General features: G+C 35.0%; 5 protein-coding genes, 1 long non-coding RNA gene and 1 pseudogene across 8 annotated transcripts in view; 6 read left to right on the forward strand and 1 right to left on the reverse strand.

Moving 5' to 3' along the window:
* Nucleotides 1-1,706: 1,706 nt before the first annotated feature.
* Nucleotides 1,707-15,013, forward strand: LOC140434484 (uncharacterized). The gene is made up of 3 exons (XM_072522784.1): nucleotides 1,707-1,824; nucleotides 13,580-13,983; nucleotides 14,674-15,013. The coding sequence occupies exons 1-3, from the start codon at nucleotides 1,813-1,815 to the stop codon at nucleotides 14,930-14,932; spliced, it is 675 nt and encodes a 224-aa protein (XP_072378885.1). The 5' UTR covers nucleotides 1,707-1,812; the 3' UTR covers nucleotides 14,933-15,013.
* Nucleotides 15,014-38,955: 23,942 nt separating this feature from the next.
* Nucleotides 38,956-40,933, forward strand: LOC140433284 (uncharacterized). Of its 2 annotated transcripts, XM_072521313.1 has the most exons (7): nucleotides 38,958-39,128; nucleotides 39,337-39,569; nucleotides 39,633-39,799; nucleotides 39,849-39,956; nucleotides 40,008-40,079; nucleotides 40,137-40,383; nucleotides 40,452-40,933. In XM_072521313.1, the coding sequence occupies exons 2-7, from the start codon at nucleotides 39,337-39,339 to the stop codon at nucleotides 40,456-40,458; spliced, it is 834 nt and encodes a 277-aa protein (XP_072377414.1). In that variant the 5' UTR covers nucleotides 38,958-39,128; the 3' UTR covers nucleotides 40,459-40,933. The 2 variants fall into 2 exon arrangements, with proteins under 2 accessions (XP_072377413.1, XP_072377414.1); XM_072521312.1 differs by having other exon boundaries at nucleotides 38,956-39,128; nucleotides 39,849-40,079.
* Nucleotides 40,934-43,783: 2,850 nt separating this feature from the next.
* Nucleotides 43,784-44,489, forward strand: LOC140433285 (uncharacterized). Its single transcript, XR_011949917.1, has 3 exons — nucleotides 43,784-43,864; nucleotides 44,073-44,305; nucleotides 44,369-44,489. It is a non-coding gene; the product is annotated as an uncharacterized lncRNA (long non-coding RNA).
* A 12-nt stretch (nucleotides 44,490-44,501) lies between these two features.
* Nucleotides 44,502-45,465, forward strand: LOC140433286 (uncharacterized). Its single transcript, XM_072521314.1, has 5 exons — nucleotides 44,502-44,535; nucleotides 44,585-44,692; nucleotides 44,744-44,815; nucleotides 44,873-45,119; nucleotides 45,186-45,465. Exons 2-5 carry the CDS (start codon nucleotides 44,680-44,682, stop codon nucleotides 45,190-45,192), a joined length of 339 nt encoding a protein of 112 aa, XP_072377415.1. The 5' UTR covers nucleotides 44,502-44,535; nucleotides 44,585-44,679; the 3' UTR covers nucleotides 45,193-45,465.
* Nucleotides 45,466-50,082: 4,617 nt separating this feature from the next.
* LOC140433287 (uncharacterized) lies at nucleotides 50,083-52,342 on the forward strand. Of its 2 annotated transcripts, XM_072521316.1 has the most exons (7): nucleotides 50,083-50,178; nucleotides 50,387-50,619; nucleotides 50,684-50,850; nucleotides 50,900-51,007; nucleotides 51,059-51,130; nucleotides 51,188-51,434; nucleotides 51,503-52,340. In XM_072521316.1, the coding sequence occupies exons 2-7, from the start codon at nucleotides 50,387-50,389 to the stop codon at nucleotides 51,507-51,509; spliced, it is 834 nt and encodes a 277-aa protein (XP_072377417.1). In that variant the 5' UTR covers nucleotides 50,083-50,178; the 3' UTR covers nucleotides 51,510-52,340. The 2 variants fall into 2 exon arrangements, with proteins under 2 accessions (XP_072377417.1, XP_072377416.1); XM_072521315.1 differs by having other exon boundaries at nucleotides 50,900-51,130; nucleotides 51,503-52,342.
* Nucleotides 52,343-66,410: 14,068 nt separating this feature from the next.
* The window catches only part of ninaC (STKc_myosinIII_N_like and MYSc_Myo21 domain-containing protein ninaC), a 78,055-nt gene continuing 286 nt past the window's right edge, over nucleotides 66,411-144,179 (reverse strand). Inside the window, exons 2-18 of the mRNA XM_072522785.1 lie at nucleotides 140,141-140,452; nucleotides 135,262-135,366; nucleotides 134,845-135,066; nucleotides 134,276-134,442; nucleotides 133,527-133,617; nucleotides 127,095-127,376; nucleotides 120,754-121,142; nucleotides 117,254-117,796; nucleotides 113,568-113,860; nucleotides 110,682-110,950; nucleotides 107,061-107,341; nucleotides 105,181-105,309; nucleotides 95,064-95,194; nucleotides 87,031-87,102; nucleotides 86,747-86,922; nucleotides 81,194-81,393; nucleotides 66,411-67,383 (exon numbers count right to left, since the gene is read on the reverse strand). Of these exons, the coding sequence (XP_072378886.1) occupies nucleotides 66,477-67,383; nucleotides 81,194-81,393; nucleotides 86,747-86,922; nucleotides 87,031-87,102; nucleotides 95,064-95,194; nucleotides 105,181-105,309; nucleotides 107,061-107,341; nucleotides 110,682-110,950; nucleotides 113,568-113,860; nucleotides 117,254-117,796; nucleotides 120,754-121,142; nucleotides 127,095-127,376; nucleotides 133,527-133,617; nucleotides 134,276-134,442; nucleotides 134,845-135,066; nucleotides 135,262-135,366; nucleotides 140,141-140,413 (4,530 nt within the window). The 5' untranslated portion in view covers nucleotides 140,414-140,452 and the 3' untranslated portion in view covers nucleotides 66,411-66,476. The remainder of the gene's footprint in view (nucleotides 67,384-81,193; nucleotides 81,394-86,746; nucleotides 86,923-87,030; nucleotides 87,103-95,063; nucleotides 95,195-105,180; nucleotides 105,310-107,060; nucleotides 107,342-110,681; nucleotides 110,951-113,567; nucleotides 113,861-117,253; nucleotides 117,797-120,753; nucleotides 121,143-127,094; nucleotides 127,377-133,526; nucleotides 133,618-134,275; nucleotides 134,443-134,844; nucleotides 135,067-135,261; nucleotides 135,367-140,140; nucleotides 140,453-144,179) is intronic.
* On the forward strand, nucleotides 135,511-137,657 carry LOC140433065 (uncharacterized; annotated as a pseudogene).

Here is a 144,179-nt window from a genome sequence, read left to right on the forward strand (position 1 = left end):
TACTTATTTGTAATAGACCATAAGGAAAACATTGTTCCGTGAAATACTGAGTGAATAGTGAAAGGACAATGGACCCGTATAATTATAGATTTAAGGAATAAACTTTGTAATTGTATTTTGCGGTGGACATTTTTCGAAAGTAAATAAGAATTAGATTTAGATATGAGATAACAAGAATTTGGAAGCTTATTTCTGTTGAAAAAGGCAAAATTGTTAATGGTTTCTGAAAAGTAATTTGAGTGAAAGTAGTTTATTTGTTTTAAATATTATGTTGGAAATTTTCTAAATCGAAAATAAGTGGGAAAAATGAATGCTTATGATTGGTTAAAAAGGAATGATGGGGAATGAGAGAGTTGAGAAGGTTTGCCTGGGGAGATTGAAAAGATTATTATGTTACCGGCAGACCAGAAGAGAAGACGTGTTTTCGTGTAGTCAATCGGAGTACCAGTGTTTTTTTCGTTTGTTAGTGAAAAAGGTGGAAGCTGAGAGCAGATCAAAAACGAGAAGATTAATACCTCTTTTGAGTCTGCATAGTCCACGAGATCTAATTGAGAAAGAAAGGAGAATTTGTGAATAAAGAGTACCGGTCAAAAGAGGCTTGGGCTTGTGTTTTCGGAGGAGTAGTTTGCTGGTATGCGGTTTGGATCGATGCTGAGAACGGGAAAGATTTGATGGTAGCCGGACATAATCAATCAAGGAAGGAACTGTGTTTTGATCGAGAGGAGACATCATTGGTGTAAAAAATAAAGGTCAGTCAAATAATTTGAATGAAAGAAAACTTTAAGATATTCTAAAGATAAAATCAAATATAAGCATACGAACTAAGATTCCAAGTTTTAAAGAGTTAATTTTTTGTGAATAAATTATATTTTATATGGACATTTTTTTTAGTAGATATTATTATAAAACAGATCAATAGATAGTTTGTTAATTAAAATTAAATTTAGAGTATAGGAGTTTGTTGGGAAAGATAATTGCCCACAAAAAGTTATTTATTAACATTCACCGTATTGCTTATTGAAAATAAATAATAATTTGTGTGCATATTTATGTTGTTTTAATGTTAGTTCCGTTTCCTGTTCTATCCCGATTATGAGCAACTAGGAGATACTGAACCCACTAGAAGAGATATATAAAGTAAACTGATTAAAGTAAAAGTAAAAAGGCACCCTGAGAATTTTTAATAGTAATTGAATTGTATGACTCTGCATAAATTAGTGAATTAATTAATTAAATAATTGGATTAATTAAATTAGTGTTAATCAATAATAAAACATCATAAAGCAGATCACAACAATATATATGATATATATCGGACACAACAACTTATATAAACTGAAAAATCTGATTTCTAGGTCTGAATAAGTATAAAAAATGTTTAAATTTTGAACATAGTTAAGTATATATATAAAAAAGTTTATTTTAGAGTTTACAAAGACGGTTTATCCAAAAAATACTTATGGAAATATATTGTTAATAGACACACTATCAACTTTGCATCTATATGAAATCTAAAATATCATTATCTGTTCTAAAGCAGCTTATCTGATAAAATATATTTAGGAAATACTATTAAATCCGGATTATAATGAAGAAGACCATGTGTGGGTATCTGTACCGTCTCTAATTATCTCAATTTGAATTTAAAATGATGCGGCCGACCCTGCGCTAGCGTTGGTCTACCACTTAAAACGTCTTCTTGTGAATTATTGTTTTGATGTAATTTGAATCTAGTATATAAAGCGCGGGATCTTCTCAAATTTCATATTGTGTGATATCTTCTTCACCAAAGATCTTTAAGTTACAATAATTATGATTAAGCTGGTGAGTTTTTTAGTTATATTTTATTGATCGTGTGTGTGACAATTGCCTGCAGTATTAAAAGTGTTTTTTTTTTTCAATATTTTAATTTTATAATTGATCAATTGACAGTTTTCGAAATTCATTATGAAAGTTTCCTATATCGGTGCTTGATAGATATAATATATTTTTTAATTGAAATTGCCCAGTTTTTATTTTTTTTATATTCCCTCCATATTTTTGTACAACGTTATTACAATTAATAATAACTCAAGTAATTTTTTTTCAATAACTGTTAAAAAACTATAGTCTTGCCATATCATTATTTTAAATTAATTAAAAATCCTCTTAACTTATTTAGGAACAGTAATGTAAACCTTGATTTAATCTATTCTGGACTTTTTAAATAATTCAATTGGCCTCTTAGACCTTTGCACACTGCAACCTAAAAAGCTTTTGTGAACAGATGTATCATTCTAATCTGTTTTAGTCCAAAAGATTTAGACTCGCAAGGCGCTTTAAACCCTATATCGACTTGGAAGCAACAATTATTAATATAACTTAATTGTGCTTCATATTACTCAGAATTTCATAATTAAATTGTGCATCCCAGAATACTGCTAGTAATAAATTTAAATTAAAATATATTTTAACTTCGAAAAATAAATAAAGTATTTGAGACGCTAAAGTGATAACCTCAATATCGAAGGGACTCTTTTCTGTCAACTTGAAAAAGTTACGGAGCTATATACATCGATTAAAAGTTTGTAGATAGAAAAAAAAAAACAATGTTTTAAATGTTTAAAACAAATATTAAAAAGTTGTATAGGTGTTATTTAAGTGCAACGGTTTTACGCTCCAATTTTAGGATTTCAATCATATTTAATAGCTACAATATTCTAACCTTTTTACATACATAGTATATAGTTTTTGAATTTTTCTTCTTCTTTAAGTGCCATGTCTTGCATGTAAAGTTTGTTATCATTAAGTTTATAAGTTCTTGAAATGTTTATTAATTAGCTGCTGTGCGAAATAGTTCCTCAGCTCCACCATTGTCTAATATTGCGTAGCCCAGAGAGCTTTTTACGCCCTATCCATCTTTTGCCTTCCACTTTTTCCTGTTTAATAAGACCAAGTAGATGGTATTTGAGTTCTCTAATTATGTGTCAAAAATACTCCGTTTTTCTTCTCTTTATGGCGTTCAGCAGCTAACGTTCACTGTCTATCTTTCTCTCGTCTAACACTCTCGTTGGAAGTATGCGAGACCCATGATATTCTTAGAAAAAGACGGTAACACCACATTTCAAACGATTCTAATTCGTTTAATATTGTTGCCTTTAGAGTCCATGTCTCGCAACCATAAAATAGGATCGACCAAACATAACACATCAAAACCATTTTTCGAAGATTTAATGACAGATTTCTAGTATACAGAACTGGTCTCCATGTTATAAAAGCCTCTAATGATATTTCAATTTGTGTTTAACCAACCAGCTGCTTAGATATTTAAAATAACTGACACGTTATACTTTCTCTTCATCTATCCGAGTTTGCTGTTAAGCTATACTATTTTGTCAACTGCCATCCACTTTGTTTTTCCAGCATTAATTTTGAGGCCTTTCCTTTGGATTGTTTTATTTATCAAGTTTAACAGTATTTGAAAGTCTCCTTCTGTAAGAATGACTGCATCTTTAGCAAATCTGACATTTTTTTTATTTCTTCTGGTGTGCCATCCAAGGCGTCCTTAAATATTTCCTCGAAATATAAATTAAAAAATCTTGGCGATAATACACAGCCTTGTCGTACTCCACGTTATATGGGCAGTTTCTTGTTACAGCCGTCTTGTCATGGCTGAAATTCATCCGATGGGAATCATCTCCATACTACATGATGTAGTGTGCTATTCAGAGTCATTCTTACTAACCTACGCAGTTTTGCGGATATGCACAAGGAGCTCAGTGCTTCATACATTTTATTCCTTCTTATCCTATTATATGCTTGTTTAAAATCTATAAACAACTCATGAAGGGTTACTTTATGTTCATATCGGGTAGTCTGAATTTCGTTTGGTGTAAAAATCTGATCTGTCGCTAATATATTAACTTTAAAACCGGCTTGATTCTCACCTAGTTTATCTTCAGCAACTCTGTTAAGTCTCTTTTTTAGCATCCCGGCTATCTTGTAACAAGTATCCAACAGAGCAATACTTCTATAATGTTAACATGCCAATTTATCCCCCTTTTTATATATGGGCCATAATGAAGCTTTGGTCCAATCTTTGGTCAAATTTTCCTCTTCTCATATCCTCTTGATAAGGCTATATTTCCTTTTTTGTTCGTCATCTTTATTATTTAGCATTTCCGCAGCTATTTCGTGTTTTCCCGGTCTTTTGTTACTTTTAGCCCACTGATTATATATACTTTTAATCTCTCATTTCCTAGGCAGTTCTATTATTATGCCATCATTTTCTATAAGAAAATTTTCATTCTCATCTGAGTTTTGCCCATCCAGTAGTTAGTAGTACTAAAATGTCTCTCACATAATATATCCTTCCCTGATTATTTATTACTCGGGAGTGTTAAATCTTCTTTTCTCATGTATGAATTGTAATTCTGGTATCTCCTTTCAATTTTTTAAATTTCTTGATAAAACGACCGTATTTCTTTAACCATTTAAGTTTCTAAAGCTTCTTAAGCTTCTATGTTTTTTACGTCTAATCAATCCATCAAAGTTTCTGCATTTATTTTCTGCTTTGTTTATTTTTTTGTAGTTTTTTTTAGTTAAATTTGATTTTTTTTCTTTTGCACTACTCTTAAAGTTCTAAATTTTTTGCCTTATGCCGTTTTTGGTATTTTTTCTTTTTATGTTTCTTATTATCTAACTCCCCTATCTACCCAAATCTATTACCTTTTAGATTTAAAGTATTTATTATAATTAGTAATAGGAAATAGATAAGCAGAGGAGTGAGACAAAGCTGTGTACTTTCACTATTACTATTAATGAAGATACTAAAGATCAAGATAAATGGTGAAACTATAAATAACATTCGTTATGTTGACGATGCAGTCATTATAAAAATAAGAAAGACCTACAGACCCTACTAAACAAAATTTGCGATTTGAGAAACAGTTTAGTTTAATAATAAACATAAAGAAAACGAAAGCCGTAGTTGTTAGTAAGAAGAGTAAAGTCATAACATGGATCCAGATAAAGAATGAAGGTATTGAACAAGTAGACAAAATGAAATACTTAAGAGTCTAGATTACCGAAGATCCGGAATTACAAAGCCACCAAAAGCAGCCTGTTTGAAGATGAGGTTTCTGAGTAACCAAAGACTCAATCTGCAACTTCGATATAGCATGGTAAAATGTTATATCCACTCTATTCTTATTTATGGCGCCTGTTAATGTGTACTTAAGGATAAAACTAGAAGCTTTTAGGATATGAATTTTAGATCTGTCCATGTGGCATGGACAAATCATATTACGAACGAAATGGAGTTGCATGTAATGGGAAGAGACAGAAAAGTTTTCATCACCATTAAAAGAAAAAAAAAGCGTATTTGGGTCACATACTTAGAGATGATAAGTATGAGTTATTGCAGCTGATTATGAAGGGTAAAATTGAACAAAAATGGGATCCTGCTAGACGACAAATATCCTGGCTGAAAAACATTCCTAACTGGATCGGGTTAAACACACATACACTTTTAAGAAAAGCCGAAGATAGACATGAATTTCCAATGGTTGTAGCCAATCTGCATTGGTGAAGTTGACACTAGAAGAAAAATATTGCCTATAAGCTTACGATTTTATTAACCATGTCATTTATTTCTTCTTGTTCATCAATTTCTTTTCCTAGTTTTGTTGAGTCTACTACTAGTCATCTCCCTTGGTTTGGTTAAATTAGGTAAGAATATATTTATAGTTACTATTTCTCAAAGTTCCTTCTAGTATCAGATATTCGAAAGCATTATGGAAATTATTACTTTATTTATTGGTATCATAAATAACTGACTGCTGCAGCTCTTGCTCTACTCGACAAGAAATTCTTATTTTGAACATTGCTCTTCCCATTAAAAGTCTTACAAAATACAAGTGTTTAGTAAAGGTTAAAATTGTTTCTAAAGTGGTCAATTGTTTTTTTTTTAATATTTACAATCTATTAAATAAATGTGTTCTTTTTTATTTACGGGCGCTGTTAATGAGTTTTACAAGATGTTATTTTAAGTAAATTGTTCTGTTAAGAGTTTTTGATTTGCATATTCCCTCAATCGTATCAAATTAAACAAATATTTTTAATCTAATGCAAGGCTGTGCATTATATCATATCTATATCGTTTGTTACGAACAAAGTTCTAGGTAAAACTTTTTTTAATAAAATGATACAATGTAAACAGTTGGAATTAATAATTTATTTAAATTCTTAAAAAATTGTGAGATATAACTGATAATATTCATATAAAATACACATCCTTGAAACAATAAATGCAAGACTGCTTAATTGGTAAAATACTAAATATTTTAAACGTATAAACTGGAGTATATACAGTAATTGACGATCTAGTCAAGCGAAGAAGTTAAAATCCGGATGCTGAAGAATTGTAGTTTAAAATTAATAAAAAGGACTGAAATTCTACGTAAATATATATACTACTAAAGAAGTTCTATCTATCTATCTATATAAGGATTTTTACAGCTGTCGCCGCCTTCTTTCTTTCAGCCAATCTCCAGTCCTTTCTGTTCTGCCATTCTCCATCTCTTAGATCTCGTCTTTCCATGGCCTCGTCCACTTCATCCCTCCATAATCTTCGGTGTCTACCTCTTTTCCTCCTTCCTATTGGGCTCCAATCCGAAATCTTTGCTATTCACCTTGTATGATCTGTTCTTCTCACATGTCCATACCAAATTAAACGTTTTTCTTCGATGTAGCTGAGTATGTCTTGTTCTACTGCCATTCTTCGTTTTATCTCCTCATTTCTGATGCGATCCATTTTTGTTACTCTGCAGCTTCTTCTTATGAACTCAATTTCAGTTGATGTGATTTTGGACCTGTTTCGTTTATTTATTACCCAATTCTCTGCTCCATAGGTCATTATACTGCTTATCAAGGTGTTATAAATTCTCTTCTTTGTATTTCTGGTAATCTGTCTATCCCACAGTACCCCGTTCATTTGTTTAATACATGTTCTTGTCTGTCCTAATCTGCTAGTTATCTCTTGCTCGGTGGTTCCGAATTACAGTTACAAAAAGAGTACAAATTAAAACTATTTTACGAAACATTACGTAATTTATACTATGACTTTACAAATCATGTCAAATCTTTAAGTATGCAAGCAAGCAAACAAGCAATTTAGCCCAGCCTGTGAGACATGTTCACCCCTAAGAATTACGTTCGGGTGTAACAATTCATTGGAAAGAGGTGTATTAACTCGAGTAAAAACAGGAGTCACTTCACCGCGCTCCAATGCTCCAGACCATCTCTTTCCCCCTATAGCACTTTGATGTGAGATAGGGGCACAACTATCAGCCAAATGCTCTTCATATGGGAGTCCTGGGTAATAGAACTCCAACATGGTTTCCTAACCGAATTCAAAACTCAGGACAACGCATTGTCGCTATAATGCTGTTATCTTACTGTGGCTTATCCGCGAACTAAAATTGCCTACTTGGCCCTCAAGTCTCCGCTCTGAGCTAGGCTTAGTTTGGCGACTTGGTGCTCAAGGGATTGGGCCCTACGTGCCTAGGTTTTTAATGGATTTTGTTAATATTTTTTTGTGGCTTGCGCCGGTTTTTGTTAGTAGTTTTTGATTTTTTTGGTGGCCGAAGCCGTTTTTTGTGTGATTTTTGAATTTTTTTTGTAGGATGCCTGAAATATAAAATCAGAATTAGTGCATATTAATATAATAATTATCTACTTAAAATTAACTGGGTCCAGGCTGTACGTTGCGATTGTCCACGAGTGTTATGAGCTACGAACTATCTTCATTGTGCATTGCTGTTGTTTTTTGAAATGTTTTCTCTCTGGTGTGCTTTAAGTATGTAATACAATAAAATAATAATAGTAAAAAAATTACATAGAGAAGTTTATAGGACATTTGTTCTTAAAATAGTTAATAAATATATACATTTTTGTTGCTTATTCGAGGAAATACAAGGGCAAGAAGTAGAGAAAGAAACCATTGATAATTAAATTAGTGTGTTTTTTGCATAAGGTTTTTAAGTTTATACCAATGCTTAAAGGCCCCTTTATCTTGTAATATACCCCATTTCCAATTAATCCCAAGATTCATCTGAAAACTTTTAGGTTACTCCACATATATATTTTTTAATTGTTCAAATTATGCTTAGACTTTTGCTTTAAAATTTATAAAAATGTGTAACATTCAAATTTAACACTCAAAGGATATTATTGACTGTTCAATTGCAGTATTATATTCTGTATTTTATACAATATGGTTACTTGCTTAATGTTTATCTTAATTTCTAAATATTTATAGAATTATATATTCAGTCTGTGTATGAATCATAAATTAAAAAAACTAATATTAAGATATAAAAATTTGAAATTATTAATCAGTTATTAATTTGAAATTAATTTTGTTTTAATATGTTTAAATAAATAATATCAGATATTAAAATAAATTTACATAAACTTTACATACGCCTTACAGCAAAAATATTTTTTACATGTAGGCCAGCTGTTTTCGGAGCATCTGATCGAATTGAGAATACTGATTTTTGTTTATATTACATATTAAGTAATACTTTTTGATAAAATATTTAAATACTTTTCTAAAAGTAATATTTTTTTAAAACTTTTTAATTTCTAAAAAAACAAATAAATAAAAATATCAAAAATAAAACTAAAACAAAAAACTACATTTTGTTTGACATAAATTATTATTTTACGATAAAGTCAGTCAATAGCATTTTTTTAAGTTTGATTTATATCGTATATCCACCGATGAAATAGAAGTAAAAATAAATATCGAATAATATCTTGTTTAATAGTTTCCATGTTTGGCCATCTACTCTAATTGCTATATAGAAATTGTGATTTAGGTATTTATTCTTTATTAAAGAATATTAAATATTTTCACGTAATACTGTCAAAGTCAAAATTAAGAATTTAATATAAAATATCCATATATTATTTGCCACATTTTTCGGTTGGTTATGAAAGAGTAACGCTAGATTTGTTGGTAAGAAGTTCCACTATATTCTTTTAATGTTCTGCCTTGGAGATCATGAAAGAAGTTCAGAAGTTCTATCAGATTTTTGCTCGTCCGCTATAACTTCACGTTCTTATCTTTCTCGTGGTCTTCTTTTTGGTCATCTGCGCCGAATTATGTAGGGTTCCCATTGGCGTTCTCTCGTCACACATCCTCACCACATAATCAGACCTCGACGTTTCTGGAGCTTACCGAATATTCCGGGAAGACTATTTCTTGTAACGTTTGTTATTCATTCAAACGTTTAATTAAATGTATTTAAATATATTTAATTTGGGTAAATTTTATGATTGTATCTACAGCACCCATTTTCGTGGGATTGGGTTTGTTCAAACTTCTAAATTTTGTTTGTATTTTCTGCAATCTCCCGTGTCTCGCATCTATAACAGTTTAGGAACAGAATGTGTTAATTTAATATTTTATTGAATTTCTGCTTCTTTCTTTCTCTACATGTTTAATTTGATTCCTTATACTTAAAAAGTTTTTTGATACTTCAACAAACATCGCCCTCTACTTTAATTTGGTTATTATCTGCTTTTTTATTTTTATTCTAGTATTGTAAGTGTAGTGTGTAGTAGTATAGTGTCCTGTGTGTAACCTTAGCCTTTCTTTTGAGTTGTGCATATATTCCCGCCACGTCCTTCACTCTGCAGGACATATGATGTAAATGCCATTCTTATATTCAGCAAGTTTAACTGAATTATTTGTTAGGAGATTAGTTTTCATGAAATTCAGCTGTATATCTATAACATCACCATTTTACGCTCCTTCACTTGTCCATTTCTTATATGTCTATCCGGATGGGATCAATTCACTTTGTTTGTAGACCACCATCTTTATTTCTTCCCTTGTTCTCCTGCTTGACGGACTCTTAGGACGTTTCCTTCTTTTCGCATTCGTAAAACATGTCCCAACCATCTAACTCTCTGTGCCCTGATTTTCTGCATTATTTTATGTCCCTTATAAATCTCCATTAACTCCTGGTTTGTTCTGGTCCTTCTGCGCCATTACCCATTACCCTCTTTTATCCCACCGAAAACCTTTCTCAGGATTTTCCTCTCCCAAATCTCTAACGTTTTTTTTTTCTTTTTGATCAATGTCGTACTATTGTTTCATAAGTTTGAATCTTGGCTGCCCTGAACACGTTTTTTTGCCTTTAACAGTGCATTTAATGATTCTACTGCTTTGCTGCCTTTCAACAACCGCTTATCTATTTCTTTCTCTCTTCATCTATTTGTAACTGTTACTCCAAAGTACTCAAATTCTGTTACCTTCCCTTCTCAAATTTATAGTCTGCTTTATTCGTTCTTAGAGCCATTTATTTTCTTCTAAATTTTCCCCCCTTTTTTACGCATACTTGGTTTTTTTGTATTATAATCAAGCCATATTTTCTAGCTTCTTCAAATTTTGTAAATGTTATCAAAACACATTTTTTTGAAAAAATGTGTTTTAAAAAAATCTGCAATTTTTGGTACTGGTACACAAATTGCCAAATGTTAAAACTTGCCAAATCCTTAAAGTTATTGGTATCAGAACATCTGTCACTCTGTACATTGATGGAAAGGCATAATTGGATAAAACTATCATGGAGGCTGAGATGTACACAAGCAACTGAAGAAAACCTTGATTAGCTCATGAGGAATAAAAAAGCTAATAAGTCATCTTCTAGAAAATAACCTTGAAAATAATACATTTTCTTCTTACGATGCCTGTCCATTCCGGATGTTGCCGATCAACATGACTATCCTAACTTCGCTTGCAGCTATTCGGAATAATACGGTTGTAGACGTATTAAACAATTTTCTTAGGTTTTAAAGCCAAGCTATTCTTCTTCTCCCTGGTTCTGTTTCCAAATACCTTTCTCCGAAGAATGAGTTGAATGACCCATATATCTGTTTATTTCTCATCACATGGCCAAGCTATTCTAATTTGAGCTCTTTGGTGGAGTTAATAATCTCGAATTCCTTGCCCATTCTACGTAGAACCACAACATTAGTCACACAATCCACCCATGAAATTCTTAAGATGCATCGCTAACACTGTATCCCGAAGGTCTCGTGTTTTCTTAAAGAAGCTTCAGAAAATAAAGAGCTCCATGCCTCTACTCCACATAATAACGTAGAAAATACATAGCATCTGATAATAGAGATTTTCGTAGCAAGTGGTAAATTATGACTTCTGAAAAGGGACTTCATCTTTACGAACGCTGATCTTGCTTTTACTATCCGTTGTTTAATTTCAGTAGGTTGGTCCCATTGCCTGTTTATGTTGTTACCAAGGTATGTGTAGCTGTTTACCCAGTCAATTGTTTGTTGGTTAACCAAAAGCAGTGTATTTAATATTTCGCGCTTACTGACTACCATAGACTTTGGTATTTTAGTATTGAGATTAAATCCATGTTCTCTACTTATATCTGATATGTGCGGCATTATTCTTTGCAAACTATCTAAGTTATCTGCAAAAATTACTGCGTCGACGGTAATTTTATTAATTCGCACACCGTTGAATAATACGCACCCCTGTAGTTCTCCCAGTGCTTGCTCGAACAAAATAATACATGGTCATATAAATAAAAAACTGAAAGAAGGACTGGATGATAGTTGGTTTGGGTTCAGGATGTGCATTTTGAAAAAGCATTGGACAAAGTAAGACGAAGAATTTGTCTAAATTCTAAAGACAAAACACAAAAGCAAAAGAGAGTTAAGAATAATAACAAACCTTTACTGCAATCAAATATTGGGATAGTGACAAATTATAATAGATAACGAACCCAGTTCATAAATAGAAATCAGGAGAGGAGTTGGGCAGGGATGACTTATGTCTCCGTTACTATTCAACGTATATAGTGAATCCATTTCTAAAGAAGCATTAAATAATTCCAGTGATGACCTATGGCGCAGAAACCCTGACACTCACAAGAACAACAGTCAGTAAACTGCAAGTTGCGGAAAAGACAATGGAGAGAATAATGTTAGGGATTTCTCTACGTGATAGAATACCCAATGCTACTATATGCAAAAGATCAAGAGCAGCAGACGTTATTGAAAGGATAGCAACACTAAAGTGGAATTGGGCAGGTCATGTAGCAAGATCAGTTGATGACCGGTGGACAAAAAGAATTTTGGAATGGAGACCCCGAATACAAGCTAACAGAAATAGAGGTCGACTACCAACGAGATGAACAGATGACATAAAAAGAGTGACTACAAATTGGATTCAGATGGCGCAAAATCGGACTAAGTGGAAAAGCATGCGAGAGGCCTATGTTCAGCAGTGAACGTTAGAGGCTAGTTGATGATGATGATTACATAATTAATGGAAGAACTATTAACATAACATATGCAGATTACACCGTGATTTTGGCAAGTTCTGCTAAGCAACTCCAACTACTACTAAACGAGAAAAGAAGTTCTTGTGAAAAATATGGATTAAAAATTAATAGTAAAAAATACTATATGATAACACCAAAGAAAGCAAATACACAAACATACATACGTTTGGTAGATAGAAAGGGTTGAAAAATACAAATATCTGGGAATTTGGATTTTAGAAAATAATAATCAAACAATAGAAATACGGGCCAGGACAGAAATAGCAAGCGTAAAAGCTGAGAGTAAAAGCTCTGACATGTTACGTGTTTTAGATACTACAATATAGACAAACACATAAATAACCTTCAGTCATTTAAAATGTGGTGTTACAGAAGGATGCCTAGAATAGCATATACACAGAAGAAAACGAACACAAAAGTTTCGCATGAAATGGGCAAAATAATACAAAATAATATACACAATAAAAATAAGAAAGTCACAATATCTGAAACACGTAATAAGGAGACAGCGATATGAAATGCTAACATTAATAATACAGGGTAAGAAAAGAGGAGAAAGGAGTGTGGGAAGAAAGAGAGTGTCATGGTTGAAGAGTTTAAGGGACTGGTTTAAATGAAGTTTAATAGACTTTTCGGAGCTGCGGTAGATTATGAGACGGCACTTAGACAAGAACAAGAAACATATAAATAATAATGAAGCATGTTTCTCCTGTACAGAAATCGGAATTCCAAATTTTGTATTCAAAACTCCAAAATTAATGATAATTCACGATAAAATCAATTTAATAACTGTAATATTACTAAGTTTAAATTTATTGACACATGTACTTGTAAAGTAAAATATATTACTCGGAATAATGGCTAATATCCCATCGGACTATAAGAATCAGCGAATTACAGCTATCCTTATTGACTCGTGTATAGCTATCATTATTAACTAGTTTATACTTTTATTCGAATAAAACAAGATTCTTGAATTATTTGACAAGCAAATAAAAGCCAACTACTTAGCGTCTCAAATGGATTTGTTCTCCAATATCGGTATCCAATGAATCGATAACCCAGCTCATTGACCTGAGTATTGGTAAGAATCAAGATTAATCACAAAAAGGACAATTAAAGATTCCCTGCAGTAGTTTGGCGACAAAATATTTCTCTAAATTTTTTATAATCATGTAAGTTGTTGTTTGATCTAATTTTTTTTTTAATTTCAGTTTTTGTTAGCTACTCTTGGAGTAGTAGCGACTTTCGCCGCTCCCCAAGTTATTTCCTCTACAGCTGCTCCCAACGATTATTACAGGAACAACTACTTCGGAAATAACTACGATCCCTACTATAGAAACGGCAACTACAGAAACAACTACAACAGAAATCAATACGACCCCTACCGCAGAAACAATTACTACGGTAACGACTACTACAGGAATAATAACTACTATGGTAATGATTATTACAAGAACAATAACTATTATAACAATGATTACTACAAAAACAACCAATACAACAAAAATGTTTACAACCCAGAGTACAGAAAGAACTACGTTCCTGGAGCTGAAGCAAACGCAAGAATTTTAAGGTTCGAAAGCAATTACAACCCCGAAGGAGGTTATGAATATGCGTAAGTATAAAAAAAATTTAAATATTATAAAATAGTTTTTCTACGCCTCCTGTTTTAATTTTAGTTTATTGATATAAAATTTTTTTTTCTCATTTATTCTGTTATTATTCTTCTATATTCTATTGACTAATATTATCTGTATATACCTTCTTCTTCTTCTTTTTCTTCACTGGCTTTACAACTCGGTGTGAGTCTTCGCCGCATCCACTATCGTCCTCCCCCTTATTAAAAGTGATCCCTCTGTCACTATCAGGGATCGCACACGTCTTTATGTCTTACTCGTCATTTATTTCAATGACGAGTCTTATGTCTTTTTATTTTTCCATTCTGTTAATATGTCCATGCCACTTTTTTAATACATTGATTTTTTTTATTTTGACATTTTAATGTGATTTGATTTCATTTCAATGCAGGGCTTCTACTATCCGCTTATACATATTTCGACCTTTTTAATCCAGAGCTTCTGAATAAGTCGCTCTGAGAAGTCCTAAGAAGGTCGAAATACGTATAAGTGGATGGCAGGAGCTCTGCATTGAAATTAAATCTCAAACGTTTTTCTCCATTATTTATTTACTCAAGTTCGTGAGTACTAGAAACTAATTGGTACGTAACGGTTTTATAAACGTTGATAAATACTTTCTTTAAATGATTGTTTGATCTATTTGTATTTGAAGTACTTCTAAATTTTAGATACGAAACCGACAACGGTATTTCTGCTCAACAACAAGGTTTCCCCATCCAACCCCCAGACAGCCCCCCAGCAATTGGTGTAACTGGATTTTTCGCATACACCTCTCCTGAAGGACGTCAAATATACACCAGATATACTGCTGACGAAAATGGTTACCGTGTAGAAGACAACGGATTACAGGGTAATGTTGTTCGTCAAGGTGTGCCAGTATCAGTTAATGCTGTCGTCGAATCTTCAACCGCCGCTTCCCAGAAATAATAATCGTCTTCTGTACATTTATCTTTTTTTATTTTATTATTATATAATAAATTATAAAATTAATTAAACACTTTTCTTTTATTCAATTTACCTATTTACATTTACACAGAAGTTACTCCAGACACTATTGCCTATTCCAAGCCAGGATTACGAGGAAGCAGTCTTGGTAAGGCTAGCAACGTGTAAAGTTTGGTCATAAAATCATTAGAATGTTTCGGATTAGGAAGCTAACGATACAAGCAAGAACCAGGAAACGATTAGGAATACAGAGAACAAAAAAGGGATGTGAGGGAAGGATCCAGTAGCGACCTGGATTTCAAAATATTGAACTGAAACCAAGAAATAGTAAACCAATTAAAAGACTACAAAATAGACATATACGCGCAATATAAGAAATAAAAAAAAGCAGAGGACAGAAATAGCTAAGGTGTACCTTCTGGTATATAGCGAAATTCTTAAGATCAACAGAGCAAAAGAAGTGGCTATATTAATACGCTAAAAATGGTTACAGCATATTAAGAGTGTAGACTACAAATAATAATAAATATTATTGATAGATAATAAAAGATAAAATTAAAAAGTATTAGTAAGTGTACACGGACTTAAGAATTGCAAATCAAAAGAAAGCAGATCGAAATTTCACGAAGATCTCCAAAGAGTAGTAGATACAACAGACAGAACAGACAACGACAGAATAAATAACACAAAGTTCTACCACAAAAAGCATCAAAAATTAATATACTTTTAATCATACCAGAGAGACAACATCATGAGAGGGAATAAATATGTGTTGCTACAAAACATAATGCAGGGAAAAATACAGGGAAAACGAAATATTGGAAGAAGACGCATCTCCTGGCTCAACAATCTGAGAAAGGGTATAATTGCAGTTCCGGAAACTTGTTCAGAGCTGCAATCTCAAAAGTGAAAATAGCTGTGATGATTACCAACCTCCTTAGAGGTGACGGTACCTAAAGAAGCAGAATTATACTAGAGGTATTAGATTAATGGTAGTGTGATGATTTTATTTCAATGTCTATTTAATTTATAATGTCTTGTTCTTATCTTAATTCATTAAAAAGCACAATAACTGATATTAATTTATTTATCACTAAATATACATAATTTATTAAAAATCGAACGTAACATTTTATCGCGAGCGCGTCTTCAGAATTAACTGTTTCCTATTCTCCAAAAAGTCCTGTTATATATTCACTACTGTTAGACTGGAAACGTCTACGGCCTTCTAGACAGAGCGGCGAATTGTTCTCAGAACCGGTATGGTTAAATCGGCTTGTCTCCAGAAGGTTCGAATTGTTGTTTTTATTACAAAGGGGGACCCATCGTGTGTCAGGTAGGCATTACCTAAAAAATACGTGAATGAATGAAAATATTAGTAATAAATATATTTACGGTTTTGGGTCAGAATTTATCGTAACAGTAGGTTGTACACACAACAAAACTTATATGGAATCACCATGCATTTCAAACCAGTATCTATTTCTTTTCAAAAAAAACTTGTTATTGTTGCGAAGAATAAAGGATTTTATTGAAAATTAACAAACCGATAAAACAATCAGATAACACAGCTCGGTATGTTATAGATTAATTGTTTTAGTTGTACATTAAACAAAAACAAATAAACTTAATTTTGCGTTCAAAAACGAAAATATGCCTTATGTGGGGTTAACGCAGGTGCAAAGGGGAAAGATTATTGGTCTTGTGGAATATGGAATGTCTCAGAGGGACATAGCGGCAGTGGTTGGCGTGACACAGGGCGTTGTAGTTCTAGAAGCTGTAGGTAGGCTCTGGTAAGGTGCAATGGGGGAACATTTAATTTTCATGCATGATAATGCGCCTCCACATACCAGCAGAGTAGACTTCCTTGAAACAAAAAATATTACTGTTCTGGAGTGACCTGCTTGCTCACCCGACCTTAACCGTATAGAGTAATTGTGGGATATGCTTAAAAATAGAATTAGAGCTTACCGGGAGAATCTACAAAACACTGCACATCTAGTACAAGCTGCTCAGAAGAATGGAACAAACTGTCACAAAAAACCATTGACAATTTGTTTAGAAGCCTGTCCACGCAAATTAAAGCTTGCATAAGGGTTAGAGGTGATTACACTGACTACTGAAAAAACACAAATAAATAAAAACAATTTAAACATTAGTCGTTTCATATTAAATTTTTTTATGATATTAACCTTAAAACAAGTGGTTTCAATTTATGATTTTAAGAGTTTACTGTTTCCTTTAATCTTTATGTATTGATGACTAAATTGCTTTAAAATAAATATTGTTTGACTTCGTATGTTGGTTTTTTTAAATTGGCTTGAAATAATAAGGAATATCAGATGATTCCATATAACTTTGATTGTGTGTATACTTACAAATATAATTATATACAATAAACAAGTATAAGATGTGTTATGTCTAACTATAACAGTGATCTAACATAAGCAGTGATCATAGTTTAGTTTTAGGTAAAATTAATCTGATTTTGATGCAATGTCAGAATAAATCGCCAAAAAATATATGTACGTAAAAAATTCAACATATACGAGTATCAAAAGAATAGATTTATTTAATCCATGAAAACGATGAGAAAAATACCTATAGAAAAATAAGATCATTAAGAACATAACAATCTAATCAAACAATATGATCAATAAGCAAATTTTTTTAGCATAAATTATTATTAACTTATGACTAAGGTCAAACTCACTAGTGTCCCTTAAGTTCTGTTAATTGAGTGCACAAATATTAACCTATACCATCACTTGCACCATAGGTACTCTGCTTTCACTTAACTAACTTAAAGGATTTCTTCCTCCTGAGTCTTCTAGCCAGATCGTTGTTCGTGACTTTTGGTAAGTTTTTAATGATCTTGTTAACAGAATCCATTTCTAGGTCCCTACAGAGGCCAGGAACCGCTGGATGGTGTCTATATTACTCTTACTAACACATCCCCACAGCTGCATGTGATATGTCTATATAGATTTTAGAAATATTTGCTCGAGATAGTCAGCAAATTTTTTAGCCTTCTCCAAATTGATTTTTGTCCAGCTCCCATCTGTATTTCATAATGTAGGATATTGCAAGATCGATCGTTTGAATTTCTTAGTTGCTCTCCAATGGGAATGATCAGTTGGGTTAAACTAGGTTTATTTTTTTCCTTTTCCTTTCTTTAGGGATTTGTGCTATAGTCTTGTATTTTGCTTCTATTTCCATAATTATTTCTTTTATTTTATGTATCTTCTACATCTGGCATAGTTTCTATGATATTTTCCTTTCTTTCCTATGGTTCTCTTGGGTTTTTTCATTATTCGATTTAACTATTTTAATACCTTGCTTCATTTTTATTTTTTCTGATCCTCCAACGTGGACAAGCTGAGCAAACAGTCATACTATTATAATTTCGTACAGCTGAGCACGTAGGTATGTCCACATTTTGTGAAAGCCTTGAGCGAAAGGGTTAAATAAGCACTAAAACGGTATTAATGAATAATTAGTATTTCTCGCATAGAATAGCATAAAATATTGTATAAAAATGTTACGCAATAATGTTGCATAACAGTATATAAATAAAATAACATTTTGTGTAAATGTTATATAAACTACTCTTGTAATACAGGGTAGAATTTAATACCCTAAAAGAATTCCTTTGTAAAATGTATGCAGCAAAAAAAATGGTTTGACGTATTTCGGTTTTCGGTTTGGCGGTATTAAAACATACTTATTTTGATGGTTATATGATGACACCTTGCCAGCGAGAATTACAGCAGCATTGCTTAAGAACGTCCTATATAGGTAACATTTGGGCACTGTTTATTTGGATGTGCTTTAAATGGCGTTGAAGGTAGGTCATTATATTCATCATAAGTGGCTCGAAAATCCGTTGTAGATCTTGGCCTGCTCACAAAGAAGTCGCCACTCCTGTCGATTCCTGGCAACTTCCCTCCATCTTCTGACCCTTAGAATCTGTAGGTCTTCTTCCACATCATCAGTCCAACTCCTTCGTGGTTGTCCTTTACTTCTTGTGGCCTCTGGTTTTGAAAATGTTAATCTCTTCGTGTATTCTTGATCTGATATCCTAGAAATGTGTCCAGCCCATCTAAGTCTCTGCACTTTAACGAATTTCACAATATCTGGATAGGTGTATAACTGCCCATTTTCATTTACGGCCCCAAAAATATTTCTAAGAATTTTTCTCTCAAAAATACCAACAAGTCTTTCATCATTTGAGATAAGGTCCACGTTTCAGCCCCATATATCAAAACCGGTCTTATTAAGGTCTTATATATATTGAGCTTTACTGCACGGTTTATATTTTTTTATTTTTTAAATGTTTCTGGAGACCGTGAACAGTTCTGTTTGCTATTGCTATGCGTCTTTTTATTTCGTCGCTTGTCGTGTTTGTTGCGTTTACTAGATATTGTTGCGATCCAAGATATTGAAGGTAGGTATGTATATTAATAAAAAAAAGTTACGATAAGAAAACGACAGAAGAAAACGAAGACGACAAAAAATGACGATAGTAATGACAGTCATTAATAATGGTGTATTTTAATTTTCTTTTTTATTCTAAGTATTATTTTGATTTGTTCCATTATCCCTACATAAAATTATCATTAATTTTCCTAGTAAGAGCAATAAATTAAAAGGATAAAAATGATTTTAAATGGTAAAGCAACTTATAGCACCTATGCATTTTTCAAATGAGCTCAAAATATAGTTTTCCATATGTACGCTAAGTGGCATAACGGAAAAAATCGTGGAAATTCACTAAAATTTTTAACAAATGTATGACATATGCCTCCGGCATAGACTTGTCTAATTGTTATGCCGATGAGGCAAAGTATTTATTCTTTTTTTAGCTATAAGCATCATATAGTTTTAATGGCATAAGCGAGAAAATCATAAAAACAAAATATATATCAAATTTATTTAAAAATCCATATAAAAGGTATATAATTATAATAATTAAATAATAAGTATATAACTTTTATAAAGGATTTTTAAACAAATTTTTTGTTATACATGATATACAGCCAACTACATAAACTTAGTTTCCTTGTGGAAAATACATATTGATTTGAAGAAGTTGAGGGGTTCGAATATCTAGGAAAAAATATAACACGAAAACCAAACATAGAATAGGATATCCAAAATAGACTAATGAAAGCGAACAAGTGTGTTTATGTATTAAATAGGTTGCACAAGAAATGGTGCAGAAATGGGAACGAAAAGCACCAAGGAAAATATTTGGAGGAAAAATGTAGAACGGAGTTTGGATGACAAGGACAAATGATGATCTGAGAGGCATGGGGAGCCCAGCATACTAGAAGTAATAAGAACCCAACGACTAAGATAACCAGGAAACATACAGAGGATGTCAGAGGGTAGACTAAAGAAAATGCTACTGTCAAGTACAATAGGAGGATGTCAGAGAAGAGGTCGACACAGAAAAAGGGGAAAATGTATGTAGAAGATGATCGAAAGAGAATCAAAGTCGCAAATTGGAGAATGAAAGCAATTAACAAGAAGCATGGAGCATAAAGCATTATTAATTAGTTAATAATATTAAGTCCAAAGCCATATTTTGGTCCAAAAAGCTTAATCCTAGTCTCAATAGTTTTAACTCATCATGTATATGCTTCGGTTATTTTCATTCGCAATATCTTGCTTATCCCTTAATACGTTATTCCTATTATTATTTTTTATGTTGTTACCGTTACTTTATAATTTATTTCTTACTTTGGTATCTGCGTCTAGTGTACCATTCTTAGTAATTTTAAGGGCCCCCAAAGACTGCAGACTTTTTATCGGCCAATAGTTTAGTCGGGCTGGGCTGGTACTGCGCACACTGAGTCAACTAAACAGTTGGGTTGGTGAAGACGGCGCAGACTAGCAACAGCAGGCCAAATCAGTAAGTTCGGCTCTAGCAGTCGGACAGTACGGACGCGAGTCAGCGAAGTGTGCTTAGGTGGGGACAACTGACCTATTGTCAACGGAGCTTTTTAGCTCCCGGTGGGTAAGACACCGAGTGTGGCATAGGCTTTTGTTTTACATATTAGCGAAAAGCGGATGCGAGGCCGTTATTAAGTTAAACCTCGAGGGGTTGCCTTCATGGGCTCCTCGTAGGAGGCTTTTAATAGCTTTGCGTCGACAGGGATGACACTGTAAGGCTTAGAATTTTGAATCTAAGTCGCACAGAAACGGCCCCTGCCTCTGAGGTGAGAGAAACGTCAAGAGGATCCCTCCCTGAGAAATCAGGGAGTGACCTACCGTGAGGTTGCTGGGACGACACCCAGGAAAACCGTCAGGCAGCGGCTTGGCGGGAAGAAAAAAACAGAGTCTACTGAGTAGCAAATTCCAAAACAGTCTTTTGAACCTATGTTCACCGCCTTACGGCATAATGAGTGATTTCCCTCCCCAAAATAATGTTGTCACGCAGGTGACAACATGTGAAGTAGAAGATGATGACAGGCCCCAGTCATCCACCCCCTCAGTAGCTGCAGCTATAAATCTATATAACAATTTTACCGCGAACCTTAATAACCCCGCGAGTAATCTTCCCTCATCTGACGACGACTCCCATTGTCCCGAGTCAGAGGATGAAAAAAATAGTGAAGTCGATACGGACGATTCCATGTCGGGCTTATCGAGACGGCAATGGTGCAGAACACTTCTACCAGAGTCCAGCTGCTCAAAAGAAGCCAATCACTGCAAACTCTAGGCTTCGTAGACGTGGACGTCCACTTTACTGATCAATTTTCAAGTAGAGTCCGATGTGCACTCGTAGATGATCTCCACCACGACTTGATTCTAGGCATGTCATGGCTGACGTCCGAGGGTGCCTTGCTAGACCTCACCAGGAGGTGCATCCACGTAGGGACCAACAGCCGCCACATCTTGTTCTGGGAGTCGTCTACAAAGCCAACATCCACCAACAACGTCCACCTCCTACGAGAAGACCAGGCCCCAAGTTTTGCAGTGACTGAAATAAAACAGCTTCTTGAAACGTACCAAGACGTTTTCGATGACAAAGTCCGTCAACCAACCACCAAGGCCACGCAGATGACCATCAAACTGACTGACTCCACACCTATCAACACCAGGCCGTATAAATACTCCTCGGCAAAGAAAAAGATAATGTATTCCGAGGTCCAGGACATGCTCTCGGCGGGCGTGATACGTCCAAGCAGAAGTCCGTACAACAGCCCAGTTGTAATCGTCTCAAAGAAGGATGGAACACATAGATTTTGCGTAGACTATCGCAAAATCAACGCCATCACCGTGGACGAAGTTTCAAACCTACCACCCATACACGATAGTATCAAGGAACTTGGCTCAGCTAACATCTTCACCACCCTCGACCTGAAGAGCGGATTTTGGCAAATTCCGCTGGCCGAGGACTCCAAACAGATAACAGCCTTCAGCCTTCCTGATGGGTCCCAGTTTGAATTCACGGTGATGCCATTTGGGTTGAAAAACGGACCTGCAGCATTCCAAAAGCTGGTGACCACCGTCTTCGCCGGCTTTGTGGACGAATTCGTCAAGGTGTACATGGACGATATAATCATCTACTCGTCCACCTGGGAGGAACACCAAAAGCACCTCCACCTGGTCCTGGAGCGCCTACGCACTCACGGCCTGTGGGTATCATTGAAGAAATGCCAGTTCGCCGCCAAAGAACTGGACTACCTGGGCCATACCATTACTTCCACCAACACACAACCGATGGAAAGACACAGAGACAAGATCCAAGGGTTCACGACTCCAAAGACTCTCCGCCAACTGAGGTCTTTTATTGGCACTGCCAGCTGGCTACGAGACTTCGTTCCAAACTTCGCGGAGATGGTGACCCCGCTGACTGATCTAACAGCGGGAAAACACCGTTTCCAATGGAACGAAGTAGCTGACAGGGCATTTAATAACATCAAAAATGCCATTGCCAATAAACTGGAATTGCAACGGCCAGATGCCAGCCTGCCCTTCAGCCTGCAGACGGACGCGTCTGAGATAGGCATGGGCGCCGTCCTATTCCAAGGTGAACCTAACAACAGAAGGATCATCGCATATGGTTCCACCAAGCTGAAGCCAGCTGAGAAGAGGTACCATATAAACGAAAAAGAATGTCTTGCTGTCATATGGGCCCTGAAGCGCTTCAAACACTTCCTGCAGGACCAGGCCTTCACCTTGTACACCGACAGTAGAGCTCTACTGTGGCTAGACAGATATAAGTCCGATAAAGCCAAGTTATCACGATGGACTCTGCTTCTACAAGAATTCAACTTCAAGGTGATCCACGTCGCCGGTAGAGACAACCAGCTGCCGGACCACCTATCACGCCATCCGACCACCGAGGAGGAGACGATCCACGACCCTGATGCAGAAGTCGACCGCCTAGCCTGGCCACAGCAACCCATGATGGAAGACAATACCTTCCCGTTGCTGTGCCTCCTAGAAGCCCAGGAAGATGGTGCCAACCACCCCATCCTGGACGACCTTAATGACATGCCGCTGCAAACACGAATCCAGAGGGCACACCTGACCCACCATGGAGTGCAGCGCTTCATTAACCGCTGGCGTCGCATCCAAACCAGAAGGCCTCGTGACGACGTCGAGACAAGCCTCCTCGATGAGTTTCTGGTCGAGGACGATACCGCCCACTATCTCCAGGATGGCTCGAAAAGACTGCTAGTCCCTGGTTGCTTCCGAACTGAGGTTCTGCAAGTTTACCACGACAGTGAGGAAGCTAACCATCCGGGACAAGAAGAAACTTCCAGAGCCATCCGTGAACTCTACTTCTGGCCCACCATGTCCAAGGACATCATACACCACATCCGATCTTGCCTGAAGTGTGCCACCACAAAAGCATCGAAGAGACAACCCAGAGCTCCGATAGTTCCAAGGGCCCCCGTCAACCCATGGGAGAGGATCTCCTTCGATGTTTTAGGTCCCTATCCTCCTGCTCGAGGAACAAGGAACCGTTATATCCTCCTGGCCACGGACTGCCTCAGCAATTGGGTTGAGTACCGATGCACCACCTCAGCAAAATCGAGAGACATCACGTCCTTCCTCCAGGACGAAATCTGCAATCGATGGGGACGACCGAACACCATCATCACTGATAATGGCTCCCAGTTCAGAACACCTACCTGGGAGAGATTCCTACGTCGTCACAACATAGAACACGAGAAGGCCCCCATATACCACCAGAGGGCCAATCCCATCGAACGTAGAGTCCAGGAGCTGAAGAAGGGACTACGGGCGAGAGTATCGTCACCAGAGGACCCCCGATGGGACTCCTACGTCGGAGACGTCGTCTTTACTTTACGAACCAGAGCCAACGACGCCACCGGACAGACTCCTGCGGAACTTCTCCTCGGATACAGGCCAAGACGAGCACAGGAAACCAACTTTCAAGCGAATCAGAGGGAGAACAGGGAACAACGAGTCCAGCGAGCGGTCCAAAAAGCCACCGTCTACGCCAGGAACCTGTTCCCGGATAATCCTGATGCTCGTCCACCACCTCAATACGTTCCCGGACAACAGGTGTTGGTGAGGAACCACCAGCGAGGAAATTTCGGAGAAACCTGGACAGGACCCCACTCAATCATCAGGGCAGCCGGCAACCATACCTACGAAGTCCACCGAGACAACGACATAGACCGGCTGATCCACGTAGATGACATCCGTCCCGCACCACCTCCACGTGTCGACGCCATCGTCGGAGAAGACGCCGAGTGACGTGGTGCAAAGACAATTTTTTTTAGAGACATTTTTCTTTTGCATAACTTACACATTGTTTGCTTTCATTTTGCTTATTATTATTGTAAAAATCTTGTTTTTTTTTCAATAAAAGCAGAGTCACCAGAAGGATCTTCGAAGCGGGGGGGATGTCGCCCAGCCTGCTGAATTGTGATTGGTCAAATGGCAACAGTAATTGCAGCCAATCATAATTCAGAAGTCTGTTGCTCATTTTCTGAATTATCGTTGGTCGAACGGCATCTGAGCTGCAGCCAATGATAATTCTGAAAATTGGGCATTGGTCGTCGTGCCGGTCCAATCGTAAAAAGGTCCAAAACGACCGTTACGATTGACCTACTTTTTTCTGCATAAAAGAAGTGCACGACGGCCAGGAAATCAGATCTGGTCAGGTTTGGTCCGCAGATCCAGCCTTCTAGGCATGTTAAGATCCTCTGGTCGATTAAGTTCCTAGAGTTTCTTGTTTTCTTTACAGCTCACCTATAAACCCGGAACCTAACGTTCCCAGCTTTAACCACGGTTTGTTTGCAAACCACCGGCGGCCATTTTTGAGGGATTTATCTGTGCTTTTCGACTTAGTCGGATTTGCTAATAAATTCCCTTAAGAGCGTCGTCATTTTCGTCGAATTAATCTGTGTTTTTGGACTTAGTCCGAAATCTGATTATTTCGATAGGCGTACAAGTAGTGTAAGGAATTTTTCTCTTACAGGATTCAGCTAAGTTCCTACTTCACGGGACTTAGCCATCAGACGGTGAATATATCCTTTTTTTAAAAGATTGAGATTAAATAAAGACTTCCCGCAGAGTGTTTTATTTTCTCTTTCAGGATATTGCTAACAATATATTTCATACTTGCAAAATAAACGTATAAACTGTGTTTCATTTTTCCCTTGTATTTTTAGGTACACTGCTAAATTTTTATATTTGAATTTTTACTTTGATACTTATAATTTTCAGGTACACTGCAAAAATTCTATATTTGAATTTTTACTTTGATATCTTTGATACTTATAATTTTCAGGTACACTGCTAAACTTTTATATTTGAATTTTAACCTTGATACTTTGATAATTATAAACCTTATATTTAAATTGCGTTAGGCTTTCACGGCCATCGTCTAACTTATTAAACTGTTTATTCGGGCTGTTGGGCCGTTGTCTTCTGTTGAGATTTGTTCTCGACGTTTCGCCAACACTAGGGGTTGGCATCTTCTGGAGATGTTGATGCTTCGCTTGTAAGCAGAAACTGACGACGCGTTGTACTACGGAGGCAATATTTATAATTCCCACTCGAAACCAGTGGAGGGGAGGCGAGTGGGAATTATAAATATTGCCTCCGTAGTACAACGCGTCGTCAGTTTCAAGCGAAGCATCAACATCTCCAGAAGATGCCAACCCCTAGTGTTGGCGAAACGTCGAGAACAAATCTCAACAGAAGACAACGGCCCAACAGCCCGAATAAACAGTTTAATAACTTATATTTAAACTTTGAATCTAATACTTTGATATATATAACTTGTATGCTATTTCTTTTCTCTGTTCTCTTTCAGGTACACTGTTAAAACTTATAATTTCTATCTTTGAATTTTAATATTTTATTTTCTGGTACACTGTTAAAATTTGACTATTATTTTTCTGGCTTTAATATTCGTTGTTATTTTATTTACAGTTATTTAAAATTGGTTTATATTATTTATGCGTATTTATCACCACTTAAATTAACTTATAATATTTTCTATAGGTCCAATCGACTTAGAAAAATGTTCATAAAAATAATTGAATTTTTGACTCTAATTATTTTTACAGTGTAGTTCTTCCCCTTTTTATTGTTGATTATCCCGATTGGCATAACAACCGACATTCCTGTCCTTATCCCGAGTCTCTAGCTCAACTCCTTCCCACTTCAAGTAATTTTGACAAGTGACATTTCCTATACTTATTAATTTGAATTTTGGTTAAAATTGATTTATTGTTAATAACTAACGTGTATTACTTTTCAGATTCTTATTTTAAGACTAATTAGTATAATTATCCTCCAGATTTCCGGACCAGGAGATAATTATACCTTTCTTGCAGATTCTTAATATAAGTTCTGTTATATCTTTTCTAACCTTTATAATTACTGTTTAATAAACTTTATTTATTGTGTTATTCTTTAAAAAGGCAATTTTAATCCCTAGCTAAGTGTCCATAGCCCGTGACTATGGCCACCGACAGAGAACCTTATGCCCTTAGGTCACTCCAAGCGACGGCTAGAGCGGTTAACAGGCCTTCTCTCTCTCCAGACGGAGATGGGAGTTACACAAGTTACCGACATCCATGTCGTATCGGAACTAGTAACTATGTGGAATTTATATAGTTATCAGTTGTTATCCAACATTGCACAATGTTACGCAACATTGCGCAATGTTAGTCCGAACGCCCTTTGTTTGGATCTCGTCTTGAAAAAGACAAGATCTGTTGTTTGTTCTTATAGGACGAAGAAATAAAACAACAATATTTGGTAAAAAAACTCAGCCACAGAGTCTTTAGAAAATACGCAGAGCCCTTAGAGCAAAGTGCTCTAGGAGCGCCCGTAAAGGGCTAGAGAACGACTGACTCGAGATCCGAAAATGTCCCATATTTAAAGGTGTTTTAACTTTTATATGAGATTTTCGGATCTCTCGTCCAATCAAATTTAATTAAAGCTCCAGAAGGAAGGGCGATGCGCATCAGGGTGCGTATAAGTTGCACCAGGATGACCTTCCCCCCGCTTTGGAGACTCGGAGGCTGATAAAAAAAACTGATTTTATTAAAAACATTTCAAAAACATACAGATACTAATTGAAACATAAAAGTAAAAAAAATGTTTACAAAAACATATAGATACTAATTGAAACACAAAGCAGAAATTGTTTAAATTTACATTACTTACAGTTTCTAACAACTACACCGCACTACACTCGCGTAGCACGCACTTACACTCGCGTAGCGCGCACTTGCACTGCACAAAAACACTCACAGGCGGTGGTCGGTGTCGTGGACAGCATCTGCAGGTCCATCCTCGACGACGTGCTCCTCTACGGCGGCTTCGTCCCCTCTAGCTCTACATTTCCCATCTGCATGTCGCCGGTGTGTCGTAGGCGAGTTTGCCTGAGCCTCCGTGGTGCTCTGGACCACATAATGGTAGGGCAAGCAGTGACTGGCTACTGCGGAGACATCCATTGCATCAGGTACTTAGCATCAAGTAGGCTGGCTCGTCGGAGATGTGGCACATCGACGGTTTCAGGGCTGCAGAAGGTGGATATCGGCATGTTAGTTTGGTGTACTAACATCCGATGCTTCTCCCCGCTGTTTTCTTGAGTGGTTTTGATGCAGGCCTCGTGTTAGAACTTTTGCGATTTTCGATCGCGGAGCATGAGAACTCTGACATCTCGGAGTCGTGGTAGAGTTCGTTAAAAGGTTGGGCGCCATGTCGTATGGGAACTAGTAACTATGTGGAATTTATATAGTTATCAGTTGTTATCCAACATTGCACAATGTTACGCAACATTGCGCAATGTTAGTCCGAACGCTCTTTGTTTGGATCTCGTCTTGAAAAAGACAAGATCTGTTGTTTGTTCTTATAGGACGAAGAAATAAAACAACAATATTTGGTAAAAAAACTCAGCCACAGAGTCTTTAGAAAATACGCAGAGCCCTTAGAGCAAAGTGCTCTAGGAGCGCCCGTAAAGGGCTAGAGAACGACTGACTCGAGATCCGAAAATGTCCCATATTTAAAGGTGTTTTAACTTTTATATGAGATTTTCGGATCTCTCGTCCAATCAAATTTAATTAAAGCTCCAGAAGGAAGGGCGATGCGCATCAGGGTGCGTATAAGTTGCACCAGGATGACATCCACTGTCGTCGTAGCTAGAGTGGACCTATGAACTTATCCACTCTGCTATACGCTCTGCTCTAGGATATTTCGTGAAGTCGGTGTGCAAAACACCCTAGGCACTTATCCCTTATTCAAGTTGGGACGTTGAATTGTTCTTTTCGAAGAGTAAAATAAAACTAATTCGTAGAAAGCGAAGACAAAGCCTCAGAGTCTAAGGTAGGTGGAGCAGAGCCCCGCTAGTCGGCTCCCTAAAGTTTAGGGCTCTAGGAGAGACCGAGGTAGACTGTCTTTGGTTTCGATTCATTGTAGCGTTGGTTTTGTGTGTGGGTGTTTATCATCTGTGTTGGGTGTGTCCGATGTCCTGCTTTAGGCTTGAGCCTCTTCAGGACGTGTTTTCTTATTGGTGGGTGTGGCACTGGGATTTTGAGGTGTCCACTGGTGTTGCGGTGTTGTTGGTGGTTGTGTTGCTTTGCTAGTCCTGGACAATCGGGGGTGAAAGGGTTAGAAGTGAACGGTTCCTTTCAGAATATTTTTTGATCTAAAAACAGAATTAGTAAATATGTGAAATTTATATGTTTATTAATTTAAAAAATCAATTTAATTTTTGAGTGAATATCGCGGCGCGTGAGGGCAGCTGTGGACTGGTGACCTCGCAAACGACGGGGTATCGTTGTGCAATGGGATCGGAAAACCACAGAAAACCGATCCCCCCCCCGTCGGTGTCAGTTCGGAATGAACTTTCGGTATTATAATATACGGCGGTAATAGAGGGGAGTTGCCTCCTGTATGTCAATGTATTCATCCGGGAGTTCGTTGCTGGCGAGTTCCAGCAGAATAGTGGGTAGGAATGGGAGTTTGGGTTTGGGTCGTGGTCTGAATACATTGCCGAGGGACGAGCAGGTAGTTTTAAGAGTGCTTTGGGCTCTGAGGTTTTGGCCCCGGATGGTGCGAATTGTGTAACTCCTGCTCAGAGAGGTGAGCCTCTCATTAATGGGCTGGATGTTCGACAGGCGATGAATGAGTGCGGAGGGATAGTCTTGTCGTTTTCTGTTAAGTTTGCGTAAGATTCTCCTTTCCAGTGTGATTATTCTATTGTTGAGGTGCTTTGGCATCACAGCACAGATGCAAGATCTGTACTCGATAACCGGTCTGATGAATGTTTTGTAAGTATGGATAAGTGTTCGTGTTTGAGTGCGGCCGAATTTGCTAGTAAGAGCGTTGAGAAGTCCGAGCCGACTCCTAACCTTACCACAGGTTTTTTCGGCGTCGTCCCTCCAGTTAAGTGTCTGAGTAAACACTACGCCGAGGTAGTCGACCTGGTTGCGGAGTCGGAGTCGTTCTCCCCATAGACTCAAATTGTGCCTTTCGGTTATGATTGGTGTGATGTATTGGCTGCGGTATGGGTGTCTGAAAAGGATCATCTGTGTTTTGTTTGGGTTAGGTGTCACTCTCCATTTCTGGCACCATTGCTCGACAAGGCGCAGATGTTCTCGAGCGAACCTAAGTATGGAGTCGATGTGTGGTGTGGTAGTGAGAAGTGCCGTATCGTCTGCGTATAGCAAGGTAGTGGTATGTGTTTGTCTGGGATTGGGAAAGTCGCTGTTGTATATTGTGTAAAGTATTGGTGCCAACACGGAACCCTGAGGGACTCCCGCGGTGGGAGTGAAGGATGTAGAGTAACGATCACGCTCCTTGACTGTAATCTGACGTTGAGAGACGTATGAATGGATGAGTCTGACGAATGGAGTAGGTAGCCCGATGCTCACAAGTTTCTTGACAAGTCCCACATGCCAGACTTGGTCGAAGGCTTTTTGAACATCGAGGAAGATGCCTAGTGACATTTTGCCGTCGTTCAGACTTTGTGTGAGGTGTGTGACGATTTCAGTCAATGCCGTTTTTGTAGAGTACCCTTCTCTAAAGCCGAATTGGTATGGTGGGATGATGTTGTGTTCTGTGGCGAAGTCTACGAGTCTTTCTTTGAGGATCCTCTCGAAGACTTTCGCTAATGAGTTCAGAAGAGATATCGGCCTGTAAGAGTGTGGGTTGGTACGCGGCTTGCCCTTTTTCCAGAGCATAATTGTGTGTGCCACTTTCCATGGTTTTGGGAAGTAGCAGAGTTTAAGAGTGGCATTGACTATGTTCGTTAAGTATAGAGTGACGCTCAGCGGGAGGTGACGCACACAGTTCCTGGCAATCTTATCAGGCCCCGGTGCGTTTGATTTGCCGATTTGGCAGAATTGTATGAATGTTTGGTGATCCACAGGCGCCATGATTGGATGTTCATGGGGTGCCTGAGGGTCGAAAGGGGTTCTGAGCAGTCGTGTTATGTCTCTCACTGCGCGATCACAGAAGGCATGATCGAATCTCGGATCGTCGGGAGATATTAAGGTGTTCTGGAGGTGGGTTTTGAAAGCTTCTGCTTTCTGTTCGTTTGAATTAATAGTTATATTGTTCACCACAAGGTGAGAAGGATTGTTGGTTTTTTGTTTCGTTAGGCCTTTGAATTTTTGCCAGAATTTGCCGCTGTCACGGTAATCAAGACTGGAGGTCGCTGCAGCCCATTGTCTGGCCTGCAGATTGTTGACCTGCAGTTTGATCGCCGCAGACAGACGGTTATACTCTGTTTTGACGAGGGGATTGCGTGTGCGTTGGAATTGACGGAGGAGACGTCTTTTTTGTTTGATTTTATCGATAATGAACTGAGGTAGAGGTGGTTTGTTAGGGTTGATTACCCTATTAGGGACCGACAAATCAATTGCTTGATTTATCAGGTTAGTAATTTCCGTGATACCTCGGTCGATATCATCGGGGTACATAAAAAGATTGCCTAACTCTGGAGTGTTATTAGACAGGTATGTTTGGAAGAGTTCCCAGTTGGCGCGTTTGTAGTCTCTTATTACTTTAGGAGGGCTAGGAGGAGGAGGATTTAGTATCTGTTCCTTAACCAGCAGAGGAAGGTGATCCGACGTTATGGAATCGCCCAGGTAACACTCGTCAGCCAGTCGGTCAATTAAGTCGTATGTGCATACGATATGATCGATGACTGACAGGCCCTGCGCACCCACATAAGTCGGTTCACGGTTGCGAATGCGGTGTAGAGGGAGGTTAAGGAGCAAATCCGAGAGTACATTGCCTGCACGGTCTTTGGTTTGGAAATCAACTAATATTTATACATAATATTTTACAAGATTCCAAACCAAAAGACTAATGAAAAAATTGCAAAAGGAAGGAAGGCGGGGCGATGCGCGCCAAGAGTGCTCATTGGTCACTCTTGACCGAGCACTTGGCGACACCATGTCGCCCAGCCTGCTGAATTGTGATTGGTCAAATGGCAACAGTAATTGCAGCCAATCATAATTCAGAAGTCTGTTGCTCATTTTCTGAATTATCATTGGTCGAAATGCATCCGAGCTGCAGCCAATGATAATTCTGAAAATTGGGCATTGGTCGCCGTGCCTGGTCAATCGTAAAAAGGTCCAAAACGACCGTTACGATTGACCTACTTTTTTATGCATAAAAGAAGTGCACGACGGCCAGGAAATCAGACCGGGTCAGGATATGTCCGCTGGTCCAGCCTTCTAGGCAAGTAAGATCCTCTGGTTGATTCAGTTCCTAGAGAGTTCTTGTTTTCTTTCAGCTCACCTTTAAAACCCGGAACCTAACGTTCCACATCTTTAACTACGGTTTGTCTACAAACCACAGCGGCCATTTTTGAAGGATTTATCTATGCTTTTTGACTTAGTCAAATTTGCTAATAAATTCCTTTAAGAGCGTCGCCATTTTTCGCCGAATTAATCTGTGTTTTTCGACTTAGTCAAAATTCTGATTATTTCGGCATTCTTACAAGTCATGTAAGAAAATATTCTCTTACAGATTTGCTAAGTCCCTACTTAACGGGACTTAGTCACCGAACGTGCATATATCCTTTTACAAAGTTTTTTGAGATTAAATAAAGACTACCTTTTGTTGTTTTATTTTTTCTCTTTCAGGGATATATATATATATTGCTATATATTTACTTGTGAAAATAAACGATTTAAACTGTGTTTTATTTCCCCTTTTATTTCAGGTACACTGCAAACGTAAGTACTTGTACTTTGACTCTGATATATATGTATTTTGCTACTTGTATATTTAAACTCTAAATATAACTTTGATATATCTGTATATATAAACTTGTATGCTATTTCTTTTATTTGTTTCTTTCCCCAGGTACACTATTAAAATTACTTGTATTTCTTTGACTTTGATATATGTAATTGCTACTTATATATTTGAATATAACTCCTTGATATATATAACTTGTATACCATTTCTTTTATTTGTTTCTCTTTCCAGGTACACTATTAAAAATACTTATACTTTTTCCTATCTTTGAATTTATATTTTATTTTACACTGTTAAAAATTTCAATTTTTATTTTATTATTTTATGACCATAATATTTGTCGTTTATTTCATTTTCGAATTGATATATATTATTTATATTATTTATGCCTATTTGCCACTATTTGTTTATTTCCTACAGGTCCGATTGACTTATAAAATTCTGTTGAAAAATAATTTGAATTTTTGCCTGTAGTTATTTTTACAGTGTACTTCTTCCCCTTTTTATTGCTGATTATTCCGATTGGCATAACGACCGACATCCCAGTCCTTATCCCAAGTCCCTAGCTCAACTCCTTCCCACTCAAAATATTTTGACAGGTGACATTCTCCCTAGTTATTAATTTCAAATTTGTTTATATTTGATTTATTGTTAATAAATAACGTTCATTACTTTTCAGATTCTTAGTTTAGAACTAATTGGTATAATTATTCTCCCGATTTCCGGATCTGGAGATAATTATACGTCTCTTTCAGGTTCTTAATATAAGTTATATATTATATCATTTTCTTCTTGTTATATATACTGTGTACTTGTTTAATAAACTTTATTATTACTGTTTTATTATTTTAAAAAGGCATTAATCCCTAGCTAGGTCACAATGGCCTCCGACAGAGAGCCTTACTCTCTGAGGTCACTCCACCAAGCGACGGATAGAGCGGATAACTTGCCTTCTCCCTCTCTAGAAAGAGATGGGAGTTACTCTAGTTACCGACATGGCGCCCAACTCTACGATAGAACATCACCACACCCTGAGACAACGGAGTGCTCACCACCGCCTGCGACGTCAGGCCTTCCTTCCACAACGGAGACGACAGCCCCAAGTCCACCACAGCCTGCGACGTCAGGCAATGCAGATCTAACACAGATGCTAGCAGCCCTAACACAAGCAGTAACGGCCCTAACCCTGATGCAAGGACAGACGGTTAAGATTGAGTATCCACCAGCACCACCAGCACCAGCACCTACACCACGATGGAGACCAGCATTAAAGAAGTTCAGCGGAGCCGAACATGAGAGCCCGGAGGAATTCGCCGCAGCAGCCACGGACCACCTCCTGGAGATGGCGATCGAGAAGAGGCACTGGACGGCATATCTTCTAGAGCATGGCCTCGAAGGGGAGGCGGCTGCGTGGGCAAAAACACACACAGACACCAGGATGGACTACACTTCCTTCTTCAAAAGACTAATGGACCATTTCAGCCATTCGTCCAAATTCACCAAGTTGCTGGCCAAACTATACGGTCACAAACAAAGACAAGAAACAGCGGCAGAATTCATAAATCAGAAGATGGCCCTGTTCAACCGAGTTGCACCAGATACCCCAGACGAGGAGCGCTGCGAGATCATCCTCGACCAGTTGCGCCCTGAAATAAGGAAATACCTACGAGGCAATCCACCACGTACCGAGGAAGACCTACGGCGGACAGTGGACGAACTAGAAAGGGACATACGAGTCTCTACTCCCTCAGCATCAAACCAAAAACAAGAGAGACCGACTCCCAAGCCGGACCGTCCTCCACAGCCACAGCAGGACCGTCCACAGTATCCACCACGTCACGACCGCCCCAGACAATCCGAAACCCTTAATGAATGGCGCAACAGGGGTAATAACCGCAACCAAGGCGGTAATAGCAGCCACTACAACAATAACAATAACAACTCCAACCGTAATAACAACAATGACCGCAACCAACCCAACCAACAACAAGGAGGTCGCCCTACACCTCCACCAAGAAGTAATCCACCACGTCCAGACCAGGGAAACTCCGACGGGGGCACCGTCGAACACTAAGTCCCAAGACCAAGGTGCCCCAGCTGAACATCCTCCAGGTAGCCGCTGCTTCCTCACCACCACCCGAGATTTCCGTTGAAATCGACTCAGTCAGGATGATGGCCCTGATAGACTCCGGTGCAAGTCATAACTTCATCCGAGCGGGCCTTATCGAGACGGCAATGGTGCAGAACACTACTACCAGAGTCCAGCTGCCCAAAAGAAGCCAGTCACTCCACACTCTAGGCTTCGTAGAAGTGGACGTTCGCTTCTCCGACGAATTCACAAGCAGAATCCAATGCCAACTTGTAGATGATCTCCACCATGACCTGATTCTTGGCATGTCATGGCTGACGTCCGAGGGTGCCCTGATAGACCTCACCCGGAGGTGCATCCACGTAGGGACCGACAGCCGCCACATCTTGTTCTGGGAGTCGTCTACAAAACTAACATCTAGCAACAACGTCCACCTCCTACGAGACGACCAGGCCCCAAGTTTCGCAGTGACTGAAATCCAACAGCTTCTGAAAACGTACCAAGACGTTTTCGACGACAGAGTCCGTCAACCTACCACCAAGGCCACGCAGATGGCCATCAAACTGACTGACTCTACTCCCATCAACACCAGGCCGTATAAGTACTCCACGGCCAAAAAGAAAATAATGTACTCAGAGGTCCAGGACATGCTCTCGGCGGGCGTGATACGTCCAAGCAGAAGTCCGTACAACAGCCCAGTTGTAATCGTCACCAAGAAGGATGGAACTCCTCGATTTTGTGTCGATTACCGCAAAATCAATGCAATCACCGTGGTCGAGGTTTCAAACTTACCACCCATTCACGACAGCATAAAGGAACTAGGCTCAGCAAACATCTTTACCACCCTCGACCTGAAGAGCGGATTCTGGCAAATTCCGCTGGCCGAGGACAGCAAACAGATCACAGCTTTCAGCCTTCCTGATGGGTCCCAGTTTGAATTCACGGTGATGCCATTTGGGTTGAAGAACGGACCTGCAGCTTTTCAGAAGCTGGTGACCACCGTCTTCGCCGGCTTCGTGGACGAATTTGTAAAGGTATACATGGACGACATCATCGTCTACTCGTCCACCTGGGAGGAGCACCAAAAGCACCTCCACCTGGTCCTGGAACGTCTGCGCACTCACGGCCTGTGGGTGTCCTTAAAGAAATGCCAGTTCGCCGCCAAAGAACTGGACTACTTGGGCCATACCATCACTTCCACAAATACACAACCAATGGAAAGACATCGAGACAAGATCCAAGGGTTCACGACTCCAAAGACTCTCCGCCAACTGAGGTCTTTTATTGGCACTGCCAGCTGGCTACGAGACTTCGTACCAAACTTTGCGGAGATGGTGACCCCGCTGACTGATCTAACAGCGGGAAAACACCGTTTCCAATGGAACGAAGTAGCTGACAGGGCATTCAATAACATCAAGAATGCCATTGCCAATAAGTTGGAATTACAACGGCCAGATGCTAGCCTGCCCTTCAGCCTTCAGACGGACGCGTCTGAGATAGGTATGGGCGCCGTATTATTCCAAGGGGAACCTGACAACAGACGGATCATAGCATATGGTTCCACTAAGCTCAAACCAGCTGAGAAGAGGTACCATATTAATGAAAAAGAATGTCTCGCCGTCATATGGGCCCTAAAACGATTCAAGCATTTCCTGCAGGACCAGGCCTTTACACTATACACAGACAGCAGAGCTCTACTGTGGCTGGACCGCTACAAAACAGACAAAGCCAAGTTATCACGATGGGCTCTGCTGCTTCAAGAATTTAACTTCAAGGTGATCCACGTCGCCGGTAGAGACAACCAGCTGCCAGATCACTTATCACGCCATCCGACCACCGAGGAGGAGACGATCCACGACCCTGACGCTGAAGTCGACCGCCTAGCCTGGCCACAGCAACCAATGATGGAAGACAACACCTTCCCGTTGCTGTGCCTCCTAGAAGCCCAGGATGATGGTGCCAACCACCCAATCCTGGACGATCTCAATGATATGCCGCTGCAAGCACGCATCCAGAGGGCTCATCAAACCCACCATGGAGTGCAGCGATTCATTGCCCGTTGGCGTCGCATTCAGACCAGAGGACCTCGTGACGACGTCGAGTCAGGCCTCCTCGATGACTTCCTGGTAGAAAACGACACGGCATACTACCTCCAGGATGGCGAAAAACGACTCCTTGTCCCTGGTTGCTTCCGAACTGAGGTTCTGCAAGTTTACCACGACAGTGAGGAAGCCAACCATCCAGGACAAGAAGAGACGTGCAGAGCCATCCGAGAACTTTACTTCTGGCCCGGCATGTCCAAAGATATAGTAGATCACATCCGATCTTGCTTGAAGTGTGCCACTACAAAAGCATCCAAACGTCAACCTAGAGCTCCGATAGTTCCGAGGGCCCCCGTCAATCCATGGGAGAGGATCTCCTTCGATGTGCTAGGTCCCTATCCTCCTGCTCGAGGAACAAGGAACCGTTTCATCCTCCTGGCCACGGACTGCCTTAGCAACTGGGTTGAATACCGATGCACCACGTCAGCAAAATCCAAAGACATCACGTCCTTCCTTCAGGACGAGATCTGCAACCGATGGGGACGACCAAACACGATCATCACGGATAATGGCTCCCAGTTTCGAACACCAACCTGGGAGAGATTCCTGCGTCGTCATAATATCGAACACGAAAAGGCACCCATATACCACCAGAGGGCCAATCCCGTCGAACGCAGAGTACAAGAACTAAAGAAAGGACTACGGGCAAGAGTGTCATCGCCTGAAGACCCCCGATGGGACTCCTACGTCGGAGACGTCGTATTTACTCTTCGAACCAGAGCCAACGACGCCACCGGACAGACTCCAGCAGAGCTCCTACTCGGGTACAGGCCAAGACGAGCCCAGGAAACGAACTTTCAAATCAATCAGAGGGAGAATAGGGAACAGCGAGTCCAGCGAGCTGTCCAAAAAGCCACTATCTACGCCAGGAACCTGTTCCCGGATAATCCTGACGCTCGTCCTCCACCTCAGTACATTCCTGGACAACAGGTGTTGGTGAGGAACCACCAGAGAGGGAACTTTGGAGAGACCTGGACAGGACCCCATTCTATCATCAGGGCAGCCGGCAATCACACCTACGAAGTTCATCGAGACAACGACGTAGACCGGCTGATCCATGTTGACGACATCCGTCCCGCACCGCCTCCACGTGTCGACGCCATCGCCGCAGAAGACGCCGAGTGAAGAGTGCAAAGACATTATTTTTGTTTTTTCTCTTTCAGAGTCATTTTTATTTTTTTGCAATTAACTTAAACAATTGTTTGCTTTAAATTTAGATTTTTTGATACTTATTGTAAATATTGTTTTTCAATAAAGTAAAATCACCAGAAGGATCTTCGAAGCGGGGGCGATGTCGCCCAGCCTGCTGAATTGTGATTGGTCAAATGGCAACAGTAATTGCAGCCAATCATAATTCAGAAGTCTGTTGCTCATTTTCTGAATTATCATTGGTCGAAATGCATCCGAGCTGCAGCCAATGATAATTCTGAAAATTGGGCATTGGTCGCCGTGCCTGGTCAATCGTAAAAAGGTCCAAAACGACCGTTACGATTGACCTACTTTTTTATGCATAAAAGAAGTGCACGACGGCCAGGAAATCAGACCGGGTCAGGATATGTCCGCTGGTCCAGCCTTCTAGGCAAGTAAGATCCTCTGGTTGATTCAGTTCCTAGAGAGTTCTTGTTTTCTTTCAGCTCACCTTTAAAACCCGGAACCTAACGTTCCACATCTTTAACTACGGTTTGTCTACAAACCACGGCGGCCATTTTTGAAGGATTTATCTATGCTTTTTGACTTAGTCAAATTTGCTAATAAATTCCTTTAAGAGCGTCGCCATTTTTCGCCGAATTAATCTGTGTTTTTCGACTTAGTCAAAATTCTGATTATTTCGGCATTCTTACAAGTCATGTAAGAAAATATTCTCTTACAGATTTGCTAAGTCCCTACTTAACGGGACTTAGCCCCGTATTTATAGTCGGTACTCAAGCCCGTGCTTGAGCATGTGCTCCGCCAAGTCGAACTTACGTCAAAGTCATGCTCAAGTATTTGTTGTGTTCTATAAACGATACTTCGGGTATTCTCGTACAAGGTTGATCTCAAGCACGCAAAATTAGTACAGTAAAAGTAAGTTTCGAATAAATATCGAATAAAAAGAAGATTCTGTCAATTTTATCATAATTGTGACTAAACTTTTAGCGCCAAATTTAGTTTATGCTTTAGCCCGCGCAAAGTTGGTTTATAGTATAGTATACTTACTGAAATTTTGTGTTTGGTATTAATATTTTGTGTTTGAAATTAATATTGGATTAACTATTTTAAGGTATGTAATATATTATAAAAAATATTTATTCTAGAGAATTAATTTCCATTTTGTTACTGTGTCTGAGGCATAATTTTAGATGTTCAATATATGCTTACATGTATATTTGTTTTTGGATATATTTATATGTGTGTAATGCGTTACAATCATTATAATTATATTGTCTGTATAAGCCGTACGCTAAATAAATTGGTTATCTAAATTTTAGATGAGTGGAAATGGCATGAAATATGCACCTTACTCAACAAAGGAAAAAGTTCTCCTAATCCAGCTGGTAACTGAAAACGGTGTGGTAGAGAATAAAAGGACAGACGGTGCTTCGACAATGGAGAAAAAGATGGCTTGGGAGTTAATAACAAGAAATTATAACTGCCAGCCTGAGGTCAACAACATCAGGACCAGCGACCAGCTTCGAAAATTGTGGAACAACCTAAAACAAAGGTAGAATACTTTTATTAGTTTAAGCAAATGCTTAAGTATTGACCAATAATTTTTTTATCATAGGAAACGCAAAGAAACAACAGCACTGCGTCACAGCATGTTAGCTACAGGTGGTGGTCCCCCGATGAAGCCAGAGTGTGATGCAGTGCTGGAGTTAGTTGAAGAGGCTGGTCCCAATATAGACGTCAGCATCGACTGTTCTTTTGATAGCACAGCAGTCTTTGAAAAAGGTAAATGTACTAAATTTGTAACTGTGCTTTACTCATAGTATAATTGTAGGCCAAAAACAGTTCAACCAGCTAGGAAGCTCAATAGCAGGACCATCAGTAGCCTCTGACCCCCCTCACTTCTTTCCCACTACAGAGTTCAAAGAAATGGACTTGTTATGTAAGTATGATGTAATAATTTTGAGCAGTCTTCCTGTACACTTAATAATAGTTTCAGGTAATACTTGTAGTGTGACACCTGCTGTTCATACAGAAGAGGATGATGATGATATGCTTCAAAGTGGTAAGTGTTTTAAATGTAGTTAAAGCCATATGTACTTAACAATAATATCAATTTTAGCAAACACTCCTACTTCTAGTAGGGCACTGGGTGCTATACCACAAATATTGTCTGAAAATAAACAACGGTCCAAGAAAATGAGGGATACCATCAGACAGCAAGACGAGATTCACAGGATGAAAATGAAGATTTTGGAAGAAGATATGCTGAGGGCAAAAGCCTTAAGAGAAGCAGCTGAGAAGGAGAGGCAGAGAGCTACTGATGAAGCTGAATTAGCTTCATTGAAGTTAATAGACTATAAAAAAGGGTAATTATAGATTTTATCATGTTTGACTTGTTACTAGAATTTGGCTATAATTAATTGTATATTTTCAGGCGCTAGAAGATCTTTTTCCTTTGTTGGGTACTCTGCATTTTTAGAGAGAATGTTAGGAATAAGCCACAATATATTTATTTACATATTTTATTTACTGATTTTTTTCAATCTATATGACCAGAGGGCTGTTATCATAGATACAAAATTGTGATTTATTTTCAGAAAATAAATCACAATTTTGTATTTTTGGTAACAATATCTGGTCATAGACATCAAAACATCAGTAACTATAACATATAAATAAACATTGTGGCTTATTCCCAACTGAAGATAGTGTTAACTCAGTCTTACAGTGGCCTTTTCACTTTCGGAGCACTGAATGTCAGAGGAGGGTCTGTTTTAGCAGGTAGGCATTTGACGTAGAATCAGCGACGAGAGGGCGTTTTAAAGTACCTCGGGAACTATCGCCGGGACTACGAAGAATGAATCCTGCACTAAGGTCAGTCAGGCGGCGTACTGGACTGAGATGTCTTTTGAAGATTTCAGACTCCCCCTCTATAAAGACGAAAAAAAATTAAAAAAAAAAATATACTTTGTGTTGTAAAATCATGGTTATTTTCTTTCTATTCTCCTTCCTGTTTATTTTATTTCTAGATAGTATTTAATGTAGATTTAAGGTTCTTAATATTTTAATTTCAGCTGGTAAGATATGGTTTTACCTTTTTATTTGTTGTATAGTCTTTTGTTTTTAGATTATGTATGTTTCTCTTTCAGTTTTTTTAAGTATTGATTGCTACATAGATCATATTTTATTGTTGTTTACTGAAAATTATTAAAATACTGAGTTTGCATAATTTTTAGTAAATTGCTGCCACTGCAATATATACATGTATATATACATATGTATATATATATATATATATATATATATATATATATATATATAATTACATCATTTTTTTGTAATGTTCTAATTGTTTACAGTTTACTCCTGATGAAGCTATAAAATAAAATAATCTATTTTATATTGTATTTAATTATAACTGTATAATTTTTTAAATAAAGAATATTAATATTCTAAATTTGTATAATTTTTATTTGGTAAGGAAAGGTTTTATGAAAGGAATAAACACTTAATTAAAAGGAGGGAAACTCCTTGTACTCAGTAAAGACATACTTGCTTAAGTTGTCTGAGCATAGTGAGTGAAAAACCCTCATTTATTTTAAATTAAAACATAAAAAAATACATTTTTATAAATAAGACAAAAACATACTATATTTAACATAATATAAGTATTCAATAATGTATTCTCAAAATAAACAACTTTGAATTGAACTGAACAAAGATTAGATATAAGAAAGAAATAAAATAAAATATTGAAATTTTAAAAATAAAAAATTGGAAAAATAAATCATGAACAAAACGTGTAATCAAGCTAATTATAATGATGCTGATATTTTGAGAAATAAGATAAAACATACTACAGCTAACATAATGCAAGTATTCAATAATGTATTCTCAAACTAAACAAACAAATGCCAATTGAACAAAGGTTAGATATAAGGAATACAATTAAATATTGAAATTTTAAAAATTAAAAGAACAAATCATGAATAAAAAGTTTTATCAAGCTAATGATGATGCTAACATATATCTACCTATAATAAGATAAGTATTCAATAATGTATTTTAATTCTTATGCAAAATATTGGTGAATAAAATGTCTCCTAAAATTTAAACCTCGTTCCACATCATTAACATTTCTATTTACTGGCACATCAATATTTTCTACAAAATCATCATCATCATTATTATTTTCTTGTAAACCTATATTATAAAGTACTGCTGTAGCACATATTATTGCAAGAGATGTATTTAATTTAGTTTGTAGACCTCGTTGAAGACAAGGAAACCGTCTTTTCCAGGTTCCAAATAGCCTTTCAACAACATTTCTTGTTCTTATATGTGCACTATTATACCTATTTTCTTGATCATTACCTAAAAAGAGATATCCATCAAATAACCTATTTTTTAGGCAATTATCAATAAATACCTGGCTGTAATACTGGAGTAAGTAGATAGTGTCTGCATGCATATCCACTGTCACCTATTAATAATCCTGGAATTTCACCTCTTTCCATTCTAACTCGTAATGCACTTCGATCAAATATCAAGCTGTCATGACTTGATCCGGGATGTCGAACAACAATATCCATAATCTCTCTTCTAGGACCTGAAACAACCTGCAATTTATTTATATAATGAGGGCCTGGATAAGAAAGATCAATCTATACCTGCACATTTAATGAAAAAAAGCCTTTTCTATTACGAAATACTTCCCCATTATTACCACCTGGATTAGATATCTTGATGTGGGTGCAATCAATACACCCAGAAACATTTGGAAAATAGGCAACCTCATAAAAACTTGTTATATTCCTCCTAAATCCTTGTCCAGTATGGGGAAACCCTACAAAATCATTTAAACGTTGAGCTATTAATATTGATACCTTTTTAATGGTGTTGCTTATTGTCGATTGACTAATACCCCGCAAATCACCAGATACAACCTGAAAATTAGATGTAGCATAAAATCTTAAACAAATTAACAATTGTAATATTGGAGGTATTGGTAAACCACGATTGTCTGCTTTTCGTAGACCTTCAAATACCAGAGGCAGAATGGTATCTGCAACGGTATCTTTGTTGAAACGATACCGTTGACGAAATTCAACATCGCGGTAAAACTCCATGGGATTTTCCATATCACGAATATATCGTTTTGGTATACGTTCCGGCTGATTTCCTTCTTCAATATGATCAATAAACTCTAAAAATTCTTCAACTTCGTCATACATTTTTTATTGTAATGAGAAAAACAAAAAAAATATATTGGAAGCGAATCGGAAAACAAATTTAACAAATATAAACAACAAAAGTTAGGTTAGGATCCCGTGCTCAAGGCAGGTCGATCCGATGCTTGAGTACGAGCTGTCATTTCTGCGTACTCAAGCTCGATTTCGTACTTGAGAACGGTTTATAGAACACAAATTTCATTCAAGGTCGACCTCAAGCATCGACCGATACTTGAGCATCGACTATAAATATGGGCCTTAGCCCCGTATTTATAGTCGGTACTCAAGCCCGTGCTTGAGCATGTGCTCCGCCAAGTCGAACTTACGTCAAAGTCATGCTCAAGTATTTGTTGTGTTCTATAAACGATACTTCGGGTATTCTCGTACAAGGTTGATCTCAAGCACGAAAAATTAGTACGGTAAAAGTAAGTTTCGAATAAATATCGAATAAAAAGAAGATTCTGTCAATTATATCATAATTGTGACTAAACTTTTAGCGCCAAATTTAGTTTATGCTTTAGCCCGCGCAAAGTTGGTTTATATAGTATACTTACTGAAATTTTGTTTGGTATTAATATTTTGTGTTTGAAATTAATATTGGATTAACTATTTTAAGGTATGTAATATATTATAAAAAATATTTATTCTAGAGAATTAATTTCCATTTTGTTACTGTGTCTGAGGCATAATTTTAGATGTTCAATATATGCTTACATGTATATTTGTTTTTGGATATATTTATATGTGTGTAATGCATTACAATCATTATAATTATATTGTCTGTATAAGACGTACGCTAAATAAATTGGTTATCTAAATTTTAGATGAGTGGAAATGGCATGAAATATGCACCTTACTCAACAAAGGAAAAAGTTCTCCTAATCCAGCTGGTAACTGAAAACGGTGTGGTAGAGAATAAAAGGACAGACGGTGCTTCGACAATGGAGAAAAAGATGGCTTGGGAGTTAATAACAAGAAATTATAACTGCCAGCCTGAGGTCAACAACATCAGGACCAGCGACCAGCTTCGAAAATTGTGGAACAACCTAAAACAAAGGTAGAATACTTTTATTAGTTTAAGCAAATGCTTAAGTATTGACCAATAATTTTTTTATCATAGGAAACGCAAAGAAACAACAGCACTGCGTCACAGCATGTTAGCTACAGGTGGTGGTCCCCCGATGAAGCCAGAGTGTGATGCAGTGCTGGAGTTAGTTGAAGAGGCTGGTCCCAATATAGACGTCAGTATCGACTGTTCTTTTGATAGCACAGCAGTCTTTGAAAAAGGTAAATGTACTAAATTTGTAACTGTGCTTTACTCATAGTATAATTGTAGGCCAAAAACAGTTCAACCAGCTAGGAAGCTCAATAGCAGGACCATCAGTAGCCTCTGACCCCCCTCACTTCTTTCCCACTACAGAGTTCAAAGAAATGGACTTGTTATGTAAGTATGATGTAATAATTTTGAGCAGTCTTCCTGTACACTTAATAATAGTTTCAGGTAATACTTGTAGTGTGACACCTGCTGTTCATACAGAAGAGGATGATGATGATGTGCTTCAAAGTGGTAAGTGTTTTAAATGTAGTTAAAGCCATATGTACTTAACAATAATATCAATTTTAGCAAACACTCCTACTTCTAGTAGGGCACTGGGTGCTATACCACAAATATTGTCTGAAAATAAACAACGGTCCAAGAAAATGAGGGATACCATCAGACAGCAAGACGAGATTCACAGGATGAAAATGAAGATTTTGGAAGAAGATATGCTGAGGGCAAAAGCCTTAAGAGAAGCAGCTGAGAAGGAGAGGCAGAGAGCTACTGATGAAGCTGAATTAGCTTCATTGAAGTTAATAGACTATAAAAAAGGGTAATTATAGATTTTATCATGTTTGACGTTACTAGAATTTGGCTATAATTAATTGTATATTTTCAGGCGCTAGAAGATCTTTTTCCTTTGTTGGGTACTCTGCATTTTTAGAGAGAATGTTAGGAATAAGCCACAATATATTTATTTACATATTTTATTTACTGATTTTTTTCAATCTATATGACCAGAGGGCTGTTATCATAGATACAAAATTGTGATTTATTTTCAGAAAATAAATCACAATTTTGTATTTTTGGTAACAATATCTGGTCATAGACATCAAAACATCAGTAACTATAACATATAAATAAACATTGTGGCTTATTCCCAACTGAAGATAGTGTTAACTCAGTCTTGCAGTGGCCTTTTCACTTTCGGAGCACTGAATGTCAAGGAGGGTCTGTTTTAGCAGGTAGGCATTTGACGTAGAATCAGCGACGAGAGGGCGTTTTAAAGTACCTCGGGAACTATCGCTGGGACTACGAAGAATGAATCCTGCACTAAGGTCAGTCAGGCGGCGTCCTGGACTGAGATGTCTTTTGAAGATTTCAGACCCCCCCTCTATAAAGACGAAAAAAAAATAAAAAAAAAAAATATACTTTGTGTTGTAAAATCATGGTTATTTTCTTTCTATTATCCTTCCTGTTTATTTTATTTCTAGATAGTATTTAATGTAGATTTAAGGTTCTTAATATTTTAATTTCAGCTGGTAAGATATGGTTTTACCTTTTTATTTGTTGTATAGTCTTTTGTTTTTAGATTATGTATGTTTCTCTTTCAGTTTTTTTAAGTATTGATTGCTACATAGATCATATTTTTATGTTGTTTACTGAAAATTATTAAAATACTGAGTTTGCATAATTTTTAGTAAATTGCTGCCACTGCAATATATACATGTATATATACATATGTATATATATATATATATATATATATATATATATATATATAAGAAATACTGGATATTATTGACTGTCTATATAAACAAAGAAAGCAGTTTATTAGGGAAATTATTTATATGTGTGTTTTCAATGTTGTGTCGTAGCTTTACACAGATAATCTCAACGACTAGTAAGTTGTAATGATAATTTGAGATATGTTGTAAATATTTACACTTTCTTCTAATTACAGTGTCCTGAAGAAGGAATAAAGTAATTCCGAAAGCTCGACCAAAAGTCAAAAGAGTGTTTCTATAACATCCTGGCCAAACCTACTGACTGCATCCCTAATAAACTGCTTTCTTTGTTTATATATATATATATATATATATAATTACATCATTTTTTTGTAATGTTCTAATTGTTTTACAGTTTACTCCTGATGAAGCTATAAAATAAAATAATCTATTTTATATTGTATTTAATTATAACTGTATAATTTTTTAAATAAAGAATATTAATATTCTAAATTTGTATAATTTTTATTTGGTAAGGAAAGGTTTTATGAAAGGAATAAACACTTAATTAAAAGGAGGGAAACTCCTTGTACTCAGTAAAGACATACTTGCTTAAGTTGTCTGAGCATAGTGAGTGAAAAACCCTCATTTATTTTAAATTAAAACATAAAAAAATACATTTTTATAAATAAGACAAAAACATACTATATTTAACATAATATAAGTATTCAATACTGTATTCTTAAAATAAACAACTTTGAATGAACTGAACAAAGATTAGATATAAGAAAGAAATAAAATAAAATATTGAAATTTTAAATGATAATCATTCTGACATTTTGAGAAATAAGATAAAACATACTACATCTAACATAATACAAGTATTCAATAATGTATTATCAAACTAAACAAACAAATGCCAATTGAAAAAAGCTTGTGTATAAGGAAGCAATGAAATAAACTATTGAAATTTTAAAAATAAAAAATTGGAAGAACAAATCATGAACAAGAAGTGTAATCAAGCTAATTATAATGATGCTGATATTTTGAGAAATAAGATAAAACATACTACAGCTAACATAATGCAAGTATTCAATAATGTATTCTCAAACTAAACAAACAAATGCCAATTGAACAAAGGTTAGATATAAGGAATACAATTAAATATTGAAATTTTAAAAATTAAAAGAACAAATCATGAATAAAAAGTGTTATCAAGCTAATGATGATGCTAACATATATCTACCTATAATAAGATAAGTATTCAATAATGTATTTTAATTCTTATGCAAAATATTGGTGAATAAAATGTCTCCTAAAATTTAAACCTCGTTCCACATCATTAACATTTCTATTTACTGGCACATCAATATTTTCTACAAAATCATCATCATCATTATTTTCTCGTAAACCTATATTATAAAGTACTGCTGTAGCACATATTATTGCAAGAGATGTATTTAATTTAGTTTGTAGACCTCGTTGAAGACAAGGAAACCGTCTTTTCTAGGTTCCAAATAGCCTTTCAACAACATTTCTTGTTCTTATATGTGCACTATTATACCTATTTTCTTGATCATTACCTAAAAAGAGATATCCATCAAATAACCTATTTTTTAGCCAATTATCAATAAATACCTGGCTGTAATACTGGAGTAAGTAGATAGTGTCTGCATGCATATCCACTGTCACCTATTAATAATCCTGGAATTTCACCTCTTTCCATTCTAACTCGTAATGCACTTCGATCAAATATCAAGCTGTCATGACTTGATCCGGGATGTCGAACAACAATATCCATAATCTCTCTTCTAGGACCTGAAACAACCTGCAATTTATTTATATAATGAGGGCCTGGATAAGAAAGATCAATCTATACCTGCACATTTAATGAAAAAAAGCCTTTTCTATTACGAAATACTTCCCCATTATTACCACCTGGATTAGATATCTTGATGTGGGTGCAATCAATACACCCAGAAACATTTGGAAAATAGGCAACCTCATAAAAACTTGTTATATTCCTCCTAAATCCTTGTCCAGTACGGGGAAACCCTACAAAATCATTTAAACGTTGAGCTATTAATATTGATACCTTTTTAATGGTGTTGCTTATTGTCGATTGACTAATACCCCGCAAATCACCAGATACAACCTGAAAATTAGATGTAGCATAAAATCTTAAACAAATTAACAATTGTAATATTGGAGGTATTGGTAAACCACGATTGTCTGCTTTTCGTAGACCTTCAAATACCAGAGGCAGAATGGTATCTGCAACGGTATCTTTGTTGAAACGATACCGTTGACGAAATTCAACATCGCGGTAAAACTCCATGGGATTTTCCATATCACGAATATATCGTTTTGGTATACGTTCCGGCTGATTTCCTTCTTCAATATGATCAATAAACTCTAAAAATTCTTCAACTTCGTCATACATTTTTTATTGTAATGAGAAAAACAAAAAAAATATATTGGAAGCGAATCGGAAAACAAATTTAACAAATATAAACAACAAAAGTTAGGTTAGGATCCCGTGCTCAAGGCAGGTCGATCCGATGCTTGAGTACGAGCTGTCATTTCTGCGTACTCAAGCTCGATTTCGTACTTGAGAACGGTTTATAGAACACAAATTTCATTCAAGGTCGACCTCAAGCATCGACCGATACTTGAGCATCGACTATAAATATGGGCCTTAGTCACCGAACGTGCATATATCCTTTTACAAAGTTTTTTGAGATTAAATAAAGACTACCTTTTGTTGTTTTATTTTTTCTCTTTCAGGGATATATATATTGCTATATATTTACTTGTGAAAATAAACGATTTAAACTGTGTTTTATTTCCCCTTTTATTTCAGGTACACTGCAAACGTAAGTACTTGTACTTTGACTCTGATATATATGTATTTTGCTACTTGTATATTTAAACTCTAAATATAACTTTGATATATCTGTATATATAAACTTGTATGCTATTTCTTTTATTTGTTTCTTTCCCCAGGTACACTATTAAAATTACTTGTATTTCTTTGACTTTGATATATGTAATTGCTACTTATATATTTGAATATAACTCCTTGATATATATAACTTGTATACCATTTCTTTTATTTGTTTCTCTTTCCAGGTACACTATTAAAAATACTTATACTTTTTCCTATCTTTGAATTTATATTTTATTTTACACTGTTAAAAATTTCAATTTTTATTTTATTATTTTATGACCATAATATTTGTCGTTTATTTCATTTTCGAATTGATATATATTATTTATATTATTTATGCCTATTTGCCACTATTTGTTTATTTCCTACAGGTCCGATTGACTTATAAAATTCTGTTGAAAAATAATTTGAATTTTTGCCTGTAGTTATTTTTACAGTGTACTTCTTCCCCTTTTTATTGCTGATTATTCCGATTGGCATAACGACCGACATCCCAGTCCTTATCCCAAGTCCCTAGCTCAACTCCTTCCCACTCAAAATATTTTGACAGGTGACATTCTCCCTAGTTATTAATTTCAAATTTGTTTATATTTGATTTATTGTTAATAAATAACGTTCATTACTTTTCAGATTCTTAGTTTAGAACTAATTGGTATAATTATTCTCCCGATTTCCGGATCTGGAGATAATTATACGTCTCTTTCAGGTTCTTAATATAAGTTATATATTATATCATTTTCTTCTTGTTATATATACTGTGTACTTGTTTAATAAACTTTATTATTACTGTTTTATTCTTTTAAAAAGGCATTAATCCCTAGCTAGGTCACAATGGCCTCCGACAGAGAGCCTTAGCCCCGTATTTATAGTCGGTACTCAAGCCCGTGCTTGAGCATGTGCTCCGCCAAGTCGAACTTACGTCAAAGTCATGCTCAAGTATTTGTTGTGTTCTATAAACGATACTTCGGGTATTCTCGTACAAGGTTGATCTCAAGCACGAAAAATTAGTACAGTAAAAGTAAGTTTCGAATAAATATCGAATAAAAAGAAGATTCTGTCAATTTTATCATAATTGTGACTAAACTTTTAGCGCCAAATTTAGTTTATGCTTTAGACCGCGCAAAGTTGGTTTATAGTATAGTATACTTACTGAAATTTTGTGTTTGGTATTAATATTTTGTGTTTGAAATTAATATTGGATTAACTATTTTAAGGTATGTAATAGATTATAAAAAATATTTATTCTAGAGAATTAATTTCCATTTTGTTACTGTGTCTGAGGCATAATTTTAGATGTTCAACATATGCTTACATGTATATTTGTTTTTGGATATATTTATATGTGTGTAATGCGTTACAATCATTATAATTATATTGTCTGTATAAGCCGTACGCTAAATAAATTGGTTATCTAAATTTTAGATGAGTGGAAATGGCATGAAATATGCACCTTACTCAACAAAGGAAAAAGTTCTCCTAATCCAGCTGGTAACTGAAAACGGTGTGGTAGAGAATAAAAGGACAGACGGTGCTTCGACAATGGAGAAAAAGATGGCTTGGGAGTTAATAACAAGAAATTATAACTGCCAGCCTGAGGTCAACAACATCAGGACCAGCGACCAGCTTCGAAAATTGTGGAACAACCTAAAACAAAGGTAGAATACTTTTATTAGTTTAAGCAAATGCTTAAGTATTGACCAATAATTTTTTTTATCATAGGAAACGCAAAGAAACAACAGCACTGCGTCACAGCATGTTAGCTACAGGTGGTGGTCCCCCGATAAAGCCAGAGTGTGATGCAGTGCTGGAGTTAGTTGAAGAGGCTGGTCCCAATATAGACGTCAGCATCGACTGTTCTTTTGATAGCACAGCAGTCTTTGAAAAAGGTAAATATACTAAATTTGTAACTGTGCTTTACTCATAGTATAATTGTAGGCCAAAAACAGTTCAACCAGCTAGGAAGCTCAATAGCAGGACCATCAGTAGCCTCTGACCCCCCTCACTTCTTTCCCACTACAGAGTTCAAAGAAATGGACTTGTTATGTAAGTATGATGTAATAATTTTGAGCAGTCTTCCTGTACACTTAATAATAGTTTCAGGTAATACTTGTAGTGTGACACCTGCTGTTCATACAGAAGAGGATGATGATGATGTGCTTCAAAGTGGTAAGTGTTTTAAATGTAGTTAAAGCCATATGTACTTAACAATAATATCAATTTTAGCAAACACTCCTACTTCTAGTAGGGCACTGGGTGCTATACCACAAATATTGTCTGAAAATAAACAACGGTCCAAGAAAATGAGGGATACCATCAGACAGCAAGACGAGATTCACAGGATGAAAATGAAGATTTTGGAAGAAGATATGCTGAGGGCAAAAGCCTTAAGAGAAGCAGCTGAGAAGGAGAGGCAGAGAGCTACTGATGAAGCTGAATTAGCTTCATTGAAGTTAATAGACTATAAAAAAGGGTAATTATAGATTTTATCATGTTTGACTTGTTACTAGAATTTGGCTATAATTAATTGTATATTTTCAGGCGCTAGAAGATCTTTTTCCTTTGTTGGGTACTCTGCATTTTTAGAGAGAATGTTAGGAATAAGCCACAATATATTTATTTACATATTTTATTTACTGATTTTTTTCAATCTATATGACCAGAGGGCTGTTATCATAGATACAAAATTGTGATTTATTTTCAGAAAATAAATCACAATTTTGTATTTTTGGTAACAATATCTGGTCATAGACATCAAAACATCAGTAACTATAACATATAAATAAACATTGTGGCTTATTCCCAACTGAAGATAGTGTTAACTCAGTCTTACAGTGGCCTTTTCACTTTCGGAGCACTGAATGTCAGAGGAGGGTCTGTTTTAGCAGGTAGGCATTTGACGTAGAATCAGCGACGAGAGGGCGTTTTAAAGTACCTCGGGAACTATCGCCGGGACTACGAAGAATGAATCCTGCACTAAGGTCAGTCAGGCGGCGTACTGGACTGAGATGTCTTTTGAAGATTTCAGACCCCCCCTCTATAAAGACGAAAAAAAATTAAAAAAAAAAATATACTTTGTGTTGTAAAATCATGGTTATTTTCTTTCTATTCTCCTTCCTGTTTATTTTATTTCTAGATAGTATTTAATGTAGATTTAAGGTTCTTAATATTTTAATTTCAGCTGGTAAGATATGGTTTTACCTTTTTATTTGTTGTATAGTCTTTTGTTTTTAGATTATGTATGTTTCTCTTTCAGTTTTTTTAAGTATTGATTGCTACATAGATCATATTTTTATGTTGTTTACTGAAAATTATTAAAATACTGAGTTTGCATAATTTTTAGTAAATTGCTGCCACTGCAATATATACATGTATATATACATATGTATATATATATATATATATATATATATATATATATATATATATATAATTACATCATTTTTTTTTAATGTTCTAATTGTTTACAGTTTACTCCTGATGAAGCTATAAAATAAAATAATCTATTTTATATTGTATTTAATTATAACTGTATAATTTTTTAAATAAAGAATATTAATATTCTAAATTTGTATAATTTTTATTTGGTAAGGAAAGGTTTTATGAAAGGAATAAACACTTAATTAAAAGGAGGGAAACTCCTTGTACTCAGTAAAGACATACTTGCTTAAGTTGTCTGAGCATAGTGAGTGAAAAACCCTCATTTATTTTAAATTAAAACATAAAAAAATACATTTTTATAAATAAGACAAAAACATACTATATTTAACATAATATAAGTATTCAATAATGTATTCTCAAAATAAACAACTTTGAATTGAACTGAACAAAGATTAGATATAAGAAAGAAATAAAATAAAATATTAAAATTTTAAAAATAAAAAATTGGAAAAATAAATCATGAACAAAACGTGTAATCAAGCTAATGATAATCATTCTGACATTTTCAGAAATAAGATAAAACATACTACATCTAACATAATACAAATATTCAATAATGTATTATCAAACTAAACAAATGCCAATTGAAAAAAGCTTGTGTATAAGGAAGCAATGAAATAAACTATTGAAATTTTAAAAATAAAAAATTGGAAGAACAAATCATGAACAAAAAGTGTAATCAAGCTAATTATAATGATGCTGATATTTTGAGAAATAAGATAAAACATACTACAGCTAACATAATGCAAGTATTCAATAATGTATTCTCAAACTAAACAAACAAATGCCAATTGAACAAAGGTTAGATATAAGGAATACAATTAAATATTGAAATTTTAAAAATTAAAAGAACAAATCATGAATAAAAAGTGTTATCAAGCTAATGATGATGCTAACATATATCTACCTATAATAAGATAAGTATTCAATAATGTATTTTAATTCTTATGCAAAATATTGGTGAATAAAATGTCTCCTAAAATTTAAACCTCGTTCCACATCATTATCATTTCTATTTACTGGCACATCAATATTTTCTACAAAATCATCATCATTATTATTTTCTTGTAAACCTATATTATAAAGTACTGCTGTAGCACATATTATTGCAAGAGATGTATTTAATTTAGTTTGTAGACCTCGTTGAAGACAAGGAAACCGTCTTTTCCAGGTTCCAAATAGCCTTTCAACAACATTTCTTGTTCTTATATGTGCACTATTATACCTATTTTCTTGATCATTACCTAAAAAGAGATATCCATCAAATAACCTATTTTTTAGCCAATTATCAATAAATACCTGGCTGTAATACTGGAGTAAGTAGATAGTGTCTGCATGCATATCCACTGTCACCTATTAATAATCCTGGAATTTCACCTCTTTCCATTCTAACTCGTAATGCACTTCGATCAAATATCAAGCTGTCATGACTTGATCTGGGATGTCGAACAACAATATCCATAATCTCTCTTCTAGGACCTGAAACAACCTGCAATTTATTTATATAATGAGGGCCTGGATAAGAAAGATCAATCTATACCTGCACATTTAATGAAAAAAAGCCTTTTCTATTATGAAATACTTCCCCATTATTACCACCTGGATTAGATATCTTGATGTGGGTGCAATCAATACACCCAGAAACATTTGGAAAATAGGCAACCTCATAAAAACTTGTTATATTCCTCCTAAATCCTTGTCCAGTATGGGGAAACCCTACAAAATCATTTAAACGTTGAGCTATTAATATTGATACCTTTTTAATGGTGTTGCTTATTGTCGATTGACTAATACCCCGCAAATCACCAGATACAACCTGAAAATTAGATGTAGCATAAAATCTTAAACAAATTAACAATTGTAATATTGGAGGTATTGGTAAACCACGATTGTCTGCTTTTCGTAGACCTTCAAATACCAGAGGCAGAATGGTATCTGCAACGGTATCTTTGTTGAAACGATACCGTTGACGAAATTCAACATCGCGGTAAAACTCCATGGGATTTTCCATATCACGAATATATCGTTTTGGTATACGTTCCGGCTGATTTCCTTCTTCAATATGATCAATAAACTCTAAAAATTCTTCAACTTCGTCATACATTTTTTATTGTAATTAGAAAAACAAAAAAAATATATTGGAAGCGAATCGGAAAACAAATTTAACAAATATAAACAACAAAAGTTAGGTTAGGATCCCGTGCTCAAGGCAGGTCGATCCGATGCTTGAGTACGAGCTGTCATTTCTGCGTACTCAAGCTCGATTTCGTACTTGAGAACGGTTTATAGAACACAAATTTCATTCAAGGTCGACCTCAAGCATCGACCGATACTTGAGCATCGACTATAAATATGGGCCTTACTCTCTGAGGTCACTCCACCAAGCGACGGATAGAGCGGATAACTTGCCTTCTCCCTCTCTAGAAAGAGATGGGAGTTACTCTAGTTACCGACAACCACATCAATAATCGTAGAAGCCGCCGACGGATCTTTGAACGCTGAACCGACCGGAGAACTGAACGTCGAGCCGACCGACGCATTAAACGCCGAGCCGACCGAAGCCCCGCCCCTACAGGAAGACGACAGCAATGTCGAAATGGAAGCCCCCACGGTGGACGTCATCTCCACCGTCTACAATGCCGAGCCGGAGGTAGGCAAAAAACAAAAAAGGCAAAGGCCATCCGCTGAACTCTCAGACGAAGAGGAAATAACAAAAAAATCCAAAGAAAAAGACGAAAGCGGTCTTTACAAGTCAGTAGACTTACTGACTAAACAAATCAGGCAGCTACAAAAAGAGAGTCGTCAACGTGAGAAACAGGCACAAGCCCAAATTCAGGATCTCCTAACTCAGATGACTGAGTTAAGGAAGGAAAATCAAGCAAAGGACGAAGAGATAAAGAAACTGGTCGGCCATATAATGGCTCTGACCGAAAGGAACGAAAAACTGCTGGTCGAAGAAAAGAAAAGAGATCTGGCCATGTGGGAGACCCACAAGCCTAGAGACGTAACACCATGCAAGACGGTAAAAGCCACTCCTTCGACATCTGGAGTTGCAGCAAAGCCGAAAGAACCTAAAACCCAAGGAAAAGAAACAGAGAAATCGGAAGCAGGATGGACAAAAGTCCAAAAGAAAGAAAAAACAAAAAAAGGCACCGCTACTGAGAAATCAGTAAACAGTAGCGAGAAACCAAAAAAATCAATAAGCGTCGTTGAAAAACAGACGCAAAAAATTCAAGAAAGAAACGACGAAGCGCTCACTAAAGCCGCCAAAGATCTGCAAAAAAGAAGTGAGCAAAAAGCCCACAAAAACTTGGAGACTCCAAAAGAATCCCAAGTAGAAAAAGAAATCGACGAAACCCCTCAAAAACCTGCTGAGGTTAACGTAAGAAAACCAAAACCTCCTGCGATCATCTTAAAGACGGTCGCAGAACATCAAGCAATCCTGCAAAAAGCGGCAAAAGCAGGTATTATCTCAGATAATAAGTTCGCCAGATCTGGTAGAACTATAGTAATAAACACAAAGTCCAGGGAAGACTACCTAGGAGTAGTCAAAATATTAGAAGAGCACACACCGAAGGTAGAGTACATTGCCTACCCAATCGACAGCGAAAAATTAAAGAGGGTCATACTAAAAGGGCTATCCGCAACCACAAACACAGAAATAATTCTCAACGAATTAAGACAAAAAGATGTTGACGTAACAAGAGTCAGCAATATGTACTCAAAAAAAGAAGGAAAACAGATCTTGCCTTTCTTCATGATCACCCTCAAAGAGGATGACATTCAAAAAATACGTGGAGTCACAAACCTGTGCTACATGAGAGTTCGTTTCAAAGACGAACTCAAAATAACAAAGGACACCCTACAATGTTTTAACTGTCAGGGCTATTATCACAGTTCCAAGGCTTGCCACTGCAGCTCCAGATGCGTGAAGTGTGGTGAAAACCATTTAAGTAACGACTGCGAAAAGAGCAGGGAAACAGCACCAAAATGTGCCAACTGCGACCAAGCACACACGGCCAATTATAGAGGATGCTCAAAAGCTCCCAAGAAAAAGATCCCTGCCCCCGTTAAACCGGCGAGCAAACCGATCAAACCAGCCACAACAACCACGGGCTTCAGCTACGCTCAAGCTGCCAAAACAACCACAGAAGAAGCAGCTCCTACGATGCAAGACGCTGCCACTCTTATTGCTTCGTTTCACACGGAGTACAATAAGAAGATGATGGAGATGATGTCCATGATGGACAGGGCAACAAAAATGATGACTGCATTCGGAGAAATACACCGACAATGCTAGCTAACCGTACGGAGGATCTACGCATAGGGTCCTGGAATTCCGGTGGAATTTTCAAAAAACTCAACCTTTTGGATGAGATGATCAACAGATTAGAGCTCGATATCGTAGCCCTTCAAGAAACCAAATTAGTGGAAAGGAAGAAAACCAAATTTCCAGGCTACGATATCTACAGAACTGACCATAGAGCGATATCAGGAGGAACAGCCATACTAGTTAAAAAAGGCTTAGAACATGAACACATACCAACACCAGATGGACTGGTGACAATGGAAGCCACGCTAGTCAGATTAAAGGCCAACAACGAAACACTAAAAATAGTGTCAGCTTATGTCAGACCAAACGATTTGATATTCGATGAAGACTTGAGCCTAATCCTCGATACAGAAGAGCCCACAGTGATTATAGGAGACCTTAATGCGAGATCTCCCCTATGGTTCGATAAAGCAACCAACAACAACGGAAGACGACTTTGCGGCCATCTCGAAAACAGACCAAATACCTACGTGATCGGACCAACAGGACCGACCTGTTTTCACGGACAACTCCCAACACATCTAGACATTGCAATCCTACACAACGTGGGTCAACAATACGAGATACAATCTCTAAATGAAGGCGATTCAACGCACAATCTAATCGTCCTGACCCTGGGTGCAATAGAATTAAACCATTTGCAGCCCCACCAAAAGAAGATCACAAGCTGGCCAAACTTCAGAAGGATTTTTAGCGAAAACATCGGTAACATCCCAACAATAAACAACATCACAGAACTAGAAGACAGTGTAACTAAACTAGAAACAACCATAAATAATGCTATCGATGCCAGCTCAAAAATCGAAAACACTACTAGACAAAAAGGAAGATTCGGAGATATAAGTCTCGAACTACAAAACCTAATAAAGGAAAAAAACAGAAAAAGAAGAAGAGCCTATCGCACTAGAACTCTAGAAGATAAAAGAATTGCAAATGAGCTAGACAGGGAAGTTAAAAGACAACTACGAGAACATAAAAGCGAAAACTGGGACAACTATATCCAAGAATTAGACCCAAACAAATCCGCCTTCTGGAAATTATCGAAAATACTCTGACAGGACAAGAAACCCATACCTCCCTTACACGGAGAAAACGGGATTGTTCATACGGAGAGAGATAAAGCTGAAGTCCTAAAGGACGAACTAGAAAGAGCATGCAGAAACAACGAAAATCCCAATGAAGACATAGACTTCGAAGAAGAGGTAGAAAGAACAGCTAGAAGATTAAAGAGAAGAAAGGGTAGAATAGGAATAACTCATACATCTCCCGATGAAATTAAAGAGCTAATTAAACTCTCAAACGCCAAAAAAGCCCCAGGACCTGACAACATCACAAACAGGGCACTAAAAAACCTACCCAACAAAGCTATTGTCTACGTAACGAACATAGTAAACAACATGCTCAAACTAAGATATTTTCCAGACAGATGGAAGGAGGCACAAATAATCATGATCAAAAAACCAGGGAAAGATGGCACTTTTCCGCAAAATTACAGACCTATCAGCTTACTATCATCAATAAGCAAGATAGCGGAAAGAGTTATACTGAAAAGACTAAACGAAGAATCGGAAGCACTAGGCACCATACCAGAAGCGCAATTTGGATTCAGAAGCGAACATTCATGCGAACTACAAGTTCTACGTTTCACCGAATTCGCAACTAAAGGTTATAACGAAAAAATGTACACGGCAACAGCATTTCTGGACGCCAGTAAAGCATTTGACAGGGTCTGGCATGATGGACTCACTTATAAAATGAACACCATGGGATACAGCGAGACGATGACATGCCTCCTTGGATCATACTTAGCCAACAGAAGGTTCAGAGTTCGGACAGGGGCAACCCTGTCCGAGGTCGGGACCCTGGAGGCGGGTGTGCCTCAGGGAGCTGTTTTGTCGCCTTACCTGTACACCATCTATACGGCCGACACGCCAAAAGAACCAGGATCCCTGTTGAGTCTTTACGCTGACGATACGGCAATAGCTGTTAGCTGGAGAAATCCAAATCATGCAGCTAATCATCTGCAGAGAGCACTCAACAGATTCGTAAGATGGTGCATCAAATGGAAAATAGCCATAAACCCAGATAAAACGCAGGCTGTAATGTTTAGTCACAGAAAAAGTGTACCGAATCAAGAATTAACAATTGGAAACACCCCAGTACAATGGACAAATGAGGCCAAATACCTAGGAGTGTTACTCGACAAAAAGCTTACATTTACGCAGCACATAAATCAGCAAACGTATAGAGCCAAAGAGCTGAAAAGTCAGCTCTCATCGCTAATTGGCAGAAGAAGCAAGTTAAGGTTCAAAACCAAAATCAGGATGGCGAATAGCATTATCCTACCAGTCCTCTCGTATGCCTCCGCTGCGTGGGGACACACCTGTAAAACTAACAGGAAGAAAATACAAACAGCGCAAAACCAATTAATAAGAGACGCCCTGAATCTACCAAGATATGTACCTCTGAGAAATTTATACAGAGACTCAGGACAAACAAGGATTCTTCACACAATGGACAAAAAGGCATACGAACTTTTCAACGGACTTAACACCCACCCAAGTAGCATGTTAAGAGAGCTGACTAACTACAACGCAAACACCAGGACGGTACACAGAAGACCTAAACAGCAAATAGCCGGATATAGGGTCCCAAACGAATAAATAAAGAATGAGATGGTCGCAAGGACGTCTAAACAAAAGAATGCAGTCATCAGAAAAACAACCACCAAAAAAAATCCTTCTCTTTTAGGACTCTGGGGAGAGAATACAGGTGCCAAGGCACTTAGATAAGGACACTATACACCGGGGTGTGTGGAGGCCGTATACACCCTGCAATGCACACCCCAACCCACCCACACATTAGTGTAAGATTTTAGTGTAAGATAAAAGGGTAAGAATTGTGCCGGCATATTATAGTCCCATCGCCAAGGAAGACCCATATAAAAAAAAAGGTTGTTTTTCTCTTAAATTCTGTTATTTTAAGTCAATTTTTGTCACTAAACGATCTAACGTAAATTCACTTTTAATTCTCCATATAGAAGACCCCTCAGGCCTTCTATATACCGCTGATGCAGATTAGGCCCTTCAGGCGGATCAAATGATACTGATCCTCTCGCGACACCCGAGCACTGAGGTCATGTGCGGCAAGCATAGGCTCAGTGGCCGGACCCACATCGGACACCCAGCCGGCGAGGAGAACAAAATTTATTTTTGCCAAATCGGCGGCTGAGTGATCGAGCACACACTCTTTCCGAACATGAAGTCGACAGCTCAGGCTGTCGACTCCATGGACGGAACACACGCTACTTTTTTCTTTTTGTTTTAGGGACTCAAGTCCCGAAGTGCAGTTAGAGTAAAATCTATAGAGTCAGTAAAGTAATTAGGGAGAAAAGCCTAGATGTGGCTACCCCTACAGTCAGGTGGCATAACCACAATAACTAAAAACGGGAGTTGTCTCATTACCCAAGGCAACTCTAGTAACTTTCAAGATCATAAGCCTCCTCACGTATGTCACACGATGAGGAGGGGTGGTGGAAAAACCTGGGGGTCAGATAGGTACCACTTCGACTAGCGGAGTGTGACCGGTTTGATCTTCGGACATGTGGATCCCATGCTTAGTATGGTATACACATGTTCCTAGAGGTTGGGTTGATCGCTTAGCGTGATTGTGTGTGTGTGTGGCAACAGCAGGCCAACTATTCTCGAATAATTTAGTATTAAAGTTCGTATTTGACTGTTGAAATGTTGCCACACAATGCAAAATTGTCTACAAATGTTATTATTCGTCTCATCCAATGGAGGAGGACAATTAAGAAGAGATTCTGAGAGTATTGGATGCATCCAATTATCAGTGATAGATTATTTAGGGAAACATTCTATTCATGCTAAATTACTTAATTACGCAAAAAAGTTTTTCGCTTTTTATCGGATGAGCATATCCAGCTTCAATGAACTAGTCATGCTAATTGGACCAGCTATAGCGAAGGAGAATACTAATTTAAGAATTTCTATGAATATCTATGAAGGAAAGATTGAGATTTAAACTTTTTTTTATAAAGCGTAGGTCTTTGCTCGACTTCTTCTATTAAATTAACCACGCACGTTTCTGAAATTTTCGTGCAAAATGTTAGCACGGTACGAGTACGGATGCTAAAGCTAGGAGCGAACGTGAGTGCGTCGTCACTAGCCAACATTGATTAAACAGTCACAGTCGGCCGATATTTAGCTGACAGATTAGTTTGAAGGCAATCGGAAAGCCCATCAAACTTTTTTATCCGCCGATACTGAATCGGTTTAATGTGCGCATATGCATACCTCTACGTACTGATTAAGTAGCCGACCAAACTATCAGCCGATAAAAAGTCTGCAGTCTTCGGGGCTCTAATACCTAAGTATTTGTATGTCTTACTTGAGTTTATTTATTTATTTTTTTGTTACTAATATCAAATTGTGTTGTTCCCCAACATTACTGATGTATTTGGTCTTCTTCATATTTATTTTAAAATCATACCCTTTATACTCCTTTATTAATTTCCGTATCGTATAGAAAGTCTTCATAATCTTGAGCGAAAATCACCCGATCATCTGCAAATGACAAGGTACATAATGTTGTGTCGGTTAGTAGTATACCCATCTTAAACATTTTTTATTACAATAAAAAATAAATTTATTGTAATAAGGACGTGAAAAAGGACTGGCCTAAATAAAGTCCTAAAGACCTGATAATTTGTAGCAAATATTTTATAATAAAATTAAGAAACCAATTGATTTTTTACTCCAGAGTAGAAAGTGTTATGAGACATTTGTGTAACGAACTTATGAGTAATAAACAAAAAGCAAAAAGATGAAAACGAAAAAAGAACATGAAGAAATCAGATGAATGGAATAAGAACGGGAAGTAGACAGAAATTACTGATAAAGCTGGTTAAATGCTAGAAGGCTACACTGTAAGTATTAAATCATCATTAATCGTAGTATGGTGATTCATAAAGCTTCAATGAACATCCTTAAAGTTACAGCAGTGTGTACATTTTCGAATTAATGAATTGAAGTCTAATTTAAATCAGAATTAATATTATAATTCACACATTTTAAACCGTTTATTTCACCTTTGACACGACAACGAGGAAAACTTGTAATTTATATGTTTATTAGGCATTTATTGCTCATCATAAGAAGTCAATAATATAATTTTGGTAGATTTGACGACCTTGAACCGCCCAAATTATGTTTAGAACAGGATAAGAACCTAATTATAGATCACTACGATCTTGAAAAAAATAATAATAAAATAGATAATCTTTAAGTTTACATTTTTTTATTATTCGTCCTTGCATTCTTAGTCTAAAAAAGATGTTATTATAATACTAGAAAAAAAAAAGATTTAGAACCATCACATAGTTTATTATAACTGGGAGTACTGGGAAAGAAATTTATTGATAAATAAATCTTATTTAAAATTTATTATGATATAAAGTTTTCTGTCTTCATCTGGTTAATAAATAATTATTTCTTTCTTGCTTTCCATGGTCTTTTATAAAATTAGTTTAAAGAAAGCTATTAGTTTTTAAAAAACTTATACAGAAGTAAACACATTTGTTCAACTTCACGTGTTCAAGTCGAGCAAAGAAACATGTAGCTCTTTAAGTATTCAATTTTTATTCAATGTCATCCATCTAGAGTCACATTAGAATTTAAATTTGGAACAATGTAAAATCATATATTGATGTCACAACTACAATTTTAGTGTTAGCTTCAATTACAAAAGAAGGCACTGAGGATGATCTAGATCGAAAACGTCACGTTATGCTACTGTATAAATTTTGATGACACTTTTTAAGTTTTAATTATAATATGTTTTATACCTAAATACAAATGTGAAGTGTTTTACTTCTGTATAAGTTTTTTAAACGCTGGTATATAGCCAACTACTAGGATTTTCCCATTAAATTTCTATTAGTTTTTATCATTCTGTTTTATTAAAGTTTTCTTTCCACTAATACTTGTTTAATAAAGTGCAAAATAGTTACAGTTATAGTTACATAGACTGTACTTTGTCTGAATGATTACTTTTTTTTCGGAAGTTGTTTGTTGTTATAACCGACCGTACTGCAGTCAATTGGCTTATTAAACATCTACTTTTAGTGTAACTTTTCGCCTCAAGTTTTAGTGTTACTGATTACTTACGTAACGACAGCTTTACGTGGTCTCGGAAGCACGGTTATAGCTCAGTTAAATTATAAATTGAAAACTTTCTTGGGTCTGCCGGAATCGAACTAGAGCCATCTACTTGATAAGCTAGTACCTAGCTACTAAGCTATGGTCGTAACATTTTTCTTTGGTATACTTTTCTTCTTCTTCTTACATTTATTTATTTATTTTAACGATAGAACTATTTACAATAAATTACAAAAAATAGTAAAAAGTAAAGATCATGTATAATAAATATCTATTACGATAAATATATGATTCATATTAAACTGTAAACATCTTTTTATAACAAGTATTTTTTAACAGGTAATACCCAAACGGGTCCCCTCTTATACGAGCTATTGGAATTCTCCAGAAAAGGATCAAATAAATTCGTTGGCGACCGAAGATCAAAGAAGCTTCGAGACAATTCAAGGGTCAACACAGGTCAACATCCATGGGCTTCGAGAGATTCCATGCTAACGGCTTATATATATATATATATATATATATATATATATATATATATATATATATATATATATATATATATATATATATATATAGCGGAATTTTAATTGTTGAAGGCAGTCTAAAAAATAATATCGCTATTTTTCCTCTTTATAAGCAATTCTGCATGTTTATTGGAGGATTAATATGGAACCCTCTATGGAAGGTTGTCACTCCATTTTTTGCGCGGTCGTCCGATACTTCTTCTGCCGATTGGTGACTTATCTCTTACTATTTTGACGACACGGGTCTCCTCAATTTTGCTCATGTGGTTATTGCATCTTTTTTTTAATTTTATTTCCATTCATTTATACACTGTACGTTACATTTTCTTCTAATGTCTTCACTTCTCTTTCGATCTCTTAGCGTATTTCCTGAAATTCTTTTCAGTACTCTCATCTCTGCCGTTTCAGTAGCCTTTGCGTTGTGGCTTTGTCGGGTTTTGTTTTTGAGGCATATGTCATTATTGGTCTACACTGGCTTTATAAATTCTTGATTTCATCTCAGTGTTAATGTGTCTGTTTTGCCATATAGTGTTATTAAGGCAACCTGCCAGTCTAAAATGATTTCTTTGTTTTCCATTCTGTATTCCCTTCTTTTGTTAATGCTTTTGATGATTTCATCTATGATCAAATTAAAAAGCCTGGGGCTCAATGAATCCCCTTGTCTTATTCCGCTGCCTATTTCTATAGGTCCTGTAAGTTGTCCATCTATTCTGACTTCCATTTTGTTGTTTTGGTAGATGTTTTCGATAGTTTTTATAATATTTAGGGGAACTTCTCTATTATACAGAAGATGCATTACATGTTTGAGACTTACTGTGCCAAACGCTTTCTTTAGGTCAATCAGACACATAAATGCTGGTCTATTATACTCTAGAGTAATTTCTCAGTAATTTGCTTTATAACGAATATTACATCTGTACACGATCTTCCACTACAAAAACCCTGTTGTTCATGTGCTAAACTTATCCTCTGATTCATTAGTACTTGTAAAATTTTAGTTGTAAGTTTTAGCGTAGTATTTAACAAGTTTATACCTCTATAGTTTTCTGGCTGTTTTTTATCTCCTTTTTTGAATAGTAGAATTAGTTCGCTCGTTCTCCATTCTTCCGGTATTTTATTGTGTTTTATAATTTTATTAATTAATGTTGTTAATTGTTCTGTCATTGCTGCTCCACAATATTTCAGTAACTTGTTTGGTATCCCGTCTTTACCTGCTGTTTTTTTGTTCTTCAGGTATTCAAGTATTTTCCGAACTTCTTGTACATTTATATTAAGTTCTTTATTTGTGACAATTTCTGGTGTTTCCGGTTCTAGCGTCGTTTGTTCTTCCTCTGCATAGCTTTTTTAGGTAGTCAATCCATGTATCCTTTTTTATGTGTTTTGGTTCTATTAGTTCCTTTACCTCCGTTCTTTGACCTCTTATGCAGCGCCATATTTCCTTTTGCAGACCGTAAAAACCAAGTTCCATTTCTTTCGAAAAGCGTTCCCAGTGATCATTTTTTTTAATGTCCCCATATTATGTTTAGTTGTCAACATAATAAACATTTTTTGTTATTAATTAGTTCTGTAAGTTATGTAATCTTACAGAACTAATTAATAACAAAAAATGTTTATTATGTTGACAACTAAACATAATAAGGGGACATTTAACGAATATTTATTTTTAAAATGGTACCATTCGAATTGGCATGGGCATTTACTCGACTAAGGATTTGTTCTGTTCAGGGGTGAATGTATTTCAATTCTCTATTTTAGCTTTATGTTCATGTAATGTTCATTGTAGGTTGTTCGGAAGGTTCTGTTTCATTTTATGCCATACTCTTTCAACGAAATTAGGACAATAGGACAGGACTGTCAGAAGGCCAAGAAAGAACGTTTATATTGTAGTTTCCAAACCAGTTGTTAGCGATTCTGGCCGTACGAGAGGCCACTTCGTCCCGATGAAAAATATAATTCTAGCTACCGTTTTATTTTACAATGCTTGGTAGTAGACTGTTTTGAAGTATTTCTTGATATTAAGCAGAATGTACTGCCATATAACCCAAAATCATCACTCATTTAGGAAATTTTACGGTTCGTTTCAAACGTCCTTTGTGAAAAGCCTCATGCTTAGTGTGAATAACTTATTTGCGGTAATCACCAACACATGCGTCGAATTTTAATTCGTCGTAAAAAATTACTTCTTCTATCCAATCTTCTACCCACCAAGAAAGTTTAGATTTTGCTCAGAGCCTGGCTTGCTTTTGTTTTGATGTTAACAGTGGTTCTTCCTTTGCCTATGAGAAAATATAATTTTAAAGTATGAGTATTCCAATAAATTTTTTTCTGTAACTTAAACTTTTAAAACTTTAGTCCAGGTTTATGTAACCACTTGCAACAGCACTTTCTTTACATATTTAATCCAGTTGTATGATTCGATTTAACTTGCCTTAGAGTATGTCTTTGACTTTTGACCTTCAAATATTTCATGTGAAAGTTTGTTAAATAATTTATTTACTAACATCAACATCCATCTACACATTAAATTGTATCTATTCATAAAAAAGGATAATACGTACAAACTATTTGTCTACATTCTTATACTCATCTTCACCTATCAGAATTCTGTAGAAACATACATAGTAAATATCAATGGTTTTTTCGCATAGAGTACTCTCTGTAATGAAAATTACCAATAAAATCTTCTTCTATGGAACGATTACTTCGGTTGATTTTACTTTTGGTTAAAATGAATGAAATGCATGATCTAAAAAAGTCACATGTAACCATTGGTCGGAGAAATAGAGATGGAAAGTAAAATTTAAGGACCAAGTGGAGTAAAACCTAAGGGTTTTAGTAGTACCAAATTGGAAAATAAAGACGAAGAATACAGAGAAATGACAACTAATCTTTGAACCTTCACGATCTTCAAAGGCTGTAATACCAAGTGTGATGACCAGAATGAATAATAAAAATATGTATTTGTTGAATAAATATATTTTACTCATTACATAAAATAATAAACAGATACAGCAAAATTACTTCTCATCTATTACCTATATTTCAAACTCTATGCCCTCAAGAATGAGTCCTGGTGCAATCTCCATCTTAACTAGTGTTCCTTTATTGACATCATTTTCTTCAGGCGATTCTTGATCAATGTGGTTTTCTTTTGAACAACTAGGAATATGAATAAGCTCTGGGCCAGAATCTAGTTTTTCATCGGTATTAGTGTTTTCAATAGGAGTAGAATCAACATGATTTACTTTTGAATTGATATAATTGGTATGATCGTTTTTAAAATCATTGTCTTTAGTGGGTTTTTGTATATTATGTTCAAATTTGTTTATTTTTGAACCCATATCATGATTTTCCTTCGTTAATGAGAGTTTTCTGATAGTTTGTACGGCATCTTTTAAAGAATCTCTTCTAAAATTAGTTTTCCGTAACATCCCTTGAAAGTTAAATGGAGGGTCATCATCGGTAGTATTGTTGTCCTTTCTATAAATATTTTTTAGTTCTTCCACAGGATCCACATGATATCTTGGTTTAATACTAACAGGTGTTGCTTTTATAAATTCAAAATCTTTGTTAGCAGGGGATGAATTTTTAAGGAAATCCGGATTAGGTTTATTCTTATAAGAACCTTCGATCTTGCGGAGATTTGCCTTGTAAGGAGTTTCATCATCAGCTGTAATATTAAAATTTACTTTATGATCTGCTACTTTTCTTTCGTAAGCTTTAATATCTTCATTGGCCATATCTTTAGCCTCTTTACCGTTTTCTGATTCTACAGGACTTGCGAGGGCTACTATCTCTTCATCTGGTTCTCGTCTATAGTTAGTGTTAGCTAGAGCGTCACTGGTGTCCAAATCGTCGTCTGTTGATTCTTCATTAGTTTGAGATCTGGATTCTCGCCAACGGTATGGACTGTCCCAGGATTCCTCCTTTGATCTAATATCTCTAAAAAATAAAAAAACACTAGTCAGTCTTTATTATATATATACAGGGTGATGATTGATTAGTGTGAGGAAGCCCAGTAGATCTGTTATAGTAAAAATTACAAAAAAAAGTTAGGCAACTTTAAACTCAACATTTTAAAATTAGTTACAATCTTACAGGGTATTCCATAAGATGGTGGCAGACCAAACTTATGTTTTTTTAAATGGAACACCCTGTATTTTATTTTATTTTTAATTTTTTTTTAAATTTTTTAAATTGATTTTTTATTTTTCTGTGTTATTTTTTTTTTTGCGTCGGTTATTTTTTATAAATTTTATTTGAAAAAAAAATGTTTTCTTTTCTGTGTCGTTATTTCGTTACTGAATTAATAAACAATACTGTCAAACTGTCAGTTTCTGACAAATCAATCATGGCCAACTCACAATAATTCTTGGTAAACGTTAAAATATCTACCAAATTAATACTTTGATGGAAAAATAAAAATATCTAGAAAACTGATAACTTTAGGTATAGGGAGTACTTCATAAACTTTGAAGTAAGATATTAGTATTTTTCGATAGTGATATAAAATACAGGGTGTTCTATTTAAAATTACCAAGAAAATAATGTACTTGCATTTTGACTTAACCTGTATTTTATTTACCGAATATTATGAAAACGAATATGTTTTATAATTTTTAATAATTATTAAAAAACTATGGATGAAATAGATCAATGTTCCTATACTCCTTTTTAATTATACAGGGAGTTAACTTGATGCGATTTTCAGGTAATATTGGATATAACTTTTTAAATATTCGGTATATTATAATAAAACTTTACATTGTTGCGATGTGGAAGTAAAGCAGATTTTAAATTTAAAATAAAATACAGGGTGTTCTATTTAAAAAAACATAAGTTTGGTCTGCCACTATCTTATGAAACACCCCGTAAGATTGTAAATAATTTTAAAATGTGGAGTTTAAAGCTGCCTCCAATTTTTGTCAATAACTTTTTTTGTTGTAATTTTTACTCTAACAGATCTACTGAGCTTCCTCACACTAATCAATCACCCTGTATATATATATATATATATATATATATATATATATATATATAATATAATATATATATATATATATATATATATATATATATATATATATACCCAGGTGCAAAAAAATCGATCCATGAATATTATTTGCCGAAAAAAGAAAACGTTTGAAGATATTAGTTTTAAATCAGGTATATATGTAAAAGTATATGTTAGATTAAAATAATTTTTACAGATTATCCAAAAAAATCATTTATTTATAGAGACATACGCCAAAACCCAAAAATACAAGAATATTCAAAACTTTCTGAAATTAAGAAAAACATTGATAATAAATCAATATCCAGTGTTTCCCCCTCGGGCCCTTATAACAGCCTGTACACGTCTAGGCATTGAGGTAATAATTTAACCTCTGGATATAAAATTGATCCAATTGGTCCCATATTTCTTGAAGAGCCGCTGTAAGTTCAGCCAAGTTGTTTGGACAGGGTACTCGTGCTCGAAGAGGTCTTCCCATCATTTCCCATAGATGTTCTATGGGATTGAGATCGAGACTACAAGCTGGTCAGTTCATACGGACAATTCCCACCTCCTCTATATATTGGTTGATGATTCTAGCACGGTGAGGACGCGCGTTGTCGTCCATAAAAATAAAATTAGGTCCAATAAAAGGAGCAAAAGGTACCACATGCTGATCTAAAATACTTGTTATGTATCTTGCAGCAGTCATAGAACCTCTATCTACAATAACTAAATCAGTATGGGCTTCTGAACTCATACCAGCCCAAACCATAACGGAGCCCCCCCGATAACTTATTCTTTCCGCAATATTACATTGAAAATATCGCTTTCCGTGTCTTCTCCAAACCCTTTCTCGGCCGTCTGGTAACCTTAGACAAAATCTGGACTCATCTGAAAACAATACATTACTCCAATCTGCATCACTCCAGTGTTCATGTTCTCTTGCAAAAGCAAGGCGAGCTCTGCGATGTTCTATGGATAGTATTGAAAATAGGGCTGGCCTTCTGGATAATAAATTACCTTCTACAAGTCGTCGACGAACTGTCCATCTGCTTACATCCACATTTCTCACTTCGCTCAGATAATTTGTCAGTTTAACTGAAGTTAGATGCCGATTTCTCAAACATGATGAGACCAGAAATCATCATCTCTTTCGGATGTTACCCTTCTACGACTTGATCCTGGTCTTCTTGTGAAGTTACCGGTGTCGCTAAAACGCCGAACTGCTCTTTGAACCGAAGATTGACTAACACCCAACATTTCAGCTGCATAATATTTGCTACGACCATCTTGAACTAAAGTCACCGCCCTTGCAGCATCTGTCGGAGTTAGAGACATTTAGGAAGGATAATTAAATAAAAATATAACACTAGTTTTGAAAATAAAATCACTACACTAGTCTGGTTGTTGAATTAAAAACAACATTCAATAAATATCTACTTGCTTCAGACCCTTTTTGACAAAAACCTGAAATACCAATTTGTTTTAAGAAATATAAAAAGCAATATTAAAAATATTATTTTATTTCTCGTATACGAGGGTACACCTAAATTTACATACGTAATTTAACGTAATATAATGTCTCTAAAATTATACAACTTCAAATAAATAAGAAATAAGGAATGGATCGATTTTTTTGCACCTAAGTATATATATATATATATAAATATATATATATATATATATATATATATATATATATATATATATATATATATATATATATATATATATATATATATATATATATGTTTTACTCAATATCCGAATTTGGCAATTGATTGAAAGTTGTACCCACAATGCGTTGTGAATTTCGTTTATTTCTCACATCGCGTTTCGGGTATTTTTGACGTTCACAGAACGCGTTGTGAAAATAATGCGAAGACTCACAATGCGAAACTACGAAGACCGTCGGACACACACGGCGATATATATATATATATATATATATATATATATATATATATATATATATATATATATATATATATATATATACAGTATACTCCCTCTATAACGAACACGGTTATTACGAGGTTTCGTTTATAACGAGGTACATTAGATGTCCCGTGAAATTTCTAATGAACTAAAACCCTCTATAGCGAGGCAAATTTGGTTATAACGAGAGAAAATAAGATTGAAAAACGTGTTTTTTTACGTTTTCGACCCAACCGTGGTTATAAATAAATACCCTTTTAACAGCCCCGCAATAAACTTAACTGCTGCCCGCAATAAACTTCTTTACAATAAATACAACTGTTTCACATCTTTAGAAAATATTATAAATAGAATAATACTGGACAATTTAAAGCAGTTAAAAATGACAGACTTCTTTCAATTGCAGAAGCAATATTTTATGTTATCCTTTAAAATACGCTTTATACATTATGCAGTTGGAAAAAAATGTAAGTACAGATTTTTTGTTTTAACGAATATCATTGACAATAAAAGTAAACAACTCTTTTTGTTTTAACCTATTTCATTGACAATAAAAGCAAACAACTTTTTTTCAAAAACGCCATTCAAACAATATTTATTAGCATCTTATATTGCTCCGAATGGTATCACTATAGGAAGTTATTGTTTTAGAAAATTACATATTCATATGTATGCGCAGCATTATTGTTGTCTGATATAACGAGATCGGCTTATAACGAGGTAATTAGTCTGCCATTTCAGTTCTCGTTATAGAGGGAGTCTACTGTATATATATATATATATATATATATATATATACATATATATAAATACGTTAATAAAATGGATGGCTGTAAAAGATGTAAATGATGTAAATAAAAATACAAATACCCACATAACGAAACTTCTAATTTTATTTAAAAAATGCAAATAAAATGAGGATTAAACACAAAAATTTTTAAGACCAAATTTCTTCATTTATTTTTGCATGTCAGCGATCCATGACACTTCAAATTACATTGTTTGTTCCTTAGTTTACAGTCGCCACAAAACCACTGGGTAAACGATAATAATAATACAAAATGGTCCGAAAGGTTGGGATTTATATAGTCCAAGAAAAACAGATCTTTTCATTGGTAGGAGCCCTTATAAGGCCCTGTTTGGCAGCAGACAAACAAATGGTTTAGAAGATGCAGACCTTCCGAAAGATGTCCTTGATAAACTACAAAATGAAGAAGACTTGGAAGAATTAATAAATAGCATGGAAAACGAACATGATGATAATTATTTAAAAAATGGAGAAAAAAGCAACAGTATAGAACCATGCCAAGAGAATTTAGAGAATCCAGACAAATTCGAATGAATCATTATCCTGAACAATAATAACCTGATTAAAAATAATGAAGATGCACCCAATATACAAGAAGCCAAAGTTGACGGCAATTTTAATCATCAGTTAACCCAAAGAAGTACTCGAGAATATTGAATGAGAGAGAGAAGAATCGTATAAAATGATGAGAATTCGGGCATCAAAGATGATAATGCGAGTCAAATAAAAGATTTGCTCCTTCAAAAAAAGTGACTAATGTTTTGATTTGAGTGCCGGATGTTGATAGAGGTCGATTAACTCCAAGAAATGTATTAGCAATTGTTTCTGAAATTAATAATTATGGCTTGTACAAATTCAGTACCAAGAATGAACCGCTGGATAGATTATTTTCAAGAAATGAACTTCTTCAAACCGATTCGAAATTCATGTTTGAATCAAATGATATTAGTAGTAAGAAAATACCCTTGAGAACTGCAGCAACTATGTCATCCAAAGGTTCTGGTCACGGTTTTTTCAGATGCAACTGTAAAAGGTTTTGTGGCGACAATAAATGTTCCTGTAAACAAAGTAGCAAACAATGTAATTCAAAGCGTCATGGATCGCTGACACACCAAAATAAATGAAGAAATTTGGTTCAAAAAATTTTTGTGTTTAAAACTTATTTTTATCTGCATTTTTTAAATAAAATTAGAAGTTTCGCTTTGTGGGTATTATTTGTATTGCCCATAATGCGAAAAATCGTCGGATGTGTCCGACGGTCTTCGTAATTTCGCATTTTGAGTCTTCGCATTATATCCACAACGCGTTTTGTGCACGTCTAAAATACCCGAAACGCTATGTGGGGAATAAACGAAATTCAAAACCCGCTGTGGGTATAAATTTCGGTCAATGACCGAATTCGGTTATTGAGCACTATAATATATATATATATATATATATATATATATATATATATATATATATATATATATATATATATATAAATTCGTATTTAAATTTTTAAACACTGGTTAAAGCACAGATTAAAACGATGTGTTTTAGGATATTTTACTAATCTCGAAACCTACAGAGGTAAATTATATGTATGTATATATACATAAAAATTATTTCCATCTTATATCTTTTTAGCTTTTCAATTGTAACTTTATAGGATAACAACAAACACCGAAGTACTTAACATTATGTAGAAGAACAAGGAACTGATGGGGTAATAAGGGGACGCAGATAGCACGGTTGATCAATTCAAGGGAAAAGGTCAATAAGAAGCAGACAAATTTCTTGGCTGAAGAACCTGCAATGTTGGATCGGCAAAACATCGACCGAGATCTTCAGAGCCGTAGCTGTAGCCAATTGAATCGCTTACCTTCGAAGGGGACGGCGTAGTAAGAACATATTTTTACAGTTCTACTACACTTCGAGGCATCTGTAACGTAAATTTTCATTACTCCATATGAATTGGTCTATTTCCATTAATGTATTATTTAAACGAAAGAGCTTTAGTTCGTTTATAAAGTATTTAGTGATAAGTTCATCGATTTTTTTAACTAATTAAATGGCTTTGGTAAAGACCAATTAGCCAGACAATTTTTTTATTTAACTATAATAATATATTTTTTAATCGATTTCAACGTAGTACTAAATTAATGAACTTTAATGGCGTTTTGATGAAAAACTAATGAAATAAATTTGAGAAGTGTGAATAGGATATCCTGTATACACATATTGTGTGAGTTTCTTTTGACATGAGACCTATCTACAACGACACTGGTTAAAAATATTCACTTTATTGATAATTATAGGAAGAATACATATATATTTTATTTCAAAGAAATAAACAAAACATACATAATTCAGGGATAAATCTATTACAAAACTACAACTTAGGACCAAGACAATTATTTAAAGGTTTACCATGGAAAATTTTTTAGTAATTTTGGCGTTTATGATAGTGTTGCTCTACAGACAATACCCATATCTCAATCATCGATTTATATTTTATATAATTAATTCAATATCTACCGGTGTACTATGATATAAAAGAATTTAACAGATATTGGGTGTTTATTTTTGCTTTTATTTTTATTAAATTTTGAGATCAAACATGTTGTAATCCTCACTTGTCTGTTCCGTTTACCCTTCAGAAGGATGGCTTTGGTCTTCTCTGCCGCGAGTTGAAGTCCATGATCTGTCATCCAGTCCTTCACGACTTTGACCGTATGTCTTACCCGAAATTAGAGATCCGGCTCGTTTCGCGCTACTACCAGCACAGCTAGACCATTCACAAAGGCGAAGGAGGTTATACCTTTTCCGTATTCGCAGTTCATGACCCCGTTATATGCCAGCTTCCATAGCGTCGGACCCAAGACCGATCCCTGTGGGACTCCAGCCGTTACGTCAATGAGTGTGTCCTTCTCAACCATGATGCTTCTCTCAGAAAAATATTCCGTCATCACATTCATCAGATAGTTAGGACACTTCCTCTCTTCTAATGTCCACATCACCTCTTTCTATTTCAGAGTGTTAAATACATTTCTAACATCGAACAGCAGCAGAGCTGCTCAGTGGTGTTCGTCCCAAATGTTGTGTAATGCCTCGATTACACTAACAATTGCGTCAATTGTGATCTTTTCCTTGCATAATTTACCGTTTAAGTACAGTTGGTTTAAAATAGAAGGTTGGTTAATATATCAAACGCATCGATCTTCTGGCCTTCTTGTAACAGAAGAGTCCAAGTTTTAACACCAATCACAAATATTGAGAAGACTAATGTTTGGCAGTCGCATTGTGTTTGCTTGAGAGGTAGATATATATTTCCATATATTTATTAAGCGACTCATAACCTACTTTTTTTAGAACTTCTTTTTGGTCTGTCAGTTGTAAAATGCGAAATGTGTATACTAACGGTATCTTTGTCTTGATTTTATTAATTTTTTGACTAAACTATCTTTGCAGGGAGACATCTGCCCACGAGATGAAGCAGTAGAAATATATAACCAACGCTGCAGAATACCTGGTACAAAGACTTGTTTAAAACTACAAAAGGCTTAGTTGAAGATATATACAGTAGTAGTACAAATGTAAACATTTCTATTTCATTAAGAAAATATATCTGTTTATTCCAGGCAAATTTATGTAATCTTGCATTTTCAAGAGAAATTAACATGAGGAAATTTGAACCTAAACGGATCATTGCATGTCAATCAACTATGAAGGCTCTTAAATTGGCTCTAGTAAAGTTAATAGATTAACGGAACATTACATTCTTATTGGGATAAGTATGGTAATGAAAAAGATGATAAACTTGTCTGAAGAAAATCAGCTGCAAACGGTCCATAGCTGTAGGAGTGCCAAAAAGTACCATCCGCGATCAGAAAAAATGCTTGATCTGAACATCAGTACATGGCAAAATGTATATTAGATGGATATAAGTACTCCGGAACAACAACTGCAATAAACTCAATCAGCCTTTCTTACTGTACATGCGTCAAGAGAAACTTACATACAATGGAACTGTTTATATAATTCCTATTCATTCGAAAACTATGAAATGAGCATTTGTGAAATTTGTTTCCGAATTTCTGTAAAAGAGTATTTCTAGAACAAAAAACGTTAACAACGAATAATACCTTACATTATGATATTTATTCCAATATATAAGTATGGCAAATAAAGATCAAATAAATTTATATCAATAATTTCAGTTTTATAGTGGTTGAAAATCGAAATATTGAAAAGAAAATATATCAGAGACCATAGCACTAGAGAACGAGATTTGGTTTAAAAACAATGTAGATCAAAGGAAAAATATTTAAAAACTAATTTAACGATGGTGTTGATAATCCGAATATGATGGTATGTAAAGTCCGAAATCACCTAGTATCAAGAGCAGCTGCGTGTCAAATTTTTGGAAGGAATAATATAGAAAAGCCAAAGATCTGTTAGATACAATTGAACAAGTTATGTTTGTAAAGGTTTTTTAATTGGAATAATCCAAGATTGAATAATATATAGGCCTGCTTCATTGGTTAATAAAAGGCATTTGACAAAGTTCAACAGAACAAAATAATGGAAGTTTTAGAAACTTCTATGACTTGATCGACGGAAATGTATATTGTCACCTCTCATATTCAACAGTTACTCAGAGTTAATTTTCCAAGAAGCCTTAAAATACACTGAAGCAGGAATACTGTTAAATGGCCAACGAGTAAATAATTTCACTGCTCAAGGATTACAACCAGGAAATGGGTATAATGTATGCATTTGTGTTCATGTTCTATACGTTTTTTTTTAACTGGAGCATATTTCACATTTAACTAATTTCATAGTTAACATATTTTAAAATAATCAATTGTGTTTTGTTTTTGTGCAACTTGTAATCCTTGTTTAAACACTTTTTTCGCATTTTTTTAAGAATCATAATATCTATAGCAGATAGGATATTTTCTTCAGCTCATGTTGTGCTGGTATTAAAGCAATTAAATGCTGTATCTGGTTTACCTTTTAGAGTTTCAGTAGTTGGTGGGTTCCAATATTCCTACTAGGTTAACATCTTCTTGTAAACCAACAATTTATATTTTTAAATTGTCTCGTTTTAAACCCTGTTTCTGATAAATTTTAAAACTAATCGGCAGTAGGTAGATTATTTTCAGGATTCAATTTTTCTGTTTCTTGTGATATAACCTTCATTGTAGGCCTTAGCTTTTTCCATGATGTTTAGATTAAGTTAAGTGAAACAGATCTCCATGCGTGAGTAGGGGAGAATATAACTTCTTTTAAATTATATTTTTTGATAAGTTATATTTTATTTTTGATAATTCTGCGTTATGTCACGAACCTTAGAAATATTATCTTCTTCTTCTTCCTACTTTATAAATAGGCAAAATGCCTGTTTTACTTTGGTTTTTAGCCTCAATTGACGTTGTCTGACCATCTTTTCCTCGGTCGTCCCAATGATCTTCTTCCATTTGGCGATTTGTCTCTTGCTATTCGTAATATTCTATTTTCTGTCATTCTTTCGATGTGTTGATTCCATTCCACTTTTCTTCTTTTGGTCCACGCATTTATTTCCTCTATACCACATCTCGTTCGTATTTCCTCACTTCTTACTCTGTCTCTTAGAGTTTGGTTTGTTATTTTTCGTAAGACTTTCATTTCTGTTGTTTCCGGTAGTCTTTGTGTTTTCGCCGTATCTGCTCTTGTTTCCGCTGTGCACGTCATTATTGGTCTTATTGTTGATTTATATATCCTGGTTTTCGTTTCCGTTGTTAGGTATTTGTTTCTCCAGATTGTGTTGTTGAGACATCCTGCTGCTCTGTTTGCCATGTTCACTTGTTTTTGTACTTCTTCTTCCACTTTTCCGTAGCTTGACAGTTTTATTCCCAAGTATTCAGTTTCCATCATTTGTTCTATTATTTTGTTATTTACGACTAGTTTACATCTTCTCGGTTCCGCTGATATCACTATCGCTTTAGTTTTCTCTGTTGAGATCTCCATGTTGTATATGAGCACCTTATCTTCGAATTCTTTAATTAATCTTTGTAGGTCATCTTCATTTTCGCCTGTTATTATGGCGTCGTTGGCGTAGCGTATTATCCTTATTTCCTTTTCTCCCTTTCTATATCCTCTTCTTTTTTTAACTTTCTTTATGATTTCATCCATTATCAGATTAAATATTAATGGGCTCAACGAATCTCCTTGTCTAATGCCAGTTTCATATTTGATAGGTTGCGATAGTTTTCCTTTACATCTTACCATAGCTATGTTAACTTTATATATATTCTCAATGGTTTTTACTAAATCCAGTGATGTTCCCTTTTCATATAATAAATGTATCGCGTCCCGAATTCTCACTCTATCAAACGCTTTCTTTAAATCTATCAGACACATATATGCTGAGAAATAATATGAATGAGCAATTTATTTTTATGATCTATCGACGGCAATAAAGGTGTACAGCTTGGTGCTAGGAACATGGTTTGAATATTCCTATCACTTATTCACAGTACTTGTTCATTTGGATGACCTGGAGCATTTTCAAGTACTTGTTCATTTGGGTAACCTGTTGTAAAGCTGTTATGGGCAAGTTGGACCTTTTCATAAACTTCTTTAGCTCTGGGATTTTTAGCTTTACCAATCAATAACAAATATTGTCAACTAATTGTTTATTTGGGTGATCCGGAGTAAAGCTTTTATGGACAAGTTGGATATTTTCATAAACTTCTTCAGCTATGGTATTTTTAGCTTTAAAAATCACTAACAAATCCAATTTTTGTGTTCCAGTAACATTTAAAGATGCCATAAATGCGATTGTTGGGCAACGATACGAACTTTGTCGGGCAAAAATCTTCAAAATACTGCCACGAAAATCATCTGGTTTAAAAAATTCGATTGCTTTTGCTCTTAGAATTTGTGCAGTAACAGAAATGTGTTTAGAACACTCTTGTCTAAACCACATGTAGAAAGCGTTTTCCCGCTTTGTACAATTTACCAACTCTTAATGTTTTACGCTTTCCTAGTCCAGAGTCTATAGTCTTCACGTCCTCTATCTTTTGTTTTTTCCCATGTTCATGTATATATACTGATAGGCCCAATTCCATATTATTTTACCAATCGAACGTGTTTTCTCCACTATTTAATTTATTCTTTTAAACAAACTTAAAAGAGCAGGTAAATATGTACACACGTACACCTGCTAAGTTTTGAGATTGGACTCTGACGTGACTGAGCGCATACGCGGTGTGCGGCAATATGTACAATAGGTAAATTATTATAGATGAAAGGCAGGAGCGGAGAAAGGGTGCCGGATTATTCAACGCATGGTACAATGAACACAAGGTATAATACATACTGTTCCAAAATATGTTCGCTTCGCGCATGACGTAGTAAAGATCCATTCTATTTACAAGCAACATTTGAATGTAGTCGTATAGGAAAGACTTTTAATTTTTTGTTAATATAATTTGACTAATTTAATTATAGTAATTATTAAGAGACGATAAAGTTGTGTTATTATAATATTTAATTATAAAAAATATTTTGTAGTTAATTTAATTTCATTGATTTTTGGGTACAGTTATTTTGTTAACATAGATATCCGTTATAAAACATGTTTTAATTATTTTTTATTACACATACAGATTAATCAACTTATACTCCAGAGTTCGATGTTTCAGATGTTTAAAAAGATACAAAAAAGTGGTATCTACATAAAAATTGGTGGAGTACAGCTACAAATTTTAAAATTATTTTCAAATATACAAGGTAACCGCACTTCTTAATTTGTTAATGATCACTTTGTAATTTAGTCACACAAAATTTATACGTATATAATTAACTAAACACAAAATCGAAATAAATAATGATAAAGTAAACTTTATTTAGCTTGGATGAGATAATTGGCCATTGAATATGAGCGCAGCAAGGTATTACACATTATTTTAAATGACATCTTTCATAATTTTGACACATAAAATTATCTTGGTGTCGTTTAATAATAATAATAATAATAATCATATGTAGCACTACTACTATTCAGGCCCATGGCTTGAAGTGTACTACTCTTTTCCAATCACTTTTGTCGGTTGCTTTTTTTCCCAGTTCGTTACATTAAGCGTTTTCATATCTACTTTTACTTCGTTGTTCCATCTTGACCTTGGTCTTCCTCTTTGCCTTTTGCCTGCCAATGCACTAAATGGCACCATTCTGGGAATTCTAGATGGACTCATTCTCTGCACATGGCCCAACCATCTAAGCCTGCCTTAATTACCGTCAATATGTGGGGTTCTTGATAGAGCTCCGATAGCGTGTTATTTGTTCTTCCTATCCATTATCCTTTTAAGTTTTTCCCACCAAGGATTTTGCGCAGTATTTTCCGCTCCCAAACTAATAACAACTCTTGATGTTTTTTTGTTGTGACTCATGTTTCAGAAGAATATGTCACTATTGGCTTTATTACCGTCTTGTAGTCCTTATTTTTGCTCTTCGAGATATATTTTTGTTCCTAAACAACCCATTGAGAGCATATATAGCGCGGTTGCTCGACATAATTCTTTATTGTATTTCTTCTTCATAGTAAGGTTATCTTGTGAAGATATTTAATAAGTACCCAAATCTTTCAACTTCTTCGAATTTATATTGTGTTCCCTTTACTGTTATCATTGTTATGTACTGCCCCCGATCGAATTGCTTATTTGTACAGTACATATACTTCGTTTTGCTTCATTTATATACAATCCTTTGGCTACTGCAATCATTTGCCGTGGGTTACCCTCCCGTACTCATTTGTTAACCTCAAATCTTTCTGTTATACTATTGTTTATCTTGACTTTATTCAGTGTCCTTTGGATAGTTAATGGTGTTGTTGTTTAAGTACATATATAGAAGAAAGAAGGAATTATATTTTCTGTGGACAAGGGGGAGACAAACGACTCTGCGAAAATTATAGGGGCATACCAGTATTAAATATGACCTACAAGATATTATCAGGAATTATATTAAAACCGTCTTGAATCGTTATCGGAAAAAATAATTGGTGAATACCAACGTGGTTTCAGACCAAAAAGGTCAACTATAGACCAAATACATAGTCTCATTTTAGAATCTATAAAACAGTAATTAGACCAGTGGTCACATATGGACCAGCTTCATTGTCACTATTACAATAAGCAACTCCACAGCGCATTTTGAAAAAGGTACAAAACCAGATACACAATGCCAAATAAAAACTAGATACTGAAGAATAAATGTTCGTAAATTAGTCTTTATAGCACAAAAAAAAATAAAATTATGTACAGGGAACACTAACGAAAAAACGTAAACAATCCATATCCTTTACATACATCAAAGCACTAAAAACAAGAGAACTAAAAGGTTCACAAAAAAACTACTACACAATATAATAAACTAAGCAGCCACTATACACCACAGGTACTTTTCAAGACACTACAAACTATAATGTTTTAACTGAAGGAAAAACGCGGTAAATTGCTATAACGTCAAAAAGTCGTTAAACTATCATTACAAATAATGGGTCCGAGGGATCTTTGTTACGTCACACGATTGGCTCTGCTGTCAAATGTCAGGCGCAATATTATAGCTTGTGTTCATTGTACCATGATTGGACGTGTCGGTTTATTAAAGTTTCGGATTAGTGGGATTCTACTCTATATTGTTTTGCATTGACAAACAGAACCATAAGTTTTCTGCTCTTATCAAAAATTTTACGTTTTGGAATTTACACAGAATTTGAACTGATGATTTTAATTTTCATTTAATGGTTTATGAGGTAAAAAATATTGGGGGTGCTACGTCGGTTAAACCTAACTGCAACTACTATATCTAATTTATTCTTTTTAGAAAATTCGGTATCCAGCAAGATATAGCCAAAATTACTAAACACTTAACAAAACAGCAATAAATTGGGGAATAGAGACGATCACTGGAATTTATCTAAACATTACCTACAGCTTAGGGTATTGATGTATTAACAAGAAAATTTATTGATATCCTACCCTATATTTGTGAGTAAATCTGACATATAAGAAGTATTGTAGAAAGGAATATCTTCTAATCGAAAATAAAGTTTAAGAACCGAATTGCTGATCTCATCCAGATATGAACCTACTTGAGCTTTATCATCAACGTTGTTCAAGTCTATGCCTTCTTTCGTTTGCTGAAGTTTGTGGTAGGAATTCATGTTATACAGATGAACCTAAAACAATGTTTGTCAATAATAAAAAGTACTACACATGTCCACAGATTTATGAAAAAGTGTGTTTTAGTCAAAAAATTTTTATTAGCAGTGATCCAAATTGTTTATATTTAGTTTTATAAAATAATCTCTTATGAGTCACCTATGGAAGTTAAATAATGAAAGCATATTACGGTTTCTTCTTTGACTAATTATTTTATGAAAATTTTAAGACGAATAGATCTTCTCCTAAGATTAAAATAGATTTTGATGACTAGTAGGTGATATGCAAAACATTATTATAATATATTATACTATTTGTTTTTCAATTAATTATTTATTCACAATAAATCAATAATATAATTTTTGTTGCGTATTTAATATAGGTATATTTCAAAGAATAAGTAAACATTACATTCACTAGTAGGCATACTTTTTATTCATAGTCCCAGCTTACGAAGGAAGCTGTGGATTTACAAAAAGAAGGAATTAGACAGGAACACTTTTAAGCTAAGGCATGTGATGTTTTGAGAGTGATTAGTTGGATTTTTATACCATATTTGAAAGATTAATTAAAAGTAGATTAGTATTAAATAATATAAAATATTATTTATTACTTAATTGGCTCAAGATTTTGGACTACACAAATGTCAGACAATTGTATATTGTTTTAAATGTCTAAATGTAAATTGTTGTGAATATTTAGAGACTACATGTTCTGCTGACTAAACATAGGGTGATTTGCATAATAAAACATATATCCATAACATAAATTCTTCATGAACTAAATAGCTCTATACCAGATATAGTTGGTTACAAGCCCAGAAAAAAGGAAAGTGATATAGAAATAACACTAGTAAAAAAAAAACTTTTGACACGGCAAAATCGGCGGAAGTGATAGATTAGGCCTTTGGGCGTGATAGGGCTCCTAAGATGTAGAGAAATTGGACAACTTAAGAGAGGAACACTCTAAAATAAAATCAAGTTGGAGATTAAAGCATCGGTATAAACCAGCAAAAGAAACTTTGGTACAGTACAAAAAAAATTACACAAGAGCAAAACCATACCAGTAGTACGAAGAAATAAAAAAGGTTATTGAAGAAAAGAGGAAAAAATACCAAAAATTTCTAAGCTCTCAGAACCACAATGAAAAGGAAGCATATAAAAAACCACAGGCTAGAGTACGCAGAAAAATATGCCAGAAAAAGATGAAGCTTAATAGAGAAACTGTGGAAAAATTATTTCATGTCTTGGAAGTAACAGGAGTACAGAAAGCTAAAACCTGATTAAAACACTGCGATGTAATATTAAAAAGAATGTAATATTACTAATAACTGCACATACGTGGGATGATTATTTCAAGAAGCTCTTAACTGAAGGCAGAGTAGAATATCTCAACGTAGTCGAAAGCTAAAATGAAATAAAGGCCGGATCGCCTCTGAGAATTACGATTACTAGGGTAACACAAATATGTAAGGCAAAGAAAAATCGAAAAGTTCCTGAACAGGGAAACTTCCCTACAAAATTCATCAATTGTTATATTAATATCATCTTGCTTAACTATTTTAGATTTGCATTAACAGAACCGAAGTATCTGAAGGGTAGAAACTATAAGGCAGTATAAAGATATTGAAGCTGAAGAACAGGTAGGGTTTAGATCAAAAAGATCCACAACTGACCACTTTTTCTGTGTAATCCAAATGGTTGAGTGAAAGACAACGTTTCATCAACAACTTAATTTGCTCTATCTTGATCTAAAAACGGCATACGATATTGTTCCGTACCAAAATCTAAAGAAGGCAATTGTAGAAACCAATATAAATATTGAGACAATTAAAGCAATTAAAAGTCTCCATACTAAGGCCAAAATAAAAGTTAACGATGAAAAAGAATTCACAGTTACGAAAGAGTTAAAGTAAGGATGTTGCCTTTACCCTAAATTTTCAAAATATACCTAGTAAGGGTCTTAAGACCATGTAAGAGGAAATGCCATGGGATGAGAATCCCCCTGAATAAAATCGAACTATACATTCAGTGTTATATAGATGATTACATAGTACTGATACAGAAATATCATGATCTAGAGTATATGATACGAAAACTCAAAAGAATATAAAGAATGAGGTTTAGACGTGACTATGGACAAAAGAACATGGATCAAATGGTATCCAAGGATAACAAAAAAAGAATCTACAACACCATAATTCAAAGCATAGCTACGTACGAAAGAAGTGTGGCAAATAAATAATATAAAAGAGAAAAAGTCAAGACAAAAAGAGTAACAACGACTGCATAAAAAATATTAACTATCAAAAGACGAAAACTTGAGTACTTAGGACATGTGATGAGAGGGCAAAAATACGCATTATTACAACTTATTATGCAAGGCAAAATCCGAGGAAAGCGAAATGTGGGAAGACGAAGAATATCCTGGCTTAAGAACTTAAGGGAATGGTTTTAATGCAGTAGTGCAGAACTTTTTAGAGCGGCAGTCAACAGAGTCCGCATAGCCATGATGATTTACAACCCTCGATAGAAGATGGAAATTAAAGAAGAAGAAGAAGCATAAAAAACCATGTTTACAAACATACATTAGTAAACGATATTAAAATAAAACAATTAATCTGGTTTGGCCATGTACAGAGAATGGCTGAGAAGCGTTTCATACCATCAACAGAGAAGTTTTTAAGAGGCAATAATCTACCAAGAAAAGCAGTTTTACTGTTAGATAATGCCCCGACTCTTCCTAATAGAAGTGAACTTAAAGATCGGGATATAAAGGCCATGTTCCTCTGTCTAAATGTCACAGCTATCAGTAAACCTAAGGACCAGCGTGTTTTGGAGACGCTGAAAAGAAACCATCGGAGAATCCTTTTATCAACCATGTACAAGAAATGAACGATGGGCGAGACTTACATTGAAAGCCATCAATTTGAAAGATGTCAAGTGCATGGGATGAGATTTGGGCACAAACAGTTGCTAAGTCTTGGGATAAGCTGTTGGACGAGAATGAAAAAACCGCGGATAACCCGGATGAAGTTCAGGAAAATATTTTGCCCTTAGTGAAACTTATCCCTGGATGTAAGGATGCGTCTTTGAGTAATGTAGGAGAGTGATTTTCAAGGAATAACTAGTATGAAATAACCGATGAAGAAATTGTTACTTTTGTTAAAAGTAAAGGTGGTTAAGATATCGAAGAACCAGAGATTGGTGAGCCCCACAAAGTTTCATATAAAGAAGGAGTAAAAGTTTTTGAAGCTGCGATAAAATACGCCAAGCAACAAGAAGAAGCCGTCGATATTATGATGCTACAGAGAGGGCGAGACTTGACAGCAACAAAACGGGATACATCGGCAAGGCAGATGAAAATCACTAGATTTTTTTGCTCATTCTATCTACAATGTCCGATGTAAGTCAATGTTAAACTGATTCTAGTTTTATTTTAATATATTTTACATTGATATGTACCTTCATTATACAGTACATAATTAAACATTTTTAAGAGTAAAATCCATTGCAATGTTATTACAAGAGGCTTAAACTTGTGTTTCATTTAACCCTTCCTATTATCTGTCATTTTAGCTTATCCACCTTATCCACTATACCTTTGGCCAGTATGTGACGGATAATTGAGACTCTACTGTATATGCATAAAATATATAATATATAAAAAAACACGAACATAATATAAAGAAAAAAGAGAGACATAGAAAGAAAAGTAGTAGACAAGTACAATAAAGACTTCCAGAATATAGAAGCAACCAACTGAATTCAAATAGATCAGGTCTATAGAAATTATAGAGAAAAAGAGAAATAGTAATATGAAGTCAATATAATAACGAAAATAAAACAAAAGTAATGAAAATATGTTTAAAATAAAATTTTAAATTAAATGACTTCATCTATGATGAAGACATATACTTTATCGAAGAAGTAGAAGAAAGCTACGATGAAATAATAACTGATCCCGAGGATATAGAAATTTAACATACATCTTCACACGAAGTCAAAGAATTCATAAAAACGCTTCCGTAACGAAGGCAACAGGTTGGGAAGAAATAGAGCTCCAAAGAACTTAACAAGAAAGGCAATAGTATTTATACATCACACTACTTATATACAGCTCACTAAGATTTAGACCATTCCCATCCAAAACCTGAAAAAAAAACGATATATTTCTGAAAAATTATCGACCAATAAGTTTACTGACAGCTATAAGCAAAATCGCAGAAAGGTTCATACTCCAAAGATTAACAGAGGAAACAAACCAACTAGGAGTCATACCAGAGACGTAGTTTGGCTTTAGAATAGAACACTCATGCAAACTGCACGTTCTGAAGTTAACATGATACATTATGCAATGAAAGAACAACATTACCACAGTACATAAGAGAAAGATGACATAGATACAGCTGAGCAATTAGAAAAAAGTTGAATTGAGAACTTATTTTTAAAAGCATACTGACACATCTATTATACACCGCGCAATTTAAGCAATGGATAGCAGAACAGTGAATAAATTAAGGGAACAATAAACACGCATAAGGAAACTTATGTATAAACAGCATCCAAATGAAGTCAGTCAAAACTATGTCGATAATACAGGGCCAAACTATGGGTTGGCGCTATCAGAAAATATATCTCCCGAAATATAGGATATACTACTTGTCATTTGGCTCTAAACAAAAATGACCTTAAATTTATCATATCTTTAAAGATCCGCAGGTACAAAACGACAAATCCCAATATGTTATAGGGTTTCCTGGCACTTGCTGTAACTGAATATAAGGAACAATCTGAAGCACTAGGAAAGATACTGTTTCAAGAGAAAGCTAAAAAACTGGAACTTTTTTTAACCTATCATCTCTCTTATTATCAATAAGTCTCTAACAGTATGCTTAAGGATAATAACTACAAGTTATACTGGAACCATACTGTAATCAAACACCAACTAGTGGCACATAATACACCCGATTTCATAACTAGACAAACATCAATGCAGAGATACCTAACAATAATAATCTTCCTGTTAAATACAACAAAAAGATCGCCAAGTGCAGAAACCGCGAGAGAAAAATAAGAAGACAATAGAATAGTAGGTATCCAGACGATACTTATTATTCTCTTTACTAGTAGTGTCATTTCAAAAAACCTTTCAGAAAACATCAAACGGTTGGCTGATGGCGAAATTTTTTGGGAGATATTCCATTATACAGCTGTCATTTAGGTCTTGATAACATGTCAAGAGTCCACCAGTTTAATACTTTTGATACGGTATCTGTTACAAGTGGATTTCCCTTACAGGAAGTGATAGCATTGCGGGTTAAATCTGAAAAAAATTTAAGAAATATGTAACACGGAGTAATATATTTACCTGTTGTGATAGATTAAAAAAATCCTGAACCCTCTTCGCTCTATATCTCATTAGGACCGAAAACAAACTCTGGCTCTTCCATTTTCTAGCGAATGGTCTAATAAATGTTTTATCTTCTTCTTCTAGCTGACTGTATGATTCTAGTACTTCTTTACGTCTTGCAGCATTTCTGTAAGCTGAATATACATAACTTGTCTATTTTATACTACAAACGCATAACTGAAGCTTATTTACATTACTTTTAATGTTTCTTATGTAAAATTAGTTTGTATAAATGACTTTACCCTTTTGAATGACTTCTGCGGCTTCGTCTTCCGTCATTAGGCTATCTCTTCGTTTCGTTTTTATTTGTTCAACTGAAATAAGAAGGGCATTATCTAAAATATGATTAACGCATCTAAAAATATAAGAACTACATAAATAAAACATTAATGAAACTCAAAATGAACAGTAACCCACAGATACATCGAAATGAGAACAATATTCTATGAATACCACCACTAATAAATGGTAAGAGCCAAACTAAAATTAGACTTAATAACAGAAAGATCCAAAATGATTAGGAAGAAAGCCAACCCAATATGGAACGACCCAACGAATTTAAATGAATATCAAGGCAATATCAATAAAATCCTACAACAAAATGAATGCATGAATATGCATGAATGCATGAATGCAAAATATCGTAGAAGCTATTTGAGAGGCTCAAGTAAAATGCTGCCCTAAAAGACGCCAAGACGAAAAAATAACCATTGAAATAAAGCAACTAATGGAAACTAGAAGAAAAATCAAAGGAAAAGAAAGCATTGACGGAGAAGAACTGCGAAAAATAAACAAAGAAGTATCAAAAACTATAAGGAAAGATTTAAGGAAATTTAAGAATGAAAAAGTCCAGCGAACTATAGAAGAGAATAAAAGCTTGAAAGTCATGAGAAGACGACTAAACAATGGAAAATGTGAAATACACAAACTAAAGAACAAAGAAGGAGTCCTCACATCAAATAGAGAAGAACTACTACACATAGTTGAAGACTTCTCTCAAGAACTATACACAAGCTAAAGAGAAGACCAAAAGAACTTGGAAGCCGCCGCATCACGCAAAATTATCAACCAGGATTAAGAGCTCATGCCAGAGATCACACTAAGCTAAATCCAGGACGCAATGAAAAAGATGAAAAACAACAAAGCACCAGGAGAAGATGGAGTCGTAATAGAAGCTATAAAGATGGGCGGACGTGCCATTCTCAACCAAATAAAATGTTGTTTAAACTTTGTCTAACAAGTTATTGCATAACAAAAATATGGAACAATGCAGTAACAATTTTACTATACAAGAAAGAAGACAAGGCGCACCTAGAAAACTATAGGCCAATCAGACTATTGAACCACATCTATAAAATGTTTACCCCGAATAATTACGACAAGACTAGAGAAAAAGTTAGATTTCTACCAGCCCCGAGAACAAGCTGGCTTCCGCTCAAAATTCGGAACAAACGATCACCTGCAAACAGTAAAAACCTTAATAGAAAAGTCGCTAGAATATAACAGACCACTGGTACTTATCTTCGTAGACTTTCACAAAGCCTTCGATACTGTGGAATTAGACAGCATTATAACTGCTCTGAACAATAGTAGAATAGATTACTGGCTCACAAAGCTAGTACAAACATTATACCAAAACGCCACAATGCGTGTAAAACTACATGATACCACCAGAGAAATTCATATCAAGCGAGGTGTGAGACAGGGCGACACTCTCTCACCTAAATTATTTATAACGGTCCTCGAATACGCCTTTAAAATGCTAAAGTGGGAAAATAGAGGAATAAAAATAGATGAAGAAATGCTCAATCATCTGCGTTTTGCCGACGACATAGTACTTATTACCGAAGATCTGGGTGAAACACAACAAATGGTACAAGAATTTGAAAACGTATCTTCAACAATTGGTCTAAAAATGAACATTAGTAAGACCAAATTTATGACAAATTTAGTTCCCAGCGAACACCTAATCATCCAAAATCGGGTGGTAGAATTGACAGAAAAGTACATATATCTTGGTCATGAAATCAGAATAGGCAAGGACAACCAGACCTGCGAATTTCAACGACGAATAACACTTGCTTGGGCATCGTATGGTTCACTAAGAGATATCTTTAAGAGCAACATCCCGATAGCTATGAAACGGAAGACATTTGACCAATGCGTTCTTCCTATTATGACATACGGAGCAGAAACCCTCACGCTCACTAAAACAACGGCACTAAAAATGCGAGTGGCACAAAGGCGCATGGAAAGATCAATTCTCGGCGTGACAAAAAAAGACAAAATAAGGAATCAAGACTTAAGGAAAAGAACAGGTATCAGTGATGTCGTCGAAAGTATGACCAAGCTGAAATGGAATTGGGCATGTCACATAGCGAGACTGAAAGACACAAGATGGACCAGAAAACTAATTGACTGACGCCCAAGAGAATACAAACGCAGCAGAGGACGACCACCAACACGCTGGATGGACGACATTGGACGAATATCCAAGAAATGGCAACAAGAAGCACAAAACCGCGAAGAGTGGCGAAAAATGGGAGAGACCTATGTCTAGCAGTGGACAGAAGAGGTTGCATGATGATGATGATGATGACCACCACTAATAGTCCAGGCCAGATATATGGTTGTTTAAAAAAGCCTGCTTTGGTTGTACTGAGTCGCACTTTAGATTTTTGCCAAGAGTATAAAGGTGTGCCTAATTCTATTTAAAAAAAATATTAATATTATATCAATAATAATTCGTTTAGCTAGGGCGCTTCTTCCCCCCCTTAGATAATATTAAGGGGTGTCTAAGCGCTTGGGAACCCATAGTCTCTCTGAAAAAATTGTGGGAAATTTAGTAAAGATTTTACAACAAAAAATCGACGTTACATCCGTTTCTAAAACTATTACATCTATGGCAAAAATTGATAAAATAAAATTGTTCATAATTTTAATAATTTCTCAATAATAGTTGCTTGTGCAAAACAATTTATGTATTGTAACATTATAAACGTCACATGTTTTTTTATTTTTTTCAATAATTATTTTAATATTGTTCGAAAGCTGTTTTCTTGTGGCATTTTAAAGTAATTAATATTTAAATGGGGATAAGCCACAATTAAAGGTTAAAGTACGTTTATTGACGTTTCAATTTCCACTTCGGAAATCGTTCTCAAAATACAAACATTAGTAAATTAAACAAATTTTGTTTTTTGTTACTTGGTGAAAAATTCTTTGTGGCGAAGTGGAAATTGAAACGTCAATAAACGTACTTTAACCTTGAATTGTGGCTTATTCCCATTTAAATATTAATAATTATTTTATTTTAATATTTTGATTTCATTCAATTGTGAACTTTCTGATTTGTTTTACTAAACTACTAAAGAAAAACTACTACTAAACTACGGCAGAAACAAGACCTTACACAGAGAGGACAAAAAGGATGTTAGAAACAGCAGAGATGAAAACACTTAGAACTGAAACATTGATGGTAAGACACTATGCAACAGAGCTAGAAGTACAGATATACGACGTAGATGCAAGGTGGAGAACATCAAGAACTGGGTAAGAAAGAGGAGAGTAGAATGGAACGATCATATAAGCCAAATAACAACAAATAGAGTAGTAAAGACGGCAAGAGACGGTTCCCCAATAGGAAGACGATCAGTAGGAAGACCACGAAAACGATAGAACGACAACCTACTGGAGGCACAATGAAAAACACACGGAGTCCTGTCTATATAAAAAGAAGAAAAAGAAGGAGAAGAAACTACTAAAAGTAAGTAGCGCAAAACTCTTCTATCACCTAAATATTAAGTTTAGTAATTATTCTTCTTAGGACATGTAATGAGAAATCAAGAACGTTACGGCCTTCTCCAGCTGATTCTCCAAGGGAAAGTAAATGGTAAGAGAGGACCGGGAAGAAGACGCATTTCCTGGCTTCAAAATTTACGAAGGTGGTATAACACGACTACCACTGAACTGTTCCGCGCTGCAATAAATAAAGTAAAGATAGCCGTGATGATCGCCAACATCCGGAACGGATAGGCACTTTAAGAAGAAGAATTATTCTTCAATTTAAATTATAACTTATTTTAGTTCCATTTCCATTTACTCTTTTTATACCCCTCGTGGTAGTCACTACAGAATGGTGAAAGCGTCGTTAGGAATGGACATTGGAAAAGAGAGATATCGCGTGATCAAAAGAAAATCTACACATATCTGGACACAGCCCTATCTATACACACAGTAATTGCAAATTTAATTGAATATTTTAAGAGTGGAAAAAAGAACAGTGGTCCATTATTATCACTAGAATACATTAGAGAGGTATATCGGTCTATTATTGTGTAAATATATTAATAATAAAGTATTTTAGAACAGATAATACAATCATGTATACTAAAAACACTGTTTTTTAGAGAGTTCCATTAGATTTGAAGTTTAGTATTCCTAATGTCAGCAGAGTTTCTCAACTGGCAAAATAGAACGAGCCTATTGTTTACAATATTTTGTAAATATACATATAAAAATATAACTTTGATTTTCATTTTTAAGCATTGTTATAGAAAGTAATACATATGTTTTATGTAATTTTATTCCAAACTAGTTGAAAAATTGCTTAAGAAATAAATTTCTAAAATATATCTGTATTTCGTCTTCCCAAATTATAATTTGAAAACAATATTTTCACATTATATTTAACCTCCATGATACAAAGATTAGATCCATAGAAATATCCTAAATATCAGTGTATCATGTTTAACCTAGAAATTGAATACATTAACCCTAAAATTATCAAAATTCTTCTCAGATTTCTACTGCTCAAACATATAAAATTATAACCTTCATAATAACCTATCCAATATTAACATTTAAACCAACTATAAGAAAGAAAACATAAATAAAATGTAGATATGTAGATAAAATTTTTATATTCACTGATAATTGATAATAGGGTATGAGATATATTCTCAGACTCAGTCGACAGTGTCCCAAAAATTAACAAAACAAATGTACTGGCTGATTATTCAGTAGAATAAAAGCCACAGAGAAGAAGAAGTACAATATTATGACAGATGTCAGTTAAAATTTCCAATCTCACCAAATCTAATAATGATGTCATATAAACTCGTCACTAGTTTTAGCCAATGAAATGCTCGCTGTAATAGAAATCGCATGTAAAGAAAATCTGAATATTCCCTATAGTTCGTCCCAAACCCTTCTTTCAGTGCGTCATAGTTGATCGAATTCTCTCTAACACATTAAGCTAGAAGTGACAGAAAAAAGTGAGTCTGTGATTATTATACATAGAACTTAGAAAATTATTTATCGTAAAGCTAATTCTACTTACGGATGTATAATTGGTTGGAGTTTAGAATACGCTAAATAGATATCCAATCAATGTTGCGCATAAATATAATTTGACGCAGAAAATTTAATTTTGTATTTATTGTCATAAAAATATTTTAAATATGCCGAGATATATCGAAAAAGAACAAAGACTAATATTAAAATTATTAAATTATTTTCAATTAGAAAAAGACAGATTACCATCCTGCAACTGTCAAATTTAACTAAAATGTCATGCAATAATTCTCGACATTCTTAAAATCCTATATGACGTCAAAATTAGTGACGCACTGAAAGAAGGGTTTGGGACAGACTGTATATATCTTTTTAAATTTAAAATTTGACAAGGGGAAAATTGCGTACAACCTTTATTGTTTGACTTTTCCTACATTACCAGTTGCCAGGGGGCCAATTATCTGCTCATAATTATCTTATATAATTTTTAGACCGCAGATCAGAGAGTGATATCCAAGTAAGCAGTATTTAAGCAAGGTACATCTGAACATAATTTTTCTTTATCTTCATGTATTTAATAGTGGTAACCGAAGAAAAAAATGGCGTCGATTAGTAAAATGCTGAGAACAACAGGAAAAAACTTTTGTACACATATAACAATATTGCAAAACAGAGGACTGTGCAGAATTTAAAAAAAAAATCATTTATTAAATAGTAACAATATTACACATATGATTGTAGAATAGTTTGTAAACACTTTGTAATTGTAACATGATTCTTTTTTTAACTATTTTTTCTTTACAATTCTCAAAAACATGAAAAATTCTTGAAAACTTTGACAAAACATGGTTTTTTGAGGGTGTAAATGTATTTTATCCAATTTTTGAGACTTAGGTACTTCAAATTATATAATATAACCTATAAAAATCCTATAGTTGATCCGTTTTGAACTATATATTGGGTAAAATCCCCTAAGACCTCTAAAAAATACGTTTTTCGTGTTTTTATAAGTGGTGTATCTTACATAAAAATCTTGATAAAATACACAAAATAAAAAAAAAAACCTACAGTTGTCTTCAAAAAAGTTATGCGCTAAAAAAAAAAAGAATTTTTAGGTTATGTACGCTTAACCTATGAGTATATAAAAATAAACAAGGTTTGTAAAAGCTTCAACTAAGCGTGTGAATTTTTTTGAAAATTTTAAACTGATTACAACAAAAAAAAACGAAATATTGGCGTTTTATTTTTAAATCACATAGAATGTAAAACAATAGAAAAAAAATTAATTCTGAGAGCGAGAGCGTTTTGTCTATCTTTACGGCGAGTACGCTTTATTACCAGCTAAAACAAAGGTGTTATCAACAAGTAAAATAGACTTTATACAAATAAATATAAGTACAATATATGAGCTCAGAGAGATTATTGTAAATTGCAAATAAGTATATCTATAATACCAGCTCAGGGGGATTATTGTAAACCCAGTAATATATTAGATACGCATATTTCTATAATGCTATCATATTCTCATGTCTTACACAATGTGTCAATACGTAATTGTAGATGTGATAAATTTGATAAAATATTTAGAAAAATCTTTTTTACCATCATTATTTACAACTCGAAAATAAGGACTGCCATTTTTACTGTTACAAATACCATCAAACTATGTTTACTATATTTATCGTCTTGTAGAATATACGTTACTCAATAACCCCAATAACCAAGAATTAAAAATACTGTCTTCCGATTTCCAATTTCAACCGGATCGGTAATTTCCATAACCCCTCCTTCAGTTCCCTTTGTCACATCATTATCAAATCTTTCTCTCCAGCCCAGTCTGGGTTTTCCTGGTCTTTTGTTCTATTAGTTTCCTCTGCTTATTTATACTACACTACTTGCTTTTTATGTCATCTATGGCTTTTTCTTTAATTGGCATTATTTCTTAAACTCTTCTGTTTTACTGCGGATATCCTCTATTCCATTTCTGCGTCTGTCCCCTTTTTTAAACCTTAATTTAAGTGGCCATATCTCACTATCGTAAATCATAATACTTTTAAGGATAGTATTAATTATTAGTTTTTTGTAACAATAAAACACTGAAAACTTTGTTTTCAAAACTTCCACAAAATTTATTTTAAATTCTTATCACTGCTATCACTGCTATCAAAATATCAACAAAAATAGCCAAACACATAAAAAAGAAAGGAATAACACCAGCTTTCAGAACAAATAACAACCTAGGCAAATATATTAAAAACAATAAGAGCCAACATAAAAAACACTTACACAGTGGTGTATACAAACTTAAATGTGGCGACTGCCCAAAAACTTACATTGGTCAAACAGGTAGAAATTTTAATAAACGAATAGCAGAACATAAAAGGGCTTTCAATAATAGAAAAACAGATTCTACATACGCACTTCACCTTCTAGATCATAATCATTCTTTTAATGACGAATTTAAAATTCTACACATTCAAAATAAAGGCCTTAAGCTATCTTTGTTAGAATCTATGGAAATCAACAAATTAAAAAACACAGATATAATTCTGAATGACCAGCTTGAGACAAACAGTTCTCCCCTCCTCAACCTATTTCATTAGAGACTATAAAGTGTAAACCCATGCCAAAAACAGATCACTTGAGAAAGGCAATCAGCCGAAACAGCTGTAGTGATAAGAATTTAAAATAAATTTTGTGGAAGTTTTGAAAACAAAGTTTTCAGTGTTTTATTGTTACATAAAATGAATTTCCATCAAGTAACGGTCGAATCCATCAATAATTATTAGTTTTTTGTTATCATCTTCTGTGATTGTTTTGACTCAGATCATGCCATTTATGGATCTTGAACATTCGTCCAAGTTTATTTTATTTCTGATTTTACTTTTACTTTAAATATGGATTATAGGTGGAAAACAAACATTTACAAGAAAAAAACATAAAAAACATAATTAAAATTCCAAATATACTAAATACTTACCAACCACCTTCCTGTCTTTCTTCTCTTGTTTAGCCATTCTGCATTTAACTAAAAACCCTCTTAATATACTTTGAATTTTAATGATTTTCTTTACATGTGTTTCGTATAACCTAGACAAATACTCCTCATTGTAGTTGTGGCGTACAAAACCGAATCTATATAAAAAAATTACAAAATGTACCAAATATAAATCAGACGTACACCCGGAAAGAAAAGTACTATACGGTGACAGTCTGGGAATGGCTCGCGGCTAGACAAAACAGTGGAGATGGTCGTGCGGTCCACAAAACAAAAAAAATCCGAAGTTATATCAGGGGCGCCAGGTAAATTGGCCCACAGCCTTCCCTACGTTATTATTCAATAAACCACCAACTTACCAATAGGTTTACTACTAAAATACTAAGTAACAGTATACAACCTGAATAAATAAAGAAAAATAAATGAAATTGTCAGATTAGAATTTAGTCAATTTTAATAAATAGATTCCCAAGATAGTTGAAAGTAAATACATATTACAATATTATTTAACTTTACCATAGGCTTAATAAAAAAATAATATAAAAATGCGGCTTCTACTTGCCTAACAAAAATTCATAAGTTATTTCTATTTAACAGAACAAAATGAAAGGTAAGACGTATCAAAAGTACCGGACGCTAAGGGGTGTGCGGTTCAATACCAACCAAAAAAAATAATTACCGCAAATAGGACACCACGTGAGCTCAAGTGCGTGCGCAGAAAATAATATAAAAAAATAAATCTCAAATATATAACCCCCCCTTAGACGCAGTTTACAAAATTAAAATAGGTATGTGTAAATATTGAATTAATAAAATAAACCGCAAATTATCTTTAAAAAAAAATCTGTAAAGTATTTGTAAATATGAAAATAAAAACTAACAGCAAATAATCTTTTAAAAAAACTATTGTATTTCGCAAACCAAATTAGACGGCGCTTAAATCTTCCGTTGAAAATTAATTATCGATCCATACCTCGAATTTTCATATACTTCACCGCGTGGAATTCCAGTTATAGTTCAGCGTGTCTTCAATCCAAAATCCCATACGATTGCCGATGTACATAGACTTGTGTGACAATGTTGAAAAGTTGAAAATTACAGCCAGACGGAAAAATACGAAGAAGAAGAAGCAGAAAAAAACAAACAAACCAACCAACCCTGAAGCAAGAAAACATTAATTACCATCTGTGTCTAAAATAATTATTTGGAAATAAATATATTGATTTTAACACTTTGTTTATCTGCCTTTTGGCGATAATGGAGCAATACAAAAAAAAACTTGTCTCCGAACTTGAATGTATGAAAACTGATAAAAATGTGAATAGCTTTTTAGAGATGGGATAAAAAAATAACTACAACTTTTTAATTAATTAAAAACGAAATGTTCTAACACTCACCCTTCTTAGCCAGATTAGGGGTTTGAAATATCCCAAATTGGACCGAAGCGTAGCCGGCTATTTGGACTCGTGATTAAGGCTAATTTCTTGATCTAAATACGACTCCCGGTATTCACGTGTACTGTAGATCCGCTTTTTTTAGCGAAATTGTGGATATTCCAAAAAAAACCCTTCCACGAAGGCAGCAAATCCCCTTGAATATCCACACGGTTCGGACTAGTCCAGATCCCACATGGAACAGCAGCAAAAGCAAAAAAACAAAAATGCCGTTTTTAATCTAGCCCAACCTTTCAGTAACACTCTCAAACCTGGAATCACTTTCTTTCCGTCGTCTTTCCGAACACTTGACAACTTGACACACGGAGGTCACCGAATAGTACCGAGATTCAAAAATTTCAATTTTATGATCCCAATTCTTCCAAGATAACTCTAGAAAGAACGATCTAAATTAGTTTCTTCACAAAAAAGAGGACGTGTTCCCTTAACTTCAGCACAATTTGCCAGACATTACCCCTATTTGAAAATTACTAATTTTATTTTCGCCACCTTGCTTATAATATATTATAGGCAACCGCTCTTACACGTCCTGAATTATTTAAATTTTGATAAAATAGAGGTGGGACTTTTTACTTTAAATTTGGAACGTAACAACACCTCCCTTTCCCAGAGGAAAATTTACGAGGAAAAACTAGACGAAGAAAATTTTCCCTCGCGCTAGCGACACACTACCTAAACTCCGAGCGAAGTCCACAACACAATCATCATCCACACCGTCTTCACCATGCGCAAGTACTTGGACAACGAAAGACATACCAATCTCAAACCACACGCACAAAGCAACAACTTACTTACAACACTTACTCCACTTCCACACAACAGTCATCTCTCATCATATGAGATTAAGTAGAATAGTTTCAAATTCCAACGTCAATCTGACAACACTGATTAGGTCGGTTACTGGATGTTGCCCTTATTCGCGACCTCCCAGCTCTGGGGCATCGCTAGTACTTCACTATACCTCGCATAACATGAGTCCATAAGAAACTCTCCACCATTCCACTCTTACTGATACTGCGAGAAACATCTACCGAAACAGTAGTGTAATTCCAATTGTTCATTAAAATAAAAATGAGATAGGTCTTTCAGAATTTAAATCCGTATACAACGAAATTTAGTGAATCATCCAAAACTAAGCTATTATCCAACAAGATTCACCAAAACATAATTATGTGGCTTCGAAAAAATCCCAATTAAATAGAATGGCTTACTAACATCAAAACAAATCCCAACGCCATATCATCGAAGACAACATATTTCTGACCAAACCTAAGTGACATTCAATTCCATAAATCAAAAGAAATTAAGGCTACCGCAACCCTACGACTTCGTATTGGCTACCTAACACAAAAAAAAACGAATCGGTTGACCATCCAAATACATCCTAAGAACCGATCATAGCCAACACTCAGTCATCCTTCACGGACACAACAAAAAAAAATAAATACAACCAATTTCAGAAGACTAACTAAATTTACTTAGACTAGACAAAACTTTGCTAGTCCGTTCTACTCCGACCTAAATCCTATCGGGATCACCAGTCGGGTTACTAATCCTTAAATCCTTAATATTCCAAATACCTTGATCCTTGCCATTTTCATCCTCTAAACTATATGTCCAGGGGGAAACTTTCTTCTTCACGAAGTAGGGTCCTATCCATCTAGGAGCTAACTTTTTCGTGAAATATTTAGCGGCATCTGACAACACAAAATTTCTCCGCCATACTGACTGATGGGGCTGAAATTCCTCTGGACGTCTCCGTAGATTATAGGTCTTCTCACACTTAGCCGAAGCTTTATCTAAACGTTTTCTAACATCAACAAATAATTCCTGGAGTCCACGCGATCGATTATATCCCATTTTAGCTACTTCGTCCTCCGGGTCTCCGAGTTTGTCCTTTCGGGAAAAATCTCGTCCATCCACTACCATCTTCCGACCGAAATTTATGAAGTAGGGATCTTGACCAGTCGACTCGTGGTATGCAGTGCGCGTAGCACATGCTAGTTTGGCCAAATTTTCATCCCACTTCTTATGGTTGTCAGCTATATAAGTTGCCATCATTGTTTTAAGGGTTCGGTTATAGCGTTCAGATGGATTGCACTGTGGATGATACAACGCATTATAACGAACTGAGACACCATAGGTTTCCATCATTTTCTTGAAAATACCCGAAGTATACTGGACACCATTATCACATAGTAACAGACGTGGAACTCCAAATACGAGGAAAACTTCTTCTTCTATTTTCTTAACGACATGCACGGCTTTTGAGGATCGCAACGGAAATACCAAAGAAAATTTACTAAACACATCCATTACCACTAAGATAAACTTATAGCCTTGAGTTGATCTTGGGAAAGGTCCCATAAGATCGGTTGCTACTATCTCCCATGGTTGAGTAGCTTTAGGTTGAGGAGTCATAAAGCCTTTGGGCTTACCTTGTTCCACCTTATGCATGGCACACAGTGAGCAACGTCCAACGTAACGAGACACATCACTCCGCAGTTTCGGCCAAAAATACTTCTCGTTAATACGCTTATAAGTTTTCAGGATCCCCATATGACCTGCTAAAGGACTATCATGACACAACTTCAGCACTTCCAATCGTTGACCCTTAGGAACGACTTCCTTCCAATTGTCCGCTTCCTCGACCAAAAATCCATAACTGGGACGGATGTATTTATAAAGTTTGCCACCAGACATTCTCCACTGAGGATACTTCAAGGGATTAGACTCGATTTTTCTACAAAGTTTATCATACCAACTATCACCACTAGGAAGCGGTACAACCTCTTCAACCATATCAAGCACGGGAACTGACCGAGATAACAAATCGGGGACAACATGTTCTTTTCCTTTCCGATGCACAATCTTAAAGTCATATTGTTGCAATCTTACCGCCCATCGAGCTAATCTTCCAGTAGGATCCTTCAAATTTTGAAGCCATACGAGGGATGCGTGATCAGTCACGACCGTAAACGGAACACCCTCCAAATAAGGACGCAGTTTTTCGACTGCCCATAACACAGCTAAACATTCCCGTTCCGTCGTGGAAAAATTCCTTTCTTGACGCGTTAGTGATCTGCTCAGGAAACTAATTACTTCGTCACCATCCGGGCCTGGCTGCAATAACACGGCGCCCACTCCATATCCTGAGGCATCACATTGGACAACAAAAGGCAAATTGTAGTCAGGACAATTAAGTATCGGAGCAGAAACTAGACATTCTTTTATTTTCTGAAAAGATTCTTCACAACTCGGGGTCCAATTGAATTTTCTTCCTTTCTTCAATATCGCTGTAATTGGAGCTAGTAGTGTCGCAAAGGAAGGAATAAATCTTCGATACCAGGAAAATGTGCCTATGATGCTACGAACTTCCTTGACGGATGTGGGTGTTGGGATACGTAGCATAGCCTTGACCTTATCACCATCAACATGTAGTCCATTCCTATCAACCACATGACCCAAATACTTTAGTTCCGGTCTACAAAATTGACATTTATCCCAGCTAACGGTTAACTTAGCTTCTCTCAAGCGTCTAAAGACTTCCTCTAAGATCCTTACATGTTCTTCAATAGACTTTGTCACGATGACCACGTCATCCAAGTAAGTAAAAACATAGGGTTCCAACTCCGGACCGAGGACACGATCTATCAACCTCTGCCATGTAGCCGGGGCATTATGTAATCCAAAAGGCATTCTGCAAAACTGAAAAAGACCTCGACCAGGAACCGTAAAAGCAGTATAAGGCCTGGAAGCCTTAGCAACAGGTACCTGCCAATACGCCGACTTAATGTCTATGGTGGAAAGATAATGCGCGTTCTTTAATTTATTTAAAATATTAGAGATGTACGGTAATGGGTAGCCATCCCTCTCTGTTACGGCATTAAGCTTTCGATAGTCTACGCAGAACCTCCATTTTGGTTCTTCACCTTCTGGAACCTTTTTCTTCACCAAGAGAATCGGGGACGACCAAGCACTATTCGATCGCTCCACTACTCCTTTCGCCAACATATCTTCTAGCTCTTTATCAATATGGCTTTGGATTACTGGGGATACAGGATAGTAACGTTGTTTTATGGGTGCAGATTTACAAACAATCACATGCTCAGTGACATCAGTACAACCAAGAGAAGTGCCCATTAGTTCACGACTTCTATTAATAACTTCCTCCAATTGCGACTTCTCTGCATCGGTCAAAATAGTTTGACCTCGGAGATGATCCACTGAACCTACCATTGCTGGAGCGTCCGAAAAATACCATTCGTTATGCCTCAAATCTGGAACGATACCCATAACACGCCAAAAATCAGATCCTAAAATCAGAATGTGCGGTACGTCCAAAATAACTAATACTGGCAAGACACGCAAGCGATCCCTAACCATGAAAGGTACTAAACATTCCCCCAACGATTCACACATCTGACCATTCGCCACTCTACAAACGGTCTTCTTCGAAGTATCCAACTCTAAACCCAAGTTTTGTAAAAATTTCCAACCAGTTCTTCCTACAATGGTCTTTGAAGCACCAGAATCCAATAATCCCAAAATTTCCTTTCCTAAGACTTTAACTTTCAAATATGGACGTTCATCTCCTTCGGAATGATGTAAAATAAAGTCTAAAATAGGACGTAGGTTGGTCGAGTCAACGTCGGCAACACCTCTTCGACCAGTTAGGTGCGCTTCCTTCCGTTTCCCGAATTACACGAAGGACAAGTTCTGACTGTAAACCCTTCTTTCTTACACTTAAAACAGTGAACAGCCTCCTTCTTCATTAGACACCCTACTGCCTTATGGCCTGACTGATTACAACGATAACAGATTAAAGTCCTAAACTTTCCTCTAGCGGACTCCGATTCGGATGAAGCAACAGGACCCTCACTAACACTACTAAAACTTTCAGCATCCACACTGATATAAGCTAGGTCCTTTTCCAAAGTATTCATTTTCCTACTATTCGGTTCAACATAGTTCCTAATACAATCACGTCTTTCCTCCATACTGCGACATAGAACACGAAGTTCCTCCAAGGTAGCTGGCAAAGGATCACGTAATCTATCTTGATAGAACGGATGCAAATTCCTAATAACTATAGACAATTTAACTTCCTCTGGAACATGACAACGCAAGCGATTAAAGTAACTATTCATTATTGCCAAGTAAACTCCAATAGTCTCAGACGAATGCTGAGTTCTCCTCCGAAGCTCTTCAAAAAGCGCTTCCCCATGGTGAGCTGACAGGTACTCCCTACGAAACTCTTCAACTAATTCAGCCCAACTCCCTACACGTAGACGAACATCTTTATAAAACTGATAGGCTTTATCCGAAAATAAATCTATACCTGATTCCAAAAGTATACTATCTGGTACATGACGAGCGAGACTCAATTCATTCACCATCTCAAAAAATGCAGAAATAGACATACCCCTAGCAGAACCTGAAAACTTTTCTATTCCCCATTTATGAGGAAGTATCATCCCAGAAGAAAAACTAGAGACAGACCCTGAAAAAACATTATTACCAGCTTGTGACATCGCTCCAGGAGAAGAAGCATGAACTTGTCCTACCCCTGCCTGAAAAGACTGATTTAAAACCGAAATCACATCGAGCGCTACTGGTACCGAACCAGATCCGATTGGATGCTGCTTATCATGGAAATCCTGTGACAACTTCAAAATCTCAGCAAGAAAGTCTGACTTAACAACCTGGGCTGCGTCTGCATCGTCACCTGTTGGCAATACCATAAGATCAATTCTCCCCAAGACATGGTTAATCTGTGTCCGCAATCTCAAGGACTCAGCACAAGTAGGAGTTCCGGCAAACTTTCCAACAGCCGTATTCAGCTCCGCAAGTTTAGTCTCGATTGCAGTTTTATCCTGTGAAAAGGTGAATGGGTGCTCAGGATATCTAAAGCTTTCATTTGCTGCCTCACGACTAAGTGCATCAGACAGACTAGACCTCATAGACTCAACAGTGCCAGTAGACACTCCACGAATTTTGAGTTCATATTCCAGTTCCTCTTTCCTTAAGTAGTTGGGTACAAGTTTTCGCACCATCTTGCCAAAGTTCAAAATTTAAAAAAATGTATCAACCGAAAGGAGCAAATATTCAAACAAAATCAAGATATAAGTAAAAATATTAACACACAGGTACAGTTTACTTTATTAATGGGAGCAAACCAAAAGCAAAATAAAAGTAATAGTCGCTTTATTCAATCTATAAAATTTCACAAAAGATTTTCAAAATTTCATTGTTTCAGAACAAATTACAAGTCACAACATAATCTCAAAAAAAGATTTTACATTCCCTAACATAAGTAAGTTAAACCACAATGTAGAATTTCGAAGTCCAACTTCCCAAACAAATAAATTTGAACTCCAACTGAAATAGAAATATTTCAAAGTCCTAATATATCCATAATTCTTCTAAGTTCCACAACACCACTTCAAAGTATCTTCTTTTAAGTTCCATTTTTGGCTTCTTCCAACTTCACGTCACACAAAAAAAAAACTAGTAAGCACTTCTTGGCATACACTTCCACTAAACACGAAGTTCTAAGACTACTACTAAGTGCAAAACCAGTGGTAAAGTAAATAAATCAAAGTTAGTCAATTAAAGCCCAAACACGTTAGGTTAACTAATTAAAAGGAATCTACACAAGGGGTTGACAAAAAAAGGTTAATTAATTAAGGGCCCCACGTTGGGCGCCAAAATATGTGGCGTACAAAACCGAATCTATATAAAAAAATTACAAAATGTACCAAATATAAATCAGACGTACACCCGGAAAGAAAAGTACTATACGGTGACAGTCTGGGAATGGCTCGCGGCTAGACAAAACAGTGGAGATGGTCGTGCGGTCCACAAAACAAAAAAAATCCGAAGTTATATCAGGGGCGCCAGGTAAATTGGCCCACAGCCTTCCCTACGTTATTATTCAATAAACCACCAACTTACCAATAGGTTTACTACTAAAATACTAAGTAACAGTATACAACCTGAATAAATAAAGAAAAATAAATGAAATTGTCAGATTAGAATTTAGTCAATTTTAATAAATAGATTCCCAAGATAGTTGAAAGTAAATACATATTACAATATTATTTAACTTTACCATAGGCTTAATAAAAAAATAATATAAAAATGCGGCTTCTACTTGCCTAACAAAAATTCATAAGTTATTTCTATTTAACAGAACAAAATGAAAGGTAAGACGTATCAAAAGTACCGGACGCTAAGGGGTGTGCGGTTCAATACCAACCAAAAAAAATAATTACCGCAAATAGGACACCACGTGAGCTCAAGTGCGTGCGCAGAAAATAATATAAAAAAATAAATCTCAAATATATAACCCCCCCTTAGACGCAGTTTACAAAATTAAAATAGGTATGTGTAAATATTGAATTAATAAAATAAACCGCAAATTATCTTTAAAAAAAAATCTGTAAAGTATTTGTAAATATGAAAATAAAAACTAACAGCAAATAATCTTTTAAAAAAACTATTGTATTTCGCAAACCAAATTAGACGGCGCTTAAATCTTCCGTTGAAAATTAATTATCGATCCATACCTCGAATTTTCATATACTTCACCGCGTGGAATTCCAGTTATAGTTCAGCGTGTCTTCAATCCAAAATCCCATACGATTGCCGATGTACATAGACTTGTGTGACAATGTTGAAAAGTTGAAAATTACAGCCAGACGGAAAAATACGAAGAAGAAGAAGCAGAAAAAAACAAACAAACCAACCAACCCTGAAGCAAGAAAACATTAATTACCATCTGTGTCTAAAATAATTATTTGGAAATAAATATATTGATTTTAACACTTTGTTTATCTGCCTTTTGGCGATAATGGAGCAATACAAAAAAAAACTTGTCTCCGAACTTGAATGTATGAAAACTGATAAAAATGTGAATAGCTTTTTAGAGATGGGATAAAAAAATAACTACAACTTTTTAATTAATTAAAAACGAAATGTTCTAACACTCACCCTTCTTAGCCAGATTAGGGGTTTGAAATATCCCAAATTGGACCGAAGCGTAGCCGGCTATTTGGACTCGTGATTAAGGCTAATTTCTTGATCTAAATACGACTCCCGGTATTCACGTGTACTGTAGATCCGCTTTTTTTAGCGAAATTGTGGATATTCCAAAAAAAACCCTTCCACGAAGGCAGCAAATCCCCTTGAATATCCACACGGTTCGGACTAGTCCAGATCCCACATGGAACAGCAGCAAAAGCAAAAAAACAAAAATGCCGTTTTTAATCTAGCCCAACCTTTCAGTAACACTCTCAAACCTGGAATCACTTTCTTTCCGTCGTCTTTCCGAACACTTGACAACTTGACACACGGAGGTCACCGAATAGTACCGAGATTCAAAAATTTCAATTTTATGATCCCAATTCTTCCAAGATAACTCTAGAAAGAACGATCTAAATTAGTTTCTTCACAAAAAAGAGGACGTGTTCCCTTAACTTCAGCACAATTTGCCAGACATTACCCCTATTTGAAAATTACTAATTTTATTTTCGCCACCTTGCTTATAATATATTATAGGCAACCGCTCTTACACGTCCTGAATTATTTAAATTTTGATAAAATAGAGGTGGGACTTTTTACTTTAAATTTGGAACGTAACATAGTACTTCAGAAAAACTTTTGATTTTCCTAGCGCCCAGTCTTCCATTTTCAATCTGATCATTAAAAGTCTGCAGTTGTCTTTTGTAATGTCAACATTTTCGTCAAAATCAAATGCAAGGTACTTGTACCTAAGACATAAAGAAGAGCAATTATATTTTATTCTATTGTAAAATATACGAGTAATAAATGTATTAATGTGTACGAGGCCCTTCCCACATCAGTTGACCTACCTAGGTTGACACGTTTCTGTGACACACACGATGTTGGAGTGTGAGCGTTGGGAGGATGAAAGAGAGAAGTTTGTAAGAGAGTGTAACTGCAGAATGTTTGATTCCGTGAGAGAAATGGTGGAGAAAATGATAAGGGATAAGCGGTGGTGGACACGGATCCACAAATTTATCAGGAAGCTGCTCTCTTCAAAAGAACGAGAGGAGAGGGAACTAGCAACAGAATTCTAAAACAAGCGAGTAGCACCTTGGTGGGGTTCGGACTGTCGCAGGCCGAAATAAGAGTAAATGAGAGACAGACGACGCGATAGTGTCGAGAAAGAGTTTAAAATGGATTGAAGACCATGGCATACCACTTCTGGAATGGTTTTCTAACAGTTCCGACTTGTCTCCGATAGAGACTTTGTAGCGCGAAATGAAAAAAGCTTTGAGAAAACATCCTGCCAGGTTCGTCAACGAATTGAAGAAAAAATTGCAAGAAATATGTTGAATTGAAATTTGCTTACATTAAATTTTTTTCAGAACTTGGTTAAAACTATGCCTCGAAGAATTGTCATTAAAAATAAAGGGGATGTAACTCAGTGGTAAACTTTCACATTTTTTTTGTTAATATTATATATTCGATGAGTTGTTTTAAATTTATTATTATTCTGTTTAATCAATAGTTTTCATTACGTTATAAAATATTTTCTATAATTAGAAAATTTCAAAATGCTGTTCGATGCAATAAAACTTCTAAAATTTACGCTGCGCTTTTGGTGTGATGACCATTATTCTTATTTTTGACATCTCTAACAGCTCCTTAAATTTTTAAAATAGTGTAAAATGAAACATCCCAGATGAAGACGACAAAGTAAATTAGAAATAAATGAAAACTAAAATAAACTAAAATCGATAAATTTTACTCTCAGAATTTATATCATGAAGTTTGTCCTTACTGCAGGACGTCGATGTTTACAAACACATACAAAGTTTACTAGAACGGTAAGTGTATATTTAGATAAAGAAGCATAAATAATTAAGCTTCTAGCTATAATCAAACCAATTGTATATACATATGTAGCTTTTAAAGTAGATACTATTTTATTAGGAATAAGCCACAATTGGAATAAGCCACAAACGTTTATAATTTTTGAGAACGATTTCCGAAGTGGAAATTGAAACGTCAATAAACTTATTTTAACCTTCAATTGTGGCTTATTCCCTATAAAATAATATCTACTTTAAATTGCCACAAAAAAATAGCTTCAGAACAATATGTAGCTTTAAATTCTACGTGTAAATTATTCACTTTACACGTGTATGGAGGTTTGACAGTTCGCGTGAAACTGACGTAATCAACATTATGTCATCGGTAAAATGACGCTTCTGTATAGCACCATCATTCATAAATAAGTAAATATACTGGTCTTCTAAGGGAAACATGTTCTTCGTAAAGTTAAATGTCACTATTCGGCAATATAATGCCTATTAAGTTTATGTCCTCGTAGAAGGACGCTGTGACTCGAAGAATTATTGAGGTTTCTGAACGATTTCTGAAATTTATGTCATAAGAAGTGCTAAAGCTCCTTATTAAATTCTTGATTTGATTTTAATGCTAACGTCTTTATTTTGATATATTGTATTATTACACATTTTAAAAGAACACTTGCCTTCGTAGAAACTCCGGAAACGAAATTCGCTGCGAGAACCCATTTTGCCTGATTTTAGCCGTTTCCGCTACAGCCATGGCTCTCACCTGATGCTTGACCAGTTCTCTCTTAAAATTATGAGGAACTCCCTTTAAATCCGTTCTTACGCATCTTACAAAATGCGTTCCTCCTGATCCCGAACCGACGGACAATTCTCTTAATAATTCTATACAAAGTGATCTGAAAATAGTCGATTGGGTCCGCATTTTCTTTATCTGAGAATATTCCCGTTCCATAGCCATCTAAAACAATAAAAACAACAAATTAACTTAAATATTGGTTCATTTCACTTTTTTATTTTGACTTTTATTCTACTTTATTTTGACTTACTTTACTTTTATTTTGTTTATTTATTTTATTTCATTTTATTTTATTTTGGTTTAATTCTACTATTATTTTAAACTAAGTTTCAAAGCTTCGCACCAAAAAACGCTCAAGTTACTATTGTGTTATCTGTTGGATGTCTGAGTAGCCTGGGAGCCGAAAGGACGCTTACATATATAGATATAACTATAAAAATTACAAAACACCTTCTGTTATGGCTCCAAATTCTTTTTGTAAAAGATCGAGTGAATACTGATGTATTTTTCACATATAATGAGTATGTATAAAAGGCCAATCAGACCTTGTACACAACCGCTCAGGCACAGGTTCTAGGAAAATGTAAAACACTATTCTTATCTTTGAGTCTCCTTGGCGTGGAGATATCTGTATTGTGCAACGGAGTCCATTATTTCCCAATATACAGACTATACTTGTTTGTGATGTACTAAGATCTCTTTATTCTTCATCCTAACCTTTACTCTGCTCATTATCAGTACGACACTAACGTGAAAGAACATAGTTTTCGTCTTCGTCTGATAAGTTCCCAAAAATATCTTCAATGGTCTCAGTTTGATTTTTATTCCAAACAGCTCCACTAAATCGTAATAGCAAAGCGTAGAATTAACGAATTTGGTGTAGTAACTGTCTTTGAATGTATTGACTCTAGTACTGTAGTATTCGTATGAATAACACTGAACAACTCCAGCGCCTTGGTTCAGCCCTAATGTGCAGTTGAAAGAATACAGTATTGATTCTTTTATATCGATTTTAACTTTGTTCTGGAAAAATTCCTTTATCGAAAAATTGAAATCGCTTATCAACCATGTAACTTTTAAAACAAAGGAATTCTAATGTCTTAAATGGTTGGAGGATCCAATCCACAAATTTTCAGAATTTTACTTTTCAGCAGAAACGGTCCATCGCTAATTTAGTTCCCCAGCCGAGAAATTCAGTGCACTTCACTTTTGCATTTATATCATTCAGATAATTCATAGTGCAAAAACAGCATCTAGATGCATTTAGATTTAATCTGTAATTCAAAATCGGTTGTACTTAAAACGTTTCAGTGTTTACAGGTGCTAAAATCAGTGAGACTTTTTTCGTATTAAGTTTTTTTTAAAATAGTTTTTAACTACGAATATTACTCAGGTAATTAAATGCATACTTTTTATTACTTTTGTAACTGCTGAATATATTATCAGTAGATTAGATCAATAAATATTTTTCATTTGGGGTTATACTTTATCACATTAATAAGTTTTTGTGAGGTTTATAAAAAAGTAATCTTGTCTGCTAAACGAACTGTTTGAGTGTAAATGATTTTCTTTAAGTGTTAATTAGTGATTATGTCATTTTTAGAAATGCTGAAATCTTTTGAAAATTTTTTTTTCCAAAATATTTACCGAGTAACAATTTATCATCGGCATATGGAGCTAGCTGCCCTCTTATAATCCCTTCTGTTCTGCTATTCCCTGGTGAAAACCTCAGGTAGAAAGACAGCGCAGGCTGACTCTTGGTCTTTGTAACAAAGCCAAGAGGACTCGTAGGCCTGCCCACTGGGACTCTTTTAAGAAGGTCCAGAGGATATACAATGATTTGTATATCCTCTGATATACCAATTTCATTGTATTCGATAATTAAGAGGTCAAAAGCCTTTGGCCTTTTGGCCTCTTTGATTAAGAGGCCAAAGAGGAGATCTTCGACAGCCTATTGTGACAGCTGCACATGCTAACACATGTCCGCTGCAGTAAAAGTCTATCTTTTACGGACAAAGAGGCCCTAAGGACTCTCTTGGACACTCACTTCCCAGAGGTCAAGGTTGATAATACAACTCTAGCTACGATTAGGCTTCCGCGAATGGGGGACTTTCGGATGACGGAGAAGGTAGCATCATATACGAATCTGCCAGTTTTTTTTTTTCTAAAAAAGGTGTAGAAATACAGTTATTTTGCTATAATAAGAAGAAACCTAAAACCTTTAAGTAATTATCTGTACTAAATCCACTTTTTGATGGGAGAAAAACATACGAGAAGCTAAATAAAAAGATCTGCTGTCATTGCTTCATTACATTACAGAGGAGGAAAATGATGATGAAGATAAAAATTAATACATATTTTTAATTGAAAAATGTTTGAGTGTTACAAAGTATGTTTTAATAAGTTTTTGGGTTTGTAAATGTTTTGGTAAATTATCCGTAATTTCATTTCTTTGAGAATGGGTTATTTATTCTCTGAAAATATCCCGAAACAGATAAATGCAAAAGTGGCCCATTCCACAATAAAACTCTTATTTGCGGTTAAAATTAGCAAACAAACTCATTTTAGTTTAGCAAACAGTTTAAGCAGCCGTTTAAATTAATTCTCGAAAAACAGAGAAAACTTTGTCCTAGATTTTCTCCGAATTGAATATTACATGCTTGGGCCACTATTGCGCCAAACGCCTTAAATAATGTAACTAATAAAGCAACTAAGACAGCTGCTCTTTATTAAAAACCAAAGGAGGAAAAGGGAAGTATTTTTAAAGTATGTAAAAGATTTTCTAACTGAGCGCTTTCGGCTTGCAAAGCCTTCTTCGGAGCTATGGTCAAATATTTAAGTATCTTACTAAACAGAGATCATATGGTCAGCAAAAAAATAGTGATTCTATTTTATTTTTTCTTTCTGTTATCAATGGAAAAACACAAAGGACTGTACACTGGACTCCACAAAAAAAATAAAAAATTTGATTAGAGTTGAAGCAGCAGATAGAATCAATAAAATGGTTGGGTTCTACCCATATCATAACCAAATTATTTAATGTGAAATCCTGTGTACAGCCCTTGTGTTTTTTTATCGATAAAAGAAAGAAAAAATATTACCACCATTTTTCTATTTACCATATATCACGTAGTAGGCTACTTAAATATTTGACCATAGCTCCGAAGATGGCTTTCTAAGCTGAAAGCGCTCAGCTAGGAATTAAAATTTTTCACACACTTCCCTTTTTTAACTTTGATTTGTCATAAGTGTGTACAAAAACATATCAGTCTTTTCATTTCTTTAGTAAAAGCACAGGAAATCAGGACTAACAGAAAATAGCTATAAGCTTATGTGTTGTGTCTAAAAGAAGATATTGTGACAGTGCAGTAGACGTGAAGTAGTTTTTCAGAATGAACTAAAAGTGGAAAAAAAAAGATTAATATATACGTTTACTGAATATTTAAACAGCATTATGTATTATTTCTATGAATGAAGAAAATTAATCCAAATCCAATCTCACCTTTGAACCAAATACATATTTATTTTTCCTGACTTCCTCGGACGGCATAACCATATTTCCAGTGCGATCCAACTTTGAAGTGAACATTAAAGAAATTATTGGATTTTTAGAATTTCTCATTGTTTCTATAATCTCAGGTGCTAGGAAGTCTCTATTTCGGTCAGGCATTTTTCTACAGTTATAAGTCACTTTGCCGGTATAATGAACAATTGAAAAACTATCTTCATCGTAGACCAATATTTTCCGTTTCTCTTCATTATAGATGTTATCTAGAAATAGAGGTAAATAAATATGGTTGTTCATGGTAATAAATATATTTTATTTTTATTGGCAGACAGTAAAAACGTAGTTCAAAGTAGAATTAGATTGCTTAAACTTTATGGTAGACGTAATTTAGGAAATATTCTTGTTAAGAACATTTTAAGATAAAAAATGGATAGGTTTAATATCTTTAATACTAAGATACAGCTTATAAAAGCTGCGATATCCATTCCAAAGTGGAAAAAAGTGCCACTGTCCCTTACCAAGTAATTACAAACGCCATTTTATTTAACTTAGTAAAATAATTATACCATAAAATTCCTAAATTTTTAAAGAATACTGTGCAAATTTTAGATCTTCAATAAAACCTTTAGAACTAGAAAAATACTTCAGAAACAAATCTAATAAACACAGTCGGATTGAAAAAACTAAAAATAATAAACCCGAAACAAATAATAATAATTTAAATAATAATAATAATAAGGAGGAGGACGAGGACTTATTGATATAAGCAAGCAATTAGAAAAACAGATTACTAATTTACAAAATTATTTTCAGGTGCAGGTGAAGACATCTACTCTTCATCGCGCGATTTGTGCAGTAGATGACACAACACCGATTAAACTGAGGGAACAAGAAATGCGCATAAACCATCTTACTAAGAACGAAAAAATGCGCATCTGGATGGGTAAACCTCTGCACGGGCGACATCCGAATGAAGTCAGTCAAGACTATGTCGACAATATAGCGTCGAACTATTGGCTGACATCAGGAAAGATGTTCCCTGAAACAGAAGGTTCATTACTCGCCATTCAGGAGAAATGCCGATATGGATGTCAAGCCCAAGAAACCATCCAACATCTTACCGGGGACTGCCAGGCATTTGCTGCAACTGACTATAAGGAACGGCATGAGTCAGTAGGAAAGATCCTCCATCAAGAGATAGCTTTTAAACTGGGACTTATACAAACAAACCATCTCCCATATTATCAATACGTTCCTGAGAGTCTGCTTGAGAATGACAACTACAAGCTATACTGGGATCGCACTGTGCTCACAGACCAAACTGTAGCACATAACAGACCAGATCTCGTGCTAGTTAATAAACTTACAAGACAAACAACACTAATCAATGTGGCGATACCTAACAACAATAATCTGCGTGTTAAGTACAACGAAAAGATCGCCAAGTACAGAGATCTGGAAATACAAATAAGGAGACAGTGGAGAATGGAAAGTACCCAGACGATACCTATTATTCTTTCTACCACTGTAGTCATCCCGAAGAACCTTCTAGAAAACATAAGAAAGCTGGGTCTAAATGAACATCTATATAAGATCATGCAGAAAGCTGTGCTACTTTCGACGTCCAGATGCGTTCGAAAATTTTTGGGAGATACACCGATGTACCAAGTCACCTAGGACTCGATAACATGGAAAGAGTCCCACCAGAGCTCAATCCTTTTGATACCGTAGGTATCTGGGATGAGTGAATTTCCCCTTAGAGGGAGTGTGAGCCGTATGGCTAAATCTGGATGATAATAATTTCTTAATATTTATTAAGAAACCTAAACATTATTTAATTTGCAGCCTTAATAACTAATCCTATTACCACCCCTATACATAAGACGACTATAACTATCTTTAAACTTTATAACCAAAATTTCAACCAAGAAACAACAACCGCTATTCTTTAAAATTTCCCATTCTGGTCTTTCTCTCAAAAAAAAACTATATCGCTCTTATAGAAAGAATAAGAATCACCAATTCTGACAGCAAATTCTGCCAGCCAATCTAACACAATGACTAACGTTTCATTGTGTATCATACTGAATCATTCTATACGAATGGAATTCTTTTGCAGGTTGACCAAGGTAAGGAGGAACAAAGAAAGATCAAGAGCCAAATTTACAAGTGACCAAATGGCCACAGCAGTCACAGAGGTTAAAAAAAAATGAAACTGCACTTCGCGTTGCGGCAGATATGTTTGGCAAAAATTTTAGCACATTAAGGCAGTATGTTCTAAAAGAAAAAGGTGTTACCTTACACCTAACCACTTTTTAGTTCGATATATTGCTCTGCTCTTCGTCCTACTTCTGCCAGTCGCCCGATTACTGTCCACTTTATTTCTTAACTTCTTCTTCTAATTCTAGCAGCTTTTCTTTGAAACTTAGTGTGCGTATGTTGAACGTAGCTATGTACCATTTTCCATTACCTGTTTCTGTTGTTTCTTATCGAATTTCTGTCCCCCTCAGAATTCACAGAATGGCTTAAGTTTAAGTGCAACATTCTGAGACATTATCGTCACAAGATTACAAAACGATAATTATGGCTGGATAAATTTCTGTAAGAAATGTATCCAAGTTTTGCTACGCCACTGGTAGCAATTAACTTACAATTCATAACTTCTACCGTAGATTAACTTTCTCCGACCAATTCCAAAAATTTCTCTGTTAGACAAGAATTCAAAAGATCGGTTTTTACCTATATCCCTTGCAATAGTCAGGTATTGAAAATCGGAATTTTAAGTCAGTATAATATTATATAAGTCAATATGAGTGTACATTGGACAGGTAATATATCAAACAAAATAATTATCTTTATTTAACAACTTCTGCTAGTTACCTGTAATATATCTTCCACGATGTCCTTTCTTCGACGCGTCATCTATAATAGCCAGTAACCCTTCAGAATTTCCAAGAATTTCATTTAAAGTGTCTTTGTTCTTGTAGTAATTAATTGGAACAAAATCAATATCTTCTTCTTGAAGATCTTGTAATTCCCAAGCAAACACTCTTTGTAGGAAATGATAATGAAGCTGCTCGTTAAATGTGTTTACGAGGAGTTGAGAAAAGCGATTATCTTTAAAACATTCAAAACCAAAGAAGTCTAAAATTTTCACCATGTAAGTGTTTCCACTAAAAATAGAAATATATTAGACGTGTTTAGATAGAAATACATCGCCTTCTAGGCGGTGTAAATGGAAATCATGAGTTTTACACTTTGATATAATGCGATTCCCATTATTTATGTTGTAAATTAGATTCATTATTCCTTTCTCAAGTAAACTCTTTTTAATCTTTATGGCATCTTTTTTGACTACCTCTTTTTACTCCAAACCACAATGGCTATTAGTTAACAAAAAGTTACTTGTTTGGTTCACTCTCTACACTATCATACTATATCCACCCGTATCCATCATCTACTTTCTAATCTCCGAACACATACTTGAGAAAAAAAGCAGTGAGACCAAATCGATATGTATAAGAGAGGCGGCAATGCGTCATCGTAATAAACCACCTTATATAGGTGGAAAGAAGGCAGGATATCCGGGATATGAGACAAACCAGTCACTAGCATAAATGGACTAGCGTATGAAGCGGTCATATCTAAAGAGGACCGTATTAAACGTACAATAAATAACCTCAGAGACAAGCTTGAGGAACTTGCTGAGCTAGAACGGAGATAAATAGGGTATAAAATGTGCAAATAACCTGATGGCGAAGATAAAAGAAGCAAGGGAAGCCAAAAAGCAGCTTGAGAGCAGAAATGTGTCATCAAAGGATATGAGCATAGAGATGGCAAGTCGTAAAGATGATACGACCGCATCAAGGTGGCCGGGAAGATCTGAAAAAATACCGCCTTTGAGAACTAAGGTCTGTGGGTAGGACACCATGGAAACTGGCTGTAGATAATGAGACTCTACTGATATGTGTATGCCGAAGAAAAGCTGAACAGAGTAAGTGTACCACAGTATTTTCATGTAACTAGAATTTTCATGTAAGGAGAATTTTCATTTTCATGTAAGGATATGGAAAATGACGTGTGCATGAGAGGTAAGAAAACTTAAAAAGGGGAAATAAACGACTGGCTATTGTGGTGGGAGCATTGGAAAGATTGGGCAGACATCTGAAGGGAACCTCTTTGCCGCACTATAATAAGCCAGAAGATTAACTGAAAAGAAGGAAAAAAATAGCTGTCACAGTGGCCAGCTATTTAAATGGGTAAAGAATGTGCAAGGTGCTTAAGTATGCATGGCGCAGGAGCAAGATTGAGGTTTTGTTCTGCTGAGACATACCCAACAGGAACATAAAAGCGACAGTAAAAAAAGTCTGTTGTTATTAAGCAAAAGCACCTCCCAAGCAGAAATTTTGTGTTCCTTACCAGCACGGAGAGAGTCGACACAGGAACTAGGTCTCTCAACATAACTCTTTCTGGAGATCTGGTTCTCAAACTTAGAGCTAGGGACAAGTAAGCTTGTAGAGAAGATTAAAGTCATGTTACTTAAGAAAGTAGTTTGTGTACGACTAGAGGAAGAGACAAAGTGGTTCCGAGGTATGAATGTAGGAATCACTGACTCAGAGCTAAGAGTAACTATTTATAATGCTAAGGAAGTTGTAGAAGACCAATGTCTAGTTAAAAAATTGTAGACTTTCTTGAGGCAGGATCTTAGGTAGCGGTGAATATTACCAATAGAGAAGACTAAGAAGTTAATCACGATAGAAAGCATTCGCATTGAATGAGTGAAGGGTCCGAATGCAAAAAATCAGAACGAAACTATGCTTTAATAGATCGGGAGCACCTCTTCCCGAGACGAAAAGAGGAGTGATGGCAGGAACTACAGTAGTTTGGATCTTTATGATTTTACATAGGTCAAGGGACATTGTTGTGTCAACTCCTATCTCAAACAGATTGACAATAAAGAGACTGATATTTATGTATATTGTCAAGCAGATTATAGCATATTTTGTTTGTATGCAAGGGCTGAATGAGAAAAAGATGGAAGTTTAGGGGATCCTTGGGTGAGAGGATAACAGAGAAGGTTCTGTTTAAACAGATGCTGAGTTGTGATGTAGTTTGAAACCTCGTAAATGACAAGATTGCTACGATGATGAAAGATAGACTGAAGAGAGAGAGAGTGGAAAAATGTAATTCGAGAATATTATAGTTTGGAATTGAGTAGATAAGGCAGACGAGATAAAGAGAGGAGGAAGGAGGTAAAGGGGGCGTGGTAAAGTACTATTGTAAAGTACTACACTCGTGAAGTACTACTACCACTATTCTCTACTCAACATATGGAGGGTTTAGTGGGTAGAAAGCACACATATTATTATCCGCTACGGCTCGGATAGTGTCTTTTAGAGATCTTTTTCCACCCGAGCAAAAAAGAAATAAATATATCACGTACGATTACTAAATCAAATAGTAATGTATATTATCTATGATATTATTGCATGGTATATATTCAACAACTGTGGGATTCTAAATCGAAATATTTATTCAGCAAAAACTTAAATACAACTTAATCTTTACCAAAAACAATCAACGTGACACCTCATCACCTTTAATAACGTACTTAATGAAATGTCAGCTCCTATATATGATAATCATTTAGTCTAGAATATTCTCGTTACCTTAAAAGGCTTCTAGAATGTTTTTAGTATTTTCAGGTTCTGTGGTCTTGTCCATTTCAATATTCCAGTTACCGCTCTCACAGCAAATATTCAAATGCTATTATGAAATGTCACAATTTCAAAAAAGTTCGAGAACAATCGTTACGCTGCCCCCTATTTTAGACTAACGCCAATGCCAGTTCTGTATCACCTCGACATAGTACCAAACAATTTAAATGTAAAATCTTTATTTTCGATTTTGGTCCTCTAATACATTACGCAACATTGTTAATTCGGGTTAACATGGATTATGGATCTTTTAGCTGTATGTAATCGTCATGACTACTAAGATATACCAGTTGCCAGATGCTGCAAATACGGCAACTAGAATCTGATTACTATTCCGAGATTCTGTGGACTTTTCAGTTTAACCGTTCCAGTTGTCGCTGTCACAGCGATACCATTATTCATCCCTATTATGAAATTTCACAGTTTAGGTTAGATCTTAGGTCAATTAAGATAAACACAAATGTAGTAATATTTTTGATTTTCGTCTCTATTATGTTATTTTATAGGTACTATATTTTCCTGCCCTACAGAATCTTATCTACCTAATTTTTTTCCGACTCTTTTCCTTTTCAGTTTTATCACTTTGTTTTACTTCTCTGTCTCGTACAAACTGGTCTTATTCCCATGGCTTTATTTGCACTTTGCCTTGTTTTAGATAAAATATTATCTAAAAATATAACACATTATTCAAGTATCACATTCAAGTAGCACAATACGGAATGTATTACTCACAACTCTTAAGGTAATATACTTTTATGTTGCAAACTAAACGAATCAGAGGAAATATGATCAGTTGAATATATAAACAGAAACTAGAACTAATATAGACAATATAAAATGTATACTTACAATATAGCTTTTCCAAAAGATAACTTATTATTGATAGTTCCAACAATATAATCCACCAATCTCGAGTATAGAGTATTGACCAGCACATTTCTTACTTCTATGGCCTCATTGCTGCTGTGTCTTACTTTATACGCATTTCCATCTTTAATTACACAGTAGTTTGTTAGGGCCCAAGAGATCTTTTTGGAGTCTACCTCAAGAAGATCTGAAAATTCTTCGACCTCTTGTTTATTCTGGATGACAGCGACTGTATCTTTATTTTCTTCGAAAACGATGTCTCCTAGATGCAATATTGCTGCTAATACAGAATGTATGGTGGCAGTATCTTGGGAAGAGAATTGAAGTTCCTCCATATAGCCGCAAAGTTTTTTGTATTTGATTATATTGGCAGCTACATCATCTCTTGGAGTATTGGTTTTGGACTTCTTTTGCGTTCTCAAGAATGCATAGTCCCTGCTGGTGCTAAGTTTATATTTTTCATACATAGGTGTAGAAGTAATTCCGTCGTAAAAATAGTAGAAGATATGGAAATTACTTTGAAGCCTGAAAATGCCAATAAACTAAAAAAATGTTTGAATTTATGGGGTCATAAATTTATTAAATCATAATGTCTGCTGACCTCTTGTGAGGACTTTAAAGAAACAAATTATTATAAGTTTATACACACTTATTTATTCTTTTATAGAAATTTAAAAATCTTAATATAAAGTTAAATAAAATAGATTAGAATTTTAATAAAAAAAATAATAAAATGCCTCAGTAGCCTTGACGCAGACATTTGTTTATAAATAATTTCTTTGAGCATTTTAATGAGTAAAACATAGTTAAAATACACCAAAAAAAACATTAAAATAGATAAGATATATAATAAAAATATCACCAAAAGATAATTAAAAAAAATGAAACTGGATCCAAGTGAGATACTGAGGGAGGTCAAAAAGGAGATTAACGGATACACTGAATTTTAGAACAAAATGCAGAGATAGAAAAGTGTGAAATAAAACATAAGAACAAGAAGGAGACTTCCACAAGATAACATGGATAAAAAAGTTTCTTTACAGCATGTGTCACAATCCTAAGGGATTGAAAGGCACCGATGATTATGGCTATTTTCTTAAATTGTCTATCTACTGCGGATGTTGGATACTAACATGGCTATTCTGACTCTATTGGCACTGTAGTTGTGTGTTTTCTTGTTTGGGTGTTCTCTGAGTCCTGTTTTAGGTGACTTTTGTCGCCTCTTCAGAACGTGTTTTTTCGTTGTGGATGGCGTCACTGGTTTTTGGTTGTTGGAGGAGGGTATCTTAAGAGAGCAATCAGTTCAGAAAGGGCTTGGTAAATAGTTCTTTTCAACATTTTATGTTATTGCTAAGTAGTGACTAAATTGAGTGATTATGTGATAGAATGAATTTATCAATGGATTTTGACTCTAGTGTTACCCGTTGGTGGCAGATGTGGCTGTTTTCTCCCTATGAACAGATCTTATTGTGCAGTGGGATCGAGAAACCACAAAAAACCAATACTTTCCTGTCTGCAACACTCAAAGTGAGATATTTATCTTGAAGTGTGGTAAAAATGAAGGGTTGATACATTCGTCAGGAAGTTTGGTACTGACAGATGTCAGACTTTTTCTGGGTAGGAAGGGAAGTTTTATTTTCGTAGCAGTTGTGTAGCAGCAATGAGCAGGCAGTTTTTGGTACATTCTAGGCTTGGAAGTTTCTGCTTTTGATGGTTTATAAGGTATAACTCTTGTTCAGATAGGAGAGTTTCTCAAGTATGCTAGTTGGAGGGGTGGTCGTGTCGTTTGTGGTTTACGTTACGCAGAATACTTCTTTTCAACGCTAGCAGATGTTATGAGACGTCATGGTTGAGCAAAGCGTAGATATTAGTCTTGTACTTAATTAGCGCGCCGGATGTACATTTTGTGTGTGTGTACAAGTGCTTTAGCTTGCGTGTCCCACTGTTCTACACTGTACTAGAGCGTTGAGTAGACTGACTCAGATCTTGTTTCCAGTTTAGTGTTTTGGTAAACACCACACCTAGATACTCGACCTGATCCCTAAATTGGAGTCAATCGACCAACAGCCTCAGGTTCGTTCTTTCTTATGACAGATCATCAGACTGACAGATCTGACAGATCAAATCATCTAAATCATATCAATAGTTCGCTCCAACTACTGAAATAATATTATAGAATCAGGAAAGTGTTTATGCGATAATATTTCCCAGTGTGATGTTAATCACATCCTGTTTGGATGTATTAAAAATAAAGCACTCTCATCTACGTTTTATGAAAACCTGGTTAAAAGTAATGTGCAAATTCCAGTAAACATAACCCACCTACTGTCATTGAATCAGAAATCTATATACGAACTCATATGTAATCACTTATATGCATCCGGATATATAATATAAATTTAGTACAATCAAGTTTTTAATTGATAAAAATAACATATATCATTTAAAAATCTGTGGCAAAAGGACTAGTTTCCATGCCAAACACACTATCATCATCATCATCATCATCATCATCAACTACTGAAATGGTTTAGATGATTTTGAGCGTGCCTTTTGGGGACATCTGTATCTCGTGCTGTTGTTACAAGAGCAATGTCAACTGTCGTGTCAGTATCACTTCTGTATAGTGCGTATTATATGGGTCCAGACGGAACCTTGTGACACTCTTACTGTAGGAGTGAAGAGTATTAACAGTTGACTATTAAACTTTACCCTGATATTGCTCTGAGAGATATATCAGTCGATTAGTCTGATAAAAGTGATGGGAAAACCAATTTTCAGTAGTTTCCGCATCAATCTGGCATGACAAACTTGGTCTCGACGCTTTCCATACATCGAGAAAAAATCCAATAGAAAGTTTTTTGTCGTATAACTTGTGGGTTATGAAAGTGAAGATTTTAGTCAACGCGGTTCTGGTAGAGTGACCTTTTCTAAAGCCGAATTGAAATAAAGGGATGATGTTATTTTTTGTTATAAAGTCAACGAGTTTTTCCTTAAGGATCTACTCAGACTTTACCCAAAACATGTAGATAAATTAGCCTGCAAGAGTTTACCCATACTTTAGATTTAAAGCAGGTTATATAGTTGTGCATTTGCATTATATGGCCTAGAATTTATTCATTGTTACTTCTCTATATCCAAGAGATATTTAATATGAATCTATAGCACCATATATCAACGATTCTAATAATTATGCAAATAGATAAAGTTCCCGAAATTAAAAATTTACTTAAAGAAAAGAAGATGTTTAGCAATTATAAGCTCATAAAGCTACTTATTTACATTTTAAATATGGTAGAGCATAACTGATAAAATGACATGTAAAGAAATATAAACATCCGAAAATTTGGATTTATGAAGTGCAGCAATAGATGGATTCTTAGTAGTACAGAAAGGATTCTTGACTTGGATGAAACTACATAGTATTAGCATTAAAAAATTGTTGAAATTCTTATAAAAACGGAGCATCAAAATTTACTTACATATCTGTGGACGATACTCTTGATTTTTCAATGCAATGTATCTTAAAGCTTGCTCCACTTAATTTCCCAGTTTTGCCGTAATTTACCTCTGTCTTAAAAACTGCCCTAGTGCCGTAATTGTTGGAAGGTGTGGACGCATGCATTAGCGAATGCAACAATTGAACAGCATTTTTTATTCTACTTGAACTAACACTTGTATTTTCTCCTAGGTAGAAAAGGTGATCGATCAGGTGTAAATAATTGGATGTCTTGCCAGAGCCAGTTTCACCTAAGAAAACTATTTGCTGGGCAGTTTTATGGTGGAGAGCGTTTTGATAAGCTGTATCTGCTACGCTGTAGATATGGGGGGCATTATCGGAGCGTGATTTAAACTGATATTTTTCATGAAACTGCAAAAAATAAAATTAAGTTTATTAATATAAAATGTATGAGATGAGTGAAACAAAGAAACTATTTTGTACAGAATATATGGATAATTTATTAAAGAGAAAAAATATGGCCTAATTAAAAACAAACTGTTTAGGTTACATTAAATAGTTATTATATTCTTTATTTAAAAAACACATAGATTTATTATTAAAATTTTCTTAATCTCGTTAACTCTGTTATCAGTTATTTTACTAATTTCTACCGTATTACTTTCCATTAAATACAACACAGGAGTTACGCAGTGAACAACTAATGCATATGGTATGTGGAGAGAGATCACAGAGACGAGACGAAATTACCGAGAAAGGAAGCGATAGGAACAGTTAGCAGCCACTTTAATTTGGATACTCCCAATTGAAGATCTTTGAGTTTTTGTAAAGATGTTTTAATTTTTTTACCTGGAAACGACTTTAAATTTTTTGGATAAATCAAAATTTAATAAGCCTTAATCAAATACACAATCTTCAAAAGACTTAACTTGTTATAAATTCCTTACCTCACTTTAATTTTACCATAGAGAAACACAAGGTAGAAAATGGTACTGAAAATAGTAAACAAAATGATAAATGAAGTAAAATTCCTGAAGAACTGTATTTCAAGAAAATCAAATACCTACATAAAAGCATTGCATATAATTAGAGAATTAAATATTCGTTATATGCTACAATTTAACTTAGATTTAATGGAAAAGAAAATGAAAACATTTAATACGTATTTTTAAATTTCAATTCTTTAATCTGTATCTCTGTACATTCGATATCCACCATGAAAGCCTTTACGCTGTCTTTTAAAGGACACGGTGACACGACACGGGGCATATTTTATTAAGCATATGACATATTAAAAGCAATATTTTTATAAAAAACATTAAATGAAGTATTAGGTACAAACAAAACATCTAATATATCAATATAATCTAACATTTTCGGTCGCATTCAGGAATTCCATTTTCTTAGTTTTTATTACTGTTCTGTCAATATATTACCCTCTCTTCTTGCTGCGGTAGATTTTCTTCTCTTCCTCACGTAGTTATTTAAATTCCTCCTCTTCTTGTCGGGTTGTGTGCCTCTTTTGCATCAGTAAACATGTTCTGTTTTTCTTTCCGTTATAATCTAAAAACCTTCGTCAAAACAGACATCCTTTCTTGGTCTTCTTTGTTTACCTTCCATGCGTAGTAATTCTTCAGCTGCTTCTTTCATGATTTCACTTACAGCTGCTTCCCACTATTTATTTAGGTTTTCAGGTGTTAGTCTGTTTTTTAGTTTGATGTTTATATTCTTTATTTTTATTTGTATTTTTGAGTCCTACATTCTATCGTTCATTTTTAGATCCTATTTATTTTAATTTGTTTATGCTTTTTCCAACAAAACTTTTTCTTTATGAAAGTTGCTATCAAGTATTTTCAAATAAGTTTATGTCCAATACCTTGCGCTCCCGCCAAAATTTATAATCGACGAAATTCAGAAATAATATTCTATTATAAAGAACGATATATTCAGTTCAGTTGAACTATTCAGGCGCGTAACTAATAAAATTATAATTTCTATGTAATTTCCGATAGGAGCGAAATTTAAAGAAAAAGTGATAAAAAGTGAATAACGATTATTCACTGCTAATAGTGCAGAAACGCGAAAGTTTTACAAGAGGATTACCCAGAACAGGAAAGAATTCAAACCTAGATTATCAATCGTTAGAAATAGAACAGGGGAGATCATTGGTGATCAGGATCAGATACTAGAAAGATGGGCAGAAAACTTCGAGGAAAGCCTAAATATAAGAGGTGAGACAGGACTCCACGAATCAGAAATCCAACTCGAGGACATGGACGACGAAAGAGAGAAAGATAACATTCCAACAGAGGTAGAAGTTATACAAAAATTGAAAGAAAACAAAGCTTCTCGGGCAGATGGCATTCCTTCAGAACTTTTAAAGCATGGCAAAAAAACCTGACACACTATATATTATGTAGACTGGTAGAACTAATCTGGAAGCAAATAAAGTTGCCAGAAGACTGGAATGTAGGTATAATTATAACTATCCACAAGAAAGGAGATCAAAGGATATGTGACAACTCTCTCTCTCTCTTTTCTTTGTCAACCATTTTCCATCCACTCCTGAATGTAGGTCTCTCCCAATTGCTTCCATCTTTCTCTATCTTGCTCCAATCTAATCCACTGTTTGCCTGCCACTGTTCTTATGTCATCTACCCATCTTTTTTGAGGTCTTCCCATGCTTCTTGTTGTCGTCCTTGGTCTCCATTCTAGAATTCTCCGTGTCCACCTGTTGTCATTATATCGGGCTACGTGACCTGCCCAGCGCCATTTCATTTTTGCAATTTCTTGCACAGTATCCCTAATCTTCGTTCTACGTCTTATCTCGGTGTTTCTAATCTTGTCTCTTAGTGATATTCCAAGCATGATTCGTTCCATTGCTCTTTGCGTTGTTTCTAATTTTTTAGCAGATTTTTGGTAAGGGCTACTGTCTCCAAGCCGTAAGTACAAACTGGTAGTATGCATGTGTTATACACCTTTTTCTTTAAGTTTACAAGAATGGAGGTGTTTTTCAAGATATATGCTAATTTGCCGAAAGCGCCCCATGCCAGTTGTGTTCTTCTTTTAATTTCAGCATCTTGATTTGGTTTTCCTAGTTTGATAACATGACCTAGATATACATAATGTTCAACATTTTCTATGGTATGATTTTGTATTGTTATATTTGTCTGGTCTCGGCTCAGTATTTTTGTTTTGCTGTAGTTCATTTTTAAGCCTACCCCTCCTGAAACTGCATTTGACATGTGACATGTGCCATGTGACAACTACAGAGGAATAACCCTCCTAAACGTAACATCAAAGAATATAGACGCTTATATATTCTTTCGTAACATACAAAATATTGGAATATATTCTTTATGACCGACTATCGTAAAGACATAATTGTGAAGACATAATAGGTAAATATTTCGTAAAGAAAGGTCAACGACCGATCAAATATTCCTTCTAAGGCAAGCTCTGGAAAAACCATATTAGGATGGCATTGATACTCATCACCTGTTTGTTGATTTTAGATGTGCCTATGATAGTGTTGAAAGAAACGCACTATACAAGGCCATGATAGAATTCAGCATACCAGTACACTTAGTAAAATTAGTGAAAGTGCCCCTCCCAAGAGTCGAGTGTAAAGTTAGAGTGCCGAACGGAGTTTCCAGAACATTCCAGTCTCAGATAGGACTTAGACAAGGAGGCAGCCTATCATGACTTCTATTCAATATTGCACTAGAGAAAGCAATAAGAGAATCTGGAATAACAACCAGAGGAACTATTATTAATCGCAGCGTACAATTACTAGCGTACGCCGATGACATCTACATTATTGCAAGAAGAAAGGCGGACGTGGTCGAATCATTCAAGGGGCTTGAAGCAGCAACAAAAAGAATGGGACTAGAGGTTAACACTAGTAAGACGAAGTATATGAAAGTATCAAATTATATACAAGCAGCACAACCCGAAGATCTAACGATCGAAACATACACTTTCGAAGGAGTAAGAGAGTTTATATACCTAGGCTCAAAAATTAATCAGAATAATGCAGTAAGTGCAGAAATTAACAGATGGATATATCTGGCAAATGGAGCCTATTATGGATTAAAAAAATTTTTAACAACAAGCCTAGTTACAAGAAGAACGAAATTAGTGATATACAGAACTCTTATCAAGTCCATCCTCACCTACGCGTCGGAAACATGGACGATGACAAAGAGCGATGAAGAACGTTTAAGATACTTTGAACGTAAAATCCTCCGGCATATATATGGAGGAGTACAGGAGGGCGGATTATGGCGTAGACGCTATAATTTCGAACTTTACCGCCTGTATGACAATCCTGATGTTATTAGGTACATCAAAATAAACCGGCTGCGGTGGTTAGGCCACATAGAGAAAATGAATGAGATGGAGCCCCTAAAATATATTTATAACCAAAGAATAGATGGAGTGGGATAGGGAGAGGCAGACCCAGAACACGATTTAAGGATCAGGTGGAGGAAGACTTGAGAATGTTGGGAGTACGAAACTGGAAAGCCAAGGCGAAGAATAGGAGAGATTGGAGACTTATCCTTGAGCAGGCCAAGACCCACCATGGGTTGTGGAGCCAATGATGATGATGATGATGAATAGTGTATAAGATATAAATTTTAATTGAGAAATCAAATAAAAATGGTCAAAATATACTTTTTCTGCAGCAGTTCCGAAAATAAAACTTTCAAAAGTACCATTTTACACAATTCGTACTGAAAGCAGCTACTTTCCGCACTAATTTTTTCACTTTCGTGACGATTTTGGGTAGCTAGGTAACGGCTTTGACAATAACATCAACTTTGTATTTTATTATGACAACGCTTGTCATTTAAGATTCGTGTGCTCAGTTTTTCGTTTTTCAAGTACAAGCAATTGAAATCAGCAGTGAAAGTGAAGCCGAAATGATTCCAGATCAGATCAGGGAAACTGCTAAAGCCGCTATTTATGAATTATTGCCGGTAAAGGCAAGAAAGAGGTATGAATTGGTCTACGATTTATTTAAAAAATGAAGCAATGATAAAAATGTACGTACTATAAATGAAGAAGTCATTCTTGCATATCTAATGGAAAAATCTAATATCTTGAAGCCATCAAGCCTTTACAGCAATTACTCGATACTTAAGTCCACACTTAACATTAAAAATAATATAGATATGCTATCCAAAAGTTATTGCTTTCCTTAAAAGAAAATCCATCGGCTACAAACCAAAAAAATCTGATAAATTTTAATCACAAGCTGAAGATAAGATCTACTTAATGACAAGGTTATATAATTAAATCTAATTTCTCTTTTTTTATTACTTTTTTTTTGTAAGTTTAAGGTTGTATTAATAATTGGTTTGGCCGGCGCTTGTCGTCTTGAGGAGCTTTGCAAAATGAGTTTAGATAATATAGAAGATAAGATAATTATGTTAGTGATTAAAATTCCTAATTCTAAAACGAACATGGAAAGAACCTTTGTGGCTATTGGAGAAAATAACATTTCTTTATACAAAAAATATTTGTGATTATGTCAATCAAACACACCGCATTGTAGATTATTTGTATATTACAAAAATGGAAGGTGTATTATACAACCTATTGGTATTTACACTTTTCGAAAAATCGCCTGCACAATTGCTGAATTTCTTAAATTACCGCATCCCGAAGAATACACCGGACACTGTCTACGAAGGAGCTCAGCCACTTTACTGGCTGATTGTGGAGGTACTATAACCAACTTGAAAGGACACGGAGGATGGAAATCAACTAATGTAGCAAAGGGATACGTAAAAAATTATTTAAGAAATAAAATTCACAGATTGAAAATGGCCGCAACCAAGTTAATATCTCAAAAAATAGTAAAAGTACTGACACGTCTAACACTAATTTCAATACTGCCACTTCTTTTAATATTTCTAACAATATCAATGTAAATAATTGTTATAATTGTGCTAACAATATCGATGTAATTAATATTCATAAGTAGATTTTTCTAATGTTGAATTCACGAGAGTAACTTTAAAGTGTTTAATAAAAGTTCATAAGTAAAGTTTATCCATATATTCTTTTTAACATACAAAACGGCTACAGAAAAAATATTGTAAGTAACACAATCCAAAAGTAATTTTACGAGACTCGCAAGATCCCAGGACTGGCCTACGGCTCGCCCTGGAAACTTCCTACTCGTCTCGTAAAATATCACTTTCGGAACTTGTTACGTAAATTAGTATTATTGGGTATTCTATATGCAGAAAATCATTTTAAATACTAATTCGTAGAATAATATTTAGTTAAATATTTTTAAATGTAACAACTAAAATACAAAAGATAAACAGTTGCAAATACTTATTTGTTTACCTCTGTCCCGTAGATAAGCCTTCTTTCATTAGGATTTAGCGATAATAGAATGTCTCCCACGTATGTATAATACTCCCCCATTTCTGCTCGTTTTTCCAATAGTTCTAAAATTTCTCGTTCGGATATTGGATGTAATGCTGCCAGATCTTCTTCATACATCGGTTCCAAGTCAGCGTCTATATCTTTCTTCAAGAATTTTCCGTGAACAACAATATCTGGAGTTTTCGGTTTAAGCTTGATTGACTTTACATCGGCTATTAAAGATTTTAACTCCATTGTTAACTATAACGAAAAACATAAGGTTATTTACATGTAATACAATAATAAACAACACTAATGTTATTAAAAATTTGAAACTAAAAAGAAGCAGAGTTTTGTAATGAAAACATTTTGGAGATGCCTATTAAATTCTTCATCAGTTGGCGCTACAGCCCTTCGTGAGCCTTGGCCTGCTTCAAAACATTCTTCCATCCTTCCCTATCGAGTGTCTGTCTTCTCCAGCCCCTCACTCCAATCTCCCTCAGATCTTCCTGTACATCGTCCAGATATCTGAGTTTAGGTCGCCCTCTTCTTCTTCTTCCGACCGGCCTGTTTAGCATAGTTATTTTAGTGGGATCACTCTCATCCATCAGCATAACGTGGCCCACCCACCTTAGGCGGTTTATTTTGATGGTCTTCACAATATCTGCATCACCAAAAAGTCTATAGAGTTCAAAGTTATATCGCCTTCTCTTATTAAATTAGTCGCCCATAATAAAAGAAGTAATTGGTTGCCTCAAAAAGTCTTATCACCTCTACTGTGATGGATGGTGGTTGATGATATTAAAGCTTAAAAGAGACATTTTTTGTACTCTGGACTATACATACGATCTAGCTATAGTATTTAGAAGTAATCATGGTAATATTGTTGCTGATCACATACAAGGTGTCTTAAATCTAGTAAGATTTGGCTTTTGAAAGAAATATTTCAGTAAATTCTAATAAAAAGACAGTTGTTTATTCACAAATATGAGAAAATTAATAATTAACCTTCGATTACCAATAAAACAACTCTATCATTCTTAGGAGAGATTAAGTATCTCGGAATTATCTTATGAAATCCATAGAAAATTTACGGGGAATGCTCAGTTATAACATAATGCCACTAAAGTAACGAGGGATTTCTGAACGTGCAGTAAGCTTTATGACAAAACATGAGATACCTGAAACCTAAAGTAATATATTTATCATATATACTAAGTGACATAGAAATCCGAACACCCAGTTTAAATGATTTTATTTTAATAAAATTTTGTATAAGTACTTAATGAAGCATAATAAGTAAATGATTAAAATTTCAAAATGATTGCATTGCTTTAAAGCCCTTTTACCTTTAATAATGTGTGGATGCACCCCGATGTGTTACGCATTCTCCAACGCGCCTAGGCATGCTTCTGATCAGGTGGTCAATGTCCTCTTGTGGTATCTCATTCCAGGCAACCACCAACTCCTCTCGAAGTGCTTGTAGAGTCTGAGGAGGACGTTGCAAATTGAGCAATCTCCTACCCATCATATCCCACACGTGCTCAATTGTGGATAAGTCGGGAGATCTTGGTGGCCATGCTAACAATGTGACAAAATTATGTTGAAAGAAGTCTATTGTGACTCTTGCAACATGTAGTCGGGCATTATCTTGTAGGAAAGTTGGATTTGACAGGGTGTCAAGATAGAGTAAAAGGTGGGGTTCTAGGACTTCTTGGATATAACGCTGCGCGTTCATGTTACCTCTGATGAAGATTAAAGGTGACCTGGAACCATAAGCTATATTACCCCAAATCATAACTTCAACAGTATGATGAACATGTCTTTCTACAAAAAACTGTGGACTCCTCCTTTTACCACGTCGCCTTCTAACCCTCGCTCGACCATCGTGCATGCCTAAACAAAATCGAGACTCGTTACTAAAGACAATACTGTTCCATTTATGATCCCAGAGTGACCGTTCTCTGCACCACTGTGTGGTCGGTATGACAATAGGCCAAAACTTCTCATTCGTCGGTAAACACTTCGCATGCCAACAGGTCTTCCGTGTTCTGCAAACCATTCATTTGCAATGGAGCTGGTAGTGGAGAAACGGTCTCTTAAGGCCAATAATCTTAGGCGGCGATCTTCACGGTCTGTTGTTCTACGGCGGCGTCCAGTGCCCCTTGCTCTTTACGTACGACCTTCTTGAAGTCATGCCTGACAACACCTAACCACGGTGTCTACACTTCTTTGCACTCTAACTGCAACTTCCCGAAAAGAAAGTCCAGCTTCCCGAAGTCCCATTATACGACCCCTATCAAACTTAATAAGTTGACGAAATCGTACAGGTCTCCGTACTCTAGGCATCGTAACCAATCGTAAAGAATGTCAAGAACCACAATCCGCCAAATTTGAATCTTTACTACGGTTGAAATATTCATTTTTAGATTGTTAGTGAATTTAACAACAAAAAGTATAAAAACCGGAATCTCCAACTGATAAGGCTAAAAATTTTATCACTTGTTTTTTTTTAGTAAGATAAATAAATTACACCAAATTTTATTGAAATAAATTCATTTAAACTGGGTGTTCGGATTTCTATGTCACTTAGTATATAACGATTGTCAGAACCATAGTTACATAGGATATGCTGGTTTGGTGAATAAAAAACAAATGCAATAATAGAGTTACAAAAAATGCAAAAAATTGCGTGTGTAATAATGAAGAGTGCAATGTGATCATGCTTCATCGCAGCCTTAGATATAATGCTGGACCTTCCTTCTCCAGTAGAGGACCTCTACATATACATTTAAACTCTCTTTATGCTAACAGGGCTCAGGATTTAAAATCTTGCAAATTGACTGGCATCCAGAAGTTTTAAGGGTTGGAACAACGCGAACGTAACACATGAAGATGCTTTTTGAAAAACAAGATTTCGAGGTGAAGGTGAATAATATTATGTACGAGTATACGTTAACACAATTTGAAATCTGCCCTTGTGAGGCCTAACTCTTGTGTGATGAGCCAAATACACAAGAGTCTCTTATTCTAATGAGCCAAGTACATAAGAGGGAGTAACAATAGGGGTCACTGGTCCTAATACCAGGATGTTAATAACTTTTAGAAATTCTTATACTCCATTTTAAGTAGAACTACTATCAATCGATTTTTGTACTTAAGAATTCCTGAAAAAACGACTCAAGTCAGCCAAAATATTTATTGCCTCAAACAGTCAAGCTTAAGACGCAAAATTCTATAACTTATAAGTCGATAACAGCTTGAAACTACACCTATTTTCTTAAGCAACTACAGGTCGCAACAAAGTAACTTCACTATAGGTGTCAGAACATAAAGAACTTGTTGATAATGGGATTGCTGATAGTTTTTTTAAATCTTTTGTTTTAAGTCGGTCGTACTTCGTCCAACAGCTTACTGTACATGCTGATAGTTTTGCCAAAGAAGGATTAAATCCTCCTTTTATAAGATTAGAATCCTCACCCTCATAGTGGGTTTGTTCTGATCGCTAAGCAAAAATACCCTTAGAGCTTCAGGAGACTTCAGTTTTTTGCTGATATTCTGTTGATTAAACGCCGTATATATTCCAAGGCGCCAATTTGGGCCATCTATAGCCGACAAACAGCTACAGCTACAAACAACAAGTACATCGAGTATTTACATTCGATTCGTTTCTATCTAGTATTCGACTATGAGCCAGATATTGAATATTAACGATGACATATGAATTTGGAATAATTACATTCAAAAGTGACGATTAGTGCTATGGACAAGGAATATGTCCATTGTCATAAGTTTAAGTTCAGAAAATGAGTCAGCGGGACGTGTTATGGACTAAGTAAGGTATGGGACGCTCTGCGAATAGAGGTAAAACGCTAATATTTATTTTGAGTGGTCTAGCCATCTTTTTTTATCATACGCGCATGGTAGAGATAGGGAGATACGCGCGTAAAGAGAGATAGATATACTACCGATAGAGTGCTCCACGTTTCACTATTTTACTCACGATGCTTTTTCTATTCTTAGTAGTAGGTATGTTTATGGTTGCGCGTCAGGTAAAGTCCAGCTAGCAGAAATTGAAACGCCACCTGAACCATTGAACGGCTTACTTATGGGTTGGGTATGGACCCAGATTAAAACCTGGTACTTGAATCATCCATTCGCACCTTTGCACATTGCATTTTCGTTAGTATGATTAATTTTTTTATTATCTTAATATTTTTTATTTCCACTTAAAGTTGGTGTCTCTTTATCTGTTTATCGAGTCGGTGGCTTGCGAAAAAATTTTTATCCTATTGTTTCAATGTGTTTTTGACGTATTTCTCTAGTATCTTTCTTAAGTATTTCGATAACATTTTTATGTGGTATTCAGTAGCATAATCCTTTTTTAATTGTTGGTGTTTGTTGGTGGTCTCTCCTTTGTGTAAATTAATATTATTTTTGCTTTTATACATTTCATAGGCACTTTTTGGTCTACCAAATATAATATATCTTTGACACGTTCCTAAATCCAGCAATGTTTCCCCTCCGTTCCTACTTAGTTTATTTTAGAATTAATTTAGTGCTGCAGCTTCCTCTAATTTTAGCTGTTTGACTACCTCAGTAAATTACTTATAAGTGAGAATATTTTGGACTTTTTCATACCTTATCTTCAGATCGCCATCTATTACTATTTGGTTGTTTATATACAAATTAGTGAAATGTCTGATCCTGGAAAAAGTTGTCTGTATTGATTTTTGGTGTACCTTTATCTTCTTGTGTTGCATTGTTTCTTTACATAATCAAATACTTTCTTTTGTTTTGTTTTTGTTCTCCCTTTTTATTGCTTCTATCAGTTTAAATCCAGACCCACTTCAATTTTCTCCTGTGTATAGTTTAGCCGATTTTTATTTTTTCCGTTTGTATTTATTGAATTTTTCTTTCTTTCCTAATTCTACATTAGTTTAGGTTGTTTCTTGTCGACATTTTTCCTTGTATTCATCATCCAACTACTCTTTTTTTTCAATTTTTAAGTTGTTTTTGTCTTTGTCTAATCGCCCTTTCTGATATTTCTATTACGCCTGTATGTTATTGATGCTATTTTATTTTGTTTTCTGATGTTACTCACATTTATTTTTTTTAGGTCCTTCGTATGTGTTTTAGATTTTCGGTTAATCTTTTGCTTATTTACTATTTATTTTTTTCTTTTTAGTCTGTCTAAAAGTTTTAGTTCCAGTTGTTTTAAAGTGTATTAAAAGGGAGTTGTGATTTTCACATTGATTTCTGCTTTTATTGGTCTGAATCAAAATTTTCTTCTCCTTATCAACTAATATTACCCTCGTAATAAAATTAGCTAGAAAAATTATTCAACTCAATTCCATTTAATTAGATATGATAAATACTTTATGTAGTCTTTTTTAATTTTTTTCACTTTAGTTATGTATAGTGAAGGTGAAATATTTATTTATTATATTATTACCATTTTAAGGATACATATTATAATTCTAATTTTAGGGGCATCCAAACCCTGTCACTGTAATTGTATCTTATCAATTAATATTAATATTAGTATAAATATATAAATATGTGCATATATATACTAGTCCTTTCTTACATATATATATATATATATATATATATATATATATATATGTATATATATATATATATATATATGTATATATATATATATATATATATACATATATATATATATATATATATATATATATATATATATATATATATATATATATATATATATATATATATATAGGGCCTGCGTAGCGCAAGCGGTAGGATGCTTGACTCGCAAGCCGGTGGTCCGGGGTTCGAATCCCACCGCCGGCAAGAACATCTAGACATTTTAAAAATGTCTATAGGCCCCAGGTCGACTCAGCCTGAATAAAAATGAGTACCTTGGGTAAGGCCAGGGGTAATAATAGACGGTTGAAGCGTAGCACTGGCCATGTTACCTTCCTTGTATACCGTAGCCCCTAGATATAGCAGACTACCCTGCTATACTCCCAAAGCCGCGACAGCGGTATAAAACGGGAGACTTATATTATATATATCAGCAATCGGTCTGTAGGAACTAAAACTCTATTTGTTCTGTCTCAATATTTCGTCACGATTTTGTGACTTCTTCAGGAGAAAACTGTAAATTTATTAGAATAGTTAATTATTATATGTAAACAAAGTGAATATTTCAATACTTACTTATACTTACTTATACAAACTATAAGAGTAAAAATTAAAATTTTTTTAACATAACATTTTTAACATATATTTTTAAATATACATATATATATATATATATATATATATATATATATATATATAAATATATATATATATATATATATATATATATATATAAATATACATATATATATATATATATATATATATATATATAAGTTTCATATAACTTACGTGATAATTATTTTCAGGAATTTCTTCTAAAAATGGATGTTCAATTATTTCCATCATACACGGTCTGTATTCGAAATCTTTAACAAGACACCTAAAACATACGTACAATTTGTATGTAAAAATAAAAAATATAACACTTAGTATAATGTATAGTCATATTATATTGAATCCCAGTTACACATTGATATCAGATAGTTATGTATAAGTCCAACTCGATTTGATTATATGCAACATAATAAACTAATTTAAATACTCAATAAAGTAGAACTCGATGAAAGGGATATCACTTTTATTTGAAACTAATATTGAAACCATAAAGGACGTGCTCAGACTATTCAAAATAGATTAGACGAATAGAAATTGCAAGAAACCTAATCAGAAACAAACGCCACATCTTCTATAAAATAAAACTTTCGTTACTTACTCAGTTAGCTGCACTGAAGTGCTATATGGTCCTTACTAGACAATAATGATTGAAGCTTTTAATATAAAATATAATTTATATATCGTAGTTCTACGCGTAACGTGAATCAAATTTCAATATTTCTATCAGAATTCTAACAATTTGACAAAGAAAAAAACAGAATAGAAGAAGTACATATACACCTAAAAAGAGATGAAATGAGGATATTAACAGAATAAGAGACAATGTTGATGGAAACAGGAAAATAACCGAAATGAAAATAAAAGAAACATTTATAATATCGAATAAATAATTTTTAATAGATATAACGTTTGAACACTCTTACTCGCCAATGAAGTCGTGAAAATTTTCTGTCCACGTTGATACTTTTCTTAATGTTGGAGGTGGATTTGCAACAATTTGGAATAATGCTCTTGATGGATTCATTCCTTCGTAAGGAGCTTTACCTTCTGCCAATTCGATTGCCGTTATTCCTAATGACCATACATCTACCTGAAAGTTAAATCTGAACATTAATATAAATATAAAAATAATTGATATATTGATATTAGGAAATATTGCAAGTTTTATATCAGTTTTTTATGTTGTCGAGTGGAAGTGTGGTTAGGCGTCTAGCCATACCAAACCTAAGCTCACTTAAGCTGAAGTCTGTTAATATATGATATGCCAAATTGTTTTTTATTTGGATTTGATTTTTCATTGAGATATTTAACATGGTTTAATAAGTCCATGTGGAATTTGTCTGGCATATAATAAATGTATCTGTCATTTGTCATTTATTAAGAATGTATTATTTCTTGGATTACGAACACAGTAATCATAAAGAACATTTATAATCTAAATCACGGCTGGCACAATGGTGGTGAAAACAAGAAACAAGAAAGCAAAACTTACTCTGTCATTGTATCCAGAAATTTTCTTGGTCCCCACGCCGACTATTTCCGGCGCCATCCAGCTAGGAGAACCAAGAATGACTGAAAGCATTTCATCCATCTGGTTTCGTATTTTAGAAAGGCCGAAGTCACAAATTTTTACTTCTCCTTCCTTTGTCAATAGTATATTATTACCCTTCAGATCTCTATGGACTATTTTGTTTTCGTGAAGATATATAAGACCCTAAAATAATAAAATTATAAATTTTTTTGTGACAATATTAATTTAAATTGAAGTCTGTAATCTAATGTACCAAAGTGTTTTATTTAAAATTTAAATTTTTGTTGAGAATTGGAGGTATCTATTAAATAAATAAGAAAAAAAAAACTCTCCCACGTCCTTTCTTCGTAATTTAATGAATTGTTACTGAGTACTTACTCTAACAGTCTCCTTGATGACATAAGCAATATGTTCTTCGACCATTCTTCGATTTTTTGCAAATAAACGGTTCACCAAGTCAATAACAGAGCCTCCTTCGCACGGCTGCAACACAAAGTATAATTCATAAGCGTAAATCAATCTCAGAAGTCTTTTTGTTGGCTTACCACACGCTAATTAAAAAAAAGTTTATTCTTACCAATGATGCATATTAACTTGTTGAAAATTCATTATGTTCTGACAGAAAAAATGCGGTTTATGGTTGGTTGGAACTCGGTTTATTAGACAGAAATGACAGTTGTACAGTTCTTAAATAATGCAAGTTAACTTTTTATTAAAATATGGGCGGTAAAGGCGGTTTAAATAACGACTTTTTTAATTTAAGACCGATCAGTCTGAAGAACTTTTGACGTATTTTTTAACATTATTTTTAATGTGCATTGTTCTACGATAAAATATTATAATAATAGAAGAAATGGGTTTTTAATAGAACTTAAATAATTAATTATAGTATAAACACCAATATAACTGCTATTTCAGCAGCAAAAATCACTACAATTACTTTTATTTTTTACGAAATTTAGTTTAAATAGAACTTTCAATGTAAAAATAAAAATAGAAATAAAAATTTAGTTTAAATAAAACTTTCAATGTAGAAATAAAAATATTTGTTTACGGTTTTTTCTTTTTCTTCATCATTTCATGTTGGACATTTGTTGCTTATTCTGGCATAAGGAATCTCCCCACCTTCTAAGAATAGCGAGAATAGAAAAATGCAAAAAAATTCAAAGGGCAAAATGTTTTGTTCTTAAAAACAACAAAATTAGATTGAAATGAATGCATCTTCTGATTTAAGATGTACAGTGGCGAATCCAAGGGGGTGGTCACGGGGGTCATGACCCCCCTCCAAACAAAAAAAATATGAATCAAATGATCCTAAAAAAATTATTTAAAACCCATCAACCCTATAAGCACGAAGTTAAGAGTTCAACTGATCCAGGAAAAAAGAAAAAATTTGAATCCAATAATATAAACTGTGATTCTTTGTGGTAGACAAAATATTTATTTGAGCGGGCATAGGGATGATAAAAATATTACAAGTATTGTAAACAGCGATGGTACAAAAAAAATGATGGCAATTTTAGACCATTGCTTCGGTTTAGGATAGATGCTGGCAATAATGATCTGCTAAAACATTTGGAAACTGCTCCGGCTAATACTACATTAATTAGCAAGACTACTCAAAATGATATCATTTCTTGCTGTACAGAAGAATGTATCTGCGATATCTATATTTAAATGAGATTAGAGAAGATTTTATTACATTTTTGTTATCGCCTATGATTCGATTCGAGAAGAAGATGTCGGTTCAGAATGAGAACGCCGCGCAACTGGAGTTGCTTTAGGCCACATTGTTGAAGATTCCGTAAAGAATTTTAACTTAGATTTATGAAACAAAAGGTGCCGTTAACGAATTAAAAATATCGGCCAAAAATGCTGTGCGTTGTCTATGTAGCAATCATATTTTGAATAATTCCTTAGCAAGCTCCTCAAAAGTTATATCATGTGATGCTTCAGAAACTATAAGAGAAGTAGAGCTTTTGCTAATGCCTCTCCCTAACGACATGTTGTTTTTAAGTAGGAACTGGGGGCTGCTGTCCAAGGTATTTGTGAGACTCGTTGGGTTGAAAGGCATGAAGGTCATCTTCAGTTTTAGGGCAAATCAATCATCAAAATATACAACGCTTCTGAAACAATTTTTACGTGGAAGGACAGTAAAACGTCAGCTGATGCATTTTCATTAATGCGAACTATTAGGAGCCCAGACTTTCTCATTTCAGTAGTTTGTCTTGATATTTTAGGTACAACAACTGTATCAGTTAGTCGTCTTCTTTAGTCACCAAAATTAGATTTGAAGAAGACTACTGAGGCTATAGAAGACATTAAATGCATTCTTTAAAATAAAAGATCAAATACCGAATCTGTTTTTAGAAAACAGGAAAACATTTACTATGAGGAAATAGTTGAACAACTAGACATTGAATTGAAGATGCCTCGTATAGTTTCTCGTCAAAACCAACCTGCTAACTCTTGCAAAGAATATTTCCGAAGATCTATTCATTTACCCGTTTTAGACACTATCTTAACTGACTTAAAAGAACGATTTTCACCGAAAGTTATGAATCTATTTAATCTTCGAGTTGTTTTACCTAAAACTGATAACTCTCCAGATGATAAAGTTGCATTAAAAAAAATTGTTGATACCTTTCAGGATATTATTGGACCATTTACTTCATATTCCACAGTAGAACAAGAGTTTTGACTGTGGATTTAAAAGTGGAAAAGAGTCGTGCAAAGTAATGGAAAACTTCTTGATTCTATTTTAGAAGTATTAGAAAATTGCAATATTCATATGTATTCAAATATCAGAATATTTCTGCAAATATTAATTACACTGCCAGTCAGTGTAGCAACAGCAGAGCATAGTTTTTCTACGCTTAAGCGTCTAAAGACTTGGCTTAGAAATAGAACTTCGGAGGAAAAGTTAACTAGTTTAGCAGTCATCAATGTGCATCCTGAAATTTCTGTACATGTTGATACAATCATAGAGCGATTTGTTAAATCAGATAGGCGAAAAGAATACATTTTATTAAATTATATAATATTTACTTGTCTTATTCTTATAGTATTTTTAATCACTGAACTTTTATTTACCACTCGTTGCCGGCTGTTGCTGACAATTCGTGAGAAAAATTTCAATACCGAGTAAAAAAATTCACTCACTTGTAGCCTAATATGCCTAATTATAGAAATAACTATTCTTGAATTATATAATGTTTTTGTTGAATAAATTAATTTAAATAAAATGCTGTTTACACTTCTTCTTAAGGTTCCTTCTTCATTACGGAAGAGTGGCTATAACTACAGCAAATTGTTCTCTATCTTAAGCTGTTCTTAGTATCGAATGTGTGTCCATACCTGTCCAGTCTCTTACATTCTTCAGCCAGGAGTATTTTCTTCTTCCTATACCTCCTTTTCTTTCTACTTGTTCTTCCATAATGAGTCGTAGAAAGTTATATTTTTCTCCTCTGTAAATATGTCCTAGATAACTCGTTTTTTTGTTGTTTACAATATTTAGGAGTTCTCTCTCAGTCCTCATTCTTCTTAGCACCTCGTTGTTGGTCACGTGCTCTGTCCACGAAATCTTCAGCATCCTTCGAAAAACACACATTTCAAAGGCTTCTATACGTCTCATACTTGTAATTCTGAGAGTCCATGTTTCCACTCTCTATAGCAATAAAGAATAAATGAATGTTTTTACAAGTTGATATCGAATATCCAACGATAAGATAGAGTTTATTAGGAATGTTTAATACTAATAAATTCATTAATGTTTATACTTACATTGAGTTATTGCATTTAAATTAAAAAAAGAGGTTTAATCTTTGTATGTAGGTATATTTAAAAACCCTTAAAAGGGCTACATCAAAAAACACAAACGTTTTCGGAATAATAATTCCATCATCAGGTTAAAAAGCAGGTTAACATGCCTGAGCCACCAAAATATTAGGGTACAACCCTTTACAAAAATGAAGTTACCAAAAAGTGTACATGTTGTTGTTTAAAAGTGAGTGATGTTTAATACTTTATTAGATTTAACTTCAGGCAACACATAACCATGCCTCACGTGAGTTCCAGGGTCCGGAGAGTAAAGTTTACTTCGATTTAAAGATGAGCTGAATTTTAAGGCCAACAAAATTCCAGGTTAGAAAAATCGGGATAAGGTCTTATCATTTTAGAAGTATAACAAGTAAGAATATAAAGATATGCTTAAAAGCCTAATAGCACAAATTGTCTTTATCCAAGAAGTGGAGAGGTTCAATGATGAAAAAAATGGGCAAAGGATATAAATAGTTACATAACCAGGCTTACTGTAATGTACTATATAATAACGGCGTTACTGATCATGGCCCTCGGAAGACAATATCCAACAGGGGAGAAGAAGACAAGGACTCCCAGGTCGTTAATTAGCGAATTCCTTGTCAAAAGAACGTAGATGTGAAAATAAGACTGTCCAATACTAGAATAGGAACCTGGAATGTTTAGAGCATGTTTCAGTCTGGTAAAATGCACAATGTTATTCAATAAATGAACAGGTTGAATATCGACAGTGAAGCCAGGTGGCCCAACTCAGGTTGTTTTTAAACAGACGAAGCCACAATATATTATTCCGGTAGCGAGAATAACCAACACAGACACGGCGGAGCAGTTTTCTTCTTCTTTTTGTGCCTATCCTCTGTGGATGTTGGCAATCACGTTGGTCCATATAACTTTGTTGAGAGCTGCTCTAAATAGATGTATGGTAGTCATTCCTGCCCACTGTCTGATGTTCTTCAACCACGATGTCCTTCTGCGCCCTTGAGATCTTTTGCCTTCTATCTTATCTTAGTAATAGTTAATAAAAAATCTAATAGAGCGGTGGAATGCTATTTCCCTATCTCAGAAAGGGTAATGGTACTGAAGTTGGTGACATCTCATGCCAAACTAAATTTGATACAAGTTTATGCTCCTACGGCGAATTCCGACGAAGAAGAAGTGAAATTATTATACCGAGATATTGAAGAAGCACTAAGAATAACGAAAACAAGAGAAATCACGATAGTCCTAGGTGATCTCAATGCAAAGATTGGAAAGGGGCAAAGCGGAAAGTATATAGGAAACTATGGTCTGGGAAATCCAAACGAGAGAGGAGACCGTCTGTTGCAATTCTGTCAAGAGCAGACTTTGATTATTACAAACACATTTTTCAAGTTACCAAACAGACGACTTATACATCGCCCGCCCGCCCGAAGTATCAATAAAAATACTGTTTTCTTACCTCCAATACAAACCATATCTCGTTACTTTTCTTAAATATCCCATAAAAATCAACAATGTTAATATGGCTACTAAAATCTTTCAGTATTTTGTATTCTTCTTCAACAAATTCTTTACATCCGGTTTCATACTTCTGACATTTAATAGCAACTTTCTTCTTACTGGCTTGAATGTCAATAGCTATATAAATTTTTCCGTATACCCCATATCCCACAATGTCACTAATTTCGTACCGGTCGCTAGGAGCGGGTATGTCGCTGAAGTCGACTTTCATTTTCTTGAAGCGGAATTTTAACAGGACTTAGAAATATATCTGAAAATGTTAAGAAAACCTATTATATCTAGAAAAATTAATGTTATATTAATTATATTTGTAACTTAAATTTTTAAAAAAGATTATTTTTTTCATGCTTGTGACGCTGGGACGCTAAAAACCAGATTTAATTATACATATGAATATACATATTTCTTCCAACATGTGTGATGTATTAAAATCTAGATTACTTAAATATTTAGAAATCTTTCACATTTTAAAAATTAGTAACATAGCAAATGTCTTATTTTTTTGAACGCTTATTACCACGATTATTACTGCATATTACCAAGATTATAAAGATGCTTAAAATGTGCAAATGACTTGAGATGCAGTTATCTAATTTTGATTTAAATTGCAGAAATTACTAAATTATTGTTCCATGTCTGTTTTTGTCCTCGTTGACATGATACGCTGTGCTCTGAAATGTAGCACTTACAAAAATATTATATTATTAATTATTTATCAATAATCATGAAATCGTGCTAAGAAGATATTGCTCATAAACATCAATAACCGATAGAAGACTTAATTCGCCAAATTTAATAACCCTGAAGTTATATTCAATCTTCGGAACTTAATAAAAGCTACGGATACGACTTAAGGTGGGTTGACACGAACCAAGGTTAAAGTCCGCTTGAACGTTGCGCGCGCAACACTTGGAAGCTACTTTGATCGTGCCACCTGTTTATTCAAGTACACTTATATCAACTGGTTCTATCCAAGTTAAGTAGGATGCCAACTTCCTTGGATCCAAATAGTGTGGTATTGTAAAATTAAAATAGCGTCAGTGTCGAAAAATCGAAAACGGGAAGGAAATACGAAAAGAAAATGGTCTGAAAGGAAGAGTGTTAGATTCATGAAGTTATACGAAGCTGAGGAAGCATTATGGAATGTACGGATAAAGGAATATAAAATAAGGGTTGCTAGAAGTGCAGAATTTTTTCTTTTTTATTCTTTTTTTCTGGATTTCAAGCTCATGTATCAACATATTAGCAACCACTAGAACAACTTGTACAATCACTTCCGCCATCTTTACAACGGTTAGTTGATATCCAAGTCATTTAACTGTGGCAACCAACTTGATATAAGTACATTTGTACAAGTCCACTTGCTCCAAGTTGGACTCCAAGCATTCTTGGATCGTGTCACCCGCCTTTACCCGAAACTTACTTACTGAAGATAGTCATATATGGGATACTAAACCAATAAACAACAGAGATCAAGGAGTAGAAAATATTTAAAAGAGCAGAACATTAATAAATGAGTCTCAAAAAAAGAAGAAGGAAAAATGATGATGATGAAAGTTATATATTGATTATTGTAATTTTTATGGGCAAATATTAATAATGTATTATCGGAATAAACATATTCCTAAAATCTCACTGCAATTGAGGTTATCAGTCAAGGAGAAATGGAAAATGTAAAAAATAAAGTATTTAAATCTTTGACTAGAAAACGTTTCGTGCAGTATTTCTGCACTATCTGTACAAGAACCTAAAAATAGGTATGGCATAAGCAATATGAATTAAATTAATAATAAACATGAAATATAAAGCCCAAATCAAAAAGCTTTGAAGAGGAGGTGGCCAACAAAAGCAAATATCAGGATTCGTAAGATGACAGAAAAAAAAAAACGAAATAAAGGCATATACAGTACTAAAACGTATAAATTATATAAGCTGACTTAATTTATGATCTGATATCTTGCTAAGGACGGCTTCATGTAGGGATTTTTCCACCAGAGATTCATTTGGTCTGCCCATCGTGTTAGAGATCTTCCTCTTGGTCTTCGGCCTTCTACATTTCCTTCTACTACCAATAGTTTTAAGGTCCCTGCTCTTCTAATTTAGGTTTGCTCGGTTTACTTGCTTTAATAACCTGTTTGTTATATGAAGCTCTTCCAGAATTGACCGGTTGGTCCTATGTTCTGTCCAGCAGCATACGCATAGAATTTGTAGAAGTCTGAATTCTTAGCTTATCTGACTTAGCCGTTCGGTCATGGTAATCATTTCGACGTCATTAGCTGCTCATTCGAATTGTGTCATCTGCGTATCGCAGGTTACTGATTTTTCTGCTTCCTATAGTGATTCCTCCATCCCATTCGTCTAGTACTTTTCTCAATATATATTCACCATAAATATATGTTGTATTATTAATGGTGATAGCATGCAGCCCTTCTTTGTTTAAAACGAATATGAGCAGCAGAGAAACAGTCGCAGGCGGAAATCAAGTTAATTTAACCAGCTGTGATACTGCAAACACTCACCAACCCATCTGGCAGGCATGGTGTTTTAATGCCAATATACCCCTTAAAACCGCGATGTCAGATTTTAAGACAAATACAAATTTACCCCAGGTGAGTGGGATGCGTTCAAAATCTCATACTGATTTATCAGCTTGTCCCAAGGATTCTGGTTGGGACAAAAAGTTGACTATATGGAAACCCAAAAACCCCACAGCTCTTTACGTTAGTACATACAATACCAGAAGTCTAATGTCCAAGGAGAAATTCACAGACATGGAAACTGAAATGAATAAAATTAAATGGGAGGCCATAGGTATCAGCAAAGTTAGAAAGAGAGGTGAAACTTGAAAAACACTGAAATCAGCGCATATATTTTATCAGACTGGCCCTGAAACTACATCAGTTGGAGGCATCGGTTTCTTTGTCCATAAAAAACACGCAAACAAGATAATAAACATTCAAAGTATATCATCTAGAGTGGCATATCTTATTCTGAAGTTGAACAGTAGATATCAACTCAAAATTATCCAAGTATAAGTTCCAACAACAGACCATACAGACAAAGAAATCGAAATATTTTATGTCAATATATCTACTGCACTTCATAACTCTCGTACTCAATTTACAATTTTATGTGGCGATTTCACAAAAATTGGTGTAAAAGAAGCAGAGCTAGAAAAATCCTTGGGAAAATTCTGTTCTCTAGGAAGAAATGACAGAGAGAATCTTTTACAAAAATATGCACAGAAGATGGACCTGGGAAAGTCCAAACGGTAGAACAAGGAACGAAATCGACTTCATCATAAGTGACAAAAAACAAATAATTAACAGTACTCAACAAGTTCACCACAAGCAGTGACCACAGAATGATACGAGCAAAAGTTCAAATCAACACAAAAAGAGAAAGAAACATAATGATAAAAAATAAATCTCATGATATCTGGACACCCCCATTAGATATCAACGACTTAAATAATTGGGTCATAAACGCCTTCCACGAAAGTCACCGAGTGCACTGTCCTAAAAGAAAATCAGATAGTAAAATAAGTCCATATACTGAAACGCTGCTAGATCAAAGAAGACAAATGAGAAGCGACACGAATGCAGACAGCCACACTGAGAAATGAATAAAACTGTTTCAAAGGCAATCAGGAGAGATTTAAGAAAATTTAAAACCGATAATATTAAACGTACTATACAGGTCAATAACAGCTTAAAAGTTCTACGTAGAAAGCTAACGAATGGGAAATGCAAAATTCATAAATTAAGAAACAAGCAAAATGAAATAATATCGCGTAGAGATGAGTTAATACAGGTCGTCGAAAAGTTTTACGAGGAATTATATGGAAGTAGATGGGAAGATCAAACAGGAATACTAACAGCAATTTCAAAGAAAATCATGAGTCAAGGTTCCGAACTAATGCCAGAAATAAAGGTAGATGAGATTCGACAAGCGTTAAGAAAAATAAATTAACTTCT

The sequence above is a fragment of the Diabrotica undecimpunctata genome, chromosome 2 (assembly GCF_040954645.1).
Source record: "Diabrotica undecimpunctata isolate CICGRU chromosome 2, icDiaUnde3, whole genome shotgun sequence".
NCBI classification, from domain to species: domain Eukaryota; kingdom Metazoa; phylum Arthropoda; class Insecta; order Coleoptera; family Chrysomelidae; genus Diabrotica; species Diabrotica undecimpunctata.

What these genes read in the sequence shown, in the direction of transcription:
- LOC140434484 (XM_072522784.1), top strand. An exon ending in GAAGGAGGTTATGAATATGC is followed by an intron (nt 13,984 to 14,673) that starts GTAAGTATAAAA and finishes TCTAAATTTTAG; the next exon opens with ATACGAAACCGACAACGGTA.
- LOC140433284 (XM_072521312.1), top strand. Translation starts at nt 39,337, where the DNA reads ATGAGTGGAAATGGCATGAAATATGCACCTTACTCAACAAAGGAAAAA. An exon ending in TGGAACAACCTAAAACAAAG is followed by an intron (nt 39,570 to 39,632) that starts GTAGAATACTTT and finishes TTTTTATCATAG; the next exon opens with GAAACGCAAAGAAACAACAG. An exon ending in TGATGATATGCTTCAAAGTG is followed by an intron (nt 40,080 to 40,136) that starts GTAAGTGTTTTA and finishes TATCAATTTTAG; the next exon opens with CAAACACTCCTACTTCTAGT.
- LOC140433286 (XM_072521314.1), top strand. An exon ending in TGATGATGTGCTTCAAAGTG is followed by an intron (nt 44,816 to 44,872) that starts GTAAGTGTTTTA and finishes TATCAATTTTAG; the next exon opens with CAAACACTCCTACTTCTAGT.
- LOC140433287 (XM_072521315.1), top strand. Translation starts at nt 50,387, where the DNA reads ATGAGTGGAAATGGCATGAAATATGCACCTTACTCAACAAAGGAAAAA. An exon ending in TGGAACAACCTAAAACAAAG is followed by an intron (nt 50,620 to 50,683) that starts GTAGAATACTTT and finishes TTTTTATCATAG; the next exon opens with GAAACGCAAAGAAACAACAG. An exon ending in TGATGATGTGCTTCAAAGTG is followed by an intron (nt 51,131 to 51,187) that starts GTAAGTGTTTTA and finishes TATCAATTTTAG; the next exon opens with CAAACACTCCTACTTCTAGT.